Genomic DNA, 144179 nt, shown 5'->3' with positions numbered 1-144179 from the left:
CTGAAAGCTCACATAAACCATATCAGGCAAAATGAAAATTAGGTTATACAACTATTTTTTGGAAACCGAACGTAAACTGACAAGTAACACGCAAAACTATAAAAACGAGGCAATGTTTACAACCCTGCTTGAATATCTGTCCGAGCAGCTGCAGAAACTGCACTTATTTCTTATTGTGTATGGTTAAGATTTAATGTAACAAACAAGGAAATCCTAATGTTAAGTAGCTAAGTACAGGTAATAGGCTATTGTTCAGTTGTTACACACTAGATATTGTAATTCATATGACTTTAATAATAGTCACTACAATAGACTCGAAAAAAGCCAAAAAATCGCCAAAAAGCCAAATGGAAATTCTGACGCCAAACGCGTTTGAAAAAAGCCAAAAATGGCAAATTTGGCGTAAAAAAAGCCAATATGGCAACCCTGCTGTGGCCCTTGGTCATATGCCTATCCTGGTTTTACCCTACTTCAATTTAGGCATGGAATTGGCATGAAAACAGTGATTCAAATTCATAATGAGCATAATGTTATATATGAGATTGTCATCGTGTCATGCCATTGACAGAAATGTTGTTAATGAGTGAGAGTGACATCATCAATTTTACAAGATAAACTTTTCCATAATGACATTCATGTATAAAAAAAAATTAATGGATGACTCGATAAGTCTGTGAAACAAAGTCCATTCAATATCCAAACATGTTTTTTACGTAATTTTCGAATAAATGTAGATTTAGCTGATTTTGAAATATTTTTCTAACTACGGTAATCATCGATTAACGAGGGGGGCTTTCGTGTATTTCATTGATGTACTATATTTATAAATATATTGACATATTGTTTTAGCCATACAAAAGATTGACCAAAGATCAGCCAATGTTTGGAAAAATCCTCACTGTTTCTAAAGAGAATACAAGTAAAGAAGAAAGAGTAGGAGTGCTGTTTGGTCGTAATGTAAGTTTTTCAGCTTTTGCATTATTACCGGTAATATTCTTCCACTTGATTTGTGTGTGAGCAATAAGCATTGTCAATTACTCAAGCCATGCTTACCATGTTTCCCCAAATTTTATTTCGAAGAATAACACTAGGGCTTATTTTCGGGGGATGTCTTTTATTCTCATTTATCAAATACAAAATTACAAATTAGAGAATTAGGAGATTTTCAAATATACAAAATATGAAAACCTATATTCATTTACTTGTAAATAACACGTTTTATTTATAATAACCGCTAAACATAGATTATAAATCATCTAAAACATGTAGTAATGATTCCTTGCTATCGACTAGGTCCTATTTTAAGGGGAGGCCTTATATTAAAATCATTTTTGAAATTCAGGCTAGGTCCTATTTTTTTTGAGGAAACACTGTAGTAAAGATATATGTGAGTGTATATTCTGCAGATGTAAATTACCAATTTACACCTACTCGAACAATACCACACGTTATCTTCCTTTATGCCCATCATCACACATATCAAGGGCACTGCAAAACTGTTTTGAGTGAATGAGGAAAACATATATTTTTGACTTTTAAACATCTTTAACTTTTTATTGAAATACTCTGGGGAATAAAGTTTCAAACTTTGATTAGAACATTCGCCCTTTTGTCTTAGATATGTCCCATATGGCGGGCCAATCATATTCTTTTATCTGCCAAGGTGACTTCGCTCAGATTGCTCATATTCAATAGAAATTTGTATTAGGGTTTCAATCTATAATATGTATGAAAAAAGTCTTGCTATTTTGATATTAACATACTTGATTTCAAATTTCCTTCTGGTAATATTTTAACATTGAATCATCTAATATTCAGCTTCAACCAACAGCTAACACATATCATGGTGAATCTATTATTCCACGAATATCTGTTACCAGTGGTTTGTTGTCCAGTCCAATTATACCAACAACTGTATGTACATCGACCACACCTGCAAGACATTCAGAACAACACAAAACTAATGTTGTGAGTCCCAAGTTGACTTGCCACATTAGATCAGAAGACGCCACAACTTTGAAAACTAATAAAAACAACAATAATGCAATGGTGGCTGGTGGTGGCGTCGCTACTTTACCAAAGAAACCTGAAAATGAAATCCAATTGAAGACTAGGACCTCAAATGTTGAAATTGTGAAAGGAGGCAGCGGACAAGCCACAATGCCAGCTGTCTCGAATGTCGAACAAATTCAGAAAGATGCCATTTCAAATATGAATAAGACTTCTTCAATAAATGAGTCACTGAAACCAATTAATGACTCTGGTAAGGTTTCAAACAATGAAGATTGTTCACCGCCAGTGACCTTGAAACAAAGTCCTGTTCCAGTGACACCAGTAGAGATTCCTTCAAGTACCCCTGGTGAAGTACACAATGAAGAAAGACCCAGTAGTCCTGTGCTTTCTGCTGCAAAGAATTTTCCACCTAAACCATCCCCTACAAAGTCAGTAACTGAAACGTCAAAATTATCTCCAGTACTAGCAGGTGTCCAAGGTGAGCGGATGAATAAAAACTAATTTTATACTGGAATTGTTCACAATGATTCAAATTTTGTTTAGGGCTTAGAGGATTATTTCATTCTCGTAAATTCATGATATTGTCTCTAAATCAATAATGTTAACCACCTGACTTATACGAATGAATTCACCTCATCATATAATTTCCCTGTATTGGGTATAGATTTAAATATTTGGGCAAGCTTGGTAAAAAAAAGTGTAACATTTAATATTAGTATCTATAGTTTCCAAACAATACCAGACATGAGTGAATGACCCATTCAAATGGAAAAACCTTGTATACAGGGCTACAGGCATACAGCAATGATACTAGACTAAATAAACTAAATATGATGGTTTGTGCAATATTCTATATTTACTCAATCAAGTGGTGTGTCATCCTTTCAGTAGATTGAACCTAGTTCAGCTTTACTTTTGGTCCACAATGTACATTTTGCTCCAAAATATATATAGCATACACTGATTTTAACATTGAATTTTAAAATGCTATAAACGACACATGCCTTTTTTACTAAAAACCATTCATATTTCTGATCTTCATTATATAGATAGAAAACGACCTGCATCATCTCCTGCAACTTCGAGTCCTGTGAAACGCACACGAACACTGGCTGAAATTAAAGCGCAAATGAAAGCCAAAAGGTTGGCAGCTGCTTCTGGTAGCCCGGTCAAAACTACTGTACCCTCACAAACTTGTGCATCAAAAATGCCAGTAAAAATAGCTCAGCCTGTATTTTGTCCAACTTCAACAAAGTCTCTGTCAACTACTAAAATCGAGGGTAAATCTTCACAAGAATCGCCTGAAATTTCTGATATTTCATCAAAAACACATATTCCTGAAAACTGCCCACCAATGTTTGCTGGTGCCATACCAGAAACTGGTTTTTCTACCGAAACTGAATCTTGTCCACCTACTACAGAGGCACCAGTTACAGATGTGTCTGACAAATCTCCAATCTTGAAGAAATGTGCTCAAAGTGCAGAATCTTCACCTAAGAATCCTGGGAAAATTATTTTAAAAATCAAGGCCCAAGAAGGCAAAAAATATTCTGTCAAAGTTGATACAAGAAGTTCAACACCTGATAAAACTTCAGAGTCTGACGAAGATTCAAAATCGATAATTAGAAAAAGCAGACGTTTGAGTCAGGTTATATCATCATCAGGTGAAAGTGGTGATGACTTGGAAAAATCAAACGATCTGGGTGGTAGTGATCCAAGAATGATCGACAGTTACGCTATGTTAAGTCAACTCTCTCTCCCTGGTATGTACACGGGCAAAGTTGTGTCAGTAATAGACACTCATTTATTAAAGAGGACTCAAAAATCTCCTGTTTTTGGGGAACCAGCATTTGAAAGTATGTCATCTCTTACAAAAACAATAACACCTTCGCTCAGTGTGACCGCTAACTCATCTGAATCATCCAATACAAAATGTCAGCCTTTCATATCAGACAAACCTGTGATAGGATTTCAGGACATACCATCTTGTACTGCTTTGTCATCTTCAAATGTGAGTATTCTTCTTCAATCATTCTGATTTCAAAAACTATAATTTTATTCAATATCACAAGGTATTTCAGATTTTCTTATTCCTAATAATTACTAGTTTTCTATGTAACTTTGAATTAGCCCAATCTTATCGAACTTATGTCTATTCATATTTTTGAAACATTGAGCAAGCAATCGTAAATTGCAAGTCGCAAAAACGGAACAAAATTGTCAGCATAGAATTTCAGATTTTAGAATGACCTACTACTTTTGTTCTGGCCTTTCATAGCCAATGACCCCCGCACTAACACTTGTATTTTTGGCACCAATCTTTTTCAATTTCGTGATTACTTCTAAAGTTTAAGTGTGAGCATACACTGATTTTAACATTGAATTTTAAAATGCTATAAACGACACATGCCTTTTTTACTAAAGGCCATTCATATATCTAACGGAACAAAATTGTCAGCACCGAATTTCAGATTTTAGAATGACCTACTACTTATGTTCTGGCCTTTCATAGCCAATGACCCCCGCACTAACACTTGTATTTTTGGCACCAATCTTTTTCAATTTCGTGATTACTTCTAAAGTTTAAGTGTTTATTGATGACCGTGAAATAGTTCTGCTTCATTTTCATATGATCTTATGATTTAGTGTTCTTGCTCATTACAGGCACCAACTTTCGTTCAACCATGTACTACAATTTCTGCTACTAAAGATACTCAAAAATATAGATCTACTAGTAAAGGTGGGTGTTCTATTGGATTTGGTTTTAATCATTGTGTCAGTGTGGTTTTTGTCATTTCAACATTCTATTGGATTCAAATATGCAGCCGAAAATCCCAATTGAATTGCATCACATCTAACATTATGTAATCTATATTGTATTCAAGTTTACATAAAAAACTGAATTTTCGAGCAACAGCCTTAAAAAAAACTCTTTACTGACGTGTCCTGACTTCTGATACATAAGTTGAGAACCGCTGGCCTAGATTGTAAATTACATAAAGTGGAAATTATGAACATCTTTTTTCTTGAAACATAAAAGTTTTTTCTTTCCGAATTAGAAAAAAACTGTGCGAAATCATGTTATACTGTTTACATTTTGTTTTGAGATATTGGAATTTATTATTTTTTTCAGGTAAAAGTCTAATTCAGATGCAAGAACTTGCCAGAACGAATCAAATTCCATCTGATGATTCTGAAAATGTCGATTCTGATACGGAAGATTCTGTTGTATCTACCACATCATCTGCTGAGGAGGATACTACTTATGAAAATGATCATGGTTATGAAAACTTGAAACATGAAGAAAGGGAAACTCCAAATAAGCCTAACTTGCGTAATCGATCTGTCATTGATAATGAAAGGTATGATTTTTGCTATCATGTTGTGTATGAAAATTATTCTCTTAATTTGCCTTTCATGGCAATTTTTTGCAGTTGCAAAACATGGTAACATGTGGATCCATACTTTAAAGGGATCAATCATCTCTAAAAAGTACTCTCCAATGGCCTGCTCTCAATATTTGAAAATACCTGTATTCTTTTGTCTTTAATATCTTAAATTAAAATACTTTTCTTCAATATTGACACAATGAACTCCAGCCATCCAATTTCTATCAAACTTCCTGATCAGTAGAAAGCATTATTTCATTAAAAATAAAAAATCACCTTCACTTTTCAGACCAACTGATAAGAATATAGAACGAGACTTTTCAAATTTAAAACAAGGTGCTAAGAAAGTGAAAAATGAGGAATCTGACTATGAAGATTCATATTCATCGTCATCTAACGATGATAAACCAATTATCACTGATTGCATATGTGCGTGCAAAAGACTAGTTTTGTGCAAAGGATGTGGAGCATACACACATGAAGAGTGCTTAAGTTCTTCAAAGCTATGTTCTCTTTGTTGTGTGTAAGTTCTTGTCTCATTAATATTTTTTCTGCTAACAGATAAGTTTTTTTTTTATAGAGTTGTGTCTTTTCAAAATTTATTGCCAGTTTTTCTTCAGCTATATTGTTTCTATATTTTTTTTAATACCAAGTTATCTGATGTTGAAATATCTTACTCTATTCAGGGTATTTGCTTTGTGCAAAATGTTATACCCATTACATCACATTGCAGGACTTATCCTTATCAGTGGTAACTTTACGTTTTATTTTCGTCGGATAATGCGATATCTGATATTATTTTTTGTATTTGCACATCATTTTTTGATTAATTCTGAAATGCAAGTTCTTTGTGAAATTGGTATATACCTGGCTTGATGATGATTTATGTCATATTAATTTAAGGAAAGGAATACCTCGCTAATCATACGACATAATCCATCCAAAATCAATAGGCTTCTGATCCGAGCTATGATGAATGCACATGCAAGGAGCAGATTGAACCTCGCTTTCGTGAGATATCGCGTGCATCTAACAGACAAATACCTAACAACGTACTTACCGCAAGATCGATAAGTAACTATTATAAGGTACCGTCAGTTGGGCAGTCAGGGCTGCGATCGCTCGTATTCAAATTGTTAATTTCTGTGCCGGTATGGTAATTTTTAAACCCCTGATGTTGGACGCATGTCTGCACCGCTGTGTACCGGTATTCAGCTATTGGCTCTAACATCGTTTATGACATAACAATGCAATTCATGTTCATTTCTTGCAACGTCTTGTCTCTTTCAGAGTTGCATCTGCAGATTGTTTTAGGGCTTATATATACTAGAACTAGATGCTACTTTGAATTTTATTAGTTTCTCGCCTGCATGGCCGTTGAGAAAACAAAATCTTTCAGACTTGAAATAAAAACCTAGAAATCTGAAATAACAATGGGGCAGTGTAAAAGTGCCTTAATGTGCTTGAAAGCTGATTGAAAAATATAAAACTATCATAGTGGGATTCGCTCCAAACTCTTTGGAACCGTAAAATAATTTACCGCTTCATCCTAAACGGTTTTGGTAATTCATATGGTTGTTTTCGTACTCTAATTTCATGAAATCGAGTGCCATAAAAAGTCCCTGATAGAAGTGCTGCATAGGTAAAGCACAAAACTACACTAACACCAACAGAAGCTTATAAGATTTCAGAAGTTTCTTAAAGATACAAACATTGAAAAAATAAATATCTATGACCCACTCACTTCTGTTCCTCGATAAAAATATAATTTTTGACCCATTCATTGAAAAAGGTTCGCCATCCCTGATCTATACCTTTATCTACAACCAAAGTTCCGATTCAATTCTAAACAATGAGATGTATTTATAAGATGTATGTTCTTTATTTTAACGACATTAAGCTTTCTGCTTAAAATTTTATTTTTGTTTTTTAAATCTGCATGGTCTTGTTTCTTATATTTACACTGTTTTGTTACCAAGGATATAAACTTTCTATTCTCTACAAATTGTCTTTATCATGAATTAAAAGTTTATATGCAATTGTTATTGCTTGAAGAAATAGGTGTTGCTAGTAGCAGATCGTGGGTATTGCTGGAGTGGTTTTCTGGAAACTGGTTAAAAGCATGTACTGAGTTCAGTACGAACGAACAATGTTCGAATGCAATCGGACTAGTTTCAAATACAGTGTTCCTTTGCCTTGTAAAAAAAATCGTGTCGCTTATGACAGTTATAAATAAGTTACATCGTTTGATAAAATTGAAACAAAGGGTTCCAGTGGTGTGACATGTGAATAATGCATAATCAAGATTCTAAGCTGATTCGGCTGAAAAACAGTCGTTTAAATCAGCGGTTCCCAACCTTTCTACCGTGGCGGACCGGTAAGATTAGATTAAATGTACTCGCGGACCGGCAAAAAATTGAAATGGCCAGAACAGAAAAGAATAACATATATTTGCGTAATATAATGCAATGTCGGGCACTCAATATGCTTCTAGACGAAAAAGCACACTTAAAAACATTTCTCATGGAGAAAAACTATCAAGTAATGTGCCGACCAAAAATTAAAAATGGGTGAAGCATAAAATAATTTGCGTAATGAAATGCAGTGCTGGGCACTCATTATGCGTAAGAAAGGCACGCATAAAATATCTCACATTAAAAACATGCACAATGAACTCCGGTGAGAATTTTGCTGTTGTTTCGTTTCCAATATGAGATTGCAAACGAGCCTCAAAGAAGTTTTTGCAACACATAGCTCTGCAGCCGCGTGCAGCCGATGGGTATTCGTTATCATCTAAATTTGTGATAAGTAATTCTTTATTAATCTGGACTGTAAATTAGAATTGTCATTTTAATCAAGTCTTTTTTTTCATTGGGTCCATCATCCCTCTGCAGTTGATCGAAGTCTCAAACGAAATGAATTTGCATTACAATGAAAAAGTGGTCGATAACTTGGCAACAGGCTCAAAATCCGACTGTGTCTGAAAAAGATCTCTGCGACCCATGCTTTTTGCGCGTCTTGACCACCAGTGGGGTCACAACAAGTCATATCTTCTGGAATATTATACTGTTCTTGACTGTTTTCTGGTGTAAACAAGGAGATATGCATTACGTTTTATATGGATGGTCATATTAATCAGGTAAATCACGCGTGCCGATTTTTAGGCTTCCTAATTTTGCGAGATTTGATGGAGCGCATTCGCGATGAATCGGAGCCGAAAAAGCGAAAAGTGTGAATGATCGGCGCTAACATGTCACGGAAGACGTCGCAATATGACGGAGGAAGAGAATTGCGTAATAAGCCAATGCAACTTTGTCTACGGTAAAGCGATTGAGACGACATAAAAACAACAAAACCACGAAATTTCTGGCGGACCGCCAAAAAAGCTTCGCGGACCGGAACCGGTCCGCGGACCGGCGGTTGGGAACCACTGGTTTAAATTAATCGCTTATAACCATATGCGTATTCTCAAGCATTCTGTGAATACGTGGTATAAGGCCACCTGAAAATATTCGCCATAAATAGCGTTCTCCAGCCTATAATAGTTTTATTCCAACAACCTGGCGTCTTTGTTATCAGACACGAATAGTTTTGCGAAATTGTGGTGCTCCTGGAGTATGCGCACCAAGATGTCGCATAACCTGAACCCTGACCTGGTACACAACCTGAGTTCAGGTTACTTACGTACCGTACTATACCATGTCATGTTGGTATCCCAGGTAGTATGCACAGCAGATAGAGACACAAGATAGGATCGGATTTACATTTCTATCCCGGCGGAGAATAAAGTCGATAGGACGGCTTAACCATGTGGCGAACCACAGCCTCTTGTCCAATTACCGGTACCATTACATGTCGGGTATGGGATTAGTTAGTTATTTGTTTTCGGAAGCACGGACGTGATGTTGGAGGAAGCCGTAACCGACCAGCGGTTACGAGAACCACCCTACGGCGACGTGGAGACCAGCAATCCTCTCGCACATAACCATCCCTGCATGGGATTCGAACCTGCGAACCCACGCAGAGTAATCAGAGGTGCGGTGGCGAGCGTATTCCTAACGCTTTGCACGATGAGCCACACCGCCGCGGCTAGATCCGGGAGCCTGGATGGAATTTTTCGGTCCCTAACACAGACCCGCACGAAACGATGTTCGATCGTAGTCGGTATGCGGTATGTTAGTCGTTGATCGTAGTAGTATATATTTACGGTTCAATCACTGGATAGGATAAGATAAAATCAACATATTTACTGTCAAATGATTTCTTTATCAGCTTATGTTAATAATAGTGTCGACTTTATTATTCCTGGCAATAAATCCTTCTCTCTCTGTTCCCGGCAAAGTACATCCTGGGTTTGCGACTGAGCACAGATTTATATCAAAATAAATATCTTAATTATATAGTGTCAATCGCCCGTAAATTTACTTGAAAGTTTGGTCCCGAGTGCTTTGAGTAAATTCGCTTGAAAAAATATCACTTCCCATCCGAAATACCGGATCGTTTGGTCGCAATCAACGACTAACGTCGCAATGGACCTTTCCCCGAGCATCGACTTCTTTGTTTACTTCGTGACTTCGTGACATTGACCAAGCAGCAAGATGCAAAAAGTGACGTAACAATGCCCCCTTTTCGCATTTGCTCAGACACTTTTCTCACTCAGACAGATTTTCAAGCGTGGTTGTAAACATTACCTCGTTTTCGCGATTTTGAACTCGTTGAAATTCGTTAGTTTTCAGTTGTGTTTGGGAAACTTGAATAAAAATTAGATAATTCAATGATCACTCTGTCCTCCTAGGAGTTTTAATTTAATTGCAGTAATAAAAATAGCTGTAAAAATAGCTGTGATAGACTAGCCTGAAATTCTTTACCGGTACTTTTAAAAAACAGATTGTTGTATGCGATGAATCATAATGATGGTTTGAAACACCCACCCCATTTTACAGGCGCGAACTCGCAAAAGCACTCTTAAAATAGCCCTGGAAATTTTGCAATAGTGAAGTATAAGGAGAATTTTTCGGGGGTCAAAGGTCGGGGGAAGGTCCATAAACCAACGACTAACATACCACAATAAACGTAACCCATATATTTACATCCGCTAGATGTGCAATGCAAAAAAAATTGTTATTTTTTGATTGTGACTCCCCATTGCCCCATGCTTTCTGCTTTATTATTTTCGTTGAAACGTCAAGGTACCCCGGCACCGGAGCAAAATAAGTACCGGTATCTTAGTAGTAGCCGATAGCAGTACGGTACTTCAACAAAATTTCAGTAAGCCGTCGTGGCTTATCACCCACAGACCCACGAAAATAACTAGGCCTGTAGGCTGGAAACAAGAGCCAAGTAACCTTAACTTCTGAACTCGGGAATCCGGTACCGGTGCCATTTAAATTGCACAATTTACAATCGTTTTGTTCAGTTACCTTACGGTATCCAGTTATATGTGTTATTCAATCTTCAGCCCTCCTGCAACAAATGATTAGGTACGGTATCATTCTGTTTTGTATTTAGGCTACAGGTATGCGATCTTGCCTGATTTGATAGAAGTTTAGTCAACTTAGTCTTTTTCATTGTGAAAATATTACAGTATTATTGTATTAGGCTACTCTTAACATCTTAAATGCTTTGATCTTCCAAATAACTATGGCTTTCTATTCATGTACGGTACCGTATTCAGTTATTACCGGTACTGTATTATGTTCTCATATTAAATAATATTGAATACCGGTATATATCGATTAGCTAAATATCTTGATATCATGGCCTCATCGTTATTAAAAGAAGTTCTTCCTAAGCAAGGACAACTATATCAAGAAGATTCTCCAGCTGTGGTTTTATGTAAACCAAAAATTATGCCTCTCAAATCAGTGAGTTTGGAAAAAATGGAAAAGATGCAAAAAGAAGCGCAAGAAATGATGAAAGCGCAAGAGGAAGCTGACTTGTCTGAATCACAGGCAGAAAGTTGATTAGCCGATTCATGCATTACAGCATTATACCCTTCAGAAAGACTAAATGCTACCGAGATAAAACAGATATCGTATCGTATGACTGATGATAATTTAATGGTTTTCTCTATTCCATTTCAAGTAACAGTAAGATAGGATACTGAGATATGATCAATATTCGATTTATATGATTTATAATTCGGGTCAAATTGAAATATGGCTATTCATATAAATGATTTTTTGTATGGATTCAATATGGACAAGTTGATTATTGAACTAGTGCAATTTGAAATTAATTTTCAGTATGCTTTGAAAATTGTTATACAGTACAGCACACTATCCAAATTCCAAGAATTTCCCTCCATTTGGCTCAATAAAACAAACACTCTATGTGTCTCACAAACGAGGGGTGTCTGGGACCACGTCAGATGCTTCATATCGCCTCATGCTTGTCTCAATAATAATCTAAATTAATCGCAGCCGTCACATGGCCAAAATTGCCGTTTTTTGCTAATAACTCTCGAATGCTATGGTAAAGAAAATTTTTCTTAGGCAAATCAGATATTTTTTCCCAGGGAATTCAATGATGACGTTACTAGATTGCGCTTTTTTGTAGTATTTTGCACAACTTCATTATACTGTATTATTACCGATATTAAGGGACAACAATGTCTAGACGTCTCCCAAAGGAGGGGTGTCTGATCATCTGTAAAATGGGTTTTTCTGAAACGGGACAATGTCACCTGATTGGTATAGTGTGCCATACTGTTATAGGGCGGTTTAACTACTTCAGTACTTTGTGATCATTATGAATTTGAGGTCACTAACTTTATCAAACTGATCACTTTTGAAAAAAGTGATATAAATTTGATGAAGGATTCAAATATTTGCTACACACCAGCTCATTTAAAAACCACGGGAGTTACGAATAAAAAAGTAAAAAAAATCCTAATTGCCAGTGTAGAACTTTCATTTAAAAAGTTGTCAAATGTCGAGGAAATAAAAAGAATATTGAGCTGAAATTTGGCAAGCAATAGAGTGTTGTATGTTTAAAATCATCTGCAGTTTCATCTCTTAGGCTTTGAAGAAAATGGTGTTTGGAGTTAGCATTTTGTAATCATTAGATATTTCCATCGACAAATTTCACTCTAAATTTGAAAAATGCATGATTCCACTGTGTCTGGTAGCATTATTGTGACAGATTTTATAGGACTGAAAATAAAGTTGATAGTAAATTGGTTAAACCACACTCGATGATGGATTTTCTTATTACTGTATTACTAGATGATATATGATGTACAAGCATAGTCAATAAATGTAAAATGTGTCTAATGATATTTTTTTTGTTTATTTTTTTAATTACATCGTTTTATAACGTATGTTTTATAAGTCTGTAATGGCTGCTGCTGTTTATGGTAAACAAGGGTCATCACCCATACGTCCCAATTCAAGTCAGAGCCGCAAACGTAGTCCTTACAGAACCAGGTCACATTCTTCAGAAGTGGATGAGACTTTATTTGGTAGACCTGCTAGATACCATGATCAGAAAGACACTCCTAGAATCAATCCTGAAGATGTAACATGGGATCCTCCGTGGATTACAAGCCCAAAAAAAACAGGTGTTCCCCTTCTTTGGAGTCCATTTGATTCAAAAGGTTAGTGTGCTCAGAACAATGGACTAGTAACACTAAAATATGAGGTATTAAACTAAAAGCTATTCTGAAATGATATTCAATTTGTACTGCTCAATGCCACCAAAATTTGTGTAGCCTATTCAACTTTTTTTCCAGTTTTTATATTTGTTGAGGGAAATTCTGAGGCATAAATTATTTGAGATCGTTCATACTATTGTTTTCTTTTGCCATTCAATTTATTATTTCAGGAATGAAAAACAGCAGAGTGTATTTTCAATTCAGAAGTTTGGTTGGGTCATGATCATTTATGGATTTTTCATTTTAAATAATTTTATCGTATTGTATCCATTGTACCTCTTCTGTTTATCTGGTTTGGGGATGTGACGCATTGTGCTAAGCGTTAGGAATACACTCATTACCACACATCTGATTACTCTGCGTGTGTTCGCAAGTTCGAATCCCATGTGTGAGAGGATTGCTGGACTCCTCGTCGCCGTAAGGGTGGCTCACATAACAGCTGGTCGGTTACGGCTTCCTCCACCATCTAGTCCACGCTTGCCAAATCAAATAAATGGTTAACTAATCCCATACCCAACCCTCTCCCCCGGGATGGATATGTAAATGCTGTTCTATCTCTTTGCTGACTATAAACTACTGTTAATTTATTCAGATGCAGAAGACATGAATTCAACAAGAAAAAGTGTAAAAACTACGACACCTAGGACTCTCAAATCTGCAAAACAAAAGTACAGGTCCGTCAATCAGTTCATATACTTGTGTTGTATTATCAGTATATATATATTAACTAAGATAAATGCCCTAATAATTTTCATGGAAATTTGCCCAAACCTTGCTCATAATTAATAATAATGAATAGCCTATCGAAATGGATTATTTAACGGGCTACTACGCTATCAAGATCAACTGTCATTTTTTATATAATTGCATGATACATTCTTGTTATGCATTTTAGAGTGCGGAAATTGGTTCCTTCATATGTTGATGAAACTTTATTCGCCACTCCTCGGAAAACATCAGATTTACGGGCTCCTTGGGCAACTGATGATATGTCTCCGGATGCTTCTGCACCTGCCCAGATTATCTGCCCACCCTCAGTTGATGCGGCAAATCCGCTGATGCCAATTCAAGTTTCACGAGTAGAAAGCAAGGTAAACTTTGCAATATATATGCCAGTAGCAGTATCCAGGATAAAAATATATCTAATATTGGTGTTGTTTTTATTGCTTTGCTTCATTTTGGCATATAGCTAGCATGTCAACGATACCTCTAAGTTTCTTTCTGCAAAATTCATCCCCCTGATAAGTTGTTTCAGAAAATGCTCGTCTAAGTAGGGTTGACATTCGAATAATTTGCTTCTGCACAGTCTTCTGCATCAGTCTTACAAGACTGACAATGCTAAATGAACAGCATGGTTATAATTACGGTAGTCTTTCACTATGGGTCATTATTATGCAGTGCTGTCAAATATATTTTGATTCGAATAAACCATTTAATGGCATAGACCTTAAATTATCTCTTCTAAAAGGAAATATTTTGTTTATATATTAGTAAGGCTTAATAGAATATATTATTATGAAATTTGAATACAATGATGCATAAACGAGAATATCGGTCAGAGACTGAAGACTTATGATCGAAAGTTAGGGGATTCCCCAAAACAGCGCTCTTACTCCATAGTGACACCTTATGTCGTATACTCAACATACTTACCGATTAAAATCTATAAGTAATAATTGATTAATTGATTAAGAATTGATTTTACTTGGGTCTATTTCTACTGTATAGGAATTCAAACAATCCTGATACAAAATATAAAACGAGTTTCATACACATATTTTCATGTTTAATAATAATGGCAATTTTAAAAGATGTAGGAAATTATCAAATTAAATTTGACAAACACTAGCATCACCATTTACCATAAAGTTTCATTTTATCAACGTTGAAAAGTGTGCTAGATGTCAAGTCTTGTTTAGTGTGGGAATATGGATTAAAGTTTGGATTGAAAAGCTTTATATATATATATATATCACTCTGTTTTGAGTTCAAATTGTCAAAATTATCTGTTTCCCGTATTTCTTTTGAAAAATCTGCTAATACTACTTCTCTTAATATTGTACAAAAATGTTGAGTAATGTGATCATTTAAATTTTGATCTTCCTAGTTGCTAAAACCTTATGTGAATAGTGAAAGTGATTTTATCAACATTAAATGTACTGAAACAACAACATTTTGAAATCGCATGAAAGGAAATACAGCTTTATGAGACAATTAAAGCTCTTTAATTCTGACAAATCAGATTTAAAAATTTGTACTTCTCTGTTATTAAAGACATTGAATATACAATATATATTAACATAAACAATATACAATATAAATATTATAATACATTATATCATAATATATATCAACAATATATTCAACCCTCTCAGACATTCGCAAACATATTAGCTGAAGTAGATTAAAATCTATTTATAGCTGCATTTCTGTTGTGAAGGTTGGGTGGTTATTTTGAGGTGCCGAGTAAGGAATAATCAGACAAACAACAATAGTGCATTTGTTTATACTATTCGAACACAATGATATGACGAGGATGGAGGTTGTATCAATATTGTATTACCTGTATTCAATACACATTTCGAATATTGCTCTTTTCACAATTGGTAGAGGCGGTGACAGTACTATTCCAGTCGTTTTAGATTTATAAAAGAAAAATCTGCTGTTATGTCCTTCTCACAATTTGTAATTGCTTGCTAAGGCATATGAAATCTGTAATTGTGAATGAGTTACTGGTGAGTTTGATTTTTCTACAGTTAGATATTTCCAGTTAAAGCAAGAATTATGAGGAATGGCTTATGCGGTGACAATTGCTGCTACTTTCAGATAATTTTAGATACACTACTAGAGTAGACTCTATGTTTATTTATCATGTGAAATATAAAATACTTAGTAAAGAACTCTGGAATGAAATTTGAATGAAACAAAATTAGCATAATTACTATTAGCGGTGAACAGGGATGGCCAAAACCGAATAGTTCACTATTTCGAATACATTCAAAATTATTTTTTTCGAATATGAAATTTCGAATACTTCGAAAATAAAATCCATTAATTGAAGCTTATCTAAATGTATGTAGGAATTTCCATACAATAAGCAATGGAATACTTGCTATCTACAAGTTACAACCTAGCTATATTACCAGGCATTTCATATTTGCAGATTATTGCAGTATATATTTTATATACCATGAGTCATGTTAATAGAATTAAATTAATACGGCAATAGTGGTATCGATGATGGATTTGAATATTTGCGCAACACAAAATCATCCTAGTAAAACGCCCATATTTTTAAATACCCACCATTATCCAAATTATTTTCCAGAAAGCGGGACAAAGTATGAGTTATTTTTCCGACTTGTGACAATTTTTTCGTGAGTACAAAAATACGAATCAAAAATTAATTATATTCGGGAACTTTACCACACATTTTAAGTCCGAAGATCGCCGTTGTATGTTTGAGTAAAATTACTTTTATTATTTTATAAATATTAAAATAGGAATCAAAACTATTTATAATCGGGTAGTTTACAACACATTCTAAGTCCTCAGATCGCCGTTGTATTTTGTAAATACGAAAATAGGAATCAAAAATTAATATTAATCGCGAGTTTGCTACACAATTTATTTCCACAGATTGCCGTGATATTGTGCCGAATATAATTAGTTTTTGATTCTCATGTTCGTACTCACGAAAAATTGTCACAAGTCGGAAAAAGAATTTATAATTTATCCCGTTCTTGGGAACTAATTTGGATAATGGTTGCCATTGGTTTGTATTTAAAAGTATGGACTTTTTACTAGGATGATTTTGTGCTGCGCAAAATATTCGAATCCATACCACTATTTAAAATGCCTTATCGTGTTAATTTATTTCTATTATCATAACTCAAATATTGGTAAATCGGGCAGTTTACCACAAATTTTAAGGACACAGATCGCCGTTGCATTTTAGAATTATAATAGTTTAATTATTTTGTAAATACGAATCCGAAATTATAGTTGGGCAGTTTACCACGTATTTCATGTCCACAAATACCCGTAGTATTTGGTATTAATACTTTCATTATTTTATCAATATAAAAATAGGAATCAATATTTAATAAAATCGGTCAGTTTACCACACATTTATGTCCACAGTTTGTCGATACAACCATGAATTACGTTGAACAGATTTAAATTAATACGGCATGACATTTTAAATGCTGGTACCAGTCATGGATTGGATTATTTTGCGCAACAAAAAATCATCCTGGTAAATGATCGATACTTTTAAGTATCGTTATCAGAATTATTTGCCAGAAATTATTTTCTAATAAATCGACTTGTTTTTCCAACTTGTGACAATTTATTGGATATCGTAACAATGACTGCTATAAATACCGTATTTCCCGGCTAATAAGTCCACATGGCAAATTGGACGATGTCTATTTTTAGCACTCCAAAAAGGGTTTTTTCCATAAAGGCCTCCAAAAAGACGGGTAGAAAAATTGTGTCCCTGTTGTTCAGTTATGCTGATATGCGCTAATAATTTTAAATGTTTAGAACCAGATCATGTTAGTTTGGTAATATCATACTCACAGAATTAACTATTTTCAACAATTGAGCGTAAATTTAAGTTGTAAAGCGGCAATCATTTTGGACAACCTATTACCAGAATGTTGAAATAATTTTGGAATGTGATAAGTAATACACTGTACGTCCACGGGTTATTTCACAGCTGTTTTTCTGTCGTGTTCTGCTGAATCGGCAAAATGAAAGGGTCACAAATCACTTTATCTCCGTGGCCTAGAAAAGCGACTTATTAGCCGGGAAATACAGTAAATGTCAATTTTTCGACGTAATGGAAATGAATTTGTAAATTAGAAGCCTTGTAGACGAATGTCGGCAATGTCCATCCACGCAAACGTGCAAATGTGTCGCAACACTATGCGACGTACGGTCGCACAGAATATATACAATCAAAGTGCCGATTCTAATTCATCGTCATTACAATACGCGAGACAGCGTAAAAATCCGTTTGAAGATTCCCGTAAAACGAAACACCACGTTTACGGCGAAAAGTGGCTACTATTCGGAATTATTCGAAAATCAGCCGAAAAGGTATTCGAATACTTTGATATTCGAATACATTCGAATATTCGATTCGTTTTGGACAACCCTGGCGGTGAAATTATTTTTTTTTAATTCTTGTCAACTAATCTGATAGATCAATGTGTCAATCTATTCCTTCATTACTACAATATTTAAAAATACTCTTTTATTCTGTTCTGCCACTACTAAATATCTGTATTTCATCCACTGAAAATACAATTATCGTAACTCCCGTAGTGAGTGTACCAGGTTAGGGTTAGGCCATACTTTTATTCCGATTTTCCTTATTTTAGTTCTATTACGATTTCGGGGACTGTCTGTGTTAGCCAAGTGAATATACCCCCTGCCCATGGGTTTCAGTTTCTTTACACAACTTGATGTAACTCTATATAGGTACACACACTTCAGGAGCACCCAATTATCTTCACTTTTTTACAGACTGCAGTTGGTGAAAATACAATGCATTACACTCCGGTAATTAAGGCAAGACCCGGTTCTGCTATCAACACTCCACAGAGTCGAATAAAACCAGATGTTAGGAGGAAGAAAAGTAATTCTCAAACTGAACCACAAAAACTTGATTTTTGCTTGGAAAATGGATTAAAGAAACATGCAGAAGGTTAGGATTTGTTGGTAAATTTTTGCTCTCGTCTATTCTATGCCATTCTATTCTTGCTTATACCTCAGATGACAATTTTCATTAACAATTAGTTAAATGAAATGACTGAAAATTTTTGGAATCAAGAATATTTTCTACACTAAACATTTTTAAATAGTAATTCTGTTCTTGGAAACCCAAGTATTAGAAATCTTTTATGTTAACTTATAATAATAAAGAAATTAAGACTGTATGATGTAGATATATATGTGACTGAGATATACTGTTAATTGAATGTAAAGAGACATGTGTATTTCAAACAAAAAATGTAAATTTAACATCATTGGGTTCAGTGACAATATAAAAGTGTAAAGGAAAAGAACACTAATAATTTAGCTGGACAGTTTGTCGAAATGTAACAATCTAATGAAAGTAGACGGAAACATTTTAAGATCAAATTCTAGTTAAGTCGGTTGTGGGTTCAATTCAACTAAGTTGTATATAGAATGGACATTGTCCATCGTCATACAATAATTTAATTATTACCTTGCATCATCAGTTTTGACAAAGGGTCTATGTACCAGTTATTTTATATTTTATTGGCAGATGAGGATCCGAATGAAATCGTCCAGAGGGCTTTGAAACTTGCTGGAATAAATCGTAATATTGAAAGCCCAAGATATCGGTCAAATTCCTTAGATGGTCTGTCAAGTAGAGCTTCAACACCAGGAAGATATTTTTGGAGAAGACCTGCTTCATCAGCTTCATCTACAGGTATTTTATCTGAGTTAGTTCACTCTAGGTAGCTCTATTTGATGTTCTACTTCACATAAAAACCAAAATGGGCTGTGGTCACATACAAATGTTATTCCACCACCTTCAAATGATTTAAATTAGATTTTGCAGCAAATTTTCAATAAATGTTTAATTTTACTTGATAGTCTCCTATAACAACAGAAGTTTAAATATCTTAGGCCCTTATCCATGATACAATTATTATATTTTCCCCTTGGAGCAATATGGATTAGAATAATGGCGTTAATGAAAAATGATCAATCACCAATTCAGCTTTTGAATTATAGCCAAACATAATCAAATTGTTGATGTGACCAGGGTAGTTTATAGGACCAAATCACTTAAATTAACCAGGGTATGGACCAGACTTCTAAATGCTCGTCAATGATGATTCAAGCGATAGAGAAGTGGCACCCCTTTTGACCCTACCCTTATTCTTCAACCCATTTCAAAAAATCATACTTTTTTACCCGTGCCATTAATGATCTCTTACACTTGATCTGAGGCTGCATTGAGAATATTTAAAACGAAGATGATTAGGTTATGCTAGTTTGCTGATGTGCTAGAACACTGCTTTCCAATATTCTTTATTAAGCAATTTTAGGGGTCCGTGAAAATTATACATTTGTGTTACATTGCAAATTCAGAGAATGTGGTTACTGGTAATATTCATACTTTTATTGTGATGTAACAATTCATCAATCAACTGCAAAACAGAGAAGACAGGCAGAAGCTTTCTCAAACTGCATCAATAGCTAACTATGACCTACTTGCATAGGCGATATTTTTGTTTCGTTAAATTTACCATGCAGTATGGGCCATGGCTAAATCAAAAAAGTACTCTGAAAGTTATCTTGGTGTGGGGCTTATTTCAGTGGCCATGCATGGCACAGTGTGTCAAATTTCTTTATCAAACTACAATATGTTTTTATGTTATACCAGCGGTTACCAAACTTTTCCTTCGTGCGGCGCCAAATTATCGGGAAAAAAACTCACTGCGCACTTACAAAATTGCTGGAATTTGCAATAATTGCTGCCTTTAAAAAAAACTAAATTTTGTGATCGTTAATGTGTACTTGCTTTTAAAGTTTGTAAACATGTAGGCCTGAAGAATAAAGGCAATATCAACTCTTCTTCCTCATTTTCCTTTGAAATACTGTTACAAAAAAATCCCCAATGTTCGCTAAAAAACTCAGCTCAGCAGATAAATAAACTGAAATTGCAGCAAAGAGTGACTACCTCTATTGTTACATAAAAGTTGGGCAGGGCATCACTGTTTTTGTTTGCAGCGGATATTTCAACCAACATGAGAGACAGAACCTCCAGCAGATCAATGAACAAGAAACAATCTAAGACTGAGCTTGAAATAGATGATTTGTTTTCTGCAACAGGGAAGCATATGCCACTGTCGGCAAGAAATTCCCCAAGAAGACCTAACTCAGCAAGGTACAAATCTCTTTGTCTATTTAATAGGTATGCAAGAATATTTTTCAAATTTGAAAAATATGGTACATGGTACAAATTAATTTACCTATATTGTGTACCGGAACCTCCCAATAAATAAAGCAGGCCTAATAAATATAACCCTTGGGCCATGGTCTGGTTAGTGATGAAGTCTTTGGGTTGTCCAAAATTTAGTGTTTAACCTTCACACTAACTTGTGTTCTGTTTTTGTCTTAAAGGTGAATGTTGAGTAATATTTAATTAATATGCTGTTGTGACTATAAATTTCACTGCATTTGATTGCCACTAGCAGTGTTCACTATTAGCGCACTTTTTTGCGAAAACTGCGAAGCACTTTCGCAACTTTTTTTAGGGACTGCGAAATAGCACTTTTTTCCGATTTTGAAGAAAAATAGCACTTTTTTCCGATTTTGAATGGAATAATAATTCAAAGATAACAAATATTTTCGAGTATTAAGTTGACAAAAAGGTAACATACTAAACGATATTTACCGGAATTCTAACCTATGAGATGCAGACACATAGGAGATTGCATTAACTGCAAAATTCTTGTTTATAATATGATTATTATACAAGCACACAGATTCCGCTTCTCCCGCAAAAACGCTCCCGCGTCTTTGAAACCAGATGTTGGAATACTACACAGTGCGTTTCTTTGAAGAGAGTGGTCATGTGACTATCAATGATATCGATGAATTCAAAATGACTATAAAAGTGTTAGTAAAGTGTTATATAGTCACTTTGGATGAATTGTGACCAAAGTGCACGATTTTCAAATCAGACGAAACTTTTAGCAGCATGTCACAGATTTGCAAAATCACCAAATTCACAAAATACTATTAAGTGCCATTTTATTGTAATCACAATGTTGAAAGCAGGTGGCATTTTCCGGAATTTTGCGATATTTACACAACTATTTCTCATTGATATGCGAGTACGGGTGGGCAAAATTCAATATTTTTTTGAATCGTATATTTTTAACGAGTACCTAATAACAAATATTTTTGGAACGTTGGCGGAAACATTAAAAAATCGGCAACAAAGCTTTTTTACTGGTTAATTCCATTGTAATCGCTAATTGTTCTTGTCACGATCGTTTTTGCGGCGATATCCAGGTTTTGGTGATCTATATTCCCGCCCTCTTTTTTTTACAAATATGAATTCTTGCGGGTCGGCGGACATCGAAGTTTTATATTTCGGGTTTACCCGTTGGTTCACATCGGCAACAGCTGTTGAAGACATTGAAGACTCAAATTAACATTTGCATCGGCTTTAATATTATCTATCAAGATTTGTAAATTTACCGTCCCAATTTTATGCGAATGGTAATATTATTGTCGATACCGTGATGCAGATATTTATTAAGACGATAATTAACTTTCTCATGTTTTTCTATGGTGATAAACTTCGCAAATCTGAAATTGTGCCAATCCTGAATGTTGGTTTAAAATAGTGATTGAATAATTCGGCAATAAAGGCATTTCTGCTTACTGGCGATTTTCCGATTGCTCGATTGCAACAATCTTAAATTTTTGGAATGCCCAAAACCTGCTCCATTTTAAATTAAATGAGAGTTCTCCCCGAAAATGATGTGAACCAGAGTTAGTTAGACGATAGATAAAACATTAGATTAATACTTTTCATGACGACCCGTTTTCGAAAAAATGCGATTTGATACATTTGAAATGAAACATTATTTACGGTTAATTCAGATCATATTTTACTTTTCATGACACCCGGTATCCGAAAATACAAAGTTGTATCGCGAAAAATGTGTTTTGTTACATTTAAAATAAAACATTTTTGCGATTAATTTAGATCATATTTTACTTTTCACGACACCCGTTTCCAAAAATACAAGGTTATATCGTGAAAATGTGTTTTGTTACATTTAAAATAAAACATTTTTGCGATTAATTCAGATCAAATTTTACCTTTCACGGCAACCCGTTTCCGAAAATACAAAGTTATATCACAAAAAAATGCGTTTTGTTACATTTATTTTGCATTCCCAATAAAATACATATTTTCCCTAATTAAAGTCGTCGATGAATCTGTTTCTGTCGTTCAAGCTCTACACACGTTTGGACGAGTGTGGGGCGGTTTTTTGGTCAACGATAAATTTAAAAGTTGCCACACATTATTTGTATAACGATAATAACTGAAAATTGAGATTTTGCGATAGAAGTGAATTTGTCTCAATATGGTATTTTACGATTTTTGCCCACAAAAAATAAACACGCTGACATGCTTGGTTATAATTGATATTCGTTCAATTTATTTTACACTATTAATAAACGCGCCACACCAAGTGCGGCCATATAAATTGCAGTTGCATCGGTATGGACTGCATGTTTTTGGCGCTCTCACATTAATAATAATTTTCAACAAAACAATACCCCGACGGTTATTATAGCTGAATTCGTTACCGAGTAATTCACAATTTTATTTACGGAATTTGCAATTTCAAGACCTCACTTGAAGATTTTGATGATGTCATGCCCTAATTATTACTGCTTAAATGCCTCAAAATACAACAAATGTAATCATTTTCGACGATAACAGCCGCAACAATTCGTAAACGAGCCGTTATGATGATTGATTTAACCTCTCTCTTGTTTACAATTTTAACATCCCGCCGGCCATGTATGGTCGAATAAAATGTTCACATATTCGAAACATGACTTGGCCAAGGATGGAAGGGATCACTAAAGAGCTAATAGAAAGTACATACGCGAGGGTATGATATTAATATCGAGAATATTTGTGAGCATATCACAGGACGGAAATATTTTGCACCCGGCTGTTTGTTGGCAGAACAACGATACGCTAAAGTTAATTGATCGAATACAGGGAAGTATTTATTTATCATCTCACTTGCGAACATCGAGGTTTTGACGGAATTGTACGATCATGTTGTCTTTCTTAAATAATAACTTTTTCAATAAATGTCGAGTTTTCATTTATTTTAAATTCGAAATTGTCCGAAATAAGTACAACAATAATAATAATAGTACTTACCAGGGAAGTTTAATACACACGATGGTCGTAACTCCCGTTTTTTTAATTTGATTGTTTTACATTCTGCTTAAAAAACAACGTCGTTTTGCAGTCATCCAACGTAACTCTCGCGACCAAATCTTTTTTGTTTTGTATTGCATCGTATTGGCGCAATTTATTGCCGACTGAATTTTAATTGTGTTTTAGGATAAGTTATTTTCTGTTTGTTGGTTTCTAAAATTTACAAACTTGGGTAGCAATTACTATTAATGTGAGATTTGTGCATATGAACGATTGAATATCGTACATGGCATTACTAAACATTTTGCCAATATATGATGTTTTCTGCCCGAGTTAAACTAACTTGCACGCAAACCAAGGCACGTGGACATTTAAAAATTACTTGTCTTTGGGTAAGCTCTGAAATAGTATAATATAAATGTAAATGAGAAATTAGGTCACGCTAGCTCACTAAACGGGGAGGATTTTCAAAGTGATCTTGTGTAATATTTCGGAGAAAAAAGTTTGAAAGGAAAGTAGGTCAACCTATCTCCTAAAACAGGGGAGTATCCTGCGTAATATTACATAGGATAACCTATCTTTTAAAACAGCGGGTGGCGACTTTCAAAGTGGTTTAAAATCACAAATTAATAATTATCAGATTAGGTTTAGGGATAAATCGAAAAGTTGAATTTCCAGCGCACCTAACCCTAATTAGTTGATTACTATTTATACGTTTTTTTTTTTTTGGGGGGGGGGGGGGGGGATTATTTTGCACAGGATTTGTACAAATGATCCACCCTGTAATAATATGGTTTCCAGCCTGCATGTATCAATCGTTGTCTGTTGGATGGAAGGAGTAACACAAAAGCCTTTGCAGTAAGTAAGCAACTGACACGTGATACATTGCATGAAAGTTTTGTCTGCGGCAGGTGTTAGGTAAGCAGATGTCCTCTCGTTGCCGATGAATTCGCTTGTTTTAATTAAACATGAATTCACTTAAAGGGAACTCGATTAAGGAAAGGCTCGTTAATTCATCGCTTTTTCGAGTATCTATGCCGTTTTAAATGGGTTATATGAAAGGCTAGTGCACCTAACTTGTTAAAATTGGCAAAAGCACTTTCGCACTTTTTTTTTCGACTGCGAAGCACTTTCGCACTCATAATTCCCTTAGAGTTAACACTGGCCACTAGGTTCATCCTCAATACAAATTAGTTTCTTTTTTATATGTTAATTATTGTATTATTTGAAAATACAGAACAGAAAATTCCCAAGGAAGTGTACCTGGACTCGACCTTTCTCGTCCACCAAGGCTGTATAAGTCTGAGAGACCTCTGAGGAGTGCCAGATCAGCTGCAAGCATGTCTTCTACTTTGTCAAACAGGCCTTCATGGCGACCTTAAATATCATGGTGACCAATATTGCTTGTGTGAGCATGGATTTTATGGGGAAAATGAAGTCTGTAGTAATAGGCCTATTCCTAGGAGCTATAAATTTTGGAAATTACTGTGATTCTTTGATTATATTCAATAATCTGTGTAGCAAAATTTTTGTGCATCTGGCATTAAGTTTAAAATGAGAACCATTGGTCTCATTTTATTTTTGTACTGTTACAATTCCAATTCAACTCCACTGTTTTAAGAGCAATCATGTAGAAGATTTAATTGGAGAAGCTATTCTCGGAAGATTGTATAAATTAAGGTGACATGAGCTCAAGAAAGTGACTCAAAAAAGCAGAGCGAACATATGTAAAATGAATTTATATACTGTTGACTGTTCATTCTCTGTTTCATAACTGTTATGACAGATGGAGATAGATATGTCTTGAGAACATTGAGATCGATTGCTGTGACATCTTTTTTATTTTTGTATACTGCAGTTTTTACCATGTTTATAAGACACAGATGTGTCAACCATATTTTTTTAGATAACTAAATTTAATGATACCTTTATATAATATCTATTTAAAAGTAGTTTTAGATGACATTCATATAATATCATTTTATAGGAGATTTTCATACTGGTTTTAAAGTTTTTATAATCTATTGCAACGGTTTCCAACTGGGGGCACGTGGCCACCAATGACACCACAGAGCAGATGGGAGCCCAACATGCTAGACGCAAAACAGATTTTACCCTTCCTTTTACAAGAAAACTTCGTTCATTACTTTATTAGGTTATTGTGTCTTCCTCTTGTTGAGCATGTAGTGTTTGAACATAATGGGATTTGGAATCTAAAAGCCTCCGAAGAGGGGGGGGGGGCATGCTTTAAAAGGTTGGGAACTGATCTATTAGATGGGCCAGTCTAAGGTTTTTGACAATGAGTGTTTGTATTTCTTATATGACATTTACCACTGTGCAAAATTTTGAATATTCTCCGATTTTGCATTTTAAAATTTTGGGTATAACTTAATATTTAATTCTGAGGTGTTTTTTATTTTATCTGAAATAGATTTTATATTTTCAAATTTGTATTTCATTATCATACTTTGGATGAGCGTATTAACTCGTCAAAACATGAAGTGCAGCGTCCTTTGGTGGAATATCTGATATATTCAGTTCAAAAGGGAATTTCACAGTAAGCAATATATTTTAGGAGGAAGGTTAGGAAAGTCTGTATTTTTGTCTTTTCTGCAATTAGAGGTTTATCTGAACTCTGTTTCACATGGATATGTCACCCAAGCAGTGTGTTCTTCATTGTGCAAAGTCTTATTTGTGGTCCTGGAAGCATTCCTCTAGTCTAGTTGAGTACACCCTCGATATTCTACTCCTTATCAGTTATCACTAATGAAATTTCCTTTAAAATGGTCATATATTTTGAACGCCGCCATGGTACGAAAAAATTACATAAAACAAACTTACAGGACGGAAGAGACCTACAAGTGCTGCATGAGCAGTCTCGCATTGATTATACAAATACACCATCATACCAAAAATGAAGTGCCCCAAAGATCCAATTTTGTTCGTTCCTATTTTCCATCTTTGGTCGTGTGATCTTCATGGAAAGCGTTGTATCAAGTTCGACTCCTGCAATACAACCAATACTTTACTGCGCGTGATAGAAACGGGCGGCGCACTCATCATATCGTGTAGCAGTAGTTACGACGTCAATTACAGGAATCACCGATCTATACCCAATGCTCCAGCGACTTGCTGGTATGATCAGCGTTATGAGAATCTGGCAGACAACTGCGTCCATCTCTGTACCTTTTCCAAACAAGTTTCATCTTCACGCACAGAGCGCCGTATAAATTCACTTCATAGATATAACTCGAACTTTTTAAATACAAATGTTCTTTACGTATGTGATAGAAAAGGTGGCCAACGATTTATAATTGATACAGGTACAACAGTTTCCTTAATTCGCCCGCATCAGAAACGTTCCGACCATCCTTGACCCGGTCGTAAGTTGGATGTTAATACCATGGTATGCCAACGGTCTGTGACTCTTGCATCAGATAACAATATCGAATATGACTGCGATTTTCAAATAGCACATGTTTCGTAACCGATATTAGGAGCTGATTTTTTGTCAAAACATAATCTTGTGGTTGACTTACGCAACTCGCGTCTCTTCGATCCAAACTCTTATACCTATATATATGGTAAGAAGTTCTTCGGCAGATCAATAGCCAACTTCATTTCACCGAGACATCAGGGCCACTAAGCCCATTTGTTGAAAGAATTCGAAGATTTGACAATCCTTCGACATGCATCTGTTAGGGCAAATTATAACACAATCCACCGTGTTATTAAAACCGGGCAACCAGTGCATTCTAAAGCTAAAGTACCTCTTACGCCAAAAAGTCAAAGACCAGCTTGAAAAACTCATTAAATCAAGAGACATAGTTCCTTCCAACTCTCCTTATTCATCTGCTATCGCAGTTTTACCAAAGTGGGATAGCGATGAGGTACGATAATGTTCGTTGACTATAGTTGCCTCAATAATCAGACGACAAAAGACAGATGGACAATTCCACGCGTGATTTCACTAATGAATTATATGGTTGTCAATATTTTAGCAAATGCGACGTTTTGAAAGCATATCACCAAATACCTCTTCATCAATCTGATGGGAAGAAGGCTGCTCTCATCTGTCCTGAAGGATTATTCGAACCAGTAACCCTACCATTTGGTTTGTGCAACGCCTATTCATCATTTTCTGTCCGAAGTAACTTCCGGGTTGAAAAATATATTCGTATTCCTAGACCTAGACGTAGACGATATATTAATTGTAACCGAAACTGAAGGACAACAACGCCAAGCATTAGGACAACTTTTCTTGCGCGTTCGAAAAAACGGACTTGTCTCGAATGTTGATTCGTATTCCTAGAACCAAATTTTTAAGCCAACACGTGACACCGAAGGGTATCTATCTTATAAGGTTGAAGCAATCAATAAGTTTCCATTACCAAATACTTCAGAAGAGCTCAGATTCTCGGTCTAATATGCTATTATCATCGTTTTGTTAAGGATATCTTAAAACCACTGCATAATCTAGCTTCACAGAGAAAGAATAAGCGACAGTCACTTAAATGGACGCCTGAATCACTGCAGTCGTTCAAAAGGATCAAATCAGAACTAGCATCTGAAATAATGCGTGTCCATCCAAATCATACTGCAATTCTCTTTTTATTGATCGACGCCAGCCAAATGGCAATGTAGGCTTGTACGTAATTTACGGAATTACGGAATTATTTCGAGTTACGGAAGCGAAGTTACGAATTACGTAGAGTCGTAATTATTGGTCGAGCGCTTTCGCGATTGAAACGAGCTTACTTCAAAGCAGTCAATTCCGTCGACTGTAAAAAATTAAAAGTTTAAGTAGAAGAAGTTAGAGTTCCGGTATTCGCAGCCGTTTTTCTCTCTCTTGTTACGCAGATGGGGAAGGCATAACGCGTCATTTACTAACCTATTTTCAAATTATCTAGCATGGCCAATGTACATATTAACCGTAGATAAGGGATAGAATTGTGTTGAGACCGATGGACGCCAACACACCTGGTTTCAACTTCTTCGGGTGAAATGACTAAAGAATGTAAGAGATCAACTTATAAAACATGGTCTATTTGTAAATGCCGTGATAATTAATGTCGCGCTTACCAAACAGCAATATAAAGACGGAAGAGAAATTGCGTAATGAACCAACACAACTTGGTCTTTTCGGCATCGATAAAGCGATTGAGACGGCAGAGAAACAACAATACGACGCGATTTCCCGTATTTATTCTGCGCGAGATCCATTTTCTATTACAAAATCTTGATGTTCTGTTACCGATTTTATCGTTATATATCTGTCCGGACTTGGCATTGCTCAATATGTTTTTCACAATGCCTCGCAATATGTCGGCCAAATATGATTACCTGTCTTCACCAAATGCAACAACTTATCTTGATTTATCGTCGACTCGAATACCACCGGCACTCGAGCAAACTTGTGTCAATCTTGGCAAATAGGATTGTCGACTTGAGTTAGAAAAATAAATTAATATTTTCATGAGTGCAAAATAAATGTCACAAAATGCTTTGTTTTGCGATATAACTTTGTATTTTCGGAGAAGGCATGTCATATAGGTACGGTATTTTAAATTATGCGCAAATAATTATTATTTGATCTAAATTTATCGCAAATAATGTTATAACATTTAGGCCGCGAAATGATTTAATGTAAAATGAAGCATGGAAATCGGAATATCGTCAATAAGTCGGCATCAATAATTATTATAAAATGCTAACTGAGTAGTAAAGTCGGATATTGTAAAAAACGGTGAAATAACAAGTCTTCGTCGCGAGGCAAGCGAAAGTATAATCAAACGAGAGAATACGCTTGTAGTTGATTAATAAATTAGCAATCCGGAATTTTTATTTAATACGAAAGTCGTGTTAATACGTTAATACGATTTTAACAAAGTCAACTATCGTTTCATAAATATATTACCAGTGTTGGTAATGATAAAATTGATCGCATAATTTTGGTGATAAAGTTGATAAAGGAAAATCAAAGCTAATACAAAAGATAAAAATCAGAATAAAATTATTTTGAATTCACTCCTTGATATTTGTCTTTAACACCTGTCGCCGGTGTGTAGTACTGCCGGGAATATGAAAACCAAAATTCGATGTCCCTTCCGGAATAGAAGTGGATTCAATTGGTTGTTATGATAGGTTTAAATGTGTGAAAACAATATCGCAATTACGGGGTCATTACGTAATCGATTTGGCCGTAATTACGGAATTGATTTTTGTCAATTACGTGCAAGCCTATGGCAATGGTAGCCGTCCTTCAACGATGTGTTTTACACGTTTTATTAGGTGACCGTACGTTTGAACCCACGTACATCTGAACCCATGTGTATATCCGCGGATTCAATCTTTCAATCAATGCGGGTGCTGAAACCCATGGGTTAGGGTTCAAATATCCGTAAAACAAAAAAATGTCTATAGGTGCAATAGTATGCGGGTGCAATTGTCGTGGGTTCAAATGTAATGGAACCGTTTTATTAGAGACTAGAAACTGACAGTAACAAAGGGAAGCCACACGCAGGAGTCGTAGAGAAACCTACACAAAAAAATTCCACCGCGGCAATTGAGCTCGGCGCTCTGTGTGCGCATTCTTAATGATTCGCAACAACAAATCTTATTTTTTATGTTCCACTCGATTTGATTACGTAATTGTATCCGGGGGGAATGTTTCATCATTTATTTGAATCGTAGGGTATCAAGGGTTATTTGCTCGATGCCCGAAAGTGGCAAAAGTGACACCTGTGTTAAAATCAGGAGATCCAAACATAGTAAGCAATTATCGACCAATTTCAGTTATTCCAGCTGTATCTAAAGTTTATGAAAAACTTTTGCATTCAAGATTGACAAAATATTTTAACAAATTTGATATTTTGTCAGATAAACAATTCGTTTTTAGATTGAAACACTGAACTATTCGCCTAGTTTTAGACAGTGCTACTCATCATTATATGAATATTGCAGAAAATAACATTTATGTAGACTTGAAAAAAGCTTTTGACACCATTGAACACTCAATACTATTGCAGAAACTTTATCAATATGGGATAACATAAACGGTAAAGCCCTGGATCCGATCAAAGTTACATAAGCGAACGTATGTAATATATGTCATTTGTAGTAATGTGAGATCTACGACAAAACATGTTAATATGGGTATACGACAAGGTTCTGTTTTGAGGACTATATTATTTATACTCTATGACTATGTGAATGATATTCATAATTCCAGTATATATTTGACACATCTTTTTGCTGATGACACTTCTTTCAAACCTCCGAGATGTTTTATTCACCAGTTAGAAACTGATTGCAATTCTGAGCTCTCGAAGATCAGCAAATGGATGTACTCCGACAAGCTAACTGTGAATCCCCAGTAGACTGAATATATTGTAATTTACAAGAATGAACATGCGAGTGTTAATTTGTATTTTAATGGTATACAGCTCAAAAAACTTGAAATTGATTGTTTGTTGAACTGGAGTGGTCACATTGAACTGCTATCAAAAAAACTAGCACGTGCCGTTTGGAAGCTATGAGGAATGGTCTCATAAAAAACCCTTTTACCCAGTTATCAGTCTTTTTCATTGGCGTATATCTTACAGAATAATATTATGGGGCTGTGCGTCAAAACATTTGAAGAAGCAAAATTCATGTACCGTACGAAACAAAACTGTTCCCCAAATATATTTTTGGATTATTATCAACACATGAATTCAATCCACAACCATGACACAGGATACTCACAGCACAACCTATTTGTTCCAAGACCAGTTTCTTTGATTTTACAAAAATCTATAATGTTTCAAGGTACGGTTATTTGGAATGAAATTATTCAGGAAATAAAAGACTGCAGTTATCCATGCTTCTGCCGCAACCTTAAAAAATATATATCGATAGCTACAAGTGACACATACTCGCACCATCAGCCGCTGTTGGCAGGAAGGAAAGAAACTACTGTGTTATCCATTATCCAATGCCATTCAACGTTCCAATTTATTTTTAGTGTGGGTATTTCGTTGACTTGTTGAGTTTAGGATTTTTTTCAAAATGCATTGCTGACTGACTCGATGACCTAACGGTCGCTTCGTTACAGCCTCGTCACAATTAATATATACTGATTTTGAAATGTTGTATGAACTATTTTACATTGCTGACGGAATAACATACTACTACCACTACTTCAATGGATAAATAGCTAAAAATCGTAAAGGTAAATAAAAGCAAGTCAACTACGAATGACCCTTGTGTAATTGCTGCTCAACCTGCTGCAGTGGTATCGTGTTCGCAATTGAACATTACCAATAGAAAACTAGATCATAAAAAAATACGATGAAAATTTTTGGCTTCACATGAACGGGTGATGAGGAAGAGCCAAATAGGCTTTTTATGGAATGTGGAACTGTTCTTTCAAACGGTAGTCTTTTTTCATCAACACTGAAACCGCATTTAGAAACCAAGCACTCTCAACTTAAAAAATAAAAACATTGATTATTTTAAAAAGAAGAACTAAATGAAAGGGAAACAAATGTTTGAAAGGTTTGTCTGTGAAAATCACAAAAACGCATTTATTTCCTCTTTTGATGTTAGTTTTCGGATAGCACAAAAATAGCTGAAAACTTAATAAAGCCGTGTGCGAAAGATTTAATTGAGAGGCTGTACTTCATTCAAACAGTAAAGTTCCAGGCATATTAGCAACATGGCAGAATATTGTCAAAAAGAATTGATTAAGAGAATAAAACGAAGTCCGACATTTTCTCTTCAAATGGACACATCTAGAGACTTGGGGATTTAGCTGTATTACTTGTATTCGTTCGATACATCTATAATTTTGTGATTGAAAAGGACTAACTCTTCTGTAAACCTTTGAAAACTCACACAAAAGGTGAAGATATATTTCTACTGATTCAATCTTTTTTTGAGAATTGTGATATAATAAGAAGAAAATCATAAGAAGATTTGAAAGTGGTAATAGAATTTTCGACTACCTATCTATGTGAGGAGACATTCTCATTGTATGCAGCAACAAAATATTAATATAGAATATCTTATATTAGCAGTGACTTCGATTGAGCCGTAATTTGAATATTATTTACATACAAAGTAGCAAATACATCTGAGTCATTAGACAAAGTAATTTTAATTTAATCGTAATATTAATCGGTAAGTAACAATTTTTTTTTTAAATTCATTCATTTGGGAGCTTCGTAACTATTTATTAACTCTTCAAGGGTTATATAAATAAATAAAAAGTTTGAGAACCCCTGCCCTAGACCGTGGCATTTTGCAAACGAGCTGGGACCTATGAAATCTGATTTATACCGGTATCTCCGTATCAATCCAAATCACAGGTGGTAGACACAAAAGGTGTCACTAGGGGGCTCCGATTTAACAAAAAATGGCACTTGAAATAAGAACGTACAAACCCCTGAAATTTGATCGGATTCAGTCTTAAATCTAGTGCACAGTAAATTTTACAGGTCGAATATGGAAAAATGTAAAAGAGTTAGCTCTTCCCGAGCTTTGTAAGCTGGAATTCTCCCTTTTTCTCCTGTAGCTCGGTTGCTTGCCATTACATAACCATCCTTTAACGATTCGCGATATGACATCGAAACTTTCACTTTGTCACCTTTATGCAACCGAAGTTCTTCGCTATTAATAGGGGTGTGGTTGGCTGTTGCTCTCCATGGTGCATCAAATAATGTCTTCAATCGATGTCCCGTATCCAAAGAATGAATTCGGGTCGCAGCGTCAACGCGATTTGCTGACATTGCTTCATATGCGGCGCGACATACCTGTCAATTTTTAAATTATATAAAAGTGATTTAGAGTAAGTAGGCTACTAACTTTCTCATTGTTAAGAACTAAGTTTTTGTCATATTTTAATTTTTTTACTTTGCATCGAGAAAAGTTTCGAATAGAATATGTCCTACAATATCATACTTACATTTGAAGATAAGGTACAAACAATATAATCACATCTTGATAATAATAATATGTCAAATATTATTCCCTCCAGTCCGCCGTCACCATAACGCATATGCTTTGTTACTTTTTCCGTAACGTGATTGCTGACTATGAACTTATAATCGGGATATCTTAATAAATATAAATCAGAGATAAATATCACTTTTTAAATATCACATTACGTACACTAGCCATTTTGGGGGAGAGACCCTATAACTATTTTAACTCCCCTGGCTGAACTCGAGTGAGAACAAATATGTCATCACTCCATTTTTAGTTTTACTGCCTGTAACATAGAGCGATCTCATACCTCAGTGTCAATTCTGGCAAAGCGGATTCATCTTCTGTAGCTAGGAATACTTTTGGTTGAATATGTTTGTTTGTTGTTTTCAAATAGTTGAAATATTGATCAGCATAAAACATGTATTCATCAACCTCGTGGAACCCTCCTGAATCTTTCAACTTATCTCCCCTACGAATTTGTATCCTGTGAAATATTTTCATAACTTACAATATATGTGCATAAGTACTCACTCCTTCACCTATTTCGACGAACAATGGCATGAATATTTCGAAACAATTGCATACTACATAATTCGGCAGCGTTTTTTGAAAAAAAGTGTCGAGTCCCCGAACAATCTTTCCCAAGTTATAAAGCGATTTGGTGTTAACCGCCATTATTATTCGTTCAGTCCTGCGATCGACTGTTAATATAATTGAGTAGAGATAATTCCAACGAAAGAACGCAATTACGACTATCTGATTTAGTAAAACAGTAAGATATACCCAACTACAGGACTTGAGAATCCCACACGAGTTATGATGTTGTTTAAATCTTCTTCCATCCATGGTTGAAGTTTCATTGCATATTTAATCAATTGCCCGATCCACCAAAGAAATGGTTCTGCGTGATATTTTTGCAAAGTAGAAGATAACTGACGTGGAATAGACCAACCTATCCATTCTTTATATTCACTTGAGTACTTCTTGATAATTGTTGCATTTTCATTACCTACGACAGAAATCACATGCACCTAAATTGAGCGATTTACGCAACATGTGCAAATAAATCATATTTTTTGTTGTTGTCTGATACGAAAATGTTGTTATTCAAGGATTCTGTGACAGACTTAGCTCCGTTATTCGACTTAATATTACCATAAAATCAAAATGAACATGGTGAAGTAGGTTTTCATGCGATAACGATTATGAGTCATGAGATTGTCTAGATGGGTAGCACATTTTATGATACGTAAACGACTAACCTTCTAACGTAATGTATGGATTTATTGAAAATGAATAAGTCGAACAGTTGTTCAGTGGCGAAAATGTATATTCTCGACCCTGTTTGGCATATCTCCATCCTTCAGTAATATAAATCAGGGTCCGTTGACTTCTAAGAGCCTCCATCATGCAGCTGATGAGTGAATGAGTCTCACAGCCAAATCCACAGTTTAGTTTTGTGTTCAATTTGCATATCAGTAGTCGTGTGTCCATGCAGTCTCTGGGATTCTAAAACGCTTATTGTGATTATCAGTAATATTACTGAGATATTACACTATTTTCACAATTTTATGCATCTTTTCTCCTGTTTCTCATATCGGAAATCTACGTGTATGTACTGGTGAAATGAAAAAATATTTTAGTCTTTTGATTTTAATTAAGAAACCTACGGAAATATATAAGAACGTCGGACATTTCTATAGGTGAAATTACCTGAAGTTTATGGATTTTCGTCGTCACTTTTATGGAAAGATCATCTAATATTTTTTTTCTCTTTATTTCAGACGCTTTTATCAACTCTTTTATCTTCTCGAGGAGGAACCTTGAAAATCAGAATATTTATTTACTAACCCAGAAAATACGGTAACAAATAGTATGCGTTTTATTAATTGAATAAAAATTTAAATTTAGGAATGTAAATTTTGAAGAAACTTGATTTGAACATACCAAAATTTATTTCCTAGTGTTTCCCTGTCGTCTTCTTTTAATCCAATATTCCGAAATACAGACATAGTTTTCATCCAGAAATGTTTTATGTCAGAAAATAGATTCCAGAAAGTGATGAAATTCTGTATGAAGCAAGAGTAAGGAGAGAAAACGAACCGCAAAACATTTGCAACTGATAAACATGCTATCAACCTACCTCGGCTGCTAACTCAATACTGTTGTTTTTGGAGTTTGATACCAACATCAGAACCCGTTCGATTCGAGAGCGCAGTAATCTGAATTTGATCACAATATTACATGGTAATATATATAGAGTTTCTTTGCTTATTGGAATCAAAGTGGATCGGTTGGGAGGAATTCCTCTGAAGGAAGGAGTTTTGTTGTTTTAGCGGGAGGGGGAGGGTACAGATTACTTTCCATTTGACGTAATTTCAATAATATTGTTTAGTAATTTAGCATTTTTCTAATGCATATTCAGGGACTCATTATAGACTATTCAAACTGTGCAAAAGCCAGAGTGCGCTAGAGTTAAGAATCCTTTGAAAAATGAATAAATAATGGAAATATGCAAAGTGCGGGAGGAATAAAGAAATCCAGAATAGGAAAAAGAAGGAATATGGAAACCACATCTTTACCTGCTACACTAATTGAAATTTTTAGTGATCAAAGATTTTTGCTCTCTAGTTTCATAAAAGTTTTGCGGACAGGCAATACACTTATCTTGCACACAGAAAACACGAAAAACAATGACCCATTGGAAATCGGCTTAATTAAAAAATAGTGCTAAGTTGTTGCCATAAATATTCAACTTGAACGCCAGAGTTCCAGAAATATGCAACTATACCCGACATGCGAAGTTCTTAAATTTTCAATTTCAGGTTAGATAATAAATAACTCACAAATATCCATCTTCTAAAGCTTGTATATATTTATTGTCAGCTTCAGAATTTTCGCACGATGTGATAATATATCTCCAAGTTTTATTGTACTCAATTAGTAGTTTTCTTGATATATCCTCCAAATTTATTGACTCTGAAACTGTTCTGTTCATTTTCCATATGCCACGAAGCGATTCCTGGTAACCAACTTCATGTTTTTTTCTAAGTATAAATGGGTATATATATTCATTAATCACGCTTATTATCTCTTATTAAACCATGAATAATTGCAGCCCTAGATTTGGAAAACGATCGCCATGATCTACTTCTTCTTTATGTAATGACTGACAAAATATGGGAATAACTAATACCCCGATTCACTACGATCACAACAGTTCAACTTTTATGCCTTTTTTGACTCAAAGAAAATAACGGGAGCTGAAAAACTTCAAATTTCTGCGTCCTTTTCTTTGTAGACAGTTCATGAGCATTTCGAAATATATCCTATTCAACTTTGCCAATATTGAAATGAAATGGTGAATGGACTTACAATTATTGAGACATATATATGCTGCATTAACTTTTGCGTCAAGATTAAAAAAAAAAGAACAGAACTTTCCCCACCTGAATTTCACTTGATATACATAAACTTGTAAAAATATCAACACCAACACTGCAGCAAAACACGCACACTTTGTTATCATGGTATTCTTCTTGACTGAACGGTAAGTTTCATAACGTTAAGTAACCAATGAGCCTGCGTTGGCGAACGCACTTTAGTTACTTCCATGTCTTAATAAAACTTCACATTTCAATATAAAGCGTTATACTGTGTTTCCAAAGTATCATATTTATAAAGCAAAATGTTAAGCAAATCTCATACATAATATCCGATGAAAGATTGGTTTCACGGTTTCTATAACTATTGCCCGAGGGTGTGCAGACGCGAGGAAGGTAAGTGATCGAATATTCCTCAAAATAAAATTAGCTGTAGTGTCTCGCATTAGCATTCCGTTCTATTAAAAAATCCTGGTAACCCTCACATATATAAATAAAACTTCCTAGTTATTTGTCAATTATTTGTTATTCGTTTTTAGAATTTTATCTATTCCTCATGTCGAGTTGATGGCAGCTTACTACTCGAAACAAAGCAAAACCGAAAACTATATTTATCTCGGTGTAAATGCAACCTCGCTTTTCTTATGCTGCGCTATTACAATATTTCTGAACAATTCCCAACATCTCAACTAATATGTTGCACTCGTCTCTGTACAATCATTAAATTCTTTGTTTTCTTGTTACGACAATACCTTTGTTTTCGCGTGATGTATTCTAGGATCTAGGTCATGTAAGCTGTTTTAATGGTTGAATCATTTTTGCATTTATCATCCACATACATATTTTACTATGCCTTGTAGCCTATAGCCCTATATATCATATGTCAGGTGCTTTATGTGGATTAAAATCCACAATTTTCCATCATTAAAAACATGCCGAAAAAGTGCAAAATTGTTGCCATAAATGTTCACCTTGAACGCCAGAGTTCCAGAAATATGTAACTATACCCGACATGCAAAGTTCTTAAATTTTCAATTTTATTTTAGATATTTGATCACTCACAGATATCGATCTTCTAGAATCTAGAACAGAGCTTGTCTATATTTAATGTCAGCTTTAAAATTTTGCACAATGAGATAATATATCTCCAAGTTTTATTGTAGCCTACTCATTTAATACGTGTACTATGCTTTATATAACCTCCCCCCCCCCCCCTCCTTTTGGAATGTGTAAAAAACGACGAATAACAGGTGCGCAAATTCCATAATCTATATGAAGCCCTTGTTCCTGGCAAATCCTGACATATTCTGTTTCAATTTCTAAAAACATTCTGTATCACACATAGCAATTTTTAGAACATCAGTTCTCTTAGAAACTCGCGTTTTGCCGCCTCCGGCTGCTACAGTCAAACTTGGCAACTACAATTTTACAATATGGCGCACAACCTGACAATAGTATGCGTACCAGGTTAGGATTCAGGTTGTACGTCATCTTTGCACACATACTTCCGGAGCGCCAATTTTAGATAGATAAAATTGATACTATCAATACTCTGCTAACGTTGTCTATTGAAAATAAACATTTTTGTAAAACTAGGTGAAAATTTTCGTTTTGTAATATAACCAAAAGGTATATATCTTTCAAGGCTTCGGTGTTTCCATGAAAAGGGACCCTTAAAATTTCATCCAATTCAGACAGAAGCTGCTAATTAGCAATAGAACGAAGAGATGGTTGCTTTAATAACGTTTACTGCTCAAATATAGAGAAATCTAAAAGAGTTAGTTCTTCACGGGCCTTATAGGCTGGGATTTTCCCTTTCCCCCTAGCCTGGTTACGTGCCAATACATATCCATCGTTTAACGAATCACGATAAAACATCGACACTTTCACCGTGTCATCTTTTTGCAACTCAAGTTCTTCGGATTTAATAGAGTGATGGTCAGCTGTAGCTCTCCATGAAGCGTAAAGATTGTTCTTCAGTCGATGCCCGGTATCTAATGACTGAATTTGAGTCGCCGCGTCGACTCGATTTGCTGACATTACCTCCTAGGCAGCGCGACACACCTAGAAATATACACAAAATAATGTTGGTGGAATTATCTCATTTTCTATTTCTGTTATTTATTTTTCAAATTTTCAACATCAACTATTTTATCTAACTCGTTAATTTTGATAGTGGTTGAGATGAACATACTCCGTCTTACTTACATTTGAAGATAAGGTACAAACAATATAATCACATCTTGACAGCAATAATATGTCAAATATTATTCCTTCTAGTCCACTTTCACCATAACGCATATTCTTTTTTACTTTTTCCGCAACTTGATTGCTGACAAGGAACTTATAGTCGGGATATCTTAAACAAATAGCCAATGGACATTTGCACCCATGAACATTTGCACCCATGGATATTTGCACCCGCGTACATATGCATCCACAGACATTTCAGCCCACAGACATTTGCATCTATGTACATTTGCACCCTCGCACATTTGCACCCACGTATCTTTGCACCCGCGTACATTTGCACCCACATACATTTGCACCCACGTACTCTTGCACCCGCGTACATTTGTACCCACGTACAATTGCACCCGCGCACATTTGCACCCATGGACACTTGCACCCATGGAATTTTGCACCCGTAAACATTTACACTCATTGATACCAGTTTTTGAAGTAAAAGAGGTTCTATTGCCATTTGTGCCGAGATAAGGAGATCCCACTGTTATATTTTGAAATGAAGACGAACTCACTGCAAACCCCGAACGCGAAAAATTTGGATTTTCATCCATTATTTCCTCTGATGAGGAAAAACGCGCATCGTTATACACACCATTATGACACAATATTACAAAAAGAGAAGGGAAGTGCCGTAACAACTTGTTCCATATAAATCCTGCTTTCTTGGTCAACTCTAGGTCGTTTCTCGCTCTCTGTTTTTCTCTTATCTATTCTTCTCTCTCGAGGCTCCCCTCTCTTGTCTTGTACAATTGGTACAACACTGACTTGATTAATTTATATACGACCAGCTGTTTTCTTCGCCATCGCCTTCTAACCACCGTACAATTCGACATATATTTGCATTATTTCATCGAAAAGAAAAAGATCAACAAAAGTGGGATAGGATTATAACTCGCAAAGACAGTAAAAACGTAGCGACCCCCAACACAAACTTAAAATTTGGTACCTAAAATTTGCAATCCGTTTTCATTTCGCATATATATATTTATAGTTGGTAATTAAAGTTTGTCTGAAACACGATTATTCGTTCATGAGGCGAATGCATATGCGTGAAAATGTCATAGGCATATAGGTGCGGGTGCAAATGTCTGTGGGTGCAAACATACGTGGGTGCAAATATCCGCGGATGCAAATGTCCAAGGTGCAAATGTGCGTGGGTCCAAATGTACAAGGCGGCAAATGTCCGTGGGTGCAAATGTTCGTGGGTGCAAATGTCCGTGGGTGCAAATGTTCGTGGGTGCAAATGTCCATGGGTGCAAATTTCCGCGGGTGCAAATGTCCGCAGGTGCAAATGTCCTACATTTTCTTGCTTCATTAGTTGAGCTTGGCATGTCATTCCAACTTTGTGCATTGCATATTGTTTATTACTCAAAATCGGGTACTCAATTGCTAGTTGTGAACGATCTTTCTCAAAGTTGAGACAGATAAAAACATATTTGAGGTCTTCGATGTCAAATTAGCGCTTGTCAAGTTTATCTTTGATTAGCATCAAAAAGAAATTCCTGACGAGCGAGGTGAGGCTGTTGTTCAGACATTTGTTGCTGGCAAAGTAGCGATTAGACGCAGAAATAAGTGACTTGCTTTTTTTAATAAATGAGTTCGATCTTATGCATATGAATTTGTTGCTTCGTTTGATTATTTATTTAATAAAACAAACGTTTCTATCTTACTTGACCTCTAATTTATTTATTCTCATGTATATCTATAATCTGTTTATCCCCCGAATTACTTTTGAAGTTAGCGATAAGGGGCATCATTATTAGAAACTCGCCCCGGGCAGCAGAAAAGTTTGGCACGCTCCTGATTATCCAGAGCGCTTCACTCACCTCATTGTCAATTCTGGCAAAGCGTATTCATCTTCTGTAGCTAGGAATACTTTTGGTTGAATATGTTTGTTGGTTTTCTATAAATTGTTGAAATATTGATCAGCATAGAACATGTATTCATCAATCTCATGAAACCCTCCCGAATCTTTTAACTTATCTCCCCTACGAATTTGTATCCTGTAAAATTTTTCAGTTTTAATATAACTTTGATACTTTATATGTGCGTAGGCCTACTCAGCTGTCATTTGCGTATTTTAACCAATGACCACATTACACTAAATGAATTTGAGCACTCCCAAATAATTATCTATCATGTTATCTGGCCGCAGACCTAAATAAGCGACGATGTGATCTCGCCAGTCTCAAATAATTTTAATTAAGGGGATGTGTTCGATTGGTGGCCGTGCATTTGCACCCACGTACATTTGAACCCATAAATTTGCACCGGTATATCCGCGGGTTCAATCTATATGCGAGTGCTAAAATCCATGGGTTAGGGTTAGTATGGGTTCAAATATCCGTAAAATTTTTTTTTCCATAGGTGCAATAGTATGCAGGTGCAATTGTCGCGAGTTCAAATTACGGGTGCACATGTACGTGGATGCAAATGTAACGGAACCGTTCGTTTAGCCCTGTCATTGACTGTTAATGTAGTTGAACACGAATCAGACTAATAAAGCGCATTCAGGATATTCACTACGATTATCTGACTCAACTAAGACATACCCAACAACAGGGCCTGTGAATTCTATACACGTTATGATGTTGTTAAACTCTTCTTCCATCCATGGGTGAAGTTTCATTGCATATTTTATCAATTGCCCGATCCACCAAAGAAATGGTTCTGCATGGTATTTTTGCAAAGTAGGTGCTAACTGACGTGGAATAGACCAACAAATCCATTATTGAAATGCGTTTGAGTCTGTTTTGATGATTGTTGCATTTCCAGTATCTACGACAGCAATCACATGTACATCAGTTGAACTATTTAAGCAGCATAATAGAAATTAAATATTTTGCCTGATCCGAACATAAGTATAAAATGTCAGTGGATAATTTAGTATAGTTATTCGGCTAGATATTGCCGATCAAAATGAACATGCTAAAGTAAGTTTTCATGCAATAATAAATGTGGGTCTAGGAAATTTCGAGTAAATTCCATATATTAAGAGAAAATAAAAGACTAACCTTCTGCGGTATCATATGATTCAGTAGATGACCGTGTCGAGCAGTTGTTCAACGGAACAAATGCATATTCTCGACCATGTTTAGCATATTTCCATCCTTTACTAATATAAATTAGGGTCCGTTGACTCCTAAGAGTCCTCATAATGCAGCCGATGAGTGAGTGAGTCTCACAGCCAAATCCACAGCTTATTTCGGTATTTATTTTACAAATCAGTAGCTGAGTGTCCATGCAGTCCCTGGGATTCTAAAAAAGACTCATTGTTACTATCAGTAATATTATTGAGATATGAGATTATTTCCTCTCTCTGCAAGTACCAATTTTTCCTATTTGTGTAAAGCAGACGTCCGTATTCCACGCGGACAATACATCTGAAGGTAAAGGATTTACCATAAAATTTGTTGTGTTTTGACCATGAGAACCAATTATTGAATAGCCAGCCATCAGCGATTATTTTCATATTAAGTACCGTAAGTGCATTTTGGAACATAGAGACTAAAGATAAATTTATTATTAATAACAAAATATTATTCAATTATTTTAGGTAATATTGTCAGCAGCCCCGAAATATTTAACTATGACTAAAATTTCATTAAATGTCCAACGAACAAAAAAGAAAATAAAGCTCTCGCGTGTAAATTATTCCTACATTACATGTTCATCAGAAACTGTATAGTATGATAAATTCAAATTTGCTAGTAAAAGAGTATCCTACTGGCCATTGTTATTTCTGTAACCAGATGCCTGGATTATTTTGTTATCTTGATTTTTTTGCCACAGTTTGGTGTTATCTATATTATAATAGATTCTAGGCTCTAAGGATTTTAAATGATTGCACAAGGCCAATTGCTAAATATAACCCCTCCATACTAAAGTTTAACATCGCTGTTTACAGCGCTTTTTAAAAATCTACAAATTAAGAAATAATAAACGTGAATATACTTTCTTTTAGTGTAGGTTACCCACACACACAATCTTCTGAAACTACCTGAAGTTGTTGGATTTTCATCATCACTTTTGAGGAAAGATCATCCAGTATTCTCTTCCTTTCTATTTCAGATACTTTTATTAAGTTTTTTATCATACCAAGAAGAAACCTTGCAAACAAAATATTTCTAAATTAGGAAAAAAATGAACGCTATTCATTGATTTGTTGTAAATCCAAAACGAATTGTTTGGATTGGTCTTGCCGAACGGTAAAGCTGCATTACAATAGTATTTTTAGAATACCCTTAATAAATTAATCACAATGTGAAATTTACGTACAATGTTTCAAACATTTGCAGAGGGAATTATTGTAATCATGAAAAATGTATATTTTGTACATACCAAAATTTGTTACCGATTATTTTCAGTTCGGTTTCCACTAATCCGATCTCCCGAAATACAGACATGGTTTGCATCCATAAATGTTTCATGTCCGAAAACAGATTCCAGAAAGTGATGAAATTCTGTAGGTAGTGAAAATATTATGCGGGAACGAAAATAACAACATTTGTAACTGAATGAAAGGATTTTCTAACTTACCTCTGCTTAGGCTTACCATACGTCCCGCTTTAGGCGGGACAGTCCCACTTTTAGCGTCTTGTCCCGCCGTCCCGACAAGTCAGCCAAATGTCCCGCTTTGGCGTTCAGCCATTCAGCTTAATAGACGTACGTGTATTCGTTACTGTTGTTTCTGTGTAGCGCAACGCTCGCCTACTTACTGAAGGCGAATGCTTTGTTTTCCGGTTACATTGTTAGCTAACGTATCGCATGTAAAACCAATACAAATTAGTGAAAATTTGAATTATCCGTACGGATTATTTGTAATTCGTTAACGTCAATTCCCTTATATGTTTCGAACTGAACCCGATATTTGGACAGAGAATATGCGAATGAACTCTCGATGACAATATGGTCAATGAAGACAACCGGTATGGCTTCAAATGTAGGCCTATGTAGTAGAATTGGAAACTGTAAAGTTACAAAATAACAGTTACGGGGTCGTTGTCTCCGGAGGCGTCCCGCTTTGAAGCCACAAAAATATGGTAACCCTACCTCTGCTTAGGGCTGGGCATTTCGAATCGAATATTCGAATCGAATCGTAAATTATTCGAATCGGTTCAGAGCTAAATTTCGAATCGCCGCCATCTTGTTTTTATCTTTCCGCTAATGGTCGAGGTGGACGAAATTCTAACATATGACTATTTTCTGTAGTGAATTATTGATAAAACGTGTTTGTTATTCTGTGTGAGCGCTCAGTAATCTATCTGGGTGATTTATTATATGTCTTCGGTAATTCATGTGTTGAGAGGACCAATTACTATAATAAAATCGCTTACAATTATATATTTTCAAGTATTCGAGATTCGATTCGATTCGAAAAATATTATTCGATTCGATTCTGAAATCACAAGGTATTCGAAAATGCCCAGCCCTACCTCTGCTGCAAATTCAGTACTGTTGTTTTTAACGTTTGACGCCGACATAAGGACTTCTTCCACTCGAGAGAGCAGAATTCTGAATTTTGATTATAAGATATTATCTCGTTTTGGATATAGAGGACTTGCACGGGTCACGTGACTATGTTTACTGGACGGCAAAAAAACAAAAACGTCCATTTGGCTCCTGTCAGTTGCAAGTCGGATTTTACCTTTCCGTTTTGTTTGGCTGTTGAAAATGGTTATTTCGTATTGTTCCGTTGGCTGTACGTATAGTATAGACAACGAAATGGATCTTCACTCATATTCCACTGTTTTCAAAAGATCCGGAACGTCGCGCAATGTGGAAGTCATCTCGCTTGTGCTTCACTGTTTGCGGACAGCACCTCGTTGATGGTGAGTGATAATGTGCCGTTATCAATTTCTTTGAATATTCATAAGCTTCCTCATTTTAATGGAAAGCAGATGACAAACTACTGTTATTGGTAGGCGTAGGCCTACTTGCAGACTTGACTTGTGTAAGGAATTAATCATCAATTGCCATAAGGTATTGTTTCCCTAGTTAGCAGGTAATCTATTAGTAAGTGTGAAAAGTTGAATAGATAACTAAAGTTTAACGCCAGTGCTCATGCAAAAAATAACCAGAATTTAATTGAATTCGCCATCTAGGAATACGCTCGCTTAGACACTGATGGCAGTAACCCTATCTATACTATACGCACAGCCAACGGAACAATACAAATAACCATTTTCAACAGCTAAACAAAACGGAAACGTATAATCCGACTTGCAACTGACAGGAGCCAAATGGACGTTTTTGTTTTTTTTGCCGTCCAGTAAACAAAGTCACGTGACCCGTGCAAGTCCTCTATACTGGGGACTGCCAATGCTTTTGTTTATTCACGCATGAAACATGAAAAACAGAAGCAATGTCTCAGTGGGTAGCGGCATATTGGATGAAATTATTTACAATGAATGTTTTTTTTATCGTTTTGAACTACACTGAAGCCAGTGATCATGAATATTCAACGAGAACGACCAAAATTCTAGAAATATGACATACAAAGCTTGAATTTAATGATAATTAGCTCACACATATCCATCTTCTAGAGCTTGTATATATTTTTGTCGGTTTGTCGAGTTTTTGCACGAAGAAAAAATATACGTCCAAGTTTTATTGTATTCAAATAATAGTCTCCTTGATGTTTTCTCCAAATTTGCTGACTGAGAAACTGTTTTGTTTTGTTGAAATGTATATGTGTCATGAATTGACGCATGGTGTCCAACTCCATAATTTTTCCTGGGAATAGAACGTTATAAACCTTATAACATGGTCTACTTATTATTCTCCTATCGATCTACAATATTCGCCCTATAAATTTTAGGCACCAATCACCCCGACCGACCAAAGTTTTAGGCATTAATGTATAGAGGTTAAAAAGTAAATAATATTATCTTGCCTGAAAATCGCTTGGTATACAAAAACTTGTAAAAATATCAGTCCCAACAATACAGAAAAGCACGCACACTTTTTTCCCATAGTACTTTACTTTATAGTAGTTTCCTATCGTTGGTGCGGTAACCTGACGTCGTGGAACGCAGTCCAATTTATGCTCGCTTAGTAAAACTTTGTAAAAGCAAACAGAATTTTCAATAATTTGTTACAAGTAATGATTTTTGTGCATTTGTTTAATTGTGTGCATTTTATTTTGCCTGCGCAATAAAATTATAGTAACCATGTTTAAATACTGATTGAAATAAAAAAAACGTACAATGAATAAAACTTTTCACTATTTTCCCTGTATATCGAATTTTCAAAGCGAGTTGTGGAAGGCATTTTATACATGATAGTGATACCCGATACAAGATCGGTTTCATGACTATTGCCCGGGGTGTATACAGACAGTACTGGGATTCAAATTATTTGTCAGTCGGTGTCAACACAAAAGTCATATTTTTCACCCGGTTCTGTTACAAAAAGTCATATTTTTTTAGCAAATAAACTGAATATTTTCAACTACTTTCTAATTAACATGTCAAAATGATGGTTAGCTAAGCATCATTATGTCAAAATTAGCATCTAACTTTTTGATGATGTTGAGGATTGTCTGTATTGCTGTATATATTGTATACTCGTTGATATAGTCCGGCAGAATCGGGCCTTAACATTGTTTTGGGACATAAAATTTTTTTATTGTTTAGATATAATGTAGATGACATAAATAATGATACCCAGGTGGGTGCGGAGTATATAATGTTGAGCAATTTTTTTTAAATGGATTTCAAGTATTCATACCAAGATGACGCACAACCTGAATCCTGACCTGGTACACATGCAATGTTCAGGTTGTGCGCCATCTTGCCACTTTCTTTTGCGCTGGTCAAACTACATTTGTGTTGCTGCGGGCATTTCGTTTTCCTGCTTAAAGCTTAGGGACTTGGGAAATATTTTATTAGTTGAAATGGATTGGAATATTCGACCTCGTCTTTTACTCCGAACAAGGCCGTGTAAAACCATCCATTGGTATTTAACGATGTGTAACGTGTTTTCTTTTGGAAGAACCGGAACCTTTCAGGTGCAGCATTGACTTTGGCCAAATTAATATATCCTTGTGGAGATAGAAGGTATGCGTATGCGAAACCGAGATGTGCACCTGTTATGCCAACATAGTTGAGTCAAACACTTTAATCACTAGTACATCACACACATTTTCCTGCGTGCTTCGGTTGTACGTAGTAACGCGCACATTTTTGCGAACAAGCATCAAATTCCACTTGTTTATTGAGCTATAGGTGTTTGACGAGCTTTTGTGTATGATTTCATTCCATAGAATTTGTATGCTGTTTTAAAGAATACTAGTTTCAGCTTTTCATTCATTCAAACCGCGTGTTGGAAGTAAGTTTTGTAATACTGCGTGTTGGTTTTCAAATGGTTTATTTATATCCATCACTTGACATCCTTAAATCGGTGATTCCAGGAAATCTTTAATATATACAAAAAAATCAGTATCATCTGCAATAAAGCTACAGCTGGGGGATGGATACTCATATTATCTGCTCCATCGCAAGCCTCTTACCAGTTTACATGAGTGCCAATTGGTATCTAAGCTCAGCCAGAGACAAAAAGTTGCGGACTGCGGTTGGCGTGACGAAATGTTTTTAAATATATATTATCCACAAAAGATTATTTGATGCATATTACTGAAAGTTACGCCTTATATGTCTTTTCTCATTGCACTATTCCTTTACTGATATTCAATAATATGACGCTCATCTGACATAGTTTTTTCAAGTGTGTAGATAGGTATGATCTTTTCCACGCTGTACAGATGGGAATGCGCGAATATATCTGAGAATCGCTAATATTGGTTTGCAATGCGATGAAATCCCATCTTGGCATTCCTGCTTCTCGCAATTGCTGCGTATATTTATCGAAGTTCTGTGGCGTGGTTACCAAATGAAGAACACATTGGAGTATTTTTTCCACTTCTCTACTACTCTCAAACCTTGACATTTCGTCAAATCATTTTTCCATTCAACCTTTTTTTTGAAACATCCCCAACAACCACAATTAATTCACCGTATATATATCATTCATTGTCGAGAATAATAATGAAATCATAAAATCTAAAACCCGTTTTCGTGAATTTTTTTGTTGTAGCTGAATTCGAGAGACAGCATGACAACAGGCAAGAGAAGCACGGTAGCCTCTTATAGTTTATGACAGGGTTTCCTATAAGGGGACCACGGCCTCCTTGGAGGCCACTGATCGGTTATCTGGGAGCACGTCAAACAGATGGAAATGAGAATATATAATAACAATGTATTTTTATAGAAGAGAAGAAGCAAAAGTGTTGAAAGTCTTTGGTAGTTTGAAAAGCATTGGCATGGAACATAAGAATGAACTACATTCTTTCCCAGGGATATACTATAAAATGTAGCAATTTTCTCATTCTTGTTCTCGTGATAGCATTATCTTTCACTGCATCGTCGTGATCATCCCGCTGCTTAACAATCCTTGCTAGCAAATAATTGACTGTTTTCCGCCGGGTGTATATCCACTTGAACCACTGCCGACTGCATGAGCAGCTTGTATTGTTAATTGCAACAAAAGCGGGTATTTTGAAATAGTACTCTTTATTTTACGCGCATGTTTCAACAGTATTTCCATATATATGGGTCGCGACCCAAAGCTGGGTTCAAAAAATACCTAAAAGTTATTGATTTTTATTTCCTAGTAAATTTGGTGCTTCCGTAGTTTGTGCACCAAGATGGCACACAACCTGAACATAGTATTGTAACAGGTTAGGTTTCAGGTTGTGCGCCATTATGGTGCACAGATTTGATGGAAAACACTAATACAAATATCAAGCCGTAAAAAAAATTGCTCAAGGCTGCAAACTCCACATCCGTGTAGAAATGATGGGCAATAACCCCAAGATGAATAATCACACATAAAAAAAACTTCATGTCTGAAAACAAGGTTGGGCCCAAAAAGGCCCCTCATCTTCCGGACTAATAATGAACTTAAAATGAACGTGCGAACCTGATCATTTCACATTTTGAAAAAAACACGTGAGCTACTTGATCTCAAAAATCGGTGTGTCAGATAAGATGCAAAAATGCATTGACATCAACCAGTAATGCTAACCGGTTTGCTGAAATCATAAAATTCAGTGAAACGGTTCTATAGAACCGGTGCGAACCTCTGAATCTCACCACTGAGTGTATATCTTGACTCATAGTCTTTTCTATAGTCATGTAATGAGAGAATGGTACGTGAGCGGCTGCAGTTACAGTTGATAGCAGGTTCGAACTTTAGACATCTTTACTGATTAGTCGAAATTACCGAAATAAACAAGGAAGTCACCGTCGGGGAAACGTCTATTTCAAAGTGGGGTCAAACCACAAAGAATGTTGACCCTACATAGTCAAACAGGGAGAAAAGTCAAGAAGGGGTTCATAATTATGAAACATAGCTCGGATTAACCGATAACGCAAAAAAAAATTAGAGGTGGACAGCACAATACAATTTACTATTCTTTTTCGAATTTAAAATACCGAATCCTATTCTAAGATTATGGACCTTTTCCGACCTTTGACCTCCAAAAAATTTTTCCTATACTTTATCATTTCAAAATTTTCGGGGCGGAGTGGTTTTGCGGGTTGACGCCTGTATAATGGGGTATTTGCTTCAAACCATCATTATGATTCATCGCATACAACAATCTGTTTTTTAAAAGTACCGGTAAAGAAGTTTAGCCTAGTCTATCACAGCTATTTCTACACTATTTTTTATTACTGCAAATAAATTAAAACTCTTGAGAAGACAGAGTGATCATTGAATTATCTGATTTAAATTTCCGAAACACAACTGAAAACTAACGAATAGAGTTCAAATACGCGAAAACGAGGTAATGTTCACGACCACGCCTGAAAATCTGTCTGAGGGAGAAAAGTGTCTGAGCGGATCGAAAAGGGAGCATTGTTGCGTCACATTTTGCATCTTACTGATTGGCCAATGTCACGAAGTAAACAAGGAAGTCAATGCTCGGGGAAGGACCATTGACAATGACCCTGTAAATGGTGGACCTTGCTATGGTTCCAGGTTCAGCGAAACATTTCCGCATGTTTAGGTAAATGGGAAAATTACTTCTTTAGTCCATTTTTTTACTGTTATAAACATAATCATCCACAGCCAACTACGTCGATGAAAAATCAAACACCTTTGTGGATTAGACAGACTATGGCGGGCGCTCATATCAATGCAATGTATTTTGTGCCTTGCAGTATTGCGGCAGCAAGGCCTTTCAACATGTGAAAAAGATTCATACCCTTTGGTCTCTTGATTTCACAAATTACGTCATGGCCATACCCCCTTCGCGGTGCTTTGCGCCGATAAATCGGCGAGGTACCGGTACCGGTACCGTATCTCATTGGTGCCAGGCTACCTGACACTGAAAAGACTTGTACCGTAGACGTATTGTCTGTGGTATTGACTCAAAATTATATATTATATTATATAACTTACCCATAGTCGATTGGGGAAAAAACGGTCCGTCAGCCACCGTAGGTACCGTACTACAGGGGTGGTGGCTTCTTTACGGCCATGGTCCGTATTGAAGTCACCACTTCCACTCTAATCGTACGCCTTACAGCTGTACCGAGTACCGCACGGTGCGGTAACATTCTGTACCGTAGTGAACATCAGTCATGTCAGCATGTTAGTGTTTGAATGTAGTAGATCAGGTTAATGTTATAGTTATTTTGTTTTGGGATCCATTATAGTTACCGTATTACCTACTTAGAATCTCGAAGGATTCTATGAAAAAACATCCTCAATTCCTTTATTCTTGCTCCCACCCTTTAACCAATAAATTACAATAGCTACCCACCTCAGTATCAATCCCCAAATCTAATTATATTATACTTGAACTGTTACCAGTAGTATTTAATAATTGATGTAATCTGGACTACAATTTGGCAATATTTTGGCATGTCTTTGGTGAATGAAAAGGTTTAGCCCACCTCTTCATGCACTCAACTTTGGTTGGGCAATTTGGCACTCGACTCCAATTATTTGTAGTGCAACTAACCACAGGCCTATTGCAGTGGCCTCTGTCTTATCTAAGATTTTTGAAAAACACATTTTAAATAACATTGGGTCTTACTTAACTACATCTCACAACCAGTTTGGTTTCAAGCCTGGTCACGGGACTGACATGTGCATTTTTACACCTAGGTAAAGCTAGCGGCCACTTACAGAGGACAGTTACCAATTTTTCCAAATTTGAACCCGCCATGTTCCACGACATTTGTCGCGAATTCACTTAATTGCGCCTACATGGATGCAAAAAATTAGGCGATTCTCCCTTTTAGAAACTGACGACGGACCTGAAACATAATAAAAAACAAAAATGACTGAAACAACACATTTTTTCCTCGATAAAATGAATTATTGCTCAGAAGCTCATTTATCGACAAAATCTAAAATTTAACTGAGTTGAAGCGTAATTTATGCAAGAAATAATTTTTTCTCATCCAATTCATTAATACAGTGAATTTGATGAAGATATATAAAACATATATTAAATTTTAAAACAATTCCACTATGCGGAAAGTTGGAAAATACCCCCCAATTAAAGGAAAATTTTTAGGAAATTGTCAATATAACTCAGTTAAAGCGTAATTTATGCAGGAAATAATATTTTCTCATCCAATTCATTAATACAGTGTATTTGGTGGACAAATATAAAATACATATTAAAATTTAAAAAAATCCACCGTGCGGAAAGTAGAAAAATTCCCCCCAGTTTAAGAAAAAAATATAGGAAATCTTCAATTTAACTCAGTTTAAGCGTAATTTAGGTAAGAAGGAATTTTTTCTCATCCAATTCATTAATGCAATGTGTTTGGTGGACAAATATAAAATAGATATCAAAATTTAAAAAAAATCCACCGTGCGGAAAGTAGGGAAATTCCCCTCAATTTAATGAAAATATTTAAGAAATCGTCTATCCAACTCAGTTAAAGCATAATTTATGCAAGAAAGAATATTTTCTCATCCAATTCATTAATACAATGTATTTGGTGGACAGATATAAAATACATATTAAAATTTAAAAAAAATCCACCGTGCGGAAAGTAGGGAAATTCCCCCCAATTTAATGGAAATATTCAAGAAATCGTCTATCCAACTCAGTTAAAGCATAATTTATGCAAGAAAGAATATTTTCTCATCCAATTCATTAATACAATGTATTTGGTAGACAAATATAAAATACATATCAAAATTTAAAAAAAATCCACCGTGCGGAAAGTAGGGAAATTCCCCCCAATTTGATGAAAATATTTGAGAAATCGTTTATTTAACTCAGTTAAAGCGTAATTTATTTAAGAAAGAATATTTTCTCATCCAATTCATTGATACAGTGTATTTGGTGGACAAATATAAAATACATATTAAAATTAAAAAAAAATCCACCGTGCGGAAAGTAGGGGAAATTCCCCTCAATTGAAGAAAAAAATATAAGAAATCGTTTATTTAACTCAATTAAAGCGTAATTTAGGTAAGAAGGAGTTTTTTCTCATCCAATTCATTAATGCAGTGTTTTTGGTGGACAAATATAAAATACATATTAAAATTTAAAAAAAATCCACCGTGCGGAAAGTAGGGAAATTCCCTCCAATTGAAGAAAAAAATATAAGAAATCGTTAATTTAACTCAATTAAAGCGTAATTTAGGTAAGAAGGAATTTTTTCTCATCCAATTCATTAATACAGTGTATTTGGTGGACGAATATAAAATACATATTAAAATTTAAAAAAAATCCACCGTGCGGAAAGTAGGGAAATTCCCCCCAATTTGATGAAAATATTTGAGAAATCGTCTATTTAACTCAGTTAAAGCGTAATTTATCCAAGAAAGAATATTTTCTCATCCAATTCATTGATACGGTGTATTTGGTGGAAAAATATAAAATACATATTAAAATTTAAAAAAAATCCACCGTGCGGAAAGTAGGGAAATTCCCCTCAATTGAAGAAAAAAATATAAGAAATTGTCAATTTGACTCAGTTAAAACGTAATTTAGGTAAGAAGGAAATTTTTCTCATCCAATTCATCATTGCAGTGTGTTTGGTGGACAAATATAAAACAGATATCAAAATTTAAAAAAAATCCACCGTGCGGAAAGTAGGGAAATTCCCCCCAATTTGATGAAAATATTTGAGAAATCGTCTATTTAACTCAGTTAAAGCGTAATTTATCCAAGAAAGAATATTTTCTCATCCAATTCATTAATACGGTGTATTTGGTGGACAAATATAAAATACATATTAAAATTTAAAAAAAATCCACCGTGCGGAAAGTAGGGAAATTCCCCTCAATTTAATGAAAATATTTAAGAAATCGTCTATCCAACTCAGTTAAAAAATAATTTATGCAAGAAAGAATATTTTCTCATCCAGTTCATTAATACAGTGTATTTGATGGACAAATATAAAATACATATTAATATTTAAAAAAAATCCACCGTGCGGAAAGTAAGGAAATTCCCCTCAATTGAAGAAAAAAATATAAGAAATCGTCAATTTGACTCAGTTAAAGCGTAATTTAGGTAAGAAGGAGTTTTTTCTCATCCAATTCATTAATGCAGTGTTTTTGGTGGACAAATATAAAATACATATTAAAATTTAAAAAAAATCCACCGTGCGGAAAGTAGGGAAATTCCCCCCAATTGAAGAAAAAAATATAAGAAATCGTCAATTTAACTCAATTAAAGCGTAATTTAGGTAAGAAGGAATTTTTTCTCATCCAATTCATTAATGCAGTGTGTTTGGTGGACAAATATAAAATACATATTAAAATTTAAAAAAATCCACCTTGCGGAAAGTAGGGAATTCCCCCACAATTAAAAAATATATATAAGAAATCGTCAATTTGACTCAGTTAAAGTGTAATTTAGGTAAGAAGGAATTTTTTCTCATCCAATTCATTAATGCAGTGTGTTTGGTGGACAAATATAAAATACATATTAAAAGTTAAAAAAAATCCACCGTGCGGAAAATAGGGAAATTCGGTACTCTCGAAATATGGACACAAAGATGACGCACAACCTGAATATAAAAGGTGTACCAGGATAGGTTCAGATTTAGAATCTAGATTGTACGCTTTGGGGAGCGCAGGGAATAATCTATTTATGCAGAAAATAATTTTTTCTCATCCAATTTATTAATACAGTGTATTTGGTGGACGAATATATAATACATATTAAAATTTAAAAAAAATCCACCGTGCGGAAAGTAGGGAAATTCCCCCCAATTTGATGAAAATATTTGAGAAATCGTCTATTTAACTCAGTTAAAGCGTAATTTATCCAAGAAAGAATATTTTCTCATCCAATCCATTGATACGGTGTATTTGGTGGACAAATATAAAATACACATTAAAATTTAAAAAAAATCCACCGTGCGGAAAGTAGGGAAATTCCCCTCAATTGAAGAAAAAAATATAAGAAATTGTCAATTTGACTCAGTTAAAGCGTAATTTAGGTAAGAAGGAAATTTTTCTCATCCAATTCATCAATGCAGTGTGTTTGGTGGACAAATATAAAACAGATATCAAAATTTAAAAAAAATCCACCGTGCGGAAAGTAGGGAAATTCCCCCCAATTTGAAGAAAATATTTGAGAAATCGTCTATTTAACTCAGTTAAAGCGTAATTTATCCAAGAAAGAATATTTTCTCATCCAATTCATTAATACGGTTTATTTGGTGGACAAATATAAAATACATATTAAAATTTAAAAAAAATCCACCGTGCGGAAAGTAGGGAAATTCCCCTCAATTTAATGAAAATATTTAAGAAATCGTCTATCCAACTCAGTTAAAAAATAATTTATGCAAGAAAGAATATTTTCTCATCCAGTTCATTAATACAGTGTATTTGGTGGACAAATATAAAATACATATTAATATTTAAAAAAAATCCACCGTGCGGAAAGTAGGGAAATTCCCCTCAATTGAAGAAAAAAATATAAGAAATCGTCAATTTGACTCAGTTAAAGCGTAATTTAGGTAAGAAGGAGTTTTTTCTCATCCAATTCATTAATGCAGTGTTTTTGGTGGACAAATATAAAATACATATTAAAATTTAAAAAAAATCCACCGTGCGGAAAGTAGGGAAATTCCCCCCAATTGAAGAAAAAAATATAAGAAATCGTCAATTTAACTCAATTAAAGCGTAATTTAGGTAAGAAGGAATTTTTTCTCATCCAATTCATTAATGCAGTGTGTTTGGTGGACAAATATAAAATACATATTAAAATTTAAAAAAATCCACCTTGCGGAAAGTAGGGAATTCCTCCACAATTAAAAAATATATATAAGAAATCGTCAATTTGACTCAGTTAAAGTGTAATTTAGGTAAGAAGGAATTTTTTCTCATCCAATTCATTAATGCAGTGTGTTTGGTGGACAAATATAAAATACATATTAAAAGTTAAAAAAAATCCACCGTGCGGAAAATAGGGAAATTCGGTACTCTCGAAATATGGACACAAAGATGACGCACAACCTGAATATAAAAGGTGTACCAGGATAGGTTCAGATTTAGAATCTAGATTGTACGCTTTGGGGAGCGCAGGGAATAATCTATTTATGCAGAAAATAATTTTTTCCCATCCAATTTATTAATACAGTGTATTTGGTGGACGAATATATAATACATAATAAAATTTAAAAAAAATCCACCGTGCGGAAAGTAGGGAAATTCCCCCCAATTTGATGAAAATATTTGAGAAATCGTCTATTTAACTCAGTTAAAGCGTAATTTATCCAAGAAAGAATATTTTCTCATCCAATCCATTAATACGGTGTATTTGGTGGACAAATATAAAATACACATTAAAATTTAAAAAAAATCCACCGTGCGGAAAGTAGGGAAATTCCCCTCAATTGAAGAAAAAAATATAAGAAATTGTCAATTTGACTCAGTTAAAGCGTAATTCAGGTAAGAAGGAATTTTTTCTCATCCAATTCATTAATGCAGTGTGTTTGGTGGACAAATATAAAATAGATATCAAAATTTTAAAAAAATCCACCGTGCGGAAAGTAGGGAAATTCCCCCCAATTTGATGAAAATATTTGAGAAATCGTCTATTTAACTCAGTTAAAGCGTAATTTATCCAAGAAAGAATATTTTCTCATCCAATTCATTAATACGGTGTATTTGGTGGACAAATATAAAATACATATTAAAATTTAAAAAAAATCCACCGTGCGGAAAGTAGGGAAATTCCCCTCAATTGAAGAAAAAAATATAAGAAATTGTCAATTTGACTCAGTTAAAGCGTAATTCAGGTAAGAAGGAATTTTTTCTCATCCAATTCATTAATGCAGTGTGTTTGGTGGACAAATATAAAATAGATATCAAAATTTTAAAAAAATCCACCGTGCGGAAAGTAGGGAAATTCCCCCCAATTTGATGAAAATATTTGAGAAATTGTCTATTTAACTCAGTTAAAGCGTAATTTATCCAAGAAAGAATATTTTCTCATCCAATTCATTAATACGGTGTATTTGGTGGACAAATATAAAATACATATTAAAACTTAAAAAAAATCCACCATGCGGAAAGTAGGGAAATTCGGTACTCTCGAAATATGGACACAAAGATGACGCACAACCTGAATATAAAAGGTGTACCAGGATAGATTCAGATTTAGAATCTAGATTGTACGCTTTTGGGAGCGCAGGGAATAAATGACCGTCTGACTGCTACTGTTCCCGACAGACAACTCAATAACAATTCTACCTCTACATGATTCCAAATGGGATATAAAAGTATAATTTATTCAATCACAAGCAATTAAATAATTTTTATAATTCGTTTGTAACTGTTCTCAAATTTTTTGATCGGCACATACTTTCAGACTTATACATACTTATTATTTACTCCTTTCAACTGATGACAAAGAATCGCCGTGATGTTTACGTTATGGATAGTTATATTGCTGGTTGTATTTTTCACCAACATACCAGCATGCATCACCATCTAATGACTGACGTAAGTCAATCTTTCAATCTTTGATGTTTTTAATTTTTCAGGCGGATAGGAAACAACCAATAAATATATCCGAGGCTCGAGAACCCCGGTGTAATTGATTTATAATATAATATATTTATATATGTATAAGTTGATTTCATGATTACTTTTGTTACAAAAATATGAAAAAAACAATTTGACGCCGAACACCTCGGATTTGAATGTAAAACTGCTGGAATATACTTGCGGAACTATGATCGAAAACCATTGGTATAAACAAAATTAGGGTTGGAAAAATCGACATTGTTTTTTTATCTAAAAAGTCCATATTCATCTTTCCTACAACACTTTAATATCATACTTATATCATCTCATTTGTTTTACAGTTAAATTTAGGAAACTATAGCGTGATTGTTTCTGCGTGCAGGATAAATAGAAATCACTGGGTTCTTTTGGTGAGGATGAAGTTTTGTTTTGAAATTTTAATAATATTCAATAAATAAAAAATTGTTGTGGCATAATTACATATTGCTTTTTTGTATTTGATTCTTCATTTTGATTCGAACAAAATATCTTTGTAATTCATTGACACAACGAGAAATAATTTCTACTTTCTGAATCCGTATGGAAGTTCAATTGAAGAGACCGCTCACGCATGTAAAAATTATAAGTGAGTTCAATTCCTGAAATACATCTTATCGTTAGCCATTTCAACTACAAGCTAAAGTAGAAACTCAATAAACCTTTACTTCACTGTTGCCAGATCGCTTTCAAATCCTGGAGTGGATTTTTTTAAATTATCTTCTTCAGAGTTATCCAGTCCTTTATTTTTAATATTCTATTTCTCTTGTTGAAAGTATTCGGCTGTGTTCGTAAAAACGTGTCCTGTTCTTACAAATAATATATGAACTACATAATCACATTGTACCAGTAACAAACTGTATTTACAATTGGAGTGACATTGACAATTGTGAATGACATTGAAATTGAATGAAAAGTATTGATTTTTAAAAATGAAGTTACATGAAAAGTATATTAGTAAAACTGAATTTACACACGTTACAACACACAGAAACTGGATGAATTTACGAAAAGAATGCGAAAACTGGACACCAACGGTTACTGAACATCCCATTCAGAGGGATGGATCCAGTTGTGGAATTTACGTGATAAAGGTATATAGGAAGTCATACAAATTTAATTATCCATACATCAGTATATGTTCTTTGTCAATTTATTCACAAGAAATTGTTCCATAAGAATTGATTAATTTATTTTCATATACCAAACAACATTCTCATGATTTTCTTCACACTATTTTGCGTTATTTTGAAACAACTTATTTTGTCTATTGGTTCTTTGGCATATATTCGATTGCAGTTCGCTTGGATGATGCTGGAAACTAAAAGCATCCATGTTGTTTCACCAATCGATGAAAGGGCGAAAATTGCCAGTTGGGTGATTCAGAATTCCGGTATGACGAAATGAATATTTGATATTTAGATAATTATCTAAACATTACGCAGTTAAAAAATACATTTTTGACAGACTGCGTGGAGACGTACTACAGTTTTTGTGGGGAGACGGGAGAAGGAGAATGGGTAAGTAACCTAATAGGTGTTCAATAAACATGCAATATATAATTTTATATTCATGTTATTTTGACTTTTTTTAAAGATTGGCTGTGATGTGTGTCCACGCTGGTTTCATGCTGGATGCTACAACGGAGATATTGCGGAGATATTGGACGTACTTTGGAAATGTCCAGCATACGAGGCCGGTTGGCAGTAAAACGCATTTGATGTAAAAATAAGTTTCAAAGGGTTGCCACTTGACACTAACAAGTAGATCAAATGGCCATTTCCCGTTAACCTGTCCATTGAGTACAGAGCCATGAATATACAGTAGAAGCGCTACCCACGAAATTAATTCGTTCCGAAGACCCTAGGTATTACATAAGGCGTTTTACCTGTAAATGCCCTAATCCGTTTTAAGTCCACGTAAAACTCGGACATCATTTTCGTATAAATTATATTAATGCTTAAAATCCAACAACTACATGTTAGAATTAGATTACAGCATAATAAATAAACAAAGAACATAGAAAGAAGGAAGAACACAGTAATAACGAATAAAAACTAAGAACGATATGCTTATGTACCTTTGTTTACCATCGTCATAATCAAATGATTGATTCCCAAATTACCGTCCGCCACTGATGGAGAATTAAGACCAGAAAACTTGTTTTATTTTTTAAGTCGGTTTTTACTTGATTTGAGTCGGCGCTAATCTTTCATGTCTGGTGTTATTATTTTAATTTTGCTTATTGATATCGCCAACTTAAATGAACGATATTGTCATCAACGACGTCGGGATAATGATAAAATCCGCGTTAGATATTAAATAACATTTAAAGGTCATTTTATAAACTCTTAATTGCAAGAAATGAAAAAAATTCCCGTTATGTTCGGTCACTATCGAAATTGAGGGTGAAAACAATTAATTGCGACACAATTTGCTTTCAGATTTATTGGAATAGACGATAATAATTGTGAATATTGTGTAATAATTGTAATTGCGCTTTTTGAATTTCTTTCATGCTGGCCATAATTTAGTGCCACGACGCGCACGGCTGATTTCAATTGCGATAAAAAATAGAATAGCTGTGAATATTTTTTTTTAAATCGAAAGTTTGACGGCGCTAGGAAATGTGCGTCATATTCGGTATTCTCAAAAACACCAAATACGATATTCGAAGGTCGCAATATTCAAATATTAGGTTTGTATTGAACATCCCTGCATTAAATTAATCTAAAATGAACAAATATCACTATGCAAGTTTTCGGAAAAGAATTGTTGGATTTTTCGTATCCAGAGCCTTTCGTACGTAGAGTTTCTACTGTATACAAGTTTTTCGTGATATTTATTGCTTCCATTTTTTTGTGATTGGCGAATAAAAAACGATTTGTTGATTGATTCATGTGGTATCTTCATTTGGGAATTGAAAGTTTCTTCATACGTTTACAGTGATCGTAGCGGCTGCTATCGATCGTATCGTCGTTTCTTCCAACGTCTTAGTACGGTGTGCCATACTTCCTTTAGCTCTTTAATACAGTTTCACAGTCTTCTAAATTCTGAGATATTTTTTAACAACAGCATTAAACGGTTCGGCGACATACATATTCGACATAACAAATGAAGCGCCATAAGTGTCAAATCGTTACTAATCTTGATGACGCCACCTCATCTGTTAAGGTTGACAATACTATTCTGATTTAGGCTGCTGATGTACTGGGTTAAGGCTGCACGTTCACCGAAGGTGACCCAAAGATACCAGCATAAGTTACTACTGAGGTTTTACGGAAGGTAGTGCTATATGGAGTGAGCGGGGGTGTTACGAGGTTGTAGCGTAAACCAATAAAATGAAATAAGAACTTGATAAAACTTCGAAAATAATATTTAGTTATGGAGGCAAATGGGAATGATCAATAAATATGACAAGATTTCGCTTTAATTTATATAAATTTACGATTCCGTTGATTTTAACATAAGTTAGGGGAATTTCCCAACTTTCCGCACGGTGGAATATTTTTAAAATTTAATATTCGTTTTATATATCACCATCAAATACACTGTATTAATGAACTGGATGAGAAAATATTATTTCTTGGATAAATTACGCTTTAACTGAGTTAAATAGACGATTTCTCAAATATTTTCATCAAATTGGGGGGAATTTCCCTACTTTCCGCACGGTGGATTTTTTTTAAATTTTAATATGTATTTTATATCTGTCCACCAAATACACCGTATTAATGAATTGGATGAGAAAATACTCTTTCTTGGATAAATTACGCTTTAACTGAGTTAAATAGACGATTTCTCAAATATTTTCATCAAATTGGGGGGAATTTCCCTACTTTCCGCACGGTGGATTTTTTTTTAACTCTAATATATATTTTATATATATCCATCAAATACACTGTATTAATAAATTGGATGAGAAAAAATTATTTTTTGCATAAATGGGTTATTCCCTGCGCTCCCAAAAGCGTACAATCTAGATTCTAAATCTGAACCTATCCTGGTACACCTTTTATATTCAGGTTGTGCGTCATCTTTGTGTCTATATTTCGAGAGTACCGAATTTCCCTACTTTCCGCATGGTGGATTTTTTTTAAATTATAATATGTATTTTATATTCGTCCACCAAACACACTGGATTAATGAATTGGATGAGAAAAAATTCCTTCTTACCTAAATTACGCTTTAACTGAGTCAAATTGACAATTTCTTATATTTTTTTCTTCAATTGAGGGGAATTTCCCTACTTTCCGCATGGTGGATTTTTTTTTAATTTTAATATGTATTTTATATTTGTCCACCAAACACACTGCATTAATGAATTGGATGAGAAAAAACTCCTTCTTACTTAAATTACATTTAATTGAGTTAAATTGACGATTTCTTATATTTTTTTCTTCAATTGGGGGGAATTTCCCTACTTTCCGCACGGTGGATTTTTTTTAAATTTTAATATGTATTTTATATTTGTCCAACAAAAACACTGCATTTTTGAATTGGATGAGAAAAAACTCCTTCTTACCTAAATTACGCTTTAACTGAGTCAAATCGACGATTTCTTATATTTTTTTCTTCAATTGAGGGGAATTTCCCGACTTTCCGCACGGTGGATTTTTTTTAAATTTTAATATATATTTTATATATATCCATCAAATACACTGTATTAATAAATTGAATGAGAAAAAATTATTTTTTGCATAAATTGGTTATTCCCTGCGCTCCCAAAATCGTACAATCTAGATTCTAAATCTGAACCTATCCTGGTACACCTTTCATATTCAGGTTGTGCGTCATCTTTGTGTCCATATTTAGAGAGTACCGAATTTCCCTACTTTCCGCATGGTGGATTTTTTTTAACTTTTAATATGTATTTTATATTTGTCCACCAAACACACTGCATTAATGAATTGGATGAGAAAAAATTCCTTCTTACCTAAATTACGCTTTAACTGAGTCAAATTGACGATTTCTTATATATATTTTTTAATTGAGGGGGAATTCCCTACTTTCCGCACAGTGGATTTTTTTTTAATTTTAATATGTATTTCATATTTGTCCACCAAACACACTGCATTAATGAATTGGATGAGAAAAAATTCCTTCTTACCTAAATTACGCTTTAATTGAGTTAAATTGACGATTTCTTATATTTTTTTCTTCAATTGGGGGGAATTTCCCTACTTTCCGCACGGTGGATTTTTTTTAAATTTCAATATGTATTTTATATTTGTCCACCAAATACACTGTATTAATGAATTGGATGAGAAAATATTCTTTCTTGCATAAATTATTTTTTAACTGAGTTGGATAAACAATTTCTTAAATATTTTCATTAAATTGAGGGGAATTTCCCTACTTTCCGCACGGTGGATTTTTTTAAAATTTCAATATGTATTTTATATTCGTCCACCAAATACACTGTATTAATGAATTGGATGAGAAAATATTCTTTCTTGCATAAATTATTTTTTAACTGAGTTGGATAGACGATTTCTCAAATATTTTCATCAAATTGGGGGGAATTTCCCTACTTTCCGCACGGTGGATTTTTTTTAAATTTCAATATGTATTTTATATTTGTCCACCAAATACACCGTATTAATGAATTGGATGAGAAAATATTCTTTCTTGCATAAATTATTTTTTAACTGAGTTGGATAGACGATTTCTCAAATATTTTCATCAAATTGGGGGAAATTTCCCTACTTTCCGCACGGTGGATTTTTTTCAAATTTTAATATGTATTTTATATTCGTCCATCAAATACACTGTATTAATGAATTGGATGAGAAAATATTCTTTCTTGCATAAATTATTTTTTAACTGAGTTGGATAGACGATTTCCTAAATATTTCCATTAAATTGGGGGGAATTTCCCTACTTTCCGCACGGTGGATTTTTTTTAAATTTCAATATGTATTTTATATCTGTCCACCAAATACACCGTATTAATGAATTGGATGAGAAAATATTCTTTCTTGCATAAATTATGCTTTAACTGAGTTAAATTGACGATTTCTTATATTTTTTTCTCCAATTGAGGGGGAATTCCCTACTTTCCGCACGGTGGATTTTTTTTAAATTTTAATATGTATTTTATATTTGTCCACCAAACACACTGCATTAATGAATTGGATGAGAAAAAATTCCTTCTTACCTAAATTACGCTTTAATTGAGTTAAATTGACGATTTCTTATATTTTTTTCTTCAATTGGGGGGAATTTCCCTACTTTCCGCACGGTGGATTTTTTTTAAATTTTAATATGTATTATATATTTGTCCACCAAAAACACTGCATTAATGAATTGGATGAGAAAAAACTCCTTCTTACCTAAATTACGCTTTAACTGAGTCAAATTGACGATATCTCATATTTTTTTCTTCAATTGAGGGGAATTTCCCTACTTTCCGCATGGTGGATTTTTTTTAAGTTTCAATATGTATTTTATATCTGTTCACCAAATACATTGTATTATTGAATTGGATGAGAAAATATTCTTTCTTGCATAAATTATGCTTTAACTGAGTTGGATAGACGATTTCTTAAATATTTTCATTGAATTGAGGGGAATTTCCCTACTTTCCGCACGGTGGATTTTTTTTAAATTTCGATATCTCTTTTATATTTGTCCACCAAACGCATTGCATTAATGAATTGGATGAGAAAAAATTCCTTCTTACCTAAATTACGCTTAAACTGAGTTAAATTGGAGATTTTCTATATTTTTTTCCTAAACGGGGGGGAATTTTTCTACTTTCCGCACGGTGGATTTTTTTTAAATTTCAATATGTATTTTATATTTGTCCACCAAATACACTGTATTAATGAATTGGATGAGAAAATATTATTTCCTGCATAAATTACGCTTTTACTGAGGTATATTGACAATTTCTTAAAAATTTTCCTTTAATTGGGGGGTATTTCCCAACTTTCCGCATAGTGGAATTGTTTTAAAATTTAATATATGTTTTATATATCTTCATCAAATTCACCGTATTAATGAATTGGATGAGAAAAAATTATTTCTTGCATAAATTACGCTGCAACTCAGTTAAATTTTAGATTTTGTCGATAAATGAGTTTCTGAGCAATAATTCATTTTATCGAGGAAAAAATGTGTTGTTTCAATCATTTTTGTTTTTTATTATGTTTCAGGTCTGTCGTCAGTTTCTAAAAGGGAGAATCGCCTAATTTTTTGCATCCATGTAGGCGCAATTAAGTGAATTCGCGACAACTGTCGTGGAGCATGGCGGGTTCAAATTTGGAAAAATTGGTAACTGTCCGCTGGAAGTGGCCGCTAGCTTTACCTAGGTCATTTTTACAATAAAGCAGCTAGCTACTTATTATTCCAAAAAATCATCACCAGTTTACATAGCTTTTTTGGATGCCACTAAAGCTTTTGATAAAGTTAATCACTGGACTCTATTTCGTAAATTAATTAACAGAAGAATCCCCAAAATTTTTTTGTCGCTGATTGTACACATGTATCGTAATCAATCCATGTTTGTTAGATGGGGTAGCAGTGTGTCAGATCCTTTCTCTGTCCATAATGGTACCAAGCAAGGTAGTATATTAAGTCCATATTTATATGCTGTTTTCATGGATGACCTTTCTGTTAAGTTGAATCAAGAGACCATTGGATGTGTAGCAAATAACAATATTATCAATCATATTTTTTATGCTGATGACATGTGTTGCATTTCACCTTCAGCCAAAGGTCTTCAACGTTTACTTAACATATGCGATAAATACTCTATTGAACATGACATCTTGTACAACTCGAAAAAATCTGTATGTGTATCCAGAATAAAAAGTTTAGGCTGAATAATTTGCCTGATATCAAACTTTGTAATTCTGTATTGACTTATGTTTCGTCCACTAAATATCTTGGTGTTTTCCTATCCAGTGATCTTAGAAATGACCTTGACTTGAAACGTCAGTATAAATCAATTTATTTTATAGCCCATACAATTTTGAAAAAATTTGTCAATTGTTCCACTACTGTGAAAAATCTTTTATTTAGGACGTATTGTTGTAGCATTTATAACTGCCAGCTCTGGATGTTTTTCAATAATTATAATTACAAAAAAGTTAAAATTTCATATAATAATGCCTATCGCGTAATTCACTGTGTCTCTAGATCTGAGAGTGTCCGTCACAAAATGGTATCTGGGAACATTCCCTCTTTCGAAGCACTTCATAGAAAAAATCTGTGGTTGTTCATGACGAGATGCAGGAACTCCAATAACATTCTATTACAATCGTTATTTGATTCCCAGATACTGTTTGTTACGGGCTACCTTAGATTCTATACCTCACTTTTGGTCTCTTGAATTGCTATATTATAACTCTTTTTTGAGACTCACTGTGAATCTGATTGTCATATCAGTTATTTTATGTATTTATTGCGTTATTTTTGTTTTGCTTATGTTTATTTGTTGTGTTGTTTTTATATGGTCTGGAGTAATAAACGAATTGAATTGAATAATCAGCTTGGCGAAATCATTTTTTTGTTTTATTGTTTTCTTTTTTATGTGTTTATTTTTTGGTTACCATATAATTTATCTAAAGCTTCTCTCTTTTTTCTAATTTTATTGATGCCCTATGGTAGTTTTAGATGAGTGAACATGTAGTCTACCACTTCTTTTTGGCAATACCTTCCATCTTATATTCTGTACGTTTTAAACTTTATTCAAGATTTTGTTTACTCTTCTGATTTCATAGTCAGTTTTTATTTATTTGTTTTTATCAATTGTTTTATCGCCTTTCTGCTGATTATGGAGTCGAAATAAACTTATCTTATCTATTCACAAACTTTACAGTTTTGCAAATTTAAAATCTAACGTTTGTTCATAAAACTGTAAAATGCCTCGTGGGGGAGGAAAAAAATCACATAAAGGAAAACACAGACAATTCACTAGCCCAGAAGAATTGGAAGCACAACGGAAAAAAGATTTGGAAAAAAGAAAGCAAGAATCTTCATCTTCAGAAGAGGAGTCAGATGAAGAGGATTCCAGAAATATCATAGAAGTCAATAATCCAAACAGAATTCAACAGAAAAATAAAAAAATCTCAGATCTAAGTGCGGTACCAGAGGCAGCGGCAGCCCCATTATCAAGACGACAACGGGAAGAAATAGCAAAACAAGAAGCAGCCAGACGTTATGAACAGTTGCATCGTGAAGGTAAAACTGAAGAGGCAAGGGCAGATCTTGCCCGTTTAGCCATTGTTCGTAAACAGCGGGAAGAAGCGGCAAAGAAAAGAGAAGAAGAAAAGAAAGCGAAAGAAGATGCGCAAGCAAGACTTAAAGCTCAAAGTTTGAATGCAATTAAACCATCAGGAAAACGAGGAAAATCGTGAAATGCCGATCTTGCTGATGAGTTGGTCATACATATCACTGGGTGGATTTCGACAATGTTATCACTTGGATAAAGAAGAATATCAGCGACAATTATTAGGCTTAATCGATACTTCATGAGAAATTGCCTAATAACATAAGATTTTACTCATTTAAAACTACTTGAACGTCAATTTCAAATTTCTTGAAAACAAAGTCATATGTCAAAAATCGAAAAAAGTCATATGTCTCCTGAAACTGAACTAAATAGTTGCCTGTTTTATCTTTTTTTGATATTTATGAAAGCCCTAGATCATATTTACTGTTTTAATTCTCTCAAGATGTCCTCCCAAACATTCATAAAAATTCTGGTTTCATGCATATGCCATAATTGTGGTTTACCAAGCGCAAAATTGGCTGTAATCATTTTTTGAAATCATCACAATGGTTCTATAATTATAATTAACTTTATAGTTGGTGACAGATTTTAATGAATATTGCTATTGCATTTAACTCTTGAGTATTTGATTCACGGCGAACTATGTTCGGTTTGTGACTTTCGTATAATATGCCTATTTTTATCGCTCAGTATGCATACCACCAATATCAGAGTATATATTCTTACAACGGTCTCAAGTTTTTCCAATTTAGGCATGTAGGCTACTTATTTTTTGTTCGACTAATTATTTAGTATTCCCACACAATATTGTAACAGGCTCAATAGCTTTTTAAATCAAGGATGTTGGTTTCCAGCTTAGTTATTCAAGTTGCCTGTTTATAAAATATTGCGAGATAGTGCATGTATTGCTTTTGAAGTATTAGCCTACATAATTTCGCTGAAGCTGAATTTATGATTTCCATTGTACTTCTATATACGAGTCCCTGTATTAGTGCAGTAATATCTTATTCGGTTAAATTTTTTCATGGGCTCGTAAGAGATAATTTCATATCTGTAAGCATGTATATTACAGACATGAAGAATGTTTCATTGTTTAAAAATTTATGGAGTTGATATTCTTTCACTGCTTGTTTGATCACAGTTGTCCAGTTCATTTTAAATCGGTAATGCTAACATATTTACATGTTCTTGTGTTCAATATTTGACAATGGTTTTAAGTATGTTCTTCTCTGCAACATCTAGTTTGGTAAAGGTGAATTATAATAATGTTTGTGTTGAAGGCAGTTTATATAAACTAATAAATAATAACGGCTCCATGGTGTGATAAATAATACACAAGTTCAAGGAGTAGATTCATGGAATATCAATCCAAGTATGAAAATTTGAAAAGAAAGTTGAAGATACTGCTTTATGTAAGTTTTATATTGTTTTTTATCATTTCATCAGTAATTTTTTGTATATTTTCACTTGCTTTCAAACAAAAGTTACCGCCAACCCTTGAAATGCTACACTAATATCATATAGAAAAATATCAATCATATTTAAAACACTGATTCTGACGACAATTTTCTTAACAACTTATGTTTAATTCAATAACATTGGTTTTTCTCGCAATTACCCTTGAGGTAAAAATTTATTTATAATCTTTCCCAGGAGCAGGAAAGTTTCAAAAAAGATCTGGAGAAATCTCAGCATAAACTATTGAGAGTATCTCGAGACAAATCGTTTTTACTGGACAGGTTGTTGTTATATGAACAAGTATCTGATGATTCTTCAAGTGATACAGATGCCACATTATCATCTGACTGTGACACTAGTTTTGTAACCAAGTAAGATTATGTTCTCAGTTATATTTGAAGTCTGTGTATGTGTCAGTACACATTTGGTAATTGAACATTGAAATGAATTTTATTTTGTAAAATTGACTCGATACTCAGACAAACAGGGTTTTTGATGACATTGCACACAAAAAACGAATCTCATTATAGCCACAGAAATTTACCAAAAAAAGTTTTCTCCATTATGTTTACGGTACGCGAACAAATCGATAGTCGAACGCCAATCCACACAAATTATTTTCGACCAGTATCACTGTATTTCACAGTTATCCTCAGTGCATGGCTAATGAGGATACATTTTCTAGATTCACATTTTTTCCTTTGTGCGATGATGGTGTTGTCGTTTAAAATCAGTGGTTGAAAGTTTTAAGCTGAGACTCATGACTTATTTTTTTAATAAATTGGATATTGATTCTTACAATGAGACTTGTATTTTTATGAAATGGGATAAAATATTTTTCTACTTAAATCAGTTTTACTTTTATTTAATGCTCCTATCATATATACCGGTATATATATCAATTTTCAGTTTTAATTCTGATGCTAATCAAGTGACTGCACCATATCTTTAGTGAGGCGTATACACATTGGTTGTACAGTTTTGAATTTTGGATTACAAGTGACTTCAATAAATTAGTGACATTGGAATAGCATAATATAAACCTTTCCTAATGCAATTTCTTCATGTTGTTATAGGAAAAAGAATGCTTCAACCCTTATTAAAGGAGAATTGGAAAGAAATACAACCAAGATTGAGGTGATTTTCATGTTATTGGATTCCATTGTATCAGGCGAATGAATTTCACTTTATATTGCTCTGACCTTGAAGTTTTTCAATCAAAACCTAGCTTTTGTTTATGGCGGCTATCTGTCATTGGTATTAAATTCTTCAGAGGTATTTATCTAGATATTTAATGCTTACCTCAAATTTCAGGAATCATCTGGAACAACTTTGATAGTCAAATCTGAAAGTAAGTTTTGTGGGCCAACATAGAATACTTTGCTATTCCAGAACAGGTATCAGTAACAACGGAGAACGTATAAATCAGTAATTATCAATATATATTCAACAAGTTTGAATCGGATAATAGTTAGATAAACAAAGATTTGATTAGTTTTATGTTTCTACAGTTTTTCAGGAGGTGAGCAGAAGCTTTTTTTTGTTTTCCTGTGAGATTTCAGCAGCTTTCAATGACAATTTTCAAATAAACTATTTCAAATTTTTCCTGGAGGCCTAAGTTAGGGGTTCCCAAATCGCGGCCCGCGGAACGATTTGAAATGTCCCGACGAGCTTGAGTGAAACAGTTTCCAACTGATTTTGTTTCTACCGTTTTGCGATCTAGATACCGCCAATTGTTACGTCATTATCACAGCTTAATAAGCACATGTTTATCGTGGCAATTCAATTTTGCCTGTATCTCAGTTATATGTACCGGTATTAGGATTACATAGGGCAGTAATTTAGTTATCAGCCTTATAAGAAAGCTTAGAGATGTCAAATAACAAACATAAACTAGGCTCTGAAAACAGACGTTTCTGGGATAAATGGCAGCTTTCGTATTTCTGAATTGAAAAAAATCAAACTTCAGCGATTTGTCCTCAATTCCAGTTCTGGACGAATGCGACATAAAGCGCCGTTATGAGTTGAACAAACATTTTTCAAAATAATGTCTAATGTGAATCCTCTGAACCCCAACTAAGCCGTCGCGCACTTTTGGGCACTACACTCTTCCGGCCCGCAAACATCCTTCCGATTCTAATTTTGGCCTGCTGCCAATAAAGTTTGGGAACCCCTGGCCTAAGTCAAAAATTTAATATATCAAATATTCTATACATTTTGAACATGCATTCTCTGTTGTATCTCATATTTTGCTTGTTTAAATATTTCTATTAATATTCTTTTTGTTCAACTGGTTTATATGTGATACATTCTTATGCCAGATACTGCCCTAGATGAACATACCAATGGTGTTCCTGATATCGAAATCAAGCGTAAAGAGTTTTCATCTACAACTGGTGACATTGCACCACATGCAATGGATGTTGAGGAAAGGAAGAAAACAACAGAAGATACAGATGAATCATGGTGCGACATTGACCCATGAGGTGTTGGTGATATGTGGAAATGATCAAAACTGCAGTTTTGAGCATTTGTGTTGGTATTGGAATCAATACTAGCTACATGTGTTCATCCTGATGGATTCCTATACTTCATCTGGGCCGCATGAGAAAGTGTGCTTGGCATGCGATGGTATTATCTTTAGCAAGAATATTCATATAAAAATACAGTGTGTGATGATATAAACAGTCTCTTTGTAGAAAAGACTTGGAATGAGTTGGAATTTAACCATAGATATTTAACTCAGAGCAGGTTAGCTTGTATAATTGTGACTTATTTGCCTAAAAGTGATGTCAATTATAAAAGAAAAATACAATCTCGGGTCGCATTTTGAAGCCGATCAACTCTTTAGTTCAAACCCCCAAACCTGAATGAAAAGCAGACGCCATAGGCCATAGCAACGAAGTTTACTGCAAAGCTGTGACTAAGCAAGCACATCGGAACCACGGGAGTTCAAACTGAATTTCAATCGACCGTTCGTTATCTTGCAACTCCACAATATTATATATTTAATAACCAGTAAGAAGTGCGGGATGTACGGTAATACATCGGTTGACAGTCGGACGCTTAAAATATTGGATAACGGAACATGTATGGAGCAACAACGACATTGTGGATGTCGCACAATTCAGCCAACCAGGTCATTCAATAAAGTGCTAGTAATTGGCACAAAGTTAGCGTTTCGAGACCAAGCGTAACGGCAGACTAAAGAACCCCATTTTAGTAACAAATTTGTAACCCCTGAGAATGTATTTACGGAATGAATGGAGTATGGATTTATGTTTCAATTTGGTTGTTATGAAAGATTATACCGGTACCATTTAAATACGTTTAACGTTTTATGCATATTTTCGAAGTTAGATTATGCTCGGTCAATCTCAACAGTTATCCACGCCATTGCGTTTACTCCAGCATGGCATTGACAAGCACTATGGTGGGAATTCTTGAAGAATGGCGTGTGATTGTTCAATTTACTTTTCAAATCTTCCTTGCTATGCTTCGGGATATTTATTGATTGGCATATTAGTTGTATCTCGCCTCTATTTTAAAAGTTCCTCAACTTGCTAAGCTCTCTCGAAGCAACACACGTTATTTTCGCGCAAAATAAAGGGCCTTTACTGCTACAATTCCGAATGCAGGAAAGAATTAACTTACACATGCAGTAAAATCCTCATATGGTTAAGCCGTCTTATCGGTTTTCCTTTCTCCCGGGATAAATATGTAAATTCTATCCATTTCCCGCCATCAAGGATCGGTATTGTCTTTGTTGCTCCCCTTTACATGAAAGTATCCATGCGCAGGCCTTAATCATTCATGGAATCAATGACCATCAACACTACATACCTCCTTTGGTTAAAAGTTTATGTTGAATCCGTCTTTTAATGTATACATGGCAAAGTGTTCGAATCTGGTAGGCGGTTTTCGTTCTCGTCTTCGGCGTTCATGTGCCTGTATAATTGTATCAGTACTTGTCCGGGTCGGGATTTTGGCAATATGTGACGGTGACGGCGTTATCTTAAGTCTTTTATTCATAATTCGTCACGAATGTTGAATTACGACGAACTTATTTCCCTCTTCATTTCTGACAGTGCCTTCCCCTACTTCCTTCTTGGCGACTTCTTATCGAGATTTATTGAAGTATGTCGATATATTGTCAACTTTCTCCTGCTCAACGTGCACCGAATCTACTACTTCAACATTTTGTGAAATTGCCCTTTTCTTTTTATTCGGAGATTTTGTTTTGTGAAGTTCTCATCTATCGACCATACTCCTGTCGTTGTATGCGGTACCTCGCCGTCCGCTTAACGCGAACTGCGTGATATACCGGCATTTCTCATCAAGCAATATTTAATGAAACCCCTATTTCAGATCTAACGTCGAAAATACAGCACTTCCGCTCGAGATCTGGAGTAGGCCTTCGTAATTGTAAAACACTGATTATGACTGCAATTTTCATTGTAAAACGTGTTTTATCCAATTAGCCTACCTTCGTTTTTCTCAAATTTTCAATTGAGATCAAAATTTATTCACCATCAGGTGAGGACATACTGGTGTAGTTCCTGCAAGACTACTAACTATTGTAAATACTAACTAGTTGAGAAATCGAGCTCTCGTTTAAATTTTAATTCGCGGTTGGTGATTTTAATTAGATGTGGTTTTCTATCTTTTATGTGAGCATGCATTTTGATTTGACTTGATGATAAAACTAGAGAATTAGATTTTCCAATATACAAAATATGGAAACCGATATACATGTGCTTATAAATATAAACAGTTTTCGTTGAAAATAATTGCAAAACATTAATCATTTAAGACGGGAGAGAGTCTTATTTTCGGGGTAGGTCTTCTTTTCGGGGAAATACGGTATATTCGATTTGGCAACCGTTGTAAAATATTAATATGGTGTGGCAAACAATTTTTGGTTTTAATTTTCCATATATATATTTTTTATTTACTGTGTAATTTATCTAAAGTTATTCGCGTTTTTTCTTATTTTATTAGGATGTGATTTACATATCTCTGTGGTTGTGTGTGTGCACTAATTAAATCAATACTTTTGGTGAGTGAACTTGTACCACTGCTTTTGGTAAAACATTCCATCTTAAATTACCGTGTTTCCCCGAAAATGAGACCTAGCTTGAATTTTAAGAATGATTTTAAGCCCTTCCCTTAAGTTAAAACGAGAGAGCTACGCTCAAATATATGGACACATAGCGCCACCTAGTGGCCAATTCAAATGACGTCATAGCACAAAAAAACGAGTCCCATGCAGCTTACAGGAATATTTAAAATAAATAAAAGTAATAGCCTACTAGCGAAAAATTTAATCTTCAAGCACTGAAAATTTTAAAGGGTTTGGTCCAGTGATCAAAGAGAAAGGCGACATTTTAAAAACGTGTCAAAGAAGAAGAAGAGTGCCAGCATAAATGCATAATGATCGTTATAAGACCTAGTCCAGAGATGGCGAACCACTGACCCGCGGGTGGCCAAGTGACACACCGCACTTTTTCCGGCTAACCGGCTGCCGGCTCTAATTAAATTTAACAACAAGAGAGCTATGCGTCACAAAGTGTCGCTATTTTTTATTCTGACACAAAATAAGAATCTCTTAAAGTTCACAGAGATTTTTTTAGATATAGATAAAAGTAATAGCCTTCTGGCGAAAAAATCAATCTTTAAGCATTGAAAATTTCAAATCAATTGGTGCAGTAATCAAGAGAAAAGCGATTTTTAAATATCGTTAAAATTCTGCGTTAAAGAACAACAAGAAGAAGAGTGCCAGCATAAAATGCAAAACGATTGCATTGTCCCCTGACGTGTTCAATAATTAAACTATTATATTGTACCCTCAGTTGGGCAGCCAGAGAAACGATAACTCAAATTTCAATTTTCGGGACGATATGATTATTTTCAAAACTCCCAATCTTGGACGCACGTCTGCACCCGTGTATACCGTTATGCAGCTATTGGCTGTGACGCACGTCTGCACCCGTGTATACCGTTTTGCAGCTATTGGCTGTGACTGTTTATATTTTGCCACGTCTTGTTGCAGCGTTCCATCTCGGAAGTGTAAAACCAAAAGGCAGACTGCAGATTGCTTTGGGGAGGATATACGAGAACCAGATGCTACTTTGATTTTTATTTGATTCTCGCCTACAATGCCGTTGGGAAAAAAATTCTTTTAGACCCAAAACAAAGGCTAGAAATCTGAAATAACAATGGGACAGTGTGGAAGTGCTTTTATGTGGTTGAAAGCCGATCAAAAAATATAAATCTGTCACAGTGGAATTTCCTCCAAACACTTTAAAACCGTAAAATAATTTGCTGCATGGTTCTAAACGTTTTTTGGTAATTTATATGCGTGTTTTAGTACACGAATTTCATAAAATCGAGTGCCATTATAGAGTCTAGTAGCAGTAGGCCTGGTAGAATTGTGGCATAAAAAAGCCTAAAACTGAACAACACCAACTGAAGCTCGTAGGGTTTGCAAGATGAGATGCAGCAGCAAGTTTGATTGAATATCTGTGACCCATACTCTTTCGTTCCGGGGTTAAAATATATTTTTTGACCCATTCATTGAAAAAGGTTCGCCAGCCATGATCTAGTCAATGAGGCGAAATTTTTTTCCCTGGTCGATAGCAAGAAATCTCCAACATGCGTTTTAAATGATAAATCTAAAACGCGTGAGAGAGAAAAACGTGTCATTTAAGGTTTTGTTTGCTATCCTGATTCTATAATCAGTTTTGGTTTATTTGCTTTTATCAAATATTTTGTCGTCTGTTATGGTGATTATGGGGTCGAAATATACTTATACCAATGGCCATGCTTATATTATAGAGCAGCGGTTCCCAAACTATGGGTCGCGAACCACTGGTGGGTCGCAAAAGGAACCTTAGTGGGTCATGGAAAGATGTAGAAAGCTTTGATTAATTATACTGGTTATTAGGATCGGTGTCGACTCGAATACGTAAATCTTCAAAAAAACAAAAGAAATTGAATTGAAATTCTAATCCGTGAAAGTTTCCTTTTTACGATCTTTTCAAAGGAACAAAATTTGCTACACAAAGAATGACTATGTGGCTTTTTTACGCATAGCATCAGTTTTGTACACTGTACAGCACTTCTTACCGTGTTTCCTCGAAATTTAGACAAGATTTAGATTTATTTTCTTTTGAAGAATAACACTATGGTTTTTGTTTTGAAAGATGTCTTTTGTGTTCATTTATCAAAAAATAAAATTACATTGTAGAAAATCACAATATTTTTTAATGAAAATTATATAAAAACCGACATCCAGTGCTTTTATTTGTATTTCCTATACAAAAATTAAATGACAAATATCATAATTGGGACATCACACAATCTTGAATAGTGGTGTGATCTTCACCTTACCTCAGGTCATTGAACCTTTCCTCTCCCACACATTTTAAATTTATTTTAAGGGTAGGATTTAATTAAAATCATTTTTAAAATTCAAAATAGGTCTTATTTTCTGGCCAGGTCTTATTTTCAGGAACTACTATCAGGAACCGGTCGAAATCCCCAGTCACCATAGAACAGATGGCAATTTCAATAACTCCAGAGGATACTTCACCCGGATTCAACATGAAACAATGGACTGATTTAATACCTAGCACACCATTCTCATTTCATTACCATGCTCAATAAATTAGGCAAAGGAACAAAATTTAAATGTAGCAAACAATAGGGACAATGGTCACTGTTAACGTAGCATGCTGCTTTAACTTCATTCCATTATTGTCGCCCAGCACCAAATTAAACAATCTCATTCCTTTCTTCATTCTAGGATATTTTATTATTCAATTATATTATTGTTCTTATTTTCTTATCATGCCTAATTAGACAAAAACATCAATTCAGGTTATAGAAAGTGGGGTAGGCCTACATTAAAATGTAAATGCAGCAAACAATAGGGACAACGGTTATTGTTAAATTCATCCCAGGATACCATATTCTATTATTATTTTAATTCAAAATCCATGACATGGCAAGATGATACTCTTTATAATTTATTGTTCTCTTTTTCAATATACTTTTATACCTTCAAATTGTCTGGTTAAAATGCGATCATGATAGGTTTTATGAAAATGCAACTTGAATATCTTTTTTTGAATCCTGATCTTTTTTGGCGGTATTCAGAACTATAAAATACAAAGTAACTTGGAAAAGCGAATAACTTGACAGAGCTTATTACATCGCATTTGCCCAAGCCTGGAAGGAACGCATTTTTGTTAGATTAGTCATATATTACTTAAGACACTTGAGTGGTACATACCATATATGCACATACTCCTATAAACTTGACTATTTCTTCCATTTATAGGGTGGGGTATCATTACTCAAGGGTACTATATTTAGGTGACCGTACATTTGAACCCATGTGTATATCCGCGGGTTCAATCAATATGCGGGTGCTAAAACCTATGGGTTAGGTTAGTATGGGTACAAATATCCGTAAAACCAAAAAAATTCCATAGGTGCAATGGCATGCAGGTGCAATTGTCGTGGGTTCAAATGTAATGAAACCCTATATTTAGTATACAGTATGTCCAAATTTTATTATTATGTTTACATGTATTATATTCCATGTTGTATTGTCTCTATTTATTGATGTTGTCTTGTCCTACCAACTTCTTTGTACAAACAGTTGGGCATACTCCACCCTTACCCATGTTGCCTATATTGCTACCCATCCACCTTCCTTGCACAACTGTCTGTATGAAGGACCATATTATTATACTTATTTGATTCATTGCATTTTATGCTTATCATAGGGGGTGTATGCCGCACTTTCATGTGTTTTAGGCCAGTATGTTCTTGTGTATACATCCCGTCTTCAATGTTGATATTTACTAACTCCTGTGTTTTTGCTTTTACGAGACGAATAAACATACATACATACCGTACATTTTCGAGGAAACACGGTAGTTTTGCGATGATTAGCCATTGCTGTGTTCTGTGTTGTGTTATAAAAAGTTAAATGGGTCGCCATAAGCTGTGGTAATAAATAGTGGGTTTCAACTCTATAGCAGTGGTTCCCAAAAAGTTTGGGAACCACTGCTGTAGAGGGTTGTGTTTATACGTACCGGACTACCGGCACCCAAACGCTGACGTTGGAGTCAAAGGTCGAAAAAAGGTACGGTAGTTTGTTTATTTTGTAAACAAGTTTAGTAAAATTGGTTGTTCCTTCTGTACAGTAAATTCGTAGACATTTTATGAGATGGAGCCGCCTGCTGCTGATTTACTTTGGAGTTTTTTCATGACTGCGTTATCTAGTTATCGCAAAGACTCTGTATTGAGGCCTTTCCCAGCTGAATATCAAGATGATAGTGGCAATAAAGATTTTGATAAACTGGTATGTTCAAATGTTGGTAGGTACCGGTAGATAGATAGAGGTAGTTTATTTTGAAAACTCCATAACAAACATAATTTAAAAATGGAGAATTCTGGAGGGCAAGCAAAACCTATAAAAAAAAGTTTAACACATGATAAGTAGGCTATCTCATGTGCTTGCCCACCAGCACAGACACAAAAACACAAGCCAATTTAAATTAGGCTTGGGCCAAACTTAACAATCAAAATACATGATAGTATTAATGGAATGTAATAAATTTGCGACGATAGTCATACTCATGAAGCCATGAAAGCTTTAAGAAAGACCAAGCCATGAAAAACTGCACTCATTGCTAGATTGGGCATTGCGGAAAAGGTGATAAGTGGTTTAATATACAAAAAAACGCAAAACCATGGCAGCAAATTCGGTGTGCGGACACGTGTGCAGTATGTATGTACAGTGTATGTAAGTTAGTAGAGTCAGACAGTACGGGAAGTAGACTATATAATAAGTATATTTTTTTTCCGCAAAAAAAATCATACACAAAACACAACAATGAACAGAAGACTGGGAAAATCGGGGAAACTGGCAAAACTTTTATAAAGGATTAATACATGTAAATATACATGCGCCAGTTTATCCACATTCAACACACAAACATATTATATTCAAAATAAAAAAGACAAAGACACGAACGGGTATCGTTCTGGCATCAAACTCGTGTAACAAACACTCCCAATTAATAAATACCGGTACACTTTGATAGGATGGAATGCATGGCTTGGTATGTTAATCACAACAGTGCTTTTCCTACAAAAATATGGAATAAAAAATACTCGTCGATGTAAAATGTTGATGCTGTAGTTCAATTTCATTGCAAAAATAACACATTGACAAAAAATTGTTACTAAAAGAAACAAGCTCTATAAATAGATTGAATGTTTCATAACGGTCTATGCACAAACATGGATTAGGGTTTCGGGTTTTTTTGTCGTTTTTGACCAGTTCAATTTAAAAACATTGCATCCGTTCCAATGCTTCCAACATTAATATCGAATTTCCACGAACGACCACCTATCCAACAGGTGCAGTGGTCCCGTCTTTTTTGCGCTCTGTTCCATCATCCACAACTACATTCATAAAAGGATCGAAACCTCGCAAAACACCCGTAACAGATCGTCCACCATTTAACTTTAAATTACTGCGTGCTATTTCTCTATTTGTTCTAACTTGATTCTCCATCTTACATTCTCTTTAATGAAAGACTATAGAAAATTTATTAATTTTGTGTAACCATACCATATTGGAAAAAAGCGATGATAACTTTGATAAAGTGGTCTAGCGGCTAACCCACCCCATCATGCATCCGTTTTGTGGAAATTTGGGATTGGCAATCTTTACAAATTTTTTAAAACTGTGATGATATGGTGTGACAAATATTTTTTCATTTACAAGATACAAGGGATAATATTGCAGTATCCTATCTTTCTCTCAATTTTTAATTCTGATATCTATGTGGTATGTGTGTGAGTGTATATTAATAAACATTATATTTTTTGTTTAGTGAACAAGAACAACTGCTTTTTGCAACATCTCTTTATCTAAACTTGAGGCTTTGTTTTCTCTCCAGATTCTGTAATCAGTTGGCTGTGTGGCGCATCATACTAAGGGTTACAGGGTCAGGAATATGGTTGCCATCACACCTCTGATTACTCTGCATGGGCTCGCAACTTCAAATCCAATGGGGATAATTATGTGCGAGAGGATTGTCAAACTCTACCATTCAAAATTGTCACTTCTACGTGGGTTGCACATCCCTGGCTTATGGTATGTTCTTCTCTTAGATGCAGGTAGCAACATTGTGTCCACCTCTGGTTCAATTGAATGGAAATGTGGAAAATGTGAATGCAGATGTGATCAAGTTATTGAGATCAGTGTTAAACCCCCAAAAATTTACGTTGAAGATATTGGGAAATGATGCAGTAAGTTATTTGTATCTAGGAAAACTATTACAAGTTTCAGTTTGTATTAATCAGCATGTATATGCATATATACTTTTACATTTAGTGTAAGATTTCAAACACTTCATAACGGAAAAAGTGCTTTCGCAAATGTTAGTGCTTTTGAACATTGATTAGATTTTCAAAGCAAAATCTTAACACTTTGGAAAATGCTCATTACTCACAAGATTCTAAAATGCTGTTTTAAATTATATTCCTTTGTCAGCGACACAACTTGCCGACAAATCAAGCAAGCATTGTGGTATTTTCTCTCCCACATCCAGTTAAAAATCTGTCTGAATACGTCAGCTTTCTTTTCAAACTCCTGTTTACAAAATAATTGCAGATTGATTGATTACCAAATGTGAGGTACAGGAGGGTAATCACTGAATTTTCTGACATATAGCATATAGGCAGGATTTTTTGTAATACTGTTCAGGCTGGTTGCAAAAAACATCATACATGATTATATTGTTGCGCCATATAATTCATATTTAGTTATCAGGCATAGCCAACCTAGGTTATTAGAATCCGCATTCAATTTTTAGTTTTCTGTGATGCCAAAATTGTTAGCATATATTCCCGACCAAAAAGATAGAAAGCTATATAACAATTTAGACTGCCAAGTACAATATTCAACTTCGCTGGTTGCCTCAGTTAGCCATAACACTAGTCAATTCATTGACATTAGTGATGTAGCAACATGTAAAAAGATTTTTCTGGGTAATTTTATGACGAAACAACATCAAATGCGTATTTTGATTACTCTCCGAATACCACCCCGGTATATATCATTGGCTTCACCAATTCCACTGTATTCAACTAACATATTTCTTGTTTTTTAGTTTCCAACTGTCTACAAGCTTCTGTCAAGATATGAAAATGGACCTTCAATGAATACCCCAAAGCCTGATTATATTTTCGAAATCTCATATTCTGCCACACAAGAGAAGAAATTTTGCAACACGCAAGGGTCTGCTTCACTATTACATGCATTCCATGGTACCAAGATTGAAAATTTCTACTCTATATTGAATAATGGGCTTAAAAATAATTTAAACAAGGTTAGTTATTTTATTTGTTTTATTTAAAGTGATACCACCAAACCGGAACACAGTATTTCGATAAAGCAAAAAAATGTAATCTTAGTCACTTTATTCAGTTAAATAAGTAGTGTGACTGAGTTATTTATATTTGTTGAATAGTGAGATGTCGACATCACGGATTAATCTAATTACCCCACTAGGCTGATTTCCATTGCATGTTCGCGAATTTGTGCGAACCTTTGAATCCCACCCCTGGTTATGTGTTACACTCTGCAATGTAAAGAAGTCTAGCAATGAGATCGCACAGTTGAACCTTCCCGTCCGAGTGCAAAATAATCATTATTGCGATGACAAGTATGTTAAAAGCTCTCATCAGTATGCAACCTGTAGCAAATGTACCATACATATTTTTTGTGCAAAATTTGATTGCTTTTTTCTCTAAATTTGTTTACAGGTCGGTCTTTATGGCGAGGGTATCTATCTATCTAGTGACTTGAGTATTGCATTGAACTACAGTCCAACTGGTCAAGGATGGGATAACAGCATGTTCGGAACTTCTATTTCATGTGTCGCTTTGTGTGAAATGATTGATCATCCAGATGTGAAATGTACACTTAAATATCAAAGAGATTCTCATGATTCAGCAATACAAAAAGAAGTTCCATTGTATGGTAACGTAAGACAAGACAGTGAAACTTGCTTCTCTTCCACAAGTTATGAACCCTTGAAACAATCCGAAAATGCAGTAAACAGGTCAAAAATTAAAGGAAGTGAGGGAGGAGAAATTCCTGAAAAATATTTTGTGGTAAGAAATGATGATTTGGTGCGTGTAAAGTATTTATTGCTATATTGTGCGACAAGTAATCCATCAAAAACGGAAGCTGACAGCTCATTGATAATGAACTTTATAAGGAGGCATCAGTTTCTTCTCTCAATGCTTTGTTATGTGATATTACTATTGCTAGCAAGTTTGTGCAATTCCAAAAGATTTTATGAATGGCTTAATTCCTTCTTGTGACCAGGAGTCAGGTTATTTACCAGCCATTTACAATCATTCATTTGTTCATATTTTTCCTATAATTATTTACTGTTACAAGATTATATTGTCTATTTATGATCATGTGCAAATATTTCGGTGTTGTCTGCTTGAGTGAATAGCCTGACCGAATTATGATACCCCAGCTATAAATTGATAGGTAAAGGAAATTGCAGGCTACAGAGAGTTTCATCCGCGTGGTCAATGTTTTGTAGGGATGCTAAACAAGATTTCTTTGGATCTCTTTATTCTGAATATCGTTTCCATTGTTCGATCGTTCAGGTGTTCACAATCTTTACAATTCGTCCCGCCAGGCGCCAGCTAGCGCAAATTTCGAGCAAATGTTTTCTCAAACGTCTGTAACACTTGATTCAATCAGGTCTTGTTAACCTTCAAGAAGTTTTATTGTGATAGAAGGGCACATACTCTAGTAACCCTGCCCGCACCCACGCGTTATAGGGACGTTTTGGACCTCACAGACTCGAGTGCGGAGGTTTGTTTATCAGCAATGCGATCGCCGTGATTGTATATTTCCCTAATGAAATAGGAGTGTTTCGTTATTATGAAAGGGGAAGAGAACTTGGAAATTCCAAATGCAAACAACACAATCCGCCGCAGCAATTGTTTCTGAAATGGAACTTGTGGTATATTTTATGTCTGTGGGAGGTGTTTTTCGAGGAAATTGCTTTTATATAGGATATACATGTTATAAATCAATCTTGTTTGCGTTGGAAAGTTGAAGATTTCCTTCACTTGCATCAGTTATAATAATGACGAAAAAGTAGTAATAATTATTTCCGCGCTCGTCCATAACAATCGTGAGCCACCCGTGCAGGGGGAAACGACAGTATTCATGGAAATAGATAACTCGTAAGATTTTAACGTAAACAAAATAAATAAATTGACAAGTCAATATGAAAATAAACCTTATCTAATTGGACGAGCCCTCCGATGAGATCGAATTAATGCCAGTGGCGCGTGATCGGGCAGATGTATAATTTTATTTTAAAATGTAACCGGCGGCATTCATGTCACGTATCACACATTATTACACACCGTCGAATGATGAACCTGGAAGGTTATCTCGATGGTCTCAGGCCCGCGGCCGTTCTTGTCGCTACCCGTGTGGCGCATCGTGCTCGGTGTCAGGAATACGCTCCCGCCTCTGACTACGTGGGTTGGCAAGTTCGAGTCCCGTTGGGGATAATTATGGGCGAGAGGATTGCTGGAGCCGTCCTATCGGTTTTCTCTCCCTCTGGATAAATATATAAATCCTATCCTATTTGGAGTTACGTATGGTCGGTGCCCTATGCTGATTTTTCATATCGTTTTCAACGGGGTACCGAATAAATTTAAAATGCGCAAGACATCTGCGCAAAAAATGCCCTTGGTCGTTAGCAACAGGTTTAATAATACTGACTCGCTTGGCTCAAGTTCATTGATTACCACAAGCCTTGTACGTTTGCGGCCACGCGACACGCAACTTGTGGGACTAAAACAAAATGTTGATCTGCGACCTATCTGGTCAATGGCATGCGCTCACCATTATTTAATGATAAATATAAAACATGCGATATTACAAAATCCCTGGGTAGGCTGGTTAAATAAAAAAGATTGGGAAAATCGATGGCTGATGAGATTTTTTGAAGCGACATTGATTTAACACAAGATGGAATTCTCAAATCTTGGTGCCAACTGGACTCGTACCTAGCCATTTCATTGTAAAGTTGCACAATTGAATTGGTCCAAATAACAGATAACGAAATACACACTTAAACCTCGATGCAAGTTATACAGTTGAAATCCAAATCAGTAATGCACACACGAAACATCAAAAACACTATTATTCCCAACTCTCGTACGGAGGCCGGAAACACGTCACCAATCTTCTCGGCACATAGAGCCCGCTACATAAAGGTACAAATCATCATATAGAAACAGGACAAAATGACCTATTTTCATTGAGTTCAACAGTATAATAATACAAAGGGGTTAAAGTCAATTTTTTCCGTAACAAGAATACTAACATGAACAAGGTCAACAACATAATAACAAAACGATCTATCCATATATACATTTCGTGTCCAATTACCGTTGGTGGCAGGGGATCAGTGAATATCTTGATTTTGAACAACACGGATCAACGCTTGACCTCACGGAATTCGCACCCGCGCAAAAAGTAATCAGCGTGTTGTCGGAGAGTTTTGTTATGATTTGAGCAAGGCAGCAAATCGTCCTGCCATGACAACAATTATTGCGTCCGACGGAAAATGTATGGTACCGAGTATCAAATTATTTTTAGAAGTTCTACCGTTTTAAAAGTCTGTTTTGAGGAATTTTGATACAGGCCTAATTAATTCATGGAATGTTCCCATTCACAACAATCAATCAATTATTCCGACCCCTCTAACATGAAATACGACAATATTTTACACACGTTGTGTAAAATTGACATATTAGTAAGTAAGTGCATACATGCTTTCATCAACGCAGGTTATAAACTTCAACACCGCAAAACCCTCTATCTCTACATGAACGTTTAATCAAATTAACGGAAACGAGTGACAAATTGATCCAAATGGCCGAGGAGAACGATATAATAAACACATTGTAAACAAATGCACTGCACCGAGCAATGCGAGCATGCGATTCTAAACGTGGGATTGTGGTCATCATCATTCTTGAACGTGTTCATGACTACTTTGATTGCTCAAGTATATTTAGTGTCGTTATACAGTACATATATATATATATTGAAGAAATATCCAGAGCACATGGAATCCTGTTGAACGCTTTTAGTGGCCGTTTTCTACCCAAGACTTGGTTTTGGAATTGTGAAATGTCATATTTAAATTACCGGGATGTGAGTTGGAGGGAGAGCATAGTGAATGTCCCGTTTGGTTTCGTAGTGTCACGATCAAGTCAGCGTATAAAGCCGCCTCGCCCCCGTCTGCTAGAGCAACAATGATCTTTGTCTTCATATAAAATCAATACCACGTATAGACCGCTATTTCGGACTCGGTGTTGAAGTAATGAAACGGCATGGATTTTAAACTTTTTTTGTATCATCAACATGTCTTGATCGCTGTTTGCCTGAGCGGCGCAGCACAGGACTGTGAGGAGAGCTAGACGTAAAGGTTTGTTTTAAAATACGAAGTTTCAACTCGGGCATACCTACATTTCTAGAATAACTTTTTTATACACAGTTGAGTTCAGGACATTTCTTATTTTCATATTAATAATTCTTTCTAGGGAAATGAAATAAAAAACCGATCTTAAATGATTCGCATATCACTTACTTCTGCTGAATAATGGTAATTTTGCTTTCTAGTTGACTAACGTACCACAAGCTGTTTGCCAAAACCGAATTGATTTTCTTATTGGTGCAATAGTCATTATGACCAGTGAATCCCTTACCCTGTAGTGGGCGAACCCCCCTAAAATTTCAAACACCCCATAATTTGAATCGACAATACGTTTATTTCGTCGTGCAAAAAATCAACACAAATTCAAAAAAAGTAATGCATTACAGTAATGGATAATGAATATCCAGAAAGTGGCGTATATATATATAAACCAGGGCAGATGGTCAGTCAAATACATACCACATTTTTATAAGTTATAAATAGTTTTATATCTAATAGAAAATATCTACCATCCTCTAAGTTTGGAAACACCCGAGATATCTATCCTTGTTTATAATAAGTCCGTTGTTAGGTCATACATTGTAAAGACGTGTGACATGATGCTCGTGTAAGCTACTAAAAATTCGTAACTACCTTTTAATATCCCAGTGGCGCTAAATTGATGACCACAATCCAACGTTCAGAATCGCATGCTCGGTGCAGTGCATTTGTGTACAATGTGTTTGTTTATTTTATCGCTCTCCTCGGCCATTTGGATCAATTTGTTACTCGTTTCCGTTAATTTGATTAAACGTTCATGTAGAGATAGAAGTTTTTGCGGTGTTGAAGTTTATAACCTGCGTTGATGAAAGCATGTATGCACTTACTAATATGTCAATTTTGCACGACGTGTGTAAAATATTGTCGTATTTCATGTTAGAGGGGTCGGAATAATTGATTGATTGTTGTGAATGGGAACATTCCATGAATTAATTGAACCTGTATCAAAATTCCTCAAAACAGACTTTTAAAACTGAAGAACTTCTAAAAATAATTTGATACTCGGTACCATACATTTTCCGCCGGACGCAATGATTGTTGTCATGACAGGACGATTTGCTGCCTTGCTCAAATCATAACAAAACTCTCCGACAACACGCTGATTACTTTTTGCGCGGGTGCGAATTCCGTGCGGATCAAAATCAAGACATTCACTGACCCCCTGCCACCAACGGTAATTGGACACGAAATGTATATATGGATGGATCGTTTTGTTATTATGTTGTTGACCTTGTTCATGTTAGTATCATTGTTACGAAAAAATCTCTTTTCGTTTTCACTGACCCGTTGCTGCCAACGGCAATTGGACACGAAATGTATACAATATACATGGATTGTTTTGTTATTCGCCTATTTTTTGTGTGTTTATTTCTGGCCCAAGCCTTGTTTAACAAGCTTTTTTTTTTGTGAATCCGTGTTGTTGAGCGGGCACATGATACTCATCTTGTTTTAAACTTTTTTAAAGGTTTTGTTCGCTCGCCAGAATTCTCTATTTTGAATTTGTTTGTATTGTCAGATTGTGGAGTTTTTTAAAATATTCTATTTCAAATAATCTATTATGTTGTTCTTTTGTTCCTTTCCTAGTATTTTTCTTTTTATGAAAACAAATCGCTTTTCTCATTAACTACTCGGCCAATTGATTTCAAATTTTCAGTGGTTAAAGATTGTATTTTTCTTTAGAAAGCTATTTCATTTTTTATTTTAATAATTCCTGTGGGCTCTATGCGATTCATTTTTTCAATGACGTCATCAAAATTAAAAATTGCGCATCTTGTGGCCGTAGTCTATTGTGACAGATTGCATACCCATACTACCTCGTTTTGGCTTTCGTGGCTTTATTGTTTTAAAATAATTTGGTGCTAACTAGTTATACCATTGTTGCCAAGTACGTTTAGAATCCTAATATGATATACCATAACTCTCTTACCGTGTCGTCATTGACAACACTTTTTAAAGCAGCTTCTAAAACGCTACAGTAGCAATAGAAAGTGCAACGAAATTCGGAACAATATTCTATACCCACATTTCATTGAAATAGTGTTATATTATGCAACATCACGCATTGACACTTCTGACATATGTTTTATATACCGTTGTTATTCCTGATCAATACATGAAGTGTCGCTACGCTACTGTATATATATCACGTGACATGAATGTGCAAAGTGCTGACAAATAGGCAGCTTTGTTTTATGAAGACCATAGCGCATATTGAATAGATTGGTGCAGTTATAGGTGTAATGCTGGCGTATTCGTCATTTTAAGTCATGTTTATCAGACGTTGATACATTTCGCTGGAAATGCTTCAATCCTTTTTCATTGTTGAGTTTTTCTGTGATCAACCCAATTTGATCATTTTATCAATATGTGTAGCAAAATATGTATTTGAAGATTGTCTATTGCCTTTATGAAAATCATTGGAATATTTTTTTTATTTAAATATACCTTTGGTGGGGGGTGCTTAGTTTATCAACAGATTTTGAAATTAGATATTAAATGTAATTTTCGTACGTTGGAGGGCTAAGTGAAGCATACAGTCTCAAAGCGACGTATTACGAAGCCAGATATTAGATGGAAAGCGGGCAGCTTTGTATCAAATCTGGATTTTAGAATTTACTACTCTGCAGAAGAATATTTGGATATGAGAAATACCTGTCGCTTTGCTCATCTATAACGCGTTGATGATATATGAAACTGTTTGTATTAATAAAAACTTTCCTCGTGCTGTATTTGTTAAACTCTCACATTCACCTAATAACTTGTACCCCAGCCCAACAGGATACATGGAAAATGATCGGAAAATACAAATTAACTATATCTTTTTGTGCCTTGTGTTTCTACCTGATGCTATTTTACTGTGGTAACAACTCATCACCACACTGGGATAGGAACGTCTCTATTGAAAACAAAAGAATCAATCCTGAATCAACTTTTGAAGTAAATGAGAATGTATTTTACAATAGACTCGAAAAATGCGGCAGCAGATCTCTTCTGAGTGTTGCTAGAAGACTTGCTCATCGAAACAATTTCACATTTTCGGCTTCGTCAGATTACCGACATAAACGACCCAGACGGCCCCGAGTACTAGAAGAAATTCAAAAAATCTCAAATTTTACGCATCCGACGTTTTACAATCGACATATTCATTACATCAACTTTGGAAAATTTGGTTATTCAAAGCCAATATACGTCAATCTCATCAGAGATCCCATCGAACGTTTTATATCTCATTATAATTATATGAAATATGGAGAAAAAGCTCGGGATGTTAAAACAAATCCGAGTAAGATTTGGGAACTTGACATAAATGTGTGCGTAACAAAAAATATCGGAGTGTGCGGTAACATCAACCTATTATTTTACACTGGATTATATTTCTGTGGTTTGGATGAGATATGTCTCAAGCCTTCACGCGCAAGTGTCGAATTGGCAAAGATGCATATTGATAAAGATTATGCAGTTATTGGAATAACAGAAGAATTCGAAAATACTCTCAAACTTTTTGAAAAAGTTCTACCGAACTATTTTTCTGGAGCTCTAGAAGTTTGGAAAGACCATTCAGAAACCAAAATGAACACCGCATCGTATAGATTCGATGTTCTGTCACAAAAATCGAAATATAAACTAAGATATCACGACATGGCCGCTGAATATGAAGTTTATAATCACGCAAAACGTAAATTTGAATATCAGAAAAAACAGTACGATATATCAAACTAGCCCGTCTTTACAGCACGGAATAAAGATTCGCCAAGCTTCTTGCTTATTGGTCACTACAACCAACTCCTTTTTTCGAATATCAATCGGTAACCTGTTATACGCATTGTTCCTTGAAGCTTCAAAATCTCTACATACATCTTAGCTCTTATATAATATGACTTTACTTTGTGTTCTTCAAGTCTATTGTTTTTCTTTTGTAAGTATGTATTTATTTCTAGGCAGTTTCATATTATTCTATATTTCTCCCTATTTACGACTGTAATTCGCTGACTGGATTACTCGTTGAGTCATTCGTGCTCATCTTCCACTTCTGTGAGCCATTGCTCGTGTTTGTAATTTTGTTTATATATTTTTAATCTCTTTATTTCCCATAACGCATGTTAATAATTGCACAATAAAAATAAAGAAAAACGACTTCTGTAGCCAACAGATAGCAGCTAGGCAAGCCATTTTAGGTTTAAAATGGGCTGATCATATTATGCAGCATTGTTTTGTTGCAACTGTATTTATTCAGTCATACATGTACATGAATCTACATGCAGCGTTTGTGCAGTCAAAATGCGTTTGCTTACTTGCGCACCACCTGCACCTGCGCCTGTATATATACAACGATTCGCATTATTAGACTTTTTATATATAGTACATGCTCTTTTATTATAATTTAAATGAGGCATAAAGAGTAATTCACGAATTATGTTTATCGATCACCAGGCTTGTCCACGGGGCATATTTATCGGTCCCATTCCCGTCCCATGAGATTCCCATTGGAATACAATTCAATAAAAAATGTTAAATTTAGGTTTAGCGTCTAACTAGGACTACATGTACGAAGAGACATGCAAAACAACAAAATTTACGGACTCCGTTAACTTTATATTCATAACTATTGTACATGTGTATATTAGCAAGTATATTGTTATTACTCAATATGTTTTGCTCTTTTTACCTAACTAGAGAGCTATGCTCAAACATATGGACACAAAGTCCATAACGAAATGTTTTACCATTATTTCCCTGAAAATCGTACGGTTTTCGTGTCCCATGGGAAATACAAATGTGTACCGTCCCATCCATTCCCATGGACAAGCCTGTCGATCACCGCAATCGAAAGTAAGAACAGACAGGGTTATCACACATGATTGTTACAAAAAGTCAGTGGCGTAACTGTTCTTATTCTTGCGTTTTGGAATGATCGATACAAAGTCGCCCTAAGCTAGGCCTGCTTAAACTAGATCGACTGCTATAGTTCGCCTGGGGCGAAATCACGAACATCGTACCCTCGTCGATCGTCGATGCATGATTTTAATAGAATGACGCTTTGCAGCATAAGCTGATTTTTATAGCAGTCACACGTGTAAGATTAGTGAAGCAGAAGTTTAGGTTTCCTTGACTTTATATAGTGCAGGCAAAAGCATAGTTATGTATATAGTGTGTAACTTGATATGTGTAACGACATCGACTGTGTTTAACTCCTTCCAAGTCGACGAAAGCAAACCCTACCTTAGAACTTAGAGTGAGGTGAGTCAGAAACGCGCAATGCTTTGCCTATGAGTTTATATTACAAATAAATATTTTTGTTTGTGGTCGCAAAACGGAGACATTTATGTATAATAAAATATTAACTATCTGCGTAACACGAACAAATCATGAGAATTCACCGAACTATGGGAATATTTCATGAGTTGGCACTGAACAAGGAGTCGTATAATGGATTTATAGCCTAACTTTGGCTATGGCTCTGTTAGGTTTTATTCCAGACAGCGTGTCATTATATTTGACTGATAAAACAGGATTACTCGGTGTTCCAGAGAATGTTGATAAACGGAACTAATGATCGTTGATATAGCAAAGCTGTTGTGATATGATGGTGTCATTTTGTATCGTAAAAAGGTACTTTATAATTCATAAAATATGTTCAAATCTATCGTTGGCCGAATATATTTAAAATAACATCAAAGTTTATACATTGATTACCTTTCCATTTCATTTTAATAGTTATTTTTATATGACAGAAATCTAGATAATATGAGGGTACTTTATCGGTACATAGCCATTATTATATTTTTCGCCATATCAGTCATATATTATTTTCAACAACATCAAAATGGCAACAGTGAGCGTTCGAAAAATAAAACATTAAATGAAGTCGACTTGTATGGACATCCTATTCAATTTAAGCCCGGGAAATCACGATCGAGGGTGATATTTTACAACCGAATTGGGAAATGCGGAAGTCGCTCAATATTAAATCTCGCAAGAAGACTTTCTGATAAATATAAATATACCTTCTTGGAATCGCGTGATTTCGAACATGATCATCCTGCTCATGACGAAATGATGGAAGAACTGGAAAAAATTTCAAAACTCCAGCCTCCTATTTTTTACAATCGACATATTCATTTTTTGGACTTCGAGAAATATCACCACTTGCAGCCCATTTACATCAACGTTATTCGAGATCCAATTGACAGATTTGTTTCACACTATAATTATATTAAATACGGGGACGGTGAAGCAATGGTTAAAAACCCAAGAGATGACTTACCACACATCAACGATTGTGTCTTGAAAAAAATTGATTTATGCAACACAAATTTTTTGTATTATGTGGGACAGTACTTCTGCGGCTTTGATGAAATATGCAATCACCCATCACAAGAGAGCGCTGACCTCGCAAAACGTCATATTAATCAGAACTACGTTCTTATTGGTTTACTCGAGGACTTTGAAAATACTTTGCTTCTTCTGCAAAGATTGCTTCCAGAGTATTTTTTAGATGCAGTAAGTCAATGGAAAAAAAACAGCAGAACGTCAACAATAACGAAGACAAAGAAGCATGAAGTTTTAAGCGATGAAGCAATAAAAATATTGAAATCCAAGGACATGAAATATGAATATGAAGTTTATAATTATGCCAAAAAGAAATTTGAAGAATTGAAAGTTAAATATGGAATTTACGACAAAGAGAAAACATGATTATACGTATATTATTTTCAATAACTTATTTCAACGTGTTTCATTTTACGAAATGCGTAATTATTTTATATATATATATATTATCGATTTATTTCTGATGCCATTTCACTCACCATACTGCAATGAAGTGATGATATACGATCAAGAGTCAACTGATCCCAGCCCAACTTGATAAAGGACTTCAAGGTGATTTAAAATCCAGTAGCATTTGCAACAAATAACAATACGATAACTTCGTGGAAACTGTTACTTATTTTCACTAAAGTTTTACTAATTATTTACAATTATTATATGACATCACATGTGGGTTAAAGGAGAATACATGTAAATTGCAGCAGAGACAATATCTATGTAGAAAACTCGGGTTTGAATATTGTTTGGTAAAGTTTCTTTAGTAAAGTTTTCCAGTGCTTTTGTTTAACTCAGGATTAGACGCCACTGGATTGTCGTACACGTAGTCTGAGATATTTCCTCTCTGAGATTCTCTGATAGTTCTTCTGGCTTCTCTTGTCATTTTACCGTATTTGCTTTCGAAGAAACCAGCCTGCATATTTAAAGTTATGTATGTTTAAATCTGCAATCACGTTTGATCATTGTCAGTAAATTAAAAATATAAATAAAATAGATATGTGGTAAAAATCTCGATGTTTTCGCGTTTACATAGATAAATATTACATATTTACATAGATAAACAAGTGCCACAAAAATACATACAAAAAATGAAAGTAGCATAATATAATAAAACTTTCTATTTCTGTGTAGTTGTTAATTAAGGACTTTTCGGAAAACGTGGATATATAAATCCTTTTGATAAAATCAAGTAGTTGTTCGATGATATTTATTTTCACTATACTGTAATATTTTATTAGTTGCAGTTGGAAATCTTAGAAGAACAATATTTTTATATTTTCTCATAGTATTTTCAGACTTCTCAACATCCTTAGTTTTATTGCAATTTTTGCTGATCTTAAATAAAGTCGCTGCCTAGTGGATGTCATAGGTGTTCGAATTCTGCGAGCACAGGCACAACAAATGTCTACCTGATAAATATCTACTGATTAACAGTGCATTTCCCTCTTTTTCGAAGTCAAATTAAATGCAAAAAGGCAAATCTCACATACTTTCCACATAACCAGGACTGAGATGATCAACAAAATGATTCCCCCGATAATACCACCGATAATCGCCCCAACGTTTACAGCATTCGAAGGTGGAGCAGGAGGAGGGTTGGATGGATCGTACGACATCATTGTTGTCGCCAGCTTAAGTAAACAGGAAATTATGTAACATATTTCTGAAAAATATTGCTACCGTAATATAATATTATCTCACCGTTTCTTGTGTATTCGATGTCTGAAGAGTAGAAGTTGCCGGAATGAGGTTGAAAGAACTATAAACGTCAACTTTGGTAAATTCCTGATAAATTTTTCATCCATTATATAGTAGTTGTTAAAATATTTTATATACTGATGGAAAGGTTGATAAGATAACAGTTAGTATTATATTTGAATTTTTTCATGAATGATCCTACTCCATTTACAATTGGTTTATAACCTTGTGTTATTTAGAAAAACTCTGAATTGAAGCATAAAGAAGTAATCTACGCATATACGAATATACATGGTACCCTAAGCCTCCTTACTTTTCCAAAAGTCGGAGTCCATGGTTTGAAGTAGGCTGTTACGCTAATTTGTTTGAACACATCGACTTTGCTCAGTTCACAGATTACTTCATAACAAATGCTGTTGTCACAGTTCTGAAGAAGAAAAGTTATTTTTTTGTTGCAAACACTTACAAATGAAAAAAGTATCAACGGTTCTATGAATAATACAGAAGCTTATACTTAATTAAACCCCGAATTACTTGATGTCAAATATTAGTATTCTGTATTGTATTGTAAGTATTCTTATTTGGTATTCTGATTATATTTAATTAATATTCCCATTGACTTGTCAAGCGAAAGATGAGAACTTTGTGAAGTCAATTTTAAGTCACTTTAAAAAAAGGTTATGCTTCTAGAATTTTAAGTAATTGTAAGATAAAATTGTAGAATATATAAGTAAGTTTACTACGCTCTTTGATGAAACAAGCGCTTCTGATGCACTCGGGTATTCCAAAGTCACTTCTTGAAAGTATGGTCGAAGGGAATCGAGATTTGGTGAAATTCTGTATTTATTTGCTTTTCCTTCCTTTTCACAAACACAAGCACCTTCCGGCTGTCAAAAATGGTGAAGCTGTTCCTAATAGTTATTAGCTTCAGCACTACCAACGAGCAATTAAATGAAATCTAATATTTCACATCGGTCTTTTTATATTTTGCATTTGAAGTTTTAATGAATGTGTAAGAATTCGTAATCCAGAAAATAAGTCCTCAAAAGTGTGTTGAATTCAAGCAATAAAATAATTTAAAAATTTCACAACGCTTTTAAGACAGAATCAATCAACTTAAATTCAAATATTAATGAATCTTATTATAACTGTGCTTCACTTAGAATGAAACAAATAGTCTGTGTAATAATAGTTTTGAATGGTTTATGCAATACAACTTTATAAGGTGGTGTCGTACACTAGAGATTTCACGATATAAGGTAGCGTAGCAAATAGCTTTAGCAAACTTATTTAACATACCTGACAATTGACGTCCACTAAGTAGAGTAAGTTATACTTTTCTTGTGTCATCTCAGACCATCTTAGTTTGACTCTAGCATTGGCTAGTCCTAATGGACCGCTGTTGTATATCTTGAAAATATAAGTTGTAGTCAGTCTTGACTCTTGACCATGCAATTATTGAATTTTTTCAGCCGAGCAGAATAGTTGTTTTTGTTTGAATGTTGCTGTGAAATCAGCTTTGCACAAATAGCGATTCAAGTGTGGATAAGAGCAAACAGATACAGATGAAGTGTAATATTCAGAAAAATTTTTTAAATTCAAAACTAAGCTTTTTACCGAATACTTGTGGTAAAAATTACTTCCTGATCCACCAAGAACCTCATCCTCCAATGTCTTTAATGTTGTAATACTCTGATCATCAGGTGGGTGGAAAAACACGGTTTCTGGATTCGAGACTCTGTAAACGGCATCATTGTTAAGTCACCGACTCACCATCCAAGCTCTACAGCTTAAAACCACTGTATTGTATTCGAATATTAAGTCAAACTAATTCTCTGCTTATATAAAACTTATTGGACACGAAATGAGCCTATGGATCGTTTTGTTATTATGTCATTGTTGTGAAAAAGTCGCTGTTCTCTTTAACTACTCGACCAATTGCCTTAATATTTTTAGTGATGAAAGCTTGTTGTTGTTGCTGGAAGGCTATTACTTTTATTTATTTTAAAAATATCTGTGGGCTCTATGGGATTCGTTTATCACTTCGAAGTTTTGTTTGATGACGTTATTAAAATTGAAAATTGCGTGCCGTGGTTCCGTGATCACATCTGAGTGATCTGGTGGTCAGACTAGCGGTACTGTAATACTGTACTACTGATTTGATATTACTTCGTATTTTGGTCTTCGTTTCCATGTATTTGAGCATTGCTCTCTTGTATTCGATATTCATCCTTAATTGTCGCCAGTAGATTACCGTTGAAAATTTAAAATGAAAAGTTGCTGCAAAGTTACTTACTAAGATGACGTCGCGTAAAAACATTATTACAACTTATTATTCATTTTATTAACTCACTTGTTCAGCTGAACATTCGACTTGTATCGTAGTGCTCTCGAATATGAGACCTCATTATTGGAAGGATTGCTGTCAAAAGCTGTATTTTCTCCACCGGCACTGTCACAATATATATGAATTAGTTTAGGAATTGATTTTACCTTCATTGCTAGTTATAACTATATCCAATGTATGTGGAATTATGTTAAATGAGGTTTTTAATAAAACTAATACTTTTCTTCGCTTTTATTTATATTTAGGGGTTGAGCAGCAGAAGTTTCATTTCTTGCATTCTGTTTGTTTACGATTACTCCATTTCACACGCTCATAAAATCTCGTGATGTTATAACAAGTTTTCTCCGGGAAATTCTAAATGAGGAAACGTTAGAAAATCACCCGCGTTATTTTAATCTAATAGCAAACATCAAAATTAGCCGATTGGCATCAACAAATGGGTTACGGACTTCGATAAACTAGTTAATATTAAATTGAGTATTGAACGTGTTAATCTTACTTCGAGTAGACTTTTACTTTGATTCTTAGTTCTGATTCACTTGCAGTCGATTGAAGTTTTGAAAAGTCAAAATAGATTGTGAAATCACACTAAACGGGAATATATTTGTAAACTGCATATACTATATATAGTGAAACGTGGTCAATTGGTTCCATAGGCGAAATATTGAATGTCTCTCTGGATTTTGTTACATTGTTATTGGTTGTCTTGTCATTGGTCCATACGCCAATAACATTGTTATAGCAATAGGATAGGATATATCCAAACCTGACAAATTATTGAAAAAGTACCTATTCCCAATTTTTTATTTAAGTAATGACAGAGTGCTCACTAGATAATAGTGTACTATAGGCTTGCACGTAATTGACAAAAATCAATTCCGTAATTACGGCAAAATCAATTACGTAATGACCCCGTAATTGCGATATTTTTCCACGCATTTAAACCTATCATAACAACCAATTGAATCCACTTCTTTTCCGAAGGGGACATTGAAGTTGGGTTTTCATATTCTTGGCAGTACTACACGCCGGCGGCAGATGTTAAATACAAATATCAAGGAGTGAATTCAAATTAATTTTATTCTGATTTTTATCTTTTGTGTTAGCTTTGGTTTTCCTTTATCACCTTCGCAAATTAACCGTCCCATTTTTATGCGATCAATTTTATTTTATCATTACCGACACTGGTATACGGATATTTATGAAAACGATAGTTTTTTAAAACCACCTTAGTACTGAATAAAAATTACGGGTTTCTAATTTATTAATCAACGAGGAGCGTATTCTCTCGTTTGATTATACTTGCGATTTCCTCGCTACGAAGACTTGTTTTTGCAGCGTCTTCTGCATTATCCGACATTACTGCCTTGTTAGCATTTTATAATAATAATTATTGATGTCGACTTATTGACGATATTCCGATTACCATGCTACATTTCACATTTAATCATTTCGCGGACTGAATGTTTATAACATTATTTGCGATAAATTTAGATCAAATATTATTTATTTGAGTATAATTTAAATATGGAACTTATATGATATGCCTTCTCCGAAAATACAAAGTTATATCGCAAAACAATTCATTTTGTGACATTTATTTTACACTCACGACATTTATTTGCTAACTCAAGTCGGCGATCCTATCGGCCAAGATTGACACAAGTTTGGTCGAGTGCCGGTGGTATTCAAGTCGACGATAAACCAAAATAAGTTGCCGCATTTGGTAAGACAGTTAATCATATATGGCCGAAATATTGAGAGGAATTGTGAAAAACATCATGAGCAAGGCCAAGTCAGGACTGATATATAACGATAAAACCGTTAACAGAACATCAAGATTTTGTAATGGAAAATAGATCTCGCACAGAATGAACACACTGGCTCATATTTGATTATATATGATAGCAGTTAAATTTTTAGCGGTCCGCGAGGAATCCGTCGTTTTGCTGTTTCTCTGCCGTCTCAATCGCTTTACCGATGCCGAGAAGACGAAGTTGCGTTGGTTCATTATCATTACGCAATCTCTCTTTTGTCGTCATATTGCTATTTGATAAGCGCGACATTAATTATCACGGCGAGGTATTGGCGCGAGTGATCAATCGCTCTTTTCGCTTATTTGGTTCCAATTCGTCGCGAAAGCTCTTCGTTAAATTTCACAAGATCGTCGTGTTGAAAGGTTATGGATATTTTCCTGTTTATACCCCAAGTCTGAAATAAAACAGCCAAAAACAGTATGATATTCCATGTTCATATATCAAGTGTTGATATTAACAATAAAGAATGGTTAGGCATTGCTAATCCACACTTGGTGGGGAATTCCCACTATTTAAACGCGTGACTATAAAATAGAAACGGAACATATATACCATAAGTAACGGAAAACTGGAACAAGTAAATAATAAATAAAAGTAAAATGAATACAAATGTTTGATAGACCATGTTTGAAAGATTGATCTCCTGCGTTCATTAGTCATTTCACCCGAAGAAGTTGAAACCGTGCGTGTTAGCGTCCATCGGTCTTAACACAATTCTTCCCCCTATCTACGGTTATTATGTACATTGGCCATGGCCATGCTAGATAAGATGCGAGAGAAGTTGAAACCAGGTGTGTTGGCGTCAATCGGTCTCAACGCAATTTTATCCCTTATCTACGGTTAAGTTACGGGAGAAGTTAAAACCAGGTGTGTTGGCGTCAAACGGCCCTACTCAATTCTTCCCCCTTAACTACGTTAATAATTTACATTGGCCATGCCAGAGAAGTTGATAATAGGTTAGTAAATGGCAACGCGTCCTGACTTCCTTCACCTACCTAACAAGAGAGAGAGAAGTGAGAAAAACGGCTGCGAATACTGGAACTCTAACTTCTTCTACTTGTTGAGCTTTCATTTTTCGCAATCGACGAAATTGACTGCTTTGAAGAAAGCTCGTTTCAATGCAATAATTACGACTTTACGTAATTCGTAACTTTCCTTCCGTAACTCCAAATAATTACGTAATTCTGTAAATCCGTAAATTACGTGCAAGCCTAGTGTACTACTGATATAACGAAAGAATGCTATGTTTTGACACAAGGAGGGTTTTTTTTTTTGGTATTTTGCTATTTTTATTGATTGATTCAAATTTTTTTTTGAGAATCGAACATCCCAGAAATTGCTTCAAGTTTACGCATATTATAAGTTGTATACAAGTGAGAAATAAAAGGAACATCTTACGGAATCTCCCGAGAGCATCATATCTTTAAATACCGATACAGTCGATTGGTATTTTATAACTGCAGATCCAGCATACGGATCACTCTCTGCCTCTGACAAAGAAACGCAAGATCCAGTCACCTGAGAAATACAAAAATAACTAAATAAAAGATATCCATCTAGCGACAACAACAAGCTTCAACCACTGCAAATTTCGGAGCAATTGGTTCAGTAGTTGAACAGAAAAGCGATTTTTTTACAACAATATAATAACAAAACGACTCATATCCTTGTAGTTTGAAACACATTTTTAATATCTGTATACCCGGTCAACATATAATCAGACTTTGAAACCATGTGAATAAAGGTATAACAATGAAAGACAATGAAACTACCATTTTTATTCTACGATTGATAAGTCGATTTAAGATTGTATTGTAGTTGTTGATACACCTGAGCTTAACGTTTAATCATGTAAACACAAATTGATGAGTTCGAGTGAAGCATTAAATAAACCAAACAGCTCAAATAAAATGCTAATTTCTGAAAGATTATTGCTTATAATAGTAGGAAAATGTGTAGAGTTATGTTCGAGTACATAGCATGTGGTTTCCCATTTTGTATAAAGTATATACGAAGATTAGGGTGGCAGTTATTACCTGATGCACAGTCAAGTACCCTGATGAAATGTTGACTTTCAAAAAATACGCATGATCCTCGCCATTGTTTTTGATCGTACAGTTAACATGCATTACTTTACTTTCACCAGAAAGAATTATTGGATCCGCTGGTGTCTTTTCGCTATATCATAAAATAAATTCTGCCATGTTGTCATCATCGTTACTTTGGAATCTGAGAATCAGTGCCGTATTTACCCTAAAGCAAGGTAGTCTGAAGCCGAGCAGCATCGTCATGCAGTCTCGAACTATCATGTTTTTAAATAATTTTACTATACCATCCAATCCACTTAGGTGATTAAGTTTTGTATTTACACAATTCAAAATGTACCATAATATTTCAACGAACAACACCGGAAATTCTATTAAGAAAGCCTAATGCCAATGGCTCAATGAAGTTTTATGGCGTCAAATGTGGCGTTAAAGAGAGGCCTCAGAAATGACATACCTTAGCGGCCTCTTATCGTCTACATCCGACCCTAATACTGCAAATATTATTCTCATCAAGCTATCAACTTGCCAAACCGATAACGTGTTAGTCAATATTCGGACCTCCTGAAGTATGCGCACCAAGATGACGCACAACCTGAACTCAGGTTGTGTACCAGGTTAGGGTTCAAGTTATGCGACATCTTGGTGCACATACTTCAGGATTACCAAATATTGTATTATTTGACACAATAAAGTCGTGTTAGAAATGCCTTGGATTTGTTGATAATCGTGTACTTACCATATCGGCTTATTCTAATATGAATACAAATAACAAACGTACGAGAAAGTGGCTGTTAATTCTAAGTCATGTTCACATCGACCGTTCAATCCGCTACATCCTTTTACGAAACTCCAGTCTGTTGTTTTAGAAGTTTCATCAAGTGATCCTAACACTCCCGACATTATTTGATTCTTCTGGATTTGCGATAAATCAACTTGTAGTCGAACTTGAGGAGTAACTTCTAATCCTCCCCCATTTACTTTTCCGAGATTATCAGGCTGAATAACAATAGTTTTTTTGTTTCAAAATTATCTTCAATTACATAAAGTAGTGGATTCGTGCAGTATTTTTATAAAATTATTAAAAAATAATTTCTGAAAAAGGTGGAAAAATTTGAAACGGTGATAACATGAGTTTAGGTTTGACTCTAAAAAAACCAGCAAAAATTAAATAAAAAAAACATCGATCTTGTCTCCTGCCTACAACCCTAAATGACCTAGTCGAGCCATAAATCGAAAGAAATCAAAAGATATATATATATATAGCCAGTGCGGGCATAATCATTAGCGCATAAGTCAAAAATGAATAGAATGCCTGGAAAGTATAGGATTTAGTATTTATTTAAACAAACACCGAAAATCTTCGTAAAATAAAACTAACGTTGATCTGCATAGTGTATTGTCGGCAAGTCCAAAAACTTCTAACATTTATATTATCCACGTTTATTACACTTGATTTTGACTCAACGAAATAAAACCGTTTATGAACGTTGTCCGCAACGAGAGAATCAAGAGTAACGTTCATCGCCATATCTAAAATATCATAAAGCACAAAATTGTGATTGAAATCAAAAATGTATAAACTAAAAAGTATATTAATCGTTGTATATAAAGAATTAAAATAACTGGAATATTAAATCATTTGTCTATGCTCTCTATATCATACGTATATATATATATATATAACTTTTCCCATACACACGCACACACCTCGTGTTTATGTTTGTCTCCACATTATGTAAAGCAACCCACAGAGATGGCGGAGATTGATTAAAAACAAGTTTTGCACTCAAGTTTACGTTAGAAAAAATAAAAAGCAATGTTGGGAACAGTTTGAAAGTAGCGTCAATGAACTTCAGCACATAAGTACTGAACACAGTTTCTTATAATTCTGCTGAATAACCATCTAAAATAGCTTACTATAGACAAGAAATGACTAAAAGTGTCAACGTTGCGTCGAATAAATTTGACTCTCTGGTTTTTTATTATATTTCGTTATTATAAATATATATAAAAAGAATAAAACTAATTGCAGCTATGATATAAATACCTATATACACCTACTTACCAAACAAATCTCCAAACATAGGATCTTTTTTGTATCGCGCTGATATGCAAGCTCGTACAGTGGAACAAGCTGCGTCCAAATTTCTAGCACAATTTATTATGTTGATGGTAGTTGGAAACACGGTGACAGTCAGAGATACTTCTAGAATTTTTCTTGAACGCAATAAAATGACTTTTTCACTAGATGGCGCTCCAACTGCGATATCATGATAGCCATTGTTATCAAAATCTACGGAACCGTGAATTGTCATTCCAAAACCGATGAAATATCGTCCACCAGCTTCAATCGATTTTCCCAATATTTTCTATAATCAAATATATTTGTTTTGACGACAAACGTGTCAAAGGATTTAGATATATTATGGAGTAGGTTGAAATAGGTTATTTCAATTTAAGGCCGACTTCTTAGATCTGCTTTTGAAAACTCACATTACTTATATATACTTGGTCTAATTGATTTTATTCAAAACTATTAATTTCTCATGGAATCTATTCTTATGGTACATCGATTTTCACTCCCCTTCATGCTAACTCATCTTTTACTAAAACTTAACATATTTAATAACCGAACACATATCTACCTGCACAATACTAGGCTGTAATCCATCCTTCGATGCAAAATATATATACACTGCACCACTACCATCGTCAGACAGAGAACTTTTTTCAAAAGGCGCGCCAATGATGACGTCATCATAACCATTCTGATCAATGTCACCGGCATTAACTACGGACATTCCGAACCTGGAACCAGACACCCCACTTCCATCTAATAGTAGTGGTGAAAACCCCGGACTCGTCTGCGACGAAAGAATATTTTTGAAAAATAAATTCGAACATTGTACCGTTATGTTGGAATAGATTGCGAATCGTATTTGGATTTTAATGTCTTTGTTGAATATAAGAATTGTCTCTTCTGTTTTTATTTGATTCAAAAAAATTCTCCGAATGTTATGCGAATGATAAAATTGGAGGTTACACTGCAATAATAAATCCACTAACCCAGTCTTGGGAAAACAGAGTCGATCTATCGTTCATATAGACAAATATAAGCCCTTCATCGTATCCAGCTTCCTTTGAATAAAGCGGAGCTGATACAATAAGATCATCATATCCGTCGGCGTTTATATCCATCGCCAATACACTGTGTCCGTAATAGCTTCCGAGTTGCCACTTTCCAGAAAGATCTGATGGACGTAAGACAGTGTATGAATTTTTGTCATCTTCTTGATATATCAAAATCTGCAATATCAGAAGGAGAGCAATATAATGAAAAGTCAAGTAAAGTGCGAACCGCCTTCGGGCCATTCAAGAACAAAATTACAAAGTAATAAAATTGGTTTATTCCGTATATTTTCTGTATTATTTTCCATTTTGTCAAATATCATTCTGAGCAAAGATAACTCAAAATTCAGTACTAATTCAACACTTACCAGTCCTCGAGATAAATATCGAGGTGCCCCTGTTATTATCCATTTTTTATCATCGCCTCTGAATGTTCCAGAAGTAACCGAATACCCTAGAAAACAATACGTTTTGAACAAATTTGGTATTTTTTTGTTTCTACCACACCTTTCAATCTTAAGCCTTCTTACGTATAGCGTTCTTTTTTGAACAATCATCTAACGACAGATTAACTCGTTCACGACAGTTTTTGCATTTCACCCACGACTTACCCAAATACATATCTTTTATTGAGCTTCGTGACGTTTTGAGCATGGAAGCTAACTCTGTGTCATTCAAATGATCACTTGATGTACTACGAGGGAACAAATTAATATTTCCAAATTCCACAACTGTTCCCACTCGGTCATATGAACCAGGTGCTCCAATATAAAATCCTTGCTGTATTTTTAAACGTTCGTTTTAACACTGACAACAAGAAAGCGAATTTTTACAAAACAATTTCTCACCGACCCCGCTGTAATGGATGATCCAAACTGACAATTCGTTAGTTCTGTAGTTGAATTGCTCTCTGCACCTAAAACAATAACATCAGACGCTTTTTAATGTTAATACATCCTTTTTTTGTGGTATCCGAAACAAGATGAGATTTTTACCCTCAAGTCCGGTCGCAGCAGTTTCTTTTATAACTTGACTTAATTCGTCGATGATCTGAGCAAGATTGTCATAATTGGTTACAGTCATAACTCGTGTGCTATTGTCTATATCACCAGTGGCAATGATACGTAGTTCATCAGTAGATACTTCGCTACCTACACCGACTGAGATCATTACGATTCCCTCATTTCTGCAATTGCACAATGCGATAAAAATGTAAAAGCAAAACAACAATATGATGAATTGTAACTATATCAGTCGCAGTAACGTGAGGCTAAACTACATTTCTTGCCCTATGCTTTTGAGCAAGTTGACCCGTATGCGCACCATGCAAGGATGATGTAGCAAGAATAAAGATGACTCCCTATGTGATTCAAGAGTCTTGCTGTACACTATCACAAATGTAATCCAGTAACGTTTCTAACGACTACACAAGATCAGACTTTTTCATACAAGCGTATCCTTACAATAGTTGTTGGCTAGATTGTAGTAGGGCTAGATTCTCACAGTTGTCGCCAATAGAAAAAAAAGAATTAAAAGTGTCATACCGGGCGTCAAGCGCGGCAGACTCTGTTAACTCTTGGTCGTTTGATTTCCCATCTGTGACAGTTATCATTATTTTAGAGACTTTATTTCTTGAATTTGTGAGTACATCCTTAGAAGCTTCGATTGCTCTATCTGTACGGGTACCTCCGCCATTGTATGGTACTGACAATATCTCATCTAGAAAAGTCGAATTCATTATATATATATTCATCATTATCCGTTTATATAATAATAATAAACACAATCAGTGGTATTTAATCCCTTTGAGAATTATAAAATAAATAGTCATTCACAAATGCTTCATTAATATCATCACTACATAACGGCATTTATCTGTGTCGTGTAGTTTTTGTGCGTTTTTCACTTAATTATAATACCTTTGAGCTCATGAAAGCTTTTCTGTGTTGGTTCTGCAATCCTATAAGGGAGTCCGTTGAATATGACATACCCGACGTGTAGATTTTTCTGATCAATGTCGTAACTAATAATAATATACCATGTTTAGAATAATAAATATTTATAATATAATATCATAGACCAATAAAAATAGAAAATGATTAAATACCACCTTCAAGATTGTTGTGCAGTAGGAAAAAGAAAACATGAATCACCACAGTATTTTGTATATTATATAAACAATTGAAATAGATGAATTAGCAATGAATGGATCATCGATGAGGCCCGTTATTATGATACTATTTATACATTATATCACAACAAGTAATATTTGTTATATCATAACGACATAACATATTATGCTATACCTAAATGTTTGTCAATGCATCATGAGTTCATTTACACAGTTTCGTCAACTTTGCGGCTAATTAGGAGAGAAAAATATCCATGAGTTAATTAAATAACTCAGAAACACATTAATATCGTGTATAGTATACCACTGAATACCGTCAATTTAGTTGAACATTATAGAAATATTCTTGAGTACTTGAAAAAAACACCCAACAAAAATTGTGACAACTGTATACCTGAACATCTCTAAGATAGTGATGATCCAAATAAGACCCTTCCTGAAATCTGTCGAGCCCACGCTTCCCGATGCATCGACAACAAATACAAGATCGGCCACTAGTCCCTGTGGACATCCTGAACAAACAAATTTTATACAAAAGTAGCTTCATTTGTTGTATACTTTGTAGCACAGTACTTTTGTGCATAAATTGAATTTTTACTTTGAAGAAATGATTTGAGCGCCACCGGATAATATGCACACATGTATTTCTAGATATTGTGTATTTATATTCAAGACTTACTCCGTGGACACGGCGATGGTATCACTGTTTGTACTTCGTCACTGATGGAATAGGTATGGCATTGTCCAGTCATTCTCTGAATTATTTGTTGATCGGGACAAGAAAAGTAGTGCTGATTGCCGCAAATCTAAAATTGATGCGCCGTTGTTTGACAAGTGGCTACCAAAAGAACTACGCTCGAATATATGGACACGAGAACCAGTTATCATCATATATTTTATAGTATCGTAGTCTGACCATGAGATCGCTGAGAATCATTCCCGGAACCACGGCACGGTGCGCAAGTCCCAGAGAGACATGAATAAAAGTAACAGCCTTCTAGTGAAAAATATAATCTTGGATATGATGAATATCATCACACACAATGTACTTTTTCCGTGTTGGGAAAAAAAATCCAACGACCAATTATCTCCTATCTTCCAATCTAGATTCTCCTCACGAAATTTAGAATCAATTATATGATGAAATTTCACACTTACCAACAGATAGTCATCTGCGCCGTGTGAAAAACTTGCCATTTCATATCCAATCTTTGCAGCAAGATCGCCTGGGAATAGTAAACTATTATGAAGAATAGAATTGTCGGATGAGTTTAGTTCCTTCAACACCAATTTAAAATTAATCACACACGAGTTATATATCGAATTAAATTGGATTATTGATTAAACATCTTGGACTTGGTGCGCTAGAATTGGTTTACGAAAAAAAGATAGTAATGAGAAGATAGTGATGTAATCTTGGTTGGTGATATTTTAACCAGGGATTGCACTGGGGTAACGCATATATTTTAAAGATGAAATCAGCATTTATTTATTTGTAAAAATATTTAGGATTTACACATCTCGGAATTCATTTGCATCCAACATGTGAAATGAGCTTTTTGAAAGTACTTACCGCAAATAGACAATCTTAGCACTAATTAACAATAGGAATACTTTATATTCAATACATACCAACAGCCGTAGCTGATGTGCATATCACTGTTTCATTGTTCACTGAGTTATAAGAAAAGGGACACGAAAAGACTCCTCCAGCTCCCCCGACAAATAAAACTTTTCTGGTTCTGTGATAGACATAAATAAATTTAAGGTATGAGTTCAGCAATTAAATTTATTAAATTATACACAGCATAATAAAGATGACATGAATTATAAAACAAAGTTCCAAACTAAGCGCATCCGGTAGGACGAAATAAGCGAAAACAAATTCCAATCGTTAAGAAGGAACCATTCTCGCTAAATCCCGGTTAAGTATAAATTATCATGGCATAGCTTCAAAAAAGAACGCAAGTAAGTTACTCACTGATCTGACTGCATACTTATGCCGAATTTCACATCAACGGTTGCGGATGGCTCAAGGATTTGGTGGATTCTTGTCTCGATATTTCCACCTTGGATCTCACGAGATGTGTATAGAAATATCATGAATATCAAGAGAAAAATTTCCATATTGTGGAAATACATACTATAATAATGCTTTTTGTATAACTAATAGCATCTATGTTTAACATATAATAGTACTGGATGTGTAATGATAGTCCTATAGCGAATGGGTATGTATACATTTCAGGCATGCGGTGAAAGTGATATAGCTTCTATAATGATGAGTCACGGAAAACTAGTCAGTCTGCGGATGTGATGAAGCGTCCATATAACGCCAACGATTAAGAACAATAAACATACACACATCATCAAGTGTTTTGTCGTGAATTACTCACGATATCGGGTAATTTTTGAAAATACAAACAGCTTCTAGTTCTAGCCGGCACCCTTTTTATTATCATACTTCAAAGGATATATAATACTTCTCCATATATCTAGGATTTTATTAATGCAAGCAACTAAAACATTGCTAAGTCTACCGATGATATTGTGAAAAAAGATATAAGTTGATATTATCTATTGATATTATTTAAAGTACTTTGAATTTCATCAATATTATTATTATCTTATTCTTGACAATCGCTTGTATTACATCTTTACTATCAAATCCAGTGGCTTGTTTACGGATACTCCTTGAAGACAAGGGCTTCAAAACGTTTCCCCGAGTTTAGATCTAAAGGTTAAACATGTAAAGGCCTTCTGATTCGTTGTGGTGCTCTGCGGTGTGAGATTGCGACACTATGCCTCCCTTATGTCTAACTCTAAATTTTTAAGAATTCCAGAGTTGTCTGCTCTAAAGCATTGTGGTTGCGCTAAAAACTTTGCAGAATTTACATTAGAACTATGCCTATACAATTATTACTTATGCCTTCTTAATGTCTGATCTGGTATTGGTTATTGTTGATCTGAAAGAGAGATTTCAAAAAGATTTGTTCGGGTCTGAGATTTTGATGGTTATATATATGGTTCCATTACATTTGAATGCGACAATTGCATCTACATACCACCGCGGTAACTTTTCATATCCATATCTCCCTTCAGATACCGAAATGTCACTCATAGCTTGTTGGAAAGGATAGATGGGGGGCGAGAGGGGCACGTTGTAGGGGGCAGCAGAACCAATATGTTGAGCTTTATTACACATAAAACACATTTTTTTGTTAGTTTTATGAATCAAAAGCTGACATTATGTGTTTAGTATTGTGCGACTTACTGTGGTAATGATGAGTCAACAATGGATGTTTCCCCGACCGTCTCTACCAAGATTTTTCAATTGCAACATTTTTGGTGCTCATTTTAGGGGTGGTTCCGCTAGTTGACGCCTTAAACTGGTTAATATATATGTATCAAACAATCATTTCAATTCGAAATAGGCAACCCTGTTATTAAAAAATACACAGCTATTTCTTCACAGCTATTTATTGATGACTGTATTGATACGGAACCAGGTTCTGTGGATGGGATCAGTATTGTACTTGATCAAAGTGTAGTATAATGTATATACAATTTCACACATGTCCTCTGAACTATACAATAAATCAGATGTAAAGTGTTGAATTGTAGAAAACAAATTTTTTATCAGCCAACTCATTTTCTGTCTTTATTTTATAATTTCATATTGTGATAATCCATGCTGACAGTTTGATCACAGCGTAAATAAAATGGTCGGGAGCCTCAATGACCTGTGAAGGTCTTGCATACTGACCATCACGATTGAATGTTTAAATATTCACTGCACTGTATTTTCATGAAAATCTGTACTATGATCCTTTTTCAACATTGTTTTGTGGAAATAAATATCTCTCTCTCACTCTAAACTAACTTTGATTATTCTATTCAATTCAAGAGTCTTGATGCACAACATGAACATAAATATATTTCTGTAACATTTCGTCGAATCTACAAACATCACAAAAAGGACCTCAACAATTTGAAGAAAATTACACTGAAAGAAACCAGACTACAATACCACAAGCGGAACCTAAAGCACTTCGCAGCAACAGGGATATCTCCTAAATGTCTCCAATTTACCTATTGGAACGTTACAGAAATATATTTGTGTTCGTGTGCAGCAAGACTCTTGAATTGAATAGAATAGCCATTTACACTCTTGCTACAGCATCCTTGCGTAATAAGCATACGGATCCACCTGCGCAAAGGCATATAGAGCAAGGAAAGGTAGTTAAGTTTCACGCAACCTCAACTGTTAGTTAACTTTTGATTACTGTAATTAAATATAAGAAGACAGAATATTTAAGTTATATTTCATTCGTACTGAAATTTCCGAAACATAAACAAAAACTAACAAATTGCACGGGAAAACGAGGTCATGTTTACAACCATGCCAGAAAATCTGTCTGTTCGGCTGGCAAATCGTTTACTGCTACGTTTCCGAAGTGGAAACAGAGATTTTCTAAAAAATGTTAAAGATCTCCAAGTTGAAACAGATAAAACATATTCGAGGTATTCGATGTCAAATTAGCGCCTGTCCATTAATCTTCGATTAGCTTCGAAAAAAAAAAATCCTGACGAGCGAGGTGGAAGAGGCTGTCGTTCACACATTTGTTAACAGCTAAGTGGCGATTTAACATAGAAATAAGTGACTTGCTTTTTGTTAATACACATGTTCAATTGTATACGTGCTGTTTAGTTTAATGATTATTACAAACATTTTACTCTAACTTCAATTTATTTATTTTTATGTATAACGACATCTGTATTCTGTTTGACCTCAATATATTTTCAAGTTAGGGATTAGGGGCAGCATTATCAGAAACTCGCTGCTTAAATTTGTTTATTGATAGTAAATTCCCGACTGACTATCCCAATTCAGATTTCAAGTAGATTATCATTAAACATGCTAGTACAGTATTCTACATGAGTTGCATTCACTAAATCGCTGAAATATCATCATTTTGAACTATTGCCAAAGGAAAATGTATGACTCAGATCGATGAAAAATTTGGTTATTAGTTAGTACATAAAGATTATTGATTCAAGATATGTTCTGAAACGAAAAGTGGAGAGATCCTATAACCCTCTTTTATAGTATATTACCAACTGATTATGAAAATTCAAGTGTTTTGTAATGACCTGTTAAAGAAAAATAGTTAGGCCACTATACTTAAGACAAGAGAGCAACGCTCAAATATATGGACACGTGGACTAGAGCGAAGCAGGGTTTACCTTTGACGTTACCGGTGCCGTACCCTCAAAAAGTTTCGGGTTTTCAGTCGCAAGAATTTTCACAGTCAGCCGTCACGCTTGGCGGATTAAAAACCGTGTTCCCATAATTAAAAACTAATACAGCGCAATTTTGGATGAAATATTAGATCTCATAAGATTCATAGAAAATTCAGGAATAAATGAAAGTAATAGCCTTCTGGCGAAATGAAAATTCCAAAGCAATTGGTCCAGTATTCGAAGAGGAAAGCGATTTTTTAATGATAATGACGAAAGAAAATAACAATAACAACAAAATTTTGAAACGATCGTTATGGCCACTAAACGTGTCCAATAAGTTGGAATGAATTCATTCTGGGACATGCTTTATCATTTATCGAAAACGCGACGATGTACAACGCAAATCACCCACCACCAGTGGCGTATCTAGGGTGTGGCAGCCATGGCTCGTGCCATGGACGCCGTTTGAACAGGGGCGCAAAAACGGCGAAAAGTATTATTCATAGAAGGTTATATTAAAATAATTTCAAATTGGGAATAAATGAAACTCGTATTTTTACTCAAATAATAACGTACAAGTATCTCAATTCAATAATAGTCATAAATTGCCAAACAACTATCAGGGGGCGCATTTTTAAACTTTGCCATGGGCGCCATTTCACGTAGATACGCCAATGCCCACCACATCAATCCTATTTCTCTGCTTGCTTTTAATTTGCAACAGAGACGAAAGTCCTGGCTCACAGGATGAATGGATTCGTTAGCATTTTTTCAGCAGAAGAAGTCGGCGGACGTCAAATAAAAAATAGTTTTTATTAAATGATGGTAAGAAATTGGACGGTTGGATTGTTTAATATTGAAAATATTCATTCCATATGTCAATTTTTGTGATTTACCCGTGGCTGGTATGTATCAGTGAATGTATATTCATAAGTGGGTGGTGTAAACTGGTAATGTACCTTGAAACACTGTTAGAAAAAATGTGGGATTGGTGGAGTCCGTTCAGAGGGGGTAAACGGCAAACTGGGGCTCGTTTACTGAACATAGCTATAACTAAAGTGTGTACATTGATTAATCATATATTTACTGTAGACTGACTATGAAGGAGTGTAAAAGTCTTTTTAAAAATCCCATTTCGATATTCCATCATTCAATAAACATTTATATTTTTTCTTTAAATATTCATAGTTTAGTAAATTCGAATTTCTTAAAAGCGATTAAAAAATTCCGTCTGAAAAATTTTCAATATAAAGAAGGTGTTCTAGTTCTTCTTCCAAATGAATTATAAGTGACGGTGATTGAAATTTCTCAATCAATAACTCAAAAATAGGACGAAGCATGGAAGTAAACTAGGAAAATTTGTACAGTATCTTATCGAGTCTCTTTTACTCAGCTCCACCTTTTGCTCTCTTACTCTTATTTAGACAATTACTCCCCTCGACAAATACAACCCATACCATCGGTGTTAAACTACTAATTTTTATGATAAAAACAAGTTTCCTAATAAGGCAATGTAACCTCGTGTTTTCTGTATAACGCTCAATGTCACGCTGCCTCTGAGTTTGTTGAAGACAAGGGCACTTCTCCCACTCCTCAACTATCAAATACAGAAAATCCCACACAATTACACCATTAAATCCAAATGAATCAAGTTACATTTCATTGCACAGATTAGTTTCAAGATATTTTCATTCCTTTTAGATTTTTCTGTATATTTATCTGTTCTTTCCATTGTCTGTCTTTTTCATGTCGAAATGCGACTTTGGTTGCTTTCTTTTCCATTCTTCTTTCCTGAAAATACAAATTATGGATTGACCAGTCGCTCAAAGAGTGGGTTTTTTAGTCATCAAAAATATACTATACATGTCATAGCAAATTGTATGAAAAATTATCTAACCTATTGATGTGTTATTTTTTGATATTTTCTTTTAAACTGCAAAATACATTCATACAAATATCTAGTTTTTCATGTACTAATCAGTAAGAAGCAAGTGCCGGATATTACTATTAAGTAATAATTTAGGACAAGCAATAGGTGGCTCCGAGTTGGGATGGAACTTTTCTTGTACTTGTGCCCGTATATATGAATTAGCATCATCAAAAACTATTGAATTAAGGATTACAACTCACTCGACGCATCTCTTTGATGACATGTTTCCTAGCTGACTTCTCATCTTTAGTTTCTCCTTTCCTTCTTACATTTGATGCAACAGATGTTACATTACTAGATTCTGATATCGTTTGATTTCTGCAGAACTGTTTATCATTCATTTCATTTTCAAGGTCAAGCATCCGAAGCTGAAAAATTTGAATAAAAGCTACTGTTCTATCTTGTCTAAAATTGCAATTTGAGAATTTAGTTCAATTGGATTAAAAGAACTCGTTATTTTCCATGAGCAATGAGAGCTCACTTTACAGCAAACTTTCCTGTCAAAGAGAAGCGTTTTTACTGTTCAACATGTTCCCTGCAGTAGGGGTAAAAATACAGCTCAGATAAGTATTTCAGAGTATGAAATATGAATAATATACGAAAGTTTACATCAGGGTTTCTCAAATCTTGGCCAGCCAAGGAGGGTATGGCTCGCTGGTAGTCACAAGCAAAGGTTCACTAAGTACCATTCGCTATTGACTAAATTTATTCAAAGCAAATTGACTGTAATGCCTTTATTCTTTTACTTTCGTTTGCTGGCTTTATTATTATTAACATTGGAACATAAAATAACTGATGGACACATGTTATAAGCAAAACTAAAGATTATTCTTGAAGAGTAGGTGGCCAGAATTGTTGAGTCTTTGGACGGGGCCTACAAATCATGAATGTTTGAGAAAAAGTCGATTCAAAACCAATACAATATTTTTTCTTGCTTGTCACCATTTAAATGACAACTTTGCAACGCTCAGAAGAAGAAAACTAAGAAGCATTGCAATAATAATAGGGTAAAACACATCAGTTACAAGTTGGCAACTTATTTAATCCTTGCAGCTCCCATCCTCAACTATTTAGGTTTTCACTTTATTTAAATGAGTGCCCGGTCCTTGCTTTATGAGTTTTAAATAGCCAACCATTGAATATCTACCTGCTTTGCAGTCACTCCTCTTGTTGGCAGTGTGTCCAAGGGAATTCCAGTCTTCTTTGACAACCTTATAGGCTAAAATAATATACTTTTGTTACGAAAAATATTTCACTTAGACCAAAAGAAATGAAGCAGAATTTACTATTTCACTTGAAACAGAATTGGTCTACATAAAATATAATGTAACTTACTTTAGGTGGATCTTGAATTACCTTTGGATGATTGTAGATATTAGAATATGTACCTATAGAGAATAATTACAGGTGTCAAAACTAAACAAAGTCAAGGTAAGAAAGCTAAATATTTGCGAAACTTAATTTGTCATTACAGATTAATCGCTCTGTTGAAATATCTTGTGAATTCTTTATCATTCACAGAAATGGTGAAGTAGTATAGTATGTATAGTAACGATACAAAAATCACAACTTCTACAAAATACATTCTTCCTCATATTAAGTCTTTGGTATGAATAATGGAGAAAAATATTAACATAACACAGGCTGTATGACATAGGCCAGTAACACTGATCCTTTGTATATTTCATACATGGCATACATTTTATAAAATTGCAGAAATAAAGAAGTGTACATACTCAATATTGATTCACAATCCCAATTTTCTTTGGGAACTTCTTTAGTTAATTCAATCATATCGTCATCAGAGGATTCTTCAGATGACTCAACTTGTTCAACCTGGTCTTTTGCCTCAACTAGTTCAGGAACTGTTTTCAACCTAAAAGAAAAATGAAATTATTACAATTCAACAAATATCTTATTATTAAAGAATTGCTTTTACACAAAAGACACTACTTTATGCTTAAAATTGTGGAATCGAACACAGTGCATTAGAAATGGAAAAAATGTTTAGAAAGTTGGCAGAAAGCTAACGAGAGTATGATTTAGGATGATGATTTAATTAAAGCTAAAACATACTCACTTATAACCTGTTAATGCTCCAACACAGAAGATTTAGACTACCGTACTTCTGCTCACATTTTTTAATTTTATGTAATCAAATAAAGGATAAAAACCAGTCGCTAGTTGCTCATTACCTCAGATTCATGTTGGAATTCGGAGATTTATTTTTTATTCCAAGTAACATATTAATTGCATCTTCTTGAGCTATATTATCAACAGGAACTGCTCCATCAATTTCAACTTGACCGAGATCTCCAATTTTGTCATCATCATATGTTTCATAAAACTTTAAAAAAATTCTTACGTTTAAGTTCTTACTATGTAGCAGGTAAAAAATTAATAATGGCCGTAAACTTTGACCGTCTGGGTAACTAGATTAGATAGATTCAGATAGACTTGTTGAAATTTATTAAGAAACTTCGAAGAACTTACGACAAAAAAAAAGGTTCTCAATCTCTTCAAACTCACAAAACATTTAAAGTACTTTATTTAATAAAGAACACATTGTGCTAAAATGAAAATTTGACTTCATTAACATTAAATTATGAAGTCTTCAAACTATATGACTGGTAGGCTCGAGCACAAGTTCATTCGCCATTGCCTACATTTATTCAAAGTACCGTATTTATTCGATTATAACGCGCAAAATTTTGAACTGAATTTTAGGCAAAAATCAATGCTGCGCGTTATACACGAGGTCTGAGAAATGCGGTATTGAAAATGTGGTTTTAAACATCTGAAACGTGCGTGCGCTCGCGCATGCACATTCCAATGCAGGACGATTTCGTGCAAGCACACGCACATGCGACAGCTCAGCGTGCGTTTGACATTCGTGCAAGCGTTCGATTTCGTGCAAGCCCACGCACATGCGACAGCTCAGCATGCGTTTGACATTCCCGCTGCGTTGAGAATATTTATTTGCCATTATCGTACTGTACTGTAGATACCCATTATATATTACCCATTATCTATTATGGCAATTGGCAAGACAAAAACGTTCTGCATATAGGGCTGCATTCAAACTGGAGATTGTTGATTATGCGAAAACTCATGGAAATAGAAAAGCTTCTAGAGAATTCAATGTACCAGAGACAAATGTCAGAGATTGGAGAAAGCAGAAAGTTGTTCTAAAAGATATGAACAAAACAAAGAAAGCGCGGCGAGGGAGACAAGCCCGGTACCCAGAGTTGGAGAAGGAGCTTTATGATTGGATAGTTGATCAAAGATCTAGTGGGTACATCGTCACTTCGCTCCATATTAGACTCCGTGCACAAAAGATTTGCAAAGATTCAACCTTTAAAGCATCTAATGGTTGGGCACAAAAGTTTATGAGAAGGCATGGACTTGCACTGATTTAAACATAACCCAAACAGAAATCGAACAGTTGTTTGGTGAATCAGAGACTGAATACGATTTTGAAAAGTTTTGAATTACTGTGTGCTTTTAATAAATTTTTGTTCATGCTGTGAGTTGTTACCTTATGTGCTTACCAGTAGTTAGTAGAGACAAAATAAAAAAAAGAATTTTATACCAATTTTCATTCAAAATTTAAAGGTGCGCGTTATAATTGAATAAATACGGTAAGTTGACTTTAACGCCTTTATTTGTCTACTCTTTTTTGCTGGCTTTATTATTATTAACAGGTTCTTCAAACTATATGCAAATTTAATCAAAGCAACAAACCACTTGCCTATTGAATTCAATTGTGATATAAAAGTTGATGCTGTGCTATCAGTTTATAAAATTACCTTCTCAAACTGATCATCCAATATTGATAAATGTTCGGTTCTAGGAAGAACAGATGAAGACATGGAATATTGTGTAAATCTAGATCTTGTTTCTTCGTTTGCAAAATAATCTTCAGAATCACATGATCCCATATCATCATCACTATAATATTCATTCTCTTCTCCTTCATCACTACCAATATCTGATCTAAGATGTTATGATTAATACAGAATTTTAAGCCTCATTTTACGTTGAAATAGGACTTGGCTATTCATGTAGAGTGTATAGTCTCCCAAAAAAGACTACAAAATATGATACTATGATTTAAAGATTGTGGACTCTATAAAAGTACAGACAGACTACAAATGTTACCAAATGTCTTATTCTGTGTTTTATTATGTATAATATGATGAATGCTTATTAAGCTGGTGCTGAGATAATTTGTTAAATTCTGTGTTGTTATGATAGGTAAATAAATGATAATAATTGAAATAAGTAGCACTACAACAGCATATAGATATCATCAACAGACAAGCAGGAAAAATCAATATATATAAGCATTCGTTACTTTCCAGCAGATTTATACCATACCAAGACAGGCAGAAAATAACTCTACTAGGTTACTACTGTAAATCTATTTTATGAGAGTACTGGCGTCCATATGAGGTTTTTAAAGACGTTTATCTAACATCAACTCACCTATTTTCATTTCTTTCATCTATCTCATCTGTTGCTTGCAATATAAAATCATCCTCGATAACATTTTCTGGATTTTCATAATCAAAATCTTCGTCCATGGCTGCGACAACATCCGGATCCCATTCAATTAGTGGACCTGTTTGAAAACAGTACATATTTCTTAGCAAATTGATAACTGCTACAAGACTAAATATAAATAAATAACTAGGGAATGCAAGAAATAGTGAGTTCATTAGTATTACATTGTAAATATTTTAGTTTACTGTCTACGTCATGTCAGCCCAACAGATTTAAAAATATACAATTCTAATTGTATAGCATTGCTTTGGGCAGTGACAAATTTGAAAACAGTTTTATATATAACAAATCTGCTCTTTCAGACTCTAAAATAAAGTGTATGCATGACGAAATTACATCTATAATTTGATTTTGGCAGTCTATGTTCACTGCACCTGTTGGTGGAATAGCACGATGCAGCATCCCAATATCTTCCTCTTCTTTAGAAGCAAAAACAACAGTTGGTATTTTGATAGCAGCAGACTTCTCCCCATCTTTTATTACCTCAGTCATATCTTCGTGTGAACAATGTGACATTTCATTTGGCTCTTGAAAAGTTACTGTAAAATATATATTATCTTTATCAAATACAAGTGATCAAGCAAAAGTAGTTTATATCTTAATTAAGAATTGATTGCAATTTCATACTTTCTTTTTTGGTTAATCTTATGGAGAAAATTGCTTTTTTAATGAAACTAGTGGTATTAGTGAAAAGGATTATGATTACAGTCATATATAAAAGGCAAACTAATAAGGCATCAACTAACCTCGATTGCTTTTAGGTACAAGTATTGCAGTCTGTTTTTCAGGCTGTCGCAGATGTTGCATGTAATCATAGTCATCATCAAATCCAACACCATAAATCCTCTGTTTTGACAATCTCATTTCTCTTTCATCAGGTGACTATGAAGAAAAAATTCAATCAAAGTTCAATCATCATATCAAGGATGAGCACATTTTAAAATATAGTTCCCCTATGTGTATGTACGCTGCAAGGAGTCGTTTTTTGGATATATGATATTCAAGCATTATGTTATATTGCTTTCATGCTCTAATACTTAATAATCAGAAAATTTTACATTTCCAATCAGTGTTCACTATTAGCGCACTTTTTTGCGAAAATTGCGAAGCACTTTCGCAACTTTTTTTAGGGACTGCGAAATAGGACTTTTTTCCGATTTTGAAGAGAAATAGCACTTTTTTCCGATTTTGAATGGAATAAAAGTTCAAAGTTAACAAATATTTTCGAGTATTAAGTTGACAAATAAGTAACATACTAGTACTTTTGTAACTCAATTCTGCATATCATAACGATATTTACCAGAATTCTAAACTATGAGATGCAGACATAGGAGATAAGGCTTTTGCATTAACTGCAAAATTCTTGTTTATAATATGATTATTATACAAGCACACCGATTCCGCTTCTCTCGCAAAAACGCTTCTGCGTCTTTGAAAACCAGATGTTGTATACTAAGCAGTGGGTTTCTTTGAACGAGAGTGGTCATGTGACTATCAATGATAGCGATGAATTCAAAATGACTATAAAAGTGTTAGTAACGTGTTATAGTCACTTTGGATGAATTGTGACCAAACTGCACGATTCTCAAATCAGACGAAACTTTTAGCAGCATGTCACAGATTTGCAAAATCACCTAATTCACAAAATACCATTAAGTGCCATTTTATTGTAATCACAATGTTGAGAGTACGGGTGGGCAAAATTCAATATTTTTTTAAATCGAATATTTTTAACGAGTACCGAATAACAAATATTTTTGGAACATCGGTGGAAACATTAAAAAATCGGCAACAAAGTCTTTTTACTGGTTAATTCCGTTGTAATCGCTAATTGTTCTTGTCACCGATCGTTTTGGCGGCGATATCCAGGTTTTGGTAATCTATATTGCCGCCCTCTCTTTTTTACAAATATGAATTCTTGCGAGTCGGTGGACATCGAAGTTTTATATTTCGGGTTTACCCGTTCGTTCACATCGGCAACAGCTTTTGAAGACATTGAGGGCTCAAATTAACATTTGCGTTGGCTTTAATATTACCTATCAAGATTTGTAAATTTACCGTCCCAATTTTATGCGAATGGTAATATTATTGTCGATACTGTGATGCAGATATTTATTAAGACGATAATTAACTTTCTCATGTATTTCTATGGTGAAACTTCGCAAATCTGAAATTGTGCCAATCCTGAATGTTGATTTAAAATAGTGATTGAATAATTCGGCATTAAAGGCATTTCTGCGTGGACATAAGACGAGATGACGTTAATGAACAGCACTTCTTTTACAGGATATTTTACGTATGCGACTTAATGCTAAAAAGATTGGGCTCGAGTGCTTTTTTTTCGAGTGCTCGAGTGCCTAATAGAGGTCAGGCGCTAATTGTAACGAATTCCCTCAAGTTTCGACGTGTTTTCAACAAAACAATACCCCGGCGATAATTATAGCTAAAATGTTACCCAGCAATTCACACTTTTATTTATGGAATTTGCAAAGTCACCAGTTTCTTGACGATTTTGATAATGTCACCCCTAATTATTAGTGCAAAAAATACTCCCTCTTCTTCCGCGGCGGTTTGACGGGTTCTTTGTTCCATTCTTCAGAAAGTTCTGACACAGGGGATATAGAATACTGAATCCGGAGGGTTGAATCCCTGTCCACTTACTGGTGATTTTCCGTTTTGCAATGCGTGAAACATTCTGTATTTTAAATTAAATGACGTTTCGCGGGCTAGAGTTCTCCCCGAAAATGATGTGTACCAGACGTTAGCTAGACGATAGATAAAACATTAGATTAATACTTTTCGTGACGCCTCGTTTTCGAAAATACAAAGTTATATCGCGAAAATGTGTTTTGTTACATTTGAAATAAAACATTTTTGCGATTAATTTAGATCATATTTTACTTTTCAGGACACCCGTTTTCGAAAATACAAGGTTATATCGCAAAATGTGTTTTGTTACATTTAAAATAAAACATTTTCGCGATTAATTTAGATCAAATTTTACCTTTCACGGCAACCCGTTTCCGAAAATACAAAGTTATATCACAAAAAAATGCGTTTTGTTACATTTATTTTGCATTACCAATAAAATACATATTTTCCCTAATTAAAGTCGTCGATGAATCTGCTCCTGTCGTTCAAGCTCGACACACGTTTGGACGAGTGTGGGGCGGTTTTTTGGTCGACGATAAATTAAAAAGTTGCCACACGTTATTTGTATAACGATAATAACTGAAAATTAAGATTTATAATAGTAAGTAAATTTGTCTTAAGATGGTATTTTACGAATCCTGCCCATAGAAAATAAACACGCCGACAGGCTTGGTTATAATTGATATTCGTTTAATTTATTTTACACTATTAATAAACGCGCCACACCAATTGCGGCCATATAAATTGCAGTCGCATCGCATGGACTGTATGTTTTTGGCGCTCTCACATTAATAATAATTTTCAACAAAACAATACCCCGACGGTCATTAAAGCTGAATTCGTTACCGAGTAATTCACAATTTTATTTACGGAATTTGCAATTTCAAGATCTCACTTAATTGCCAAATACCGATTACGGCCCATAAAATGTTTGTATTGATTTCAAGGTTGTATCAAAAGTACACTAGACGATTTTGATGATGTCATGCCCTAATTATTACTGCTTAAATGCCTCAAAATACAACAAATGTAATCATTTTCGACGATAACAGGCGCAACAATTCGTAAACGAGCCGTTATAACGAAATTCGCGATTGATTTTACCTCTCTCTTGTTTACAATTTTAACATCCCGCCCGCCATGCATGGTCGAATAAAATGTTCACATATTCGAAACATGACTTGGCCAAGGATGGAAGGGATTACTAAAGAGTTAATAGAAAGTACATACGCGAGGGTATGATATTAATATCGAGAATATTTGTGAGCATATCACAGGACGGAAATATTTTGCACCCGGCTGTTTGTTGGCAGAACAACGATACGCTAAAGTTAATTGATCGAATACAGGGAAGTATTTATTTATCATCTCACTTGCGAACATCGAAGTCTTGGCGGAATTGTACGATCATGTTGTCTTTTTTAAATAATAACTTTTTCAATAAATGTTCATTTTACTTTTGCGTCTTTATTATATGTCGGGTTTTCATTTATTTTGAATTCGAAATTGTCCGAAATACTCCAACAGGTGTATAAGTACAATAATAATAGTACTTACCAGGGACGTTTAATACACACGATGTGTTAGGGGCGTCGTAACTCCCTTTTATTAATTATAAATTTTTTTAAATTCTGCTTAAAAAACAACGTCGTTTTGCAGTCATCTAACGTAACTCTCGCGACCAAATCTTTTTTGTATTGTATGGCATGGTCTTGGCGACGAATTTATTGCCGACTAAATTTTAATTGTGTTTTAGTATAAGTTATTTTCTGTTTGTTGGTTTCTAAACTTTACAAACTTGGGTAGCAATTACTATTAATGTGAGATTTGTGCATATGAACGATTGAATATCGCGACTGGATGTCCGATATCTGAGAATGCGTACTTATCTTTCAACATTAATTTTCAGGATATCAGCGTTCATGTGGTCGAATAAAAATTATTTATCAAATGGATTGGTATTTCGAGACACTCTCAAAATTATTTGGGATCCACTATCATATCATTCGTTTATTTTTTATATTCATGTTTTTTTCAAGAATCACCCTCGTTATATTTCGTGTACCTCCGCAAAAGAAAACTCTTTGGTGTCATCGTTCCTATTAGTGTATTTGAAATTTATGGAAACCTCGCAAGTGGCGTTGTGATGCGAATATTTGATACTAGGTCAGCAGCATTACAAAGAGTGCTATTTATGAATACTTAAAGTACATGGCATTCCTAAACATTTTGCCAATATATGATGTTTTCTGCCCGATTTAAACTAACTCGCACGCAAACCAAAGCATGTCAACATTTAAAAATTACTTGTCTTTGGGTAAGCTCTGAAATAGTATAATATGAATGTAAATGATAAATTAGGTCACGCTAGCTCACGAAACGGGAGGATTTTCAAAGTGATCTTGTGTAATATTTCGAAGAAAAAAGTTTGAAAGGAAAGTAGGTCAACCTATCTCCTAAAACAGGGGAGTATCCTGCGTAATATTCCGGAGGGAACGTAGGTTAACCTATCTTTTAAAACAGCGGGTGGCGACTTTCAAAGTGGTTCAAAATCACAAATTAATAATTATCAGATTAGGTTTAGTGATAATCGGAAAGTTGATTTTCCAGCGCACCTAACCCTAATTAGTTGAATGCTATTTATATTTTGGGGGGGGAGGGGGAAATTATTTTGCACGGGATTTGTACAAACGATCCACCCTGTAACTAATATGGTTTCCAGCCTGCCTCGTGTCTGTTAGATGGAAGGAGTAACAAATGTGAAAGCCTTTGCTGTTCATGCGAGTAAGCAACTGACACCGTGATACATTGCATGAAAGTTTTGTCCCCGGCAGGTGTTAGCAGATGTCCTTTCGTTGCCGATGAATTCGCTTGTTTTAATTAAACATGAATTCGCTTAAAGGGAACTCTGTTAACGGAAAGGCTTCTCTTTAATTCATAATATTAACCGGAGGAGCGCTTTTTCGAGTATCTATGTCGTTTTAAATGGGTTATATGAAAGGCTAGGGCACCTAACTTGTTAAAATCGGCAAAAGCACTTTCGCACTTTTTTTTTCGACTGCCAAGCACTTTCGCACTCATAATTCGCTTAGAGTTAACACTGTTTCCAATATATTTCAAGCCTTCAAAAATTCAAGAAAACTTATAGGTATTATTAAAAGTTCTCAACTATTGCCTACTTCTTGTATATTTTCATGCTGTGAAATTGATTCATCCAGCGGTACAAGAACACGTTGAGGTGCTTCATCATCTGCAGCCAGAGGATCTTTCTGACTCCTGAAAAATATAATGGATGAGAGCAGGAAAACAAATAAATATTTACAATTTCAAAAGAATATTACTAAATCACAGAGCAAAATATAGGAAGTCAAAAACAATAACTTCACTTTATAACAATTTGGAATACAATATTATAACTGTGTAACAATTTTTTAAATCAAAAATTTTATTGAGTCATAGTGTATACTACACTATTCTCCTTATTAGATTTGGTAGCTATAATATGAATGATTCAAGTTTGTTACCTGTGGACAAGTTGAAACGTGAATGCCTTTTTCTTATCAATGAACTTTCTCTTTGTTTTATGAGGCTAAAAAGTGTAAAATATATTTATATTTCCCAAAAAATAATAGGAAACAACAGGTGGGAAATTTCAGATTGAACACTCAATATTACATACTAGACAAAAATAAGTGAAACTGTGAAATACTATGAATATTTTCATTTAAAGAAAAATGTCTAGTTCTGATTTTCTACAGTATAAAAATTTGTAACATCTGTAAATATATAGATTTTCAAATCTTTTGTTGAATACAATCCAATTTATAACACATTCAATATTCAGTTTCAAATAATACGCAATACTTCTCGAAGAAATCTGTGATAGGAAGTGCTTACCATGTTGTAGAATGCCTATATCAGTCAAACAAGAAGTGTTTAATATGTATGTAAATGAAATCTAGATATTACAGTCTATAAATAAAAATACCAAAAAGCCTGTTATTCAATGTCGGACACATATTATGCTTATCATATCCTTTATAATCAAAGTTTACAAAAATTATTAAATGATATTTTACCGAATTGCTATATTAAAAGCACCAGCATCAAAATACAACCAAATATTCTTGTAAAACCCTCTTTGATAATAATCAAAAACAAAATATTCAACAACCAAACATTATGAATGCATGCATATTAAACAAGCCATGTAATTTTATCAACATGGTGATATTCAATTGTAAGACAACAATAATAACAGTGCGTTATTCTGCGGTAAATAGAGTAACGAATGCTATATTATATCTGATACAAAAATATTTGGCTACCCAATATCTGTAAGATACAGGAGCTGGAATACTCGTACTTTTCATTCCATATTTAGATACTTATTCAGTGATAAATTCAATGAATAATTACTATTTTTTGAAGACTTAATATAAGCCTCGATGTAATCAGTAAACAATTTTTGTCAACTCAATGCAATACCAAACTGAAAACGAACTAAGAGCAAAGAAAAAGATTCATATTAATCTCTAAATTATTCCAAAGCAACTATTTGATTCGCTTTGGACATCCCTGTTTATGTGCGCCAAAATTAATGTGCTTACTATGAAGAAATTTATTATTAGAGGGAAGGGGTTACAAATTTTGTTTGTTCTTTATAGAAGACATTGACGCGGGTGGTGAAACATTTTTTGAAGTTTTAGAAAATATTCTTTTCAAAAATGATGGTCCTCTGTCTTGACTTCGAATGTCATCTTTTTTATCATCAACATACATAATTCGTGAATATTCAGGAACTGCTTCAACTTTTGGATCAACTTTTACTAGTTTGAAAAAATATCCACAATCACAGGTTTGAGGATCGCCTTCATTGACATAAAACCAGTTCACTGTACAAGCATCAGGTGAGCAGGTACATCCCACAATGCATTTTTCTGTTGGAGATGCAACAAGAATTGGATCTTCTGGGCTTTGCCCCTTATTTTTAATCTGTTTGATTTCGAGTTTGTCAATCCTTTCTTCTGATTCAAATTCTTCAAATTTTTGCTGAACACTTTTATTTAAATGAATCCATGATTGTTGTTGAGAAAAGTTAAAAACAGGTGGTTGAGTAAATAATAAAACTCTACTACGAAAAACTGTGGCATATGCAACACGAAGCATAGCCATCCTATCGAATATCAAACCTGAAATAGAGGGATAGTAACATTATAATATTCAAGGCTGAATTAACAAGAATAGATAAACTGTTTAATATTTCGGCACACATAACAACATACAAGATCTAATGAACTTTCAGACTTAAGTAATATTTACCCTCAAGAAAGCGAAAATTAGCAGTATTACTATGACAATTCAGCAGGAAAAAATTGAACAGATAATTGTTCCATGTGCATGAAATTTGGCGGTGGCGAAGATAACCATTAGCGACTAGTCATTATGTCAACCATTTTGCAGAAATTCCCCATGTTGCCAGGCCCACAGTCAGGCAGTATTACAACAGCAGCACATTAATACTCTAACCAGCAGACCACATTCTTACAGAGCCAAGGCCATTACATGATTATAAAATTAATATTATAATTGGCAACCATATAGACTGTAAGACGGCATTTATTTTCTTATCACATTTTTGTTCGGCGTTATTTTTGTATTCTAGCCCTTACTGACTTACGGCAATTAGTTCGCTAGATGCCACTTGTGCGCTTAATAAACAGACTGGATATGATTTACATATTTATCCCGGGGGAGAGGAAAGTCGATAATATAGCTTATAGCTTAACCTGAACCGTATGGTGAAGCACAGCCTCTTGTCTGGCAGTCTGGTTACCATTCCATGTCGGATATGGCAGTATGGGATTAGTTAGTTATTTGTTTTCGGTAGCATGGACTTGATGGTAGTCTTTGGTAGTGCTACAGGGGTGGTGACTCTTCTTAGGCCCTTGGGCCGGGGCCACGGCCCATCTAATTGGGCCACATAGGCCGAGGCCAATCAAGCTATGGGCCGCGGCCCCATCAGGAAATATTCAATTATCTTACCAAAATTTTCAATTTTTAAAAAATATTCAATATTCGAACCAAAAAAAAATCGCGAGATGCCACCAAATTTTCTTCTTACGATGGGCCTTTATATAAAAATAAAGCAAAATACCAAGCTACGGAAAAGGATACTCCTGTGGTATGTGTACCTGGTTAGGACTTAGGGTTAAGACAAAATTTTGTTCAGATTTTTCACATTATACAGTTATAGCCCTAGTTCTATTATTAGTTCGGGGACTGTCTGTGTTAGCCAAGTGAGTAGTCCCTTTACACAACTTGATGGGTCGCGGCCCATCGTCTGATGGACAAAATTTTGTTCAGACTTTTTCACATTATAGTTCTATTATTAGTTCAGGGACTGTCTGTGTTAGCCAAGTGAGTAGTCCCTTTACAGCTTTACACAACTTGATGCCTCGGCCCATCAGGCTATGCGCCGTGGCCCAGGCCCATAGACAGATAGAGAAATAACCACTTCCACTCCTACAGGGGCGGTGACTCCACTTACGGTCAGACGGCCCATGACCCATTGGTCCACTCCACAGAACTGTCAAACACTAGCCCACGCACAGACGTACGCCGTACGGTACCGGTACCGGTACGGTACCGGGTCCGGTATGGAAACTGGATAAATACGTAAATACTATCTTAACTGCACATCGTATGTAAAAAAAACACAAAAACACGTAATAAGCGAGCAGTCGGCACCAGGGTGACTGTGACCCAAAGACCAAAGTGAATATAATGATTTAGTGACACCGGTCGACACATGCTGGACCGGGTGTGTGAGAGTCATGATTCTTAGATTCCGGACTGGTATACCACCCCGGAAGTAAGTTATATTTGATTTATTCATGACCATGTGCGAATAAAACATACATTTACAACAAGAAGCAAAACATGTGAAGGGATAGGAGAGGATTTACATAGTTATCCCGGGGGAGAGGGGGGAGCCAATGACATTAAACAACATGATGCGCAACTCCGGCATTTTTGTCCGAAGATCGTATTCGATAGCACGCTCCAATGCACATACTTGACAAGACGAAAACAAGCGGATGTGTGCTGCTTTCAAGGCGTAGCACGAATGGTGTTCGTGCCTGCTTTGACAGTTGTTGTCGATTTTAATGATATTTTGGAAAGTTAAGGTAAAAAGAAATCGGAAAAACATAAGGTAAATACTATTGTTGTATATCACACCCGGGCATCGCACTGTTAAGTACATGTGGGAAAGCCAGCCTTTGTCAAATACTACGAAGTTATTAATTCAGTACGGTACGTAGTTGCCCCTTTGCCGAAATTACATATTTACTTACCCTTTATGGTTTCAAATAGTTCATGCACCTCCAGTTAGATTTTTTTAATCAGTGAGAATATATACTCATTGTTGATTGCTGCTCATTGTAACATACTATTGCGCATTCACTTTTATTTGCGTATTGAATCAAAGTGTTAACAAGTTCACCTAACATTTCACTCATACCGGTCTATATTGTATAGTCTGATCTCTCAAGTATTTGGAGCCACGACTGCTTGTAATTTTCTGACTAAACCCTTTTATTAGTTGGTTTATATACCAAATTCAGTAAAATATTTTTTACATAAAACATGAGATATTGGATTTATTAGCTTTTCCATTCTAAATCACATAAACTGCTTTATTTAATTTTAACGAAAATTAATAAATCTCCTCTATTTCTTCAGATGTGAAAGTTGTGGACAAACCTGTCTAAGCATTGCGAGACTCCTGCAGCACAAGAGGCAATAGCAGAAATAGTAAGTATATCAATCAAGAAATTAAGCCGACATAAAGCAAAACTTTCAACTTTTCGTCTAATCTCAATTTCCTATTATTTATTCACAGGACAACTATAGCAGAAGGGGAGATATCAGAAGTCTGGCGACATATCAGTGACAGTGTGATTCCAATAAATATAATTAGAGTACTCCATAAATGTTTGCAATAGAAAAACAACCTATGGAGGCATGCAAAGACATTTGACCCTCCGGTAAAGTTGTGTATGGCCCCCACATCCTGCAGGGCTTGAGGAAAATAACTAAAAATTCCAAAGCGTAAGATTGCATAAGCGGTCTTATTTGTGAAAAGGCACAAAACACGCCAGACATACTTAAAACAGCTTTGGAAAATGAGGATTACGGGTAACTCACTGCACCTGTGTTATATTTGGTTCATCAACTTTTGTTAGTACTATAGAAGAAATTCCGGAAGGGGTATAATCATCATTCATGATAAAATACTATCATATATTTTTGGACAACTTCAACCAGGGATCTCAAACTCGCGGCACCAGAGAACTTCCAGTGCCGCCCTCGAACGCTTAACAATAATTGTAATAGTATTTTGGAAGTTTTTTTTTATCTAAATGTAATAGATTTTTCAAACCTTTTAAAGTGAAATTGATTATTCACACAGAAAACAATTTACTGAAAATAGTTTTGGAATATTAATTTTTTTTGTCCACATTTTGACCCAATTAAGAATACACATCAAGCTAGCAAAAGAATACTTGAATAAAACACTTGAGTGATTAAATTAAACGCAAAGTACGTGAAGAAGGCGGCATTTTCGAAGAAAATGGGAGTTGCAATATTTTCTGCTTTTCACAAAATTCTGAAGCACATTGTTTAGTTCGTCATATTTCCATCAATACATTGAAAAAACACAATAAGCTCAGCAGTCAATATGACAAATTCGAAGACCAACTTCGAACAGAAAATTTCCATGTGTTTGTATATTAATATAATTATACAACGACTTAGTTACTAAAAATCAATATCAATAATAATTCAAGCAATCCTATGCCACGCAATGTGGTGCGAAATGTCTTGTCGAAAAAATCTGTCATTTGTTTTTTCACTGATCTATACATGAAATGATAAAAGTAACTTTTTTGCATTACTGGAATTAATTAAACATTCGCAAAGATCCAGATTAACTCGTGATCATGTGGCCTCGTTAGTTGGTACTATAAAATCATTTCAGCCTGGCCTTAGTATGCTGGTGACACAAAAAAGATGCCAAACGTCAGGACATATATAGTTATTAAAACATTGAGTTTATACTGTAGTATTTTTGTCAATTTTAGGTTCATATATTTAGATTAAGTTATTTTAGTGTATGCATTATTCTTTCCTTATCCAAAGCTTGTTCAAAAATGATTTTGATGGTTGTACATAAAATTTTATGATTTTTTATAATAAATACAGTAACTTGCAAATGTTGCAATAATAGTGGAATGCAAATATTAATATGTAATTGCATTTGAAATTGAAGAAAATAATAAAACTTAATCCAACTGTTTAGTTGCATCACAATATATGTCACGACCTAAAACTATCTTAAAAATATCTTTTAACTATACATTATCAAAAACTGTTTGCGGCCCTTTTTACAATTTCCAAAATGCAATGCGGCTCTCGAAAACCCATGAGTTTGACACCACGGATCTATTCTAGACGATTCAAGCATTGCTTTGGGAAATAATATCACTTCAATTAAATTGAAAAAAATCTCGCTATATTAAATACAAAATCGTTGCTATCGTAAAGGTAAACCAATTCAGCCACTCGAAATATATTGGCCTTCACAAAGCAATGGAGGCAAAATTGAGAGTTCATGAGCTATGAACATTTGTTCTTTTCTTTGTCTTGAACTTTTCATACTCCACAGCCCCTAATAATTTTTTTTAATTTTAATTACCATGTGATGGTCATACATATCTTTAACTTGTGTTTTCTGTCATGATGTATTATCTCAATGTGCCAAACTATTAATTAGTGTGCATATTTTGCTTCCAGATGACATAAATGTATTGTCTTGTTTATTACCTCAGCTTGGAGTATTGACAAGAAAAAGGTGCCAGTAAATTAGGCAAAATTTTTTTTAACTCTTTGTTATAATCAGAATTCACAATCAATAGGAATTATAAACAGCCAACAATCAATGAGAAATATATGCGAAATCCCTCATAATAAATTTGTCTAAAATCGGAGGAAGGCAAAAAATATAGGTAGTTTCCATCCACACAAGCATTTCAAGAAGACTTGCTCGAGCCAAACTAATTGAATTCAGCCCTGCATCCTCCTGCATAGAAGATATTATTAATTAGTGGGCTATGAGCTAAATTCAAACAAACCTATCTACGATGCATTATGTACCAGCAATGTTACCTACGATTAACTGAATATGTAATATGTCTAGTAAATTCACCTACAAAAGCATGTTCGATAGGTGCAAACTTTGTGTTATGGAATTGTATCACATCACAGTTTTGTATGACACCCTCTTTAAAGGAAATTTCAATGATTAAGCGCAAACATTAAAATTACAAACTTTGGGATTATCTGCAAAATGTTCCACACAAATCTTTCCGCTATCGCGTTTGTAATCTTCTCTGATAAAAAAAACGTCTATAATGTCCAGAATTGCTCTTTACAGCTTGCCTGCCATTCCAGCTTTCCAAGTGAGCAAAACTTCTTAGATATAGAGATGATTTTGTTTCGTTACAGGCGCAAAAAGGCAGGTACTACACGTAAAAAAGACGCCGAGTAGCAAAAGCGAGCGGAAAACGGACGCGAAAGGCGACGAAAAATATGTGCATTGGAGCGTATCATGAAATACAATCTTTCGCCTGTAGTCTTATGGAGTGACGTCAGAGTTGCCTATCATGTTGTTTAATGTCATTGGGGGAGCCGATAAGACGGCTTGATCATATGGCGAACCAGGGTCGTCAGGTTACCAGTCCAGGTCGGATATGGGATTAGTTAGCCAGTTATTTGTTTTCGAAAGCATGGACTTGGTGGTGGAGGAAGCCGTAACCGACCAGCGATTACGTGAACCACCCTACGGTGGCGAGGAGTCTAGCAATCGTCTCGCACATAATCATCCCCGCATGGGATTCGAACCTGCGAACCCACGCAAGGTAATCAGAGATGCGGTGGCAAGCGTATTCCTGACGCTTAGCACGAGTGCCACACCGCCGAGTTGAGGGAGACACAGAAGATCCCCAAAGGTTATTTAACTGTGAAACCCTATAAAATATTACTGCTATTAAAAAATGAAAATCATGTGGAAAATAAAATAACTGGTTTTGTATGAAATAGACAATATTTGAAGTAGGGATTTTCGAATGTTACGAAGAAGTTATTCGAAATGGGCACAACTGGTGACAAAGATTATTGGACACGTCAGTGGACATTACGATCGTTTCAATATTATGTTGTTGTTGTTCTTTGACACGTTTTTAAAAAGGTGCTTTTCTCTTTGATTACTGGACTAATTGCTTTGAAATTTTCAGTAGTTAAAGATGGAATGTTTTTCTAGAAGGCTATTTATAAATTTTTTAAGTTTTATTAATTTTAAATATTTCTGTGAGATTTGGGATTCGTTTTCATTTTGAACTATGACATCATCAGAATTTGCCACCACGTGGCGATTCCACAAACAAACATGCATATATCAGAGCCATTATATAACGGCTCTGCATATATTGATCACTTGATAATCGAACAGCGAACAGGTTCCGTAGTCAAGCCTGCTGGTAAGTTACCGTACCGTAGTAATTAGTCATGTAATTACTTTTTATACTAACAAAGAGTTGGTGTTTAGGTTTCAACCGTACCACAGTGAATTTCAGCGTAACGTGTCCATATATTTGAGCATAGCTCACTTGTTATTATTAAATGACGGTAAGTTAGAAAATTTTGAGCAAAGAAATTATTATAATTTTTTTTATTGAGCATACACACAACTTGAATATGAGAAATACCTCATAATATTTTTTTTCATCTATTTATTACCCTTGAATGAGATGATTCTTTAATCGTTGACTGAATGTTGTAGGTTAGTTTTCTCTGATTTATGGCGGAATATTTTACCAAATACGAATGCTATTTGTTTTGAGCGATTTTCGTTATTCGAAAATGAGCACCGAGGCATGAAATAAATCTGTTTTGTAACACGCCTTGTGGCATGGCTATGGATGGTTTTTCTAACACTGCTAATTCTAACACTGCTTGTATAAAAGTGAGTTATGAACATGTCGTGATACTGCAAAAAGCATCCTCCAAATTGCCTTGTTTTGGTGGTTTTAGAGCAGTTTTATTACCTCCTCTTCAACTGATAACGACATATTTCAGATGAGAATATATAAGACTATTACAAACAATTTACAATGCATCGATTGGATTACGTCGAGAATTCAGAGTTCACAGAAATTTTTGTAGTAATAGCCTTCTAAAGAAAATTACAATCTTTAAAGACTGAAAATTTCAAAGCAATTGGTCTAGTAGTTAATAAGAAAAGCGATTATTTCACAACAACAAGGATACGAAATGACAAAACGATCCATAGGTGTGCCCAATAACTCATCGTGTACAATACCATCTAACGCTTTCCCAATGTTAACAATCCAGATGGTAATGCATATGGGAGCAACCAGGGCCGGATTTAGACGATCAGTGTCCCTCCTTCAGCAATGACATCATCAAAAATCAATGTTTCAATATGACGTTATAATATATTTAAGACATTATTACCGGTATGTTATAAATAAATTCAAATTGCGTGTACACGAAAGCTAATCGCCTAAGTGGATTGGATCGTATGTCAAAAATATTTAAAAACATAACAGTTCCTAACTGCAGGCTTGTGCACGGGACATATTTTTGTGTCCCATCACATAGCAATTTATGTCTGTCTCAATCTATCCCATCCCATGGGATTCCCATCGGAATCCAATTCAATAAAAATGATAAAAGTTTGAAAACTTATATTCAGTGGCATCCAGGGGAGGTCGCACATGTGGCGCTTCCTCCGAATAGGGTTCCATTACATTTGAACCCACGTACATTTGAACCCATGACAATTGCACCTGTATGCTATTGCACCTATGGAATTTTTTTTGTTTCACGGATAGTTAAACCCATACTAACCCTAACCCATGGGTTTTAGCACCCGCATATAGATTGAACCCGTGGATATACGCATGGGTTCAAATGTACATGGGTTCAAATGTGCATGGGTTCAAATGTACGGTCACCTCCGAATAGAAATGTAAGGGACAGTTATGGGTAAATTTGCGCTGAACGAATCGCGGAAATTCTACCGGCGCACTGTTGCTTTTTCTCAACACCGAGAGGGATGGAGGGCTCGGTGCACGTCCCCACCGACAGAACTAATTAGATGTTTATCGTCAAAGCGAGAGAGCCTTCAATTGTTCGAAGGTGACTTGATTGACAGATACCCGCCCCCAAATCACAAATCACCCCTTCGAAACAAATATTATTCAACCTTAGCCAGCATCTCCGATCGGTGAATGTTTTACATTAGCACTTACTACTAATTACTAAAGTAAGTCAAAGCCGAATCTTATTCCTAGCTAGGTCAATTGTTCAGGTGCGCCACTTCGGCGATAGTAGACTGCTGACACAATACCTTGTTCTGAGCTTGTCGAAAAATATGCTGAATCTTCTTCAATGAGTCAACCATATGACGGAGATAATTTGCAATTCGACTCCGAAAAAATGATATACTGTACCTGTTTCAAATTTTCATTCAAATATTTTAGTATTATTGTTCCAATGCTACGAAAAAGATTTGCTCCACACGATTGCAGCGTAATGGTAGTGTAACGTGATAACTGTAATGATAATAAATCAATCACTAAACTAAAAATTCCCATGTGAACCGCACATCTCAAATTTAAAATACCAGGAACAACCATTTATGAGACCAGTTACACTTGACTTGTTGGTTTGTAGTGAATGATGGAGTAGGTATTTTATCACACGTTACCAACATGTTGGTCCCTACTATCCAGCACCGAGTATGATTGAAAATTAATTTCTAAAGTGAATTTTGGGACTACTTTTTAGTAGTCGCTGACAAGTAGACCGAATGGTCATCTCGCGGTTATCCTGCCATTCGGTACAAATATTTTTTGATTTTTAATGTTTTCATTTCGTTATATTTTACCGGAATGACTAATAAAAAACGATTTGATTGATCGATTGATTGTCCACATCCTAAACACAATCCGAAATGAAAAGCAAAATAACCAGGGACTTGATTATTCAAGTTGAGTAACATATGGTGGGGCGTTTTATTTGGAATTCGTAAATGCTAGATAACTCAATTAATACATTAGATATCAAGTGAGAAATTTATTGGCCGTTTGGCAACCATCGGTTATTTTAACACATGTTGCCCTCTCAATATGACGTTGAGTAGCGACTTAAACATTTCGAGTTCAAGTAACAAGTATCACCATCAATAAATCGCAATATTCTAGGAATGAATACTTGGAAATCAAGAAAACTTATGAAAAAATGATATTAGCCAAAAAGCATTCTTACTACAGATCGCTCTTGAGTAAAACTAAAAACGATCCGAGAAAATCGTGGCAAACAATGAATACCCTGCTAGGTCGATGCAAATCTAAACTGTCAAAAGTATTTGTTGTGGGAAATAAGGAAATGTGTGATCCTGTATTGATAGCCGATCATTTCAATGAACATTTTTCTACGATAGGAAAGCGAATGTCTGACAAATTCACTAATGATATTGACGGTAACTTCATGAAATATATACATGGGCAAATCAAGTAACTCTTCGATGTTTTTATCACCCGTAACAGCCACAGAAATACAAGCTAATATTCGAGCTTTTAGACCTAAAACCAGCTATGGGCTTGATGGAATCACTATTAAGGTTATCAGAGCAATGCCGTGGAACTGCATGCTCTCTCTAGCTCATGTTTTTAATCTTTCTTTGCAATCGGGACAATTTATTGATGAATTTAAAATCGCCAAAGTTGTACCGCTTCACAAAGGCGGAGACATGAAAAATGTCAAAAACTATAAACCTATTAGCTTACTGCCTTATTTTTCAAAAATTTTAGAAAAAGTGATGTACAATAGATTAGTTAACTTTTTAGAACAAAAGAGTTTTTTCTACCATCAACAATTTGGTTTTCGCAAGGGACATACAACTTTGCAGGCTACGTCTCTACTTACAAGTAAAATACTGGGTGGATTTGAAAAAGGCCTTTATACTCTCGGACTATTTCTTGACCTATCGAAAGCTTTTGATTGCATTGACCATCATATCTTGCTTTCCAAACTCTACCACATAGGTGTTAGAGGCCACTGCCTTTCGTGGTTCCGCAATTACTTGGCTGATCGCAAACAAGTGTTAGTTTATGACGGGCACTCTTCAAGTAAATGCTGCGACTTAACAATTGGGGCCCCTCAAGGGTCACTTATGGGGCCTATATTTTTCTTAATTATGATTAATGACTTTCCTAAGTCACTCAAGAACTCCGATGCTATCCTATTCGCTGACGACACCACCCCTTTCCTACAAGGGAAAAATTTACCAGACCTTATTGAAAAAGCTAATGCTGACAGCTGACCTTACTAATATTCAATCTTGGCTAACTGCAAACAAACTAACAGTAAATGCGGAAAAGAACCAAGTACATGATTTTCAGTGCACCTAGACAAAAACTACCCATCCTCAACGATGAGCTAATTCTGCAGTCCAAGTGCATCCAAAGAGTAAACCAAATTCATTTCCTGGGTGTTTTACTCGATGACAAATTGTCATGGAAATACCACTCACAATTGGTACTATCTAAAATAAGGACAGCACTCGGAGCTATTTCAAAAGTCAATAAAAACCTTAATAAGTCATGCCTGTTATTACATTATGTTATTACATTATACCACTCATTGATAGAAAGTCATATACGATATTGCATACTACTTGGATGCATCGTCAAAAAGGTATTACAGCAAAAATTCAAAGTGTCTGTAATCACATTTTGAGAATGACTTTTGGTAGGGGTCGGAGAGGTAGTGTCGCAGATTTGTTCAAAAGTGAAAAACTACTACGTGTTTAAGATTTACTAATACTTGAGATTTGCACATTGATGTTTTTATCTTCTACTGATCAACTCCCTAGTTGCTTCGATCGTGTTTTCGTAAATAATAATATTCGAAATAGCTTTCGTGCAGTAAGGACATTCTACTCTCCAGGCATTATTTTTTAGATAGAAAGGGCCTTTTGATGATTGGTGAAAAAAAGTTGAGAAAAGACTGGCAGATGAAAAATATCTCCGTTTGACCAATGACATTTAACAATATTGTTATATGTCATTGGTTTGACTAACTATGTCATCGTGGATGCAACCAACTCCCATTGCTCAGGAAACAAGTCTCGGGCAACCCACTGATCTATTGTCTCTAGTACCTGCATATTTTCATGGTTTATTAGCTTTGTACAGTTACTTCGTTGGATCGTCGCTAATGAAAAGATCATCTTATACAAATTTAAATTTATCATGCCGAGACGTGGTGACAATAAATTCCACAAAATAGCACCTACGAAATTGACCTGCATTTTATGCCAGACTCTATTGTTCTCATTTCTTTTGTCGCATACAACTTATGATTAACAACTGTGTGAAAGAACTGTGTCAAAGAATTTTTACATATGTCGTTTATTGTTTACCTTCTTAGAACCTAATCTTTTTGTGTCGTGGTCCCACCCAACGTTGGTTTTTGGCAAGTTCATGTCTCGAACAAATTTTTACTTGTTTCGTACAATCTTTTGTAAAAAACAAAAAAAAATGCGATTTATACTCTATTCCAGCGGTTCCCAAACTATGGGTCGCAACCCACTGGTGTCTTAGTGGGTCGTGAAAAGATGTAGAAAGCTTTGGATAATTATACTGGTTATTAGGATCGGTAGCGACTGGAATACGTAAATCTTCAAAATAACAAAAGAAATTAAATTTAATTTAAATTCTAATCTGTGAAAGTTTCCTTTTTACGATCTTTTCAAAGGAACAAAAGTTTGCTACACAAAAAATGACCATGTGGCTTTTTTACGCATAGCAGTTTTGTACACCGTACAGCACTTCTTACCGTGTTTTCCCGAAATTTAGACAGGATTTAAATTTATTTTCTTTTGAAGAATATTACTATGGTTGTTTTTGGAAGAGGTCTTTTGTGTTCATTTATCAAAAATAAAATCACATTTAGGGATGGGCAATGTAGAATAATTTACTATTCTAGAATAGTTAAATCGAATCCAGAATACTATTCTATTTTCATACTTATTCAAATAGTGGGAATTTTCCTGATTGCTGGATTTAGATGTCAAAAAATTATAAATGTATTACTATAAATGTATTATTTATTTGGAAATGTCCGCAACATTGGATTTGATACCAAACAGGCATTTCCCAGGACAATGAAATCTAAGAATATTACAATATTTTTGCTTTCAATTGTTCCAAATGTATGTAATCTCTAAATACTGATATGCTAAATTAAGACACGCTTCAAACAATTTAATAGTAAGCGGTTAAATACAAAAATAGATATGGAACGGCATTAAATTATTATTAACGTTAGAGTGCCGAGTGTACTAAAACACACTCACTGAGAATCAATTAGATGCAGGACCAGCGTGTGGCCACTGCAACCTATGCGACCGGGGTAAAATATTAAATTTAACCACTATCAAAAAAATCAACTTTTTATTCTGTGCGATCAAGACGTGCAAAACAAGGTTCCCGTAAACGCGATTTCGTAGTTAGTTAATATCATCTAAAGACGAATTCATTTAGTATTATTATCGTTACCTGTCATTATCTACCCAGACTTGGCCCTACTCGAACTCAATACGTAACTAAGTTCGCCAGATGTGGCATCTTTTTCTAAATTTATCGGCGAATAAAATTACTACAGACACTCGATCAAACGTGCGTCTATCTTGAACGATAGAAACGGACCGAAAAATATGTAATCTTTTGAGAGTGAAATTTAAATGCGACAGATCGTCATGTTTTGTGATATAACTTTGTATTTCGGAAACTGGTGTAATAAAAGTAATAAAATTATTCCTAAATAATATTTGATTTAAATTAATCGCAAGTAATGTCATAACATTTCACGCCTGGCTTTTGGTTTACATGCATCATTTTCTGGGGAAAACTCGCCGGTCGCGGAAAATCATTTACATTAATGTAAAATGAAGCAAGGCACGCCTGTAAACAATTGAAGATTGTTGCAATCATATTATCGGAATATCGCCAGTAAGTCGACACAAGTACTTATTATTACTAAACCCTAGCTAGATAGCAAAGCAGGAAAACGCAAAAAAACGGTGCAATAACGAGTCTTCGTCGCAAGGTGTACGCAGCAGTCCTAAACTGCAGTTATACTTGTTGGGGTGCATGTCCACATCTGTGTCTTAGGCCAGTAAGGTCTTGCACATGTATCCCGTCTCTTTTATACCGTTTAACTATTATGCAGATACTGTTACATTTTTGAGGCAAATAAACATACATCACTATATAATAAAATCTGCCCCAAACAACCTGAAATTGACTTAATAATTTTTCCAGAGGCACTGCAAGTTCAGGTTACAGCTATATGATGGCAAATAATTCAGTAATAACTACAAATTAAAAGATTAAGATATAGCGTTTTGCTGACGTCAACAACTACAGCAAGTGTTTGAATTTAATATACCTTCTAATGTGAAGCTGTCTAATTAAATGATGGTGGCAAATATCAAGTCAACAAACGACACCGTCAACAAATTAAACTTTATGTTCAATACAATAACAATTAGGCGGAATAATGCAAATTAATTCTAATCATGTTACAACGAATATACCCCCATAAAAAGGAGAACAAGTAATACCTTGATTCCAGAATGTAGAAACTAAATGGATTCATTTCGAAAATATTTTCAAAAATCCATGCTCTCTGTAGAACCAATGAGATACAATTGGTACATCAACGATGCATTATATTGGTCAGCTCAGTTGCGATTAACCTCATTACGCCGTTTATTTTTCCATATGTATGCAGTATTCGCGGTATGATAAAATTGTGGCAATATTAAATTCTTGCCATACCAAATACCGGAGGAAAGCTAAAAGATGAGATTCCTTCCTAATGAGCAGTAACAAATCCATAGAGTGGCTTGATAAGTTAAAGTAGTTAAACTATTGCCAGATGATATGGTACATTATTAGATATAGCCTACTTATTTCTTCATATAAATGTAATTACGCTCCGTCAACATTTTGAATCGACATGTAGGTGGAATATACCAATCGACCTTTATTGACACCATTGGTTTGAACAGGTGTGCCATGATCCAATCAGTGTGAAATGAGCACCCATATTAGTAATACTAAATGGCCTCCAAGTAATAGTGTGGGTGGGGCGAATAGAAACCAAGAGTGTTCATTAATTATAAACCTGTTAGTTAATTATTAACCTAATAGCGGTAGATCGGCCTTTCCGCGGTGATAAATTCTATTATATTCAAGTGGCTTCTGCCCCGAAGGTTTATATTTCATATATCATTAATACCGTACATCTAAATGTAGGCTTTTCGTTCAGTCCCACAATTCACACTTACACCTTGTAAAATGAAACCAAATCATAGAATTGAAAATTCTCAATACTTTATACTTTGCTGGTACTACATAGTGCAGAATGATTTGCAACAACATAAACAGCATATCAGCAACTTTTGTTATTACATTAAAAAAAGTATTCAGGCTGATTTTAGGTCAACAAGTTTGTACATGATAACGATTTTAAACTACACAAGAGATTGTAACAATTAACTGAGTCATACATTATAATACATTGGCAGAAATAACATGAAAGGTGGTATGTGATTTTAATATACTGAAACGGATCAAAGAAGAGAATTCAAATTACAAAAAATATCTTCACATTTATAAGACACTTGAATAAAACTCACACGACTCTATTCGATGCAGATACCTCAGGTATATCATATTTTTAATCATATACAGCAGTGAGAGAACAGTAAGATACATTCACAGAAGCTGTTGAAGCAATAGCGACAGGATATTTTTTATATCAAAACTACATATGGCAATGAAAGTTGCCATAATAAAATTTACCTGCAATGCCTCTAACAGAAAAAAAATGAATATAGCCTAACTATAAATAGCCATCAATACATTTACTCTCTTTTTATTAATGTAATCAGGAATTATGAAATTATTCCTGTATTTTCAGGAGACATATCCCAAACAATTGCTCCAATCCTGATTGCTAACAGATTTGGGAAAGAAATATATTAAATTGGATATATTTCATTTTAATATGTGCACAATTGGTAGTGAAACTCTAGATAACATATTAGAGTAATTTTGAAGTTGTAATTGGCAAAATTTATCTTAAGTACAATAAAACAAATTTTGGGTCAGGTGGGTGGTCATCTTGGGTCAAGATCACATGAATTATCATCAATATAAATCTATATTATTTTTTCAAACAGCATGGCATTGATTCACATTTTAGGCCTTATCATATACAGCCATGAATGACTCGCATTATCAATCATGTTCTATGTCATAATATGTTTGCTCATAGTCCTATTATGCATGTGTGAAACCATGGTCACAATGCTGAAAAGAGAAAAAAACAATGTAATATAGAAAAATAGGCGTCTTGTCAATAAACATAGAATATAGAATAACAATTATTGCACAGGAACATTTGTTGAATCTGTATTTAATGTCATGTTATTATATGTAATGTGACATGCATGATCACATTTTGTTAAATCTTTATCACATTCACAGTTTAATAAATGAGCTTCATCTATATTTTGAAATGAATCATTTGTGAGACTCAAATCGGCAGTTTGTCGTTTCATGTAAGTTCTGATATATGCCATTTGCACTGGTTTATGTACCTGAAGTTGAGCGCAAGCATCATCAAGTGTAAACCACTTCCTCATACGACCAATGTTCTTAGCATCGTCATATTCATCATTTAGGCTTTCTACTAATACAACATATACGTAAGTTCTGGTTTTCCGTGCACTGTTTTCAAAGATATCCAGCAATTCCAATATTTTACCATTGACACCAGCTTCTTCGTGAGCTTCTCTCAGTGCAGCAGTTGATGGACCTTCGCCTGGGTCTAATCCACCACCAGGAACTATCCAAAGGTGGGAGTGTCTGCTACTCGTGACCAGTAAAATTTCAATTTTTTCCTTTGAACGCAAACACAAACATGCAGCCCGGCGACGAAGGCCATCCTTGTCATATGTTCTTGTCTGATCCAGCTTTAATTTCATTTCATCCACATACACAAGTATATCAGAGATAAATTAATTTCTGGAAACAATAAATTTTATAAATCAATTGCACAACAAGTCAACAACAGATAATTATCCAAAATAGATTTACCGCACCAGCTCTTTACAATAAACAAAAAACAGCACTACTCTGAAGTCACGAGACTTAAAACATCCAACTGCTTAAAGAGAAATATTACAGTTCTTTTGTAAAAGCCACAGTATGCATAAATAACTTTGGGTTGTACGCTTTTGACATAATAAAGCACACACATTTGATACTAAGATTAAAAATCATTCCATTAATGTCATAAAGTACCACAGAATTCAAGCAACACACCCAAAGTATACACATATTTTATCACTACAAATATTTGTACAAAAAGTCAATATCAATTTGTGTGCCTTTATGTATTCAAGAGGTACTGGTCAGAACAGGCAAGGATATATATGTAGTACGGCACTTTATCTGCAAACTAGCCTGTGAATTCAATAGCATATATTACCTATAACATTAAAAATGCCAGTGGTGCAATATATCCTAACCTATACTATATATTTTTAATATAAAGTAGGGAAAGATCAATTGACCTCATTAGGTTAGATGTTGTGTGCATACCTCCTTGTGCTAATATATTTTATACACAGATGACAAACAACATGAATGAATCACCAACCCACATAATAAAAACATGGCCATGACATGTAGAAGGTTTTGAAATAAGCGATACATTGGAAATTAAATCAAGGAAATTGAATTGGCAGAGCAGTTAAAGAATCATACAAAACACCTAACTACGTAAAAAGGCCAATTTCTTCAATTGTATAAATTCATGGTTTTAAAATATTTCAAACTATTGTAATCCGTAAACATGACACCTTTAACCAATAAAAATGAGTGCTCAAAACGGGTATCTAATCAATAGGGATAACATACTGTAAATACTGTAAGGAGATTATTTATTAAATATAGGTTAATTAAACATAGACTCATCCAAACATACTACAAAATTACACCTTTCCGAAAGTGTCGCGCAACAAAATAACAATTGATAACCTAGTGTGTAAGTCAAACCAAAGTCAAGAGTGATAAAACCTGAATAAACAATAGGCAAGAGTTTGGAGAAGAGTACTTACTACTTATTTCCTGCGTTAAGGTTGACGTTACCATACCACACCTACATATTACAATCTAAATGTAAAGGCAGAATTGGATAACAATTATCAAAAGTTATGTGCCTATAAATCTTAAGAAAAAAATCTTCATTTATGCAAAAAATTAAACTAAATGCAAATGCAATGTAAAAATACAGTCTAGTAAGGTGAATAAATTAGGAGCACTAGGCATAAGAAAAACATCCTTCGTTAATTTAAATTGGTGAAGATAATACAACCTCATTATCAAACAAAAATAAATATAAAAACGAAGAGCTCAATATGATATGTCTATGCCAAATATTCTAAATCTAACTCAATTCACACTCAACAAAGAATTATTTCATAAAATTATGATCCTACACAGCTAAGACTACACAATTGCTTGGGAAAATTACTAATACCTTCAAACCAAAATTGAAACAATCACATTATCTAATTATACAAAGAAGGTAGCTTTTACAAATAAACTGAAATTTATGTTAGACTAAAATTGATTACACAAGTACTAAATATTCACTTGGGTGCCATTTTGAAGATTGACAGTGAACATAGAAGACTTCAAACTTTTCTTAAAAGTAAATTAACCTGATTAGTAGATACATTATTTATGATTAACAAAAAAAAAATCTTTAGAGACTTAGCTTTAAATGTGATAATATTGCCATGTTGCAATTGTCTATGAATAATCCAAAAGAATGACCAGGAAGGCAATAAAATACATTCAGTTTAACAATGTTGACTTGCAATACAACATAACAACTTTTTATAAGAAATGTCATTACTTGTGAACAAAGAACCAATAACCAAGATTAGATTCATGTCCCCCAGGAAATCTTCAGGTGAATTGCCAGGGGAATTTCCCTTGGATAATACCACAGTAACTAGTTAAGACAAAATCAATATTTATGCCCCAGAGGCGAAAATCACATGTCTGGAATAGACGGCAATTTGGTGATCTTATTTCAATAACAAATCATGAAACAAAATAAAAATATAAAAAAGATATTCATGGTGAAAAATAAGCAAGCTTGAATTCAGTATTCAAAGCTCGCATGTTTTTAATTAATTTTATTTTGATAATTTGAATAGCATCTACAGACTTTCTAATCATGCCAGAACCTCAATTGTGCTTGTGTAATTAATCCAGGTAATAAAAACATTAATAGTCCCGGTAATTACTGAATTACAAACTATTAAATTTAATGTCATTCATCACATACTCATTTTATAATTCAATATCTTTATATAAGTGAGAAAGTAAGTGTTTATTTCTATTTCAATATATGATATATTTCCCAAATACTAAATGGCAGTCAGTTTTGGGAAAATATATAATTAAACAGAGAAATAAAAATTGGAAAAATTTTCAGTTCTTGTTAATGAATTAACGAAAAAAATATAACTAAATTTGTAGCAAGGCTTTAAGAGCGCCTACTAACGAGCTAAGCTAAGTGCTTACCATTTTAATAACTAAATTATCCCTGATCTCATCATAAATATAACTTGAAAAATAGCAAGCAAAAAAAATTGGTTTTTATCCATTCTGAGGTACAAAGGGCAAAAATCATACATTTTTAAATGTAGGATTGACAACATAATAAGCTCCTTAAATTGTCATCCCTGAAATAGTTTTTAGTAAAATTTGACAATTGTAAAAAGGTCAGGAATAAATCCAGGTGACGCCATTGACTGATTGAGTACGCCAAAGTTCACGCCTTAACCATCATATTGCTGGTGGCAATATTTATTTATTCCATTTTTGAGGTGTTTTTACAGAATCACTCTGAACGAAGCCCTAAACAAGCAGCTAGGAGCTAATAGTTTCGGTAAAGCCTGAATCCTTCCGATTAAGCAATATTTACCAGCATCATCACACCTTGGCCAGAGGTATTTAAGAGATAATACCAACATACAGACATACGTGGATGCATTTAAAATTGATTGTTTCTGTTTTAGTTCCAAGTGGTTTATATTCAGATTAATTGTTTATCGGTCAACACCCCATTCTTCCATTACCCAAATTAAATTAAATCCTTCTCATGAGTTGGCAGTTGACGCAATTAACTGGCTACCATGTACCGATGTATGCGTGGAAGATGAGAAGAATGAACCAGTCCAAAAACAGAAAAGTCAGCTAGATCTCAAGACTGCAAGAAGTGGAATCTTTAACTACTCAACTATTTGAAATGAAATACTGAAAGGCTTAAATAATCAAAATGGCAAACTTCGAAAGCAAAACCAAACATCACAACTACCGGTACTGAACTATTATCCATGCATGGCTCGAGAACCCGTCGGATTGATTTACAGCAAAGTCAAATACGGTATTACATAGCCAAGCAACAAACAACATCACCCCAATTTCAGATTTTTTTTTCAATGCCAAATACCGGTACTGAAATAACGCATCAAAGCTCTGACGTTCGTACGGGTACGGTACCGGTACCTACCGGTTCCATCATTAGGCATTTTATCCTTCCTACAGATAGACTACGGTATATCTTTGAATTCTATCCAAACAAGACGTCTAAAATAGACCACTGAAATCAAAAAAATAGCAGAACGCGATGCCAGGATTTAACAAAGGTGTGTGAACTGGTTCACGCAAGCAAATCGAAGTCTCTTATAGGCTAGCAGAACGCTAAACTGTCAAACTTTTCTGTCTGTCACCCACCATACTGCTATAAGAGAGTTGAAACACGTTACCGATATCTTGATATTAAACAGTCTCCACAGAGGTTCAAGACAGTCAAGAGTTGAAATCTTCCGCTACTGAAGCGCACAAACACGTAACGACCCATATGACGTATACCAATATCTGAATATATCATATACAGTACTATACCGTATTATTACCATAAGTCACAGAATCACATTCTGAGCACGCGTGTTAAACGTGATACC

General features: G+C 34.7%; 14 protein-coding genes across 16 annotated transcripts in view; 8 read left to right on the top strand and 6 right to left on the bottom strand.

Moving 5' to 3' along the window:
- LOC120345693 (uncharacterized) overlaps positions 1–7441 on the top strand; it is a 25310-nt gene extending 17869 nt beyond the window's left edge. Inside the window, exons 14-19 of the mRNA XM_039415234.2 lie at positions 850–957; positions 1819–2491; positions 3063–4024; positions 4678–4753; positions 5147–5375; positions 5692–7441. Coding sequence (XP_039271168.2) covers positions 850–957; positions 1819–2491; positions 3063–4024; positions 4678–4753; positions 5147–5375; positions 5692–5929 — 2286 coding nt within the window. The 3' untranslated portion in view covers positions 5930–7441. The remainder of the gene's footprint in view (positions 1–849; positions 958–1818; positions 2492–3062; positions 4025–4677; positions 4754–5146; positions 5376–5691) is intronic.
- Positions 7442–11371: 3930 nt separating this feature from the next.
- LOC120346032 (uncharacterized) lies at positions 11372–26478 on the top strand. Its single transcript, XM_039415665.2, has 7 exons — positions 11372–12999; positions 13649–13730; positions 13952–14147; positions 18592–18772; positions 19358–19525; positions 20836–20992; positions 25269–26478. Exons 1-7 carry the CDS (start codon positions 12723–12725, stop codon positions 25411–25413), a joined length of 1206 nt encoding a protein of 401 aa, XP_039271599.2. The 5' UTR covers positions 11372–12722; the 3' UTR covers positions 25414–26478.
- A 6621-nt stretch (positions 26479–33099) lies between these two features.
- Positions 33100–38091, bottom strand: LOC120346306 (alpha-(1,6)-fucosyltransferase-like). 2 transcript variants are annotated; one of them, XM_039416014.2, is made up of 10 exons: positions 37450–38091; positions 36847–37047; positions 36144–36222; positions 35948–36069; positions 35714–35822; positions 35263–35509; positions 34784–34901; positions 34308–34484; positions 33978–34128; positions 33100–33825 (listed from the first exon to the last, which is right to left on the bottom strand). In XM_039416014.2, the coding sequence occupies exons 1-10, from the start codon at positions 37527–37529 to the stop codon at positions 33505–33507; spliced, it is 1605 nt and encodes a 534-aa protein (XP_039271948.2). In that variant the 5' UTR covers positions 37530–38091; the 3' UTR covers positions 33100–33504. The 2 variants fall into 2 exon arrangements, with proteins under 2 accessions (XP_039271948.2, XP_039271947.2); XM_039416013.2 differs by having other exon boundaries at positions 34784–35009; positions 37450–38088.
- A 3649-nt stretch (positions 38092–41740) lies between these two features.
- LOC120346087 (alpha-(1,6)-fucosyltransferase-like) lies at positions 41741–45186 on the bottom strand. The gene is made up of 6 exons (XM_078115526.1): positions 45066–45186; positions 44170–44682; positions 43972–44093; positions 43631–43739; positions 42645–42888; positions 41741–42408 (listed from the first exon to the last, which is right to left on the bottom strand). Exons 3-6 carry the CDS (start codon positions 44058–44060, stop codon positions 42359–42361), a joined length of 492 nt encoding a protein of 163 aa, XP_077971652.1. The 5' UTR covers positions 44061–44093; positions 44170–44682; positions 45066–45186; the 3' UTR covers positions 41741–42358.
- Positions 45187–58590: 13404 nt separating this feature from the next.
- On the top strand, positions 58591–59403 carry LOC120342740 (uncharacterized). The gene is made up of 4 exons (XM_078115216.1): positions 58591–58787; positions 58993–59086; positions 59161–59213; positions 59290–59403. The coding sequence occupies exons 1-4, from the start codon at positions 58626–58628 to the stop codon at positions 59401–59403; spliced, it is 423 nt and encodes a 140-aa protein (XP_077971342.1). The 5' UTR covers positions 58591–58625.
- Positions 59404–66502: 7099 nt separating this feature from the next.
- Positions 66503–68214, top strand: LOC120345524 (28 kDa heat- and acid-stable phosphoprotein-like). The gene has a single exon (XM_039415003.2). The coding sequence runs from the start codon at positions 66564–66566 to the stop codon at positions 67056–67058; it is 495 nt and encodes a 164-aa protein (XP_039270937.1). The 5' UTR covers positions 66503–66563; the 3' UTR covers positions 67059–68214.
- Positions 68206–73729, top strand: LOC120345523 (uncharacterized). The gene is made up of 5 exons (XM_039415002.2): positions 68206–68346; positions 68588–68763; positions 69469–69529; positions 69707–69743; positions 70714–73729. Exons 1-5 carry the CDS (start codon positions 68290–68292, stop codon positions 70875–70877), a joined length of 495 nt encoding a protein of 164 aa, XP_039270936.1. The 5' UTR covers positions 68206–68289; the 3' UTR covers positions 70878–73729.
- A 3017-nt stretch (positions 73730–76746) lies between these two features.
- Positions 76747–82761, top strand: LOC120345602 (protein mono-ADP-ribosyltransferase PARP16-like). Of its 2 annotated transcripts, none has more exons than XM_039415123.2 (4): positions 76747–77549; positions 79592–79729; positions 80593–80811; positions 81248–82761. In XM_039415123.2, the coding sequence occupies exons 2-4, from the start codon at positions 79592–79594 to the stop codon at positions 81809–81811; spliced, it is 921 nt and encodes a 306-aa protein (XP_039271057.2). In that variant the 5' UTR covers positions 76747–77549; the 3' UTR covers positions 81812–82761. The 2 variants fall into 2 exon arrangements, with proteins under 2 accessions (XP_039271057.2, XP_039271056.2); XM_039415122.2 differs by lacking the exon at positions 76747–77549 and adding an exon at positions 77571–77768 and having other exon boundaries at positions 81248–82758.
- A 5097-nt stretch (positions 82762–87858) lies between these two features.
- On the top strand, positions 87859–88734 carry LOC120345970 (uronyl 2-sulfotransferase-like). Its single transcript, XM_039415593.2, has one exon. The coding sequence runs from the start codon at positions 87859–87861 to the stop codon at positions 88732–88734; it is 876 nt and encodes a 291-aa protein (XP_039271527.2).
- Positions 88735–90172: 1438 nt separating this feature from the next.
- LOC120346115 (uronyl 2-sulfotransferase-like) lies at positions 90173–91710 on the top strand. The gene has a single exon (XM_039415772.2). The coding sequence runs from the start codon at positions 90760–90762 to the stop codon at positions 91708–91710; it is 951 nt and encodes a 316-aa protein (XP_039271706.2). The 5' UTR covers positions 90173–90759.
- Positions 91711–91780: 70 nt separating this feature from the next.
- LOC120346114 (integrin alpha-2-like) lies at positions 91781–106744 on the bottom strand. The gene is made up of 27 exons (XM_039415768.2): positions 106493–106744; positions 106144–106253; positions 105670–105737; positions 105191–105317; positions 104906–105023; positions 104300–104403; positions 103925–104099; positions 103376–103566; positions 103229–103296; positions 102992–103160; positions 102749–102834; positions 102318–102557; positions 101897–102115; positions 101317–101620; positions 100630–100781; positions 100030–100247; positions 99240–99381; positions 98602–98721; positions 95886–95974; positions 95393–95491; positions 94657–94777; positions 94339–94449; positions 93780–93926; positions 93353–93466; positions 93043–93126; positions 92832–92972; positions 91781–92254 (listed from the first exon to the last, which is right to left on the bottom strand). The coding sequence occupies exons 1-27, from the start codon at positions 106651–106653 to the stop codon at positions 92102–92104; spliced, it is 3831 nt and encodes a 1276-aa protein (XP_039271702.2). The 5' UTR covers positions 106654–106744; the 3' UTR covers positions 91781–92101.
- Positions 106745–111392: 4648 nt separating this feature from the next.
- On the bottom strand, positions 111393–122877 carry LOC120346058 (protein LTV1 homolog). Its single transcript, XM_039415697.2, has 13 exons — positions 122801–122877; positions 122428–122492; positions 122083–122179; positions 116998–117133; positions 116626–116790; positions 116174–116309; positions 115495–115681; positions 113881–114032; positions 113422–113561; positions 113021–113073; positions 112833–112904; positions 111886–112053; positions 111393–111546 (listed from the first exon to the last, which is right to left on the bottom strand). Exons 1-13 carry the CDS (start codon positions 122801–122803, stop codon positions 111433–111435), a joined length of 1488 nt encoding a protein of 495 aa, XP_039271631.2. The 5' UTR covers positions 122804–122877; the 3' UTR covers positions 111393–111432.
- Positions 122875–124119, bottom strand: LOC120346059 (uncharacterized). The gene has a single exon (XM_039415698.2). It carries the CDS (start codon positions 124076–124078, stop codon positions 123545–123547), a length of 534 nt encoding a protein of 177 aa, XP_039271632.2. The 5' UTR covers positions 124079–124119; the 3' UTR covers positions 122875–123544.
- A 13453-nt stretch (positions 124120–137572) lies between these two features.
- Positions 137573–143667, bottom strand: LOC120345500 (diphosphoinositol polyphosphate phosphohydrolase 1-like). Its single transcript, XM_039414967.2, has 2 exons — positions 141255–143667; positions 137573–140157 (listed from the first exon to the last, which is right to left on the bottom strand). Exon 2 carries the CDS (start codon positions 140115–140117, stop codon positions 139515–139517), a length of 603 nt encoding a protein of 200 aa, XP_039270901.2. The 5' UTR covers positions 140118–140157; positions 141255–143667; the 3' UTR covers positions 137573–139514.
- Between the last annotated feature and the right edge of the window lie 512 nt (positions 143668–144179).

This window comes from Styela clava, chromosome 8 (genome assembly GCF_964204865.1).
Source record: "Styela clava chromosome 8, kaStyClav1.hap1.2, whole genome shotgun sequence".
NCBI lineage: Eukaryota > Metazoa > Chordata > Ascidiacea > Stolidobranchia > Styelidae > Styela > Styela clava.
This window is presented reverse-complemented; position numbering and strand designations above follow the sequence as displayed.

Excerpts from the sequence above, each read along its gene's own strand:
- LOC120346058 (XM_039415697.2), bottom strand. Across the intron at positions 115,682-116,173 it reads GATGAAAGAAATGAAAATAG|ATCAGATATTGGTAGTGATG; the intron begins GTGAGTTGATGT and ends ATAACATCTTAG. Across the intron at positions 112,054-112,832 it reads GAGGAGTGACTGCAAAGCAG|CTTCGGATGCTTGACCTTGA; the intron begins GTAGATATTCAA and ends CAAATTTTTCAG.
- LOC120346059 (XM_039415698.2), bottom strand. The coding sequence starts at position 124,078 with ATGGCTATGCTTCGTGTTGCATATGCCACAGTTTTTCGTAGTAGAGTT.
- LOC120345523 (XM_039415002.2), top strand. The coding sequence starts at position 68,290 with ATGGAATATCAATCCAAGTATGAAAATTTGAAAAGAAAGTTGAAGATA. Across the intron at positions 68,347-68,587 it reads AGTTGAAGATACTGCTTTAT|GAGCAGGAAAGTTTCAAAAA; the intron begins GTAAGTTTTATA and ends AATCTTTCCCAG. Across the intron at positions 69,530-69,706 it reads GAAATACAACCAAGATTGAG|GAATCATCTGGAACAACTTT; the intron begins GTGATTTTCATG and ends CTCAAATTTCAG.
- LOC120345602 (XM_039415122.2), top strand. The coding sequence starts at position 77,634 with ATGGAGCCGCCTGCTGCTGATTTACTTTGGAGTTTTTTCATGACTGCG. Across the intron at positions 79,730-80,592 it reads AGATATTGGGAAATGATGCA|TTTCCAACTGTCTACAAGCT; the intron begins GTAAGTTATTTG and ends CTTGTTTTTTAG. Across the intron at positions 80,812-81,247 it reads TTAAAAATAATTTAAACAAG|GTCGGTCTTTATGGCGAGGG; the intron begins GTTAGTTATTTT and ends ATTTGTTTACAG.
- LOC120346087 (XM_078115526.1), bottom strand. The coding sequence starts at position 44,060 with ATGAAACATTTATGGATGCAAACCATGTCTGTATTTCGGGAGATCGGA. Across the intron at positions 43,740-43,971 it reads ATAATCGGTAACAAATTTTG|GTTTCTTCTTGGTATGATAA; the intron begins GTATGTACAAAA and ends TTTGTTTGCAAG. Across the intron at positions 42,409-42,644 it reads ATCATATGATACCGCAGAAG|ATACTGGAAATGCAACAATC; the intron begins GTTAGTCTTTTA and ends TTGCTGTCGTAG.
- LOC120345500 (XM_039414967.2), bottom strand. The coding sequence starts at position 140,117 with ATGAAATTAAAGCTGGATCAGACAAGAACATATGACAAGGATGGCCTT.
- LOC120346115 (XM_039415772.2), top strand. The coding sequence starts at position 90,760 with ATGAGGGTACTTTATCGGTACATAGCCATTATTATATTTTTCGCCATA.
- LOC120345970 (XM_039415593.2), top strand. The coding sequence starts at position 87,859 with ATGCTATTTTACTGTGGTAACAACTCATCACCACACTGGGATAGGAAC.
- LOC120346032 (XM_039415665.2), top strand. The coding sequence starts at position 12,723 with ATGTTTTATAAGTCTGTAATGGCTGCTGCTGTTTATGGTAAACAAGGG. Across the intron at positions 13,000-13,648 it reads GAGTCCATTTGATTCAAAAG|ATGCAGAAGACATGAATTCA; the intron begins GTTAGTGTGCTC and ends TAATTTATTCAG. Across the intron at positions 14,148-18,591 it reads TTTCACGAGTAGAAAGCAAG|ACTGCAGTTGGTGAAAATAC; the intron begins GTAAACTTTGCA and ends ACTTTTTTACAG.
- LOC120342740 (XM_078115216.1), top strand. The coding sequence starts at position 58,626 with ATGAAGTTACATGAAAAGTATATTAGTAAAACTGAATTTACACACGTT. Across the intron at positions 58,788-58,992 it reads GTGGAATTTACGTGATAAAG|TTCGCTTGGATGATGCTGGA; the intron begins GTATATAGGAAG and ends ATTCGATTGCAG. Across the intron at positions 59,214-59,289 it reads AGACGGGAGAAGGAGAATGG|ATTGGCTGTGATGTGTGTCC; the intron begins GTAAGTAACCTA and ends CTTTTTTTAAAG.
- LOC120346306 (XM_039416013.2), bottom strand. The coding sequence starts at position 37,529 with ATGATAACAAAGTGTGCGTGTTTTGCTGCAGTGTTGGTGTTGATATTT. Across the intron at positions 35,823-35,947 it reads ACACTAGGAAATAAATTTTG|GTTCCTCCTCGAGAAGATAA; the intron begins GTATGTTCAAAT and ends CTGATTTTCAAG. Across the intron at positions 35,010-35,262 it reads TCCATACATTACGTTAGAAG|GTAATGAAAATGCAACAATT; the intron begins GTTAGTCGTTTA and ends TTTCTGTCGTAG.
- LOC120346114 (XM_039415768.2), bottom strand. The coding sequence starts at position 106,653 with ATGTATTTCCACAATATGGAAATTTTTCTCTTGATATTCATGATATTT. Across the intron at positions 95,492-95,885 it reads AAAGTAAAAGTCTACTCGAA|TGCCGGTGGAGAAAATACAG; the intron begins GTAAGATTAACA and ends ATATTGTGACAG. Across the intron at positions 93,927-94,338 it reads TAGTGGACGTCAATTGTCAG|CCGGAAGGTGCTTGTGTTTG; the intron begins GTATGTTAAATA and ends CATTTTTGACAG.
- LOC120345524 (XM_039415003.2), top strand. The coding sequence starts at position 66,564 with ATGCCTCGTGGGGGAGGAAAAAAATCACATAAAGGAAAACACAGACAA.